We start from the raw sequence: 144,179 nt of genomic DNA on the forward strand, positions 1-144,179 counted from the left end.
TTCAGTCCACTCACAATTAACTAGATATGCTACTAAAATTAGATAAATGGCAGCAGACTCTGAACCTTCTTCTAGAAGCATTGGGAAAAAGAACCTCTCCCTACTGGTGTTGCTTATCTGTGAATATGTGAGTTTGGAGCCTTCTGGGGCCATCTTTGTATCATGAGGATAACAGAGCCAAGTGGTCAAGAAAATCAAATTTCTGATGCCATTTGAACTTTTGGACCAAACTGTGCTTGAGACTAAATTTCCCCTGGACTTATTAATTATATAATTCAGTGGTTTTATTAATTATGCAGATTTTATTTTAGTCCTTTATCTTGCAACTGAATGAGTTTTTATTAATCTTAAATTTAGTGAGAACACATCAATTCAGTATTCAAGTGTTTTTCAGATGTAGATATAAAAAAAGATAAATATATACTGACAGCCCTATATCCACCATCAATTTTTATGACATTTGCATCAAATATATTTTAAAACACAAACAGAAACAAAATATTACAGGTAAAAATTGAACTCCCCCTCTCCAATATCACTTCTACTTCCACCCAAAAGTCATCATCCCCACTAGAACCTCGTGTTAATTATTAATAATTAAACTAGTGTTAATAATTAAACTAGTGTTAATTATTTCCATGTATGGTTTTATACTTTAATCACAAATCTAATAACATTTCATATTTGCATTATTTATATAATTAAACTCTATTAAATGGCATCATTTTTGTTTTGGTCCTTCTACAATTTAGCTTTTGAATATTTTTTGCTCTTCATCATTTTGGAAACTTGCCTACATCTTAGTTTATTTCTTTTAAATTGCCATACAGATATCCATTTTCTACATATACCACAAAGTAAGCATCTTCTTGTTGATGGACATTTGGATGATTTCTAACTTTTCACTACAATAACACAAGTGCATTGTAATTCTTGAATCTGTAAATTGAAAATACGTATATTCAGAAATAATAGACATAGCTAAAATACTCCTAATTTTTTTAGACAATTATTTTGGAAGTTTATGAGTTATCTAATGAACAGATTGTTTTTGTTCTTTTTAAAAACTGTTCCTTATAATTGCACTTTTCAAAGAATAAATGTCAAGATTCAGATTTATATTAGAACTCTCCTAGCTTTTTCTTCTTAAAATTGAGTTAAAATATAACTTCCATTAAAATTAATTTTGTTCAATACTCCCCAAGTGAAAACTAAATCTAGAAGTATGATTAAAATCATGGGATGAGTAGACACATATATAATTGGAAATCCTGATATGAAGAGCTTATAATTTTATGACTTAAGAACATATAATTTTATGAAAAGTTTTATAAATCTTATTAAAATTCATAAGATTATGATATAAAGAAAAATACAGGCAGCTCCCATTGTGTAAATAATGTACATTTAAAAATTCAAGGCCAAAGAGAAGAAAATGATGTGTGATTATTGGAAAGTTGAGAAAAGAGCACAGGACCGGAACCAGATATTTGGCTGCTGCTCTTCCCTCTTTCATGGACAAGCTAAATGTTCAAGGACAAGTAAGTTCATGACATAAAGAAATTTTTCAAAATTAAAAAAATTTAGACATTTAAAAATGTTTGTGATTGGAATTCAGGGTTAACTTCTTTAGATCTAGAATTCTTCATCTGTAAAATGAAATTGATGCCTTAGGGTGACATTTTATCTGAGTGTAGGATCCCAAGTGAACGTTACTAAAGCCAAAGAGGTTACTCTACAAAGACCTTTTAAAAGAGTAGAAGGAAAATATTAGAATATGATTAGGGGAATGGTTTGGCAATTCATTGCAGTAGAAGAGGTTATAATGCTCTCAGAAAATTCAGTAGTTTATGGCTCAAATTTTAGCAAGAAAAGAAGCAAAGAAGATAGATTTTAGGAAGAAATGCTCACCTACTTGAGCCTCCCTATCTTCCTGGATCCTGGCTCAATAATTCTCACTACAGTGTTAGTTTTCTTCTGCTTTGAAGAAGTGCTAGCAGATTCAGTGTCGGGTTAAGAAGGACCATCTTTCTGGCTTGTAGATGGTCACGTTATTGCTATATCCTCACATGGCAGAGAAAGAAGTCTTCGGTCTCTCTCTTTTTTAAGGGCACTAATCACATCAGGAGGGCTCTACTCTCATGAGCTCATCTAAAACTAATTACTATCAAAGTCCTCATCTTCAAACACTATCACATCAGGTATTAAAGCAATTCAGCAAAGGAATTGGGGGGGACCGCAAATATTCAGTCCATAGCATTGCAGACATTTATATATATTGACTGACGTTTATATTTATTGAAACAGCTGGCTTCCTTGGCCTGACCTGGGAAAACCCAAGAAGCCATTATAGCACCTTACCTCCTTGGGGGTCAGCTGAAGCAGGATTTGGGTCTGCATCACAGCTCAACTTCTCCCTCAACTGGGTGTTCTTGCATCGTTTTCCTTCATTCCACAGACATTGACCACAAGAGTATGCCTTAATAAGTGTCCTGTGTGCTGAACTCCACCTCAATGTCTGATACCTGAGGAATCAAACTTCTGACAAGGGAAATTAAAGGGAAGAGATATTGAGGAACTTATAGCTCCAAACTACTGAGAAACATCATGCCTCATATACAAGAAACTCAACATAGCCATGAAAATAAGTAAAATGAAGTTATATGCAGGCATATCACAGGAAGATTAATGAGAACTGAGAACAAAGAGAAGCCTTAAAACTAGCCAGAGAAAAAGGAAGGCTAATTTTAAGGAACAATAGTTAGACATTTAACTCCACAATAGAAATAGCGGACACCAAGGAAAATGGAGTGATGACAATCAAGAATAAAGAAGATATAAGGATTTTTGTTAGCAAAACAAACAAACAGGGAGAAAAAAATAAAAAAGAAAAATCAAATAGAAAAAAACTTAGAGATCATTGGGTTAGAAACCAATGATAAACCTCTGTATATTGTATAAATTAACTATATTACTTTTACATAATTTATGGATTAGGGAAAAGAAACCATAATAAAGACTAGAAAATATTTAAACTGAAAATGATAAAAAATATTTTACATCAAAACTTGTGGGTATAGGTAAAGCCATGCTTTAAGAATAATCCATAATTATAAAACTTGATGCAAAGAAAGCACCAGGCCAAGACAGATTCATCAATGAATTCTATCAAATTTTTAAGGAAGAAATTAAAATAAGTTAACATGAACTCTTCCACAAAATTGGAAAAGAGAGAACAGTCTTCAACTATTTCTTTATGTCAACATTACCTGTATGCCAAAAATTGAAAAGAATAATACAAGGAGGTTAAATTACAAGCCCAAGTCATGAAAAAACTAGATACAAAAATTCTAAATAAAAACATTAAGAAACCACATTCACCAGTATATGAATGGGATAAAATATCATAGAAAAAGTTGGGCTGATTGTAGGAATATACAATTGTCTTAATATTTTGTGAAACCAAATTTACATTTTAGCAAAATGAAGAAAAACTATTAGAAGACACCAGTAGAAGCATTTTATTATCCATTCTCAGGGAAAAAAACCTTAGCAGAATAAACACAGAAGGAAAGAACTTTGCCTTTAGTTTTGAAATCAGACAAAGATACCTGCTAGTACCAGTAATTTATAATATTTGACTTCTTGCCTTTAGAGGAGTGCAATATACAGAAATAAATATTATAAGGATTTTCAGGCACGAAATAAGTGTCAGTATTTTTAGAGAATATAATTATGTTCATAAAACTTTTTAAATCAGTTAATAAGATTACAGTGATTCTGAAAACAGTTGCTAGGTACCAATCAATATATAAAACTCATCTATAGCCTGCAAATCATCAACAAACATAAATATATGTACCATCTAAAATGACTCCACGAAAATAAGATATATGTGAATAAATCTAATAAATAATAACTAGGACATTTTCTAAACTGTGAACCATTACTAAAAGAAATGTTAAATAACAAAGTAAATGAAGGGAGATTTCTTGTACATAAACTGGAAAATATCGTAAAGATGTTGGTTTCCATAAATTGAATCATAGACACCATGATATAATCCCAATAAAAATCTCTACAGGTTTTATATGCAGGTATGTGTGTAACTTGAAAGGTAATACAATATATGCAGAAACTCAAAGGGCCAAATATGTGAAGACATTCTTGAAGAAGAAAAAGGATTAATTATATAATATTGATAAATACTGTAGCAGAATAAAGAATTCTGAAAGAGTCTTGCAAACATATGGAAACTTGATTTATGACAAGGGAGTTATTGCAGACTAAACAGCATGAGTAATACCATCAATACATAGTGCTGGCAATTTGATATTTCTATAAAAAAGAATTTTGGCCTTTATTGGATACCAAATAGAAGATCATATCAAGTTGGGGGAGGAAGCTGATCTAGATGCAAAAGCAAAGCCACAAAGATTCTATAACATAATACTGAAGATTATTTTTCTGACCTCTAAGTCATGGAATGACTTCTTAAAGTAAAATTTAGAAAACTTGCCAGAAATAAAAAAAAGTGGATGAATTAAAATTGAAATTAAGTATTTATTTGCTTTATAAAAATCTATTGAAGAAATGGGGAAGTAAGCAAAGAAATACAAAAACATATTTACAACACACGCATCCATGATATCACTACTACTTTTCTATTACAAAGAACAAAAAAATTGGTAACTGAAGTAATGATTTTTGTTTTTTGTTTGTTTTTTGAGACAGAGGAGTTTAGCTCCTGTCATCCAGTGCAATGGCGCAGTCTGGGCTTGCTGCAACCTCTGCCTCCTGAATTCAAGCAATTCTCCTGCCTCAGCCTCCTAAGTAGCTGGGATTACAGGCAGCTGCCACCAGGCCCAGATAATTTTTGCATTTTTAGTAGAGAAGGAGTTTCGCCATGGTGTCCAGGCTGGTCTCAAAAAGAAAAGATATCAAAATGTTCAATAAACATATGAAAAGCAGTTCAAAATCATTAGAACAAAGGAAAATGAAAGTTAAAACTTTAATGAGGTAACCTCTGTAACACTCACCAGAATGAATGCAATTTAAAAATTCTGAGGAATGCCAAGTAGTGATGGGAATGTATAGCATCGGGAGCTCACATAAACTACTGGTATGTGAGAAAAATTGAGAACTATATACTGCAGTTGAAGCTGCACAGGTTTTAAGAACCAAAATCATACACCTAGATATATACCCAACAGTAATTCATGCACATGTGCACTAAGAGATGTGTAACAGAATGTCCCATAACAGCAATACAGGCATAAATTGAATTTTCAATTGACATTAAATGAATAAACAGATTGTGTTTCTTTGTAGAAGTAAAAAAATATTCAGCAGTGAAAATGAATAATCGAGTATTGCTACAGGAAATAACATAGTTAAATCTCATAAAGCCAATGTCGAACCAAAGAAACCAGACCCAAAAGACAAATACTATATGATTCTAAATATTTGAAGTTCAAAATAAGGAGAAACACAAGTATAGTATTCTTACTACACTATAGTATAGTAGTCTCGATACCCTATATAGTATTTATATATAGTATTTATACGCACATTTAGTTGGTGTCTAAAGAACAAACTTCCTTTATAAAGAAAAGCCAGGAAGCATCTCCATAGAAGCAAAGATACTGGTTAACTTTGGATGGGAAGGAAGTGGTAAGTGGTTTGGATAGAACAAGATGAAAGTGAATTTTGGAGGGGTGCTGTTTACTATTTTTTGTCTTGGTATGAATAATGATTACTTGGAATTCATTTTGTGATAATGCATTGAATAAAAATACATTTAACAAAAAATACACAAGCTTAAGCCTTAATTCTTGCCAAAATACCCTTTAGGTAATTCACGCTATAGGGCACCATGAGGCTGGGAATAGAATGAGTATTTCAGATTAGAGCTCCTCATGATCTAAAACAAGTTAGTAATGTTTAAATTTGGATACACAGGTATGATTGAAGTGATAGTCTGAATGTTCCTCTCATTTACAACTTGTTAATGACCTGTTGAGAAGCAGCCTGAGGCTATCTTTCACTTTTACTAAGTCAGTCATTAAGAGAGGAAACTGTAAATGACCAGCAGGAAGTAAATTGCCCTCAGTTAAAAATGAAAATGTGTTAACTTCATTTGACTAATAAAATTACTTTTGGCATTAGGCCATAAAATAGAAAACAGCTACAATTCCTACTGGGAAGTCTGAAAAAGGAAAAAAGATATTATGTACTTTGATGCTTCTGGATTGGGAATATCTAAATTTTGTCTAAAATAATTATATTTCAAAGGGCTAGGAAGTCTTTTATCACTGGCAGATAAGAAATATTTTTGAAAAACATAGGAACTGTAGTAATAGTAAAATAGTACTAATATTTTGAACTCTTGGTTAAGCAAATGTTAAAGTAATAAAATTAAATTTTATTCAGGAAAATGAAACTGTGCCTTAATTTATTGGCATCTATTCTTGGGTTTTGTTTTGGTTTTTCATCGTTATTTTGTTGTTTGTTTGTTTTTGTTTTTGTTTTTGTCTGGAGACAGGGTATCTCCCTGTTGCTCAGGCTGGAGTAAAGTGGCGGCAATCATAGCTCACTGGGCCAATTCCTGAGCTCAAGTGATTCTGCTGCCTTAGCCTCCCAAGTAGCTGGGGCCATAGGCACATACCACCATGTCTAGCAAATGTTTTAAATTTTTTTTGTAGAGGTGGGGTCTTGTTTTATTGCAAGACCAACCAGTCAGGTTGGTCTTCAATTCCTGACTATAAGCAGTCCTACTACCTTGATCTCCTAAAGTGCCGAGATTACAGGCATGAGCCACTGTGCCAGCCAGCATCTATTCTTAAGTCAAGGTACTAATATTAAATGTTGTGTTTTCAAATGCACCCATTACAATTATATGCACTACAAATTGATGCAAATATGTGCCAGAACTCTTCTTGAACTTTCCTATTTGCTTCTCTGCCTTTGAGTCCTATGTTTCCTCTGTTGGAAAGATACATCCCTCCCTCTCATTTTTCTGCTTTGGTACATATACAATGGAGTGACCTAGCTCCTATGCCATCTATTCTAGGAATCTTCCATCTCCTTCATTCCTGGATCTCCTTATTTACACTTTTAGCACATAAAGTGTCACAGTAGACTAATTCTTCATTTTTCTATATGTGTTTATATGGCACTAAATTGTAAAATTATTTAAGGACAGGGACATGTCTTATTTGCCCTTGTATGTTCATTGGATACTAGCCTGGCTTCTTAGAAGCTTAGGGGATATTTCTTTCTTTCTTTTTTTTTTTCTTTTAAGATGGTGTCTCTCTCTGTCGCCCAGGCTGGAGTGCAGTGGCGCGATCTCGGCTCACCGCAAGCTCCGCCTGCCAGGTTCACGCCATTCTCCTGCCTCGGCCTCCCAAGTAGCTGGGACTACAGGCGCCCGTCACCACGCCCAGCTAATTTTTTTGTATTTTTAGTAGAGATGGGGTTTTACCGTGTCAGCCAGGATGGTCTCGATCTCCTGACCCCGTTATCCGCCCGCCTCGGCCTCCCAAAGTGCTGGGATTACAGGCATGAGCCACCGCGCCCTGCCAGATATTTCTTTAATTTAAGATAAAGAAAGACTAAAGACAAGATAGATTGTAAGTTTCATGTTTTCTCCTCTCATGACGAAATTATTTTCAGTTCATGTGGGAATGCATCCCTATTTAGTGACAAAGTTAGCTATACCAAGTTTTCAGTGGTCCATATTTAAAGGTTTATTATTTGGACAATATTACGTCAAGGCCAGTACTTTAAGGAGCCACATTATACAAGATATATGACAAAACTAATATTTATTATTTATCCATATGTCCTTACACTTTAATAGCTACCATTTATTGAATACTATGTGCCAGGGAGTCTTATAAGCACTTAGTTGATTTATCTTTTTCCAATCATACCACAGACCTAAGGCTGTACTATTTGATCTCCATATTGTAAATATGGAAATGGAAAGTTCAAGACCCTAATCACTAGCACAAAGTAGCTGAGCTACTAGGGAGCAGGAGTTTGACATTGGTAGAAACCCATTCTGTTACTGATACTTTGGGTAGTGTGAAACGAAAGTCAACACTCTAAAACATTATGATAAAGTCTTCTTACAAATTACATCTTGAAAACCTCCAGAATGCCTTTTGCACAGACATCAAGGTTTCAAAATGGTACTTCCCTTGATAATATCACTAATATAAAAACAAATCACTTGTATTTGAAACACGTGAGGGTAAAAACAAATGTGCTATGAGCAAAATAGATACTGATAGTTCAAGAAAGTATATAACCATTAATGAAATCATAATTAAGATGTATAGTGTAATGTGGTGAGTTAAAGTTAATAGTAGCTTGAATTTTACCCTATTTTATAAACTTCTGAACAAACTACTTGACAGATAATGTTGATGCTATAATATTTTAGGTCATAGAGGATTTATGAATTAATATTTTAAGAGGGTCTTTAAACAACCTTTGATTTAAGAAAAATATATGAAGTTATTATAGTATGGTTTTCTTATCAAACTGTTCAGTTATTTCATTGTGTACTTAGGAGTAGAGGAGTTTCCTTAAAACATACGTTAGAAAAGAGCTGGCATAGACTTTGCCTTCAAATGTTTTACTTATTCAGGTTTCCTTAGACAGGTTGATAAGACTTGATGATCTTAACAATGCTATTGTAGCATCACTTCTTTTCATTCCAATTCAGATGACATTTACTGAAGCATAAATCTTAGTCATTTAATAACTAGGCTGACATGGCTTACCTTTAGTTGCTCTTAAGCAAAATGATTATACTATAAAGCTAGGTACTCTTTGAAGGGCTGGGCATACACAATGTCCAATGCATAGTAATAGCTCAGAAAATGTTGTAGAATGATCCTTTGGTTAAGGAATGAGTTGGGGAAAGTATAATAAATGTGGCATGAAATTGGGATAGATAGAGATCCAATGAAGAATTTGAGAAATCAGTTCTGTCCATTCCCCAAGAAATCAGACTTTAAAACAAGTAGCAGTGGCAATGGGTGAATTCCGCATTTGTCTTTGCACTTAGTCTGGTATGTTCTGAGGTGAAACAGTTGAGTGCATAGTTGGCTATAAGGGTGCCTATTTCTATGGAACATGATAGTCCAGAACTAGGCTCTTTACAAGCAAACCTTAGAGCACAGTATTTCATAAACAATTCTTTTAGCCAGCAGCTTGGTTTAGTTTCAGCAATTTGTGAACAAATTTATACCAACAGAATCTAGATAGATCCTACATCCTCATAAATTGTTCACATGGAGACTATATTCAAACCAGAGCATCAGTTACTGCCTTAGAAATATGGCTGAAATGATAACACAATCAGTTATGGTTCCTCAATAGTGCAATATTGACACTACTATTTAGTTGGTGTTCTTTTTGCAAACAGAAAATATGCTTTCACAGATTGCAAAAAATCAGCAGGTAGCCCACCTATTTTCAGCCACATTTTCCCTCATTTACTGACAACCACATCATGTCCCAAGCCAAATCCTATTTATCAGAGTTTTCTGAAAATTCCATGGTCTCAGATACTACGAAGATTTTTTACTTGTGCTTCCCTAGAATGACCTTCTCTGTACATGATACAATTTTCACAACTCAAGAAAGATTATTAGATCAAAATGGCACATGGGAAAGCTGTCTCAACTTCTCACTAAAATATAATGAAAGCATAGAACAAGATTTTAAAAGGTCACAGATAAAAACTGACAAAATAAAACCCAAGTGCTAGAAAATTACTGGCACTTTCTCTGATTTTAAGACAGATGAAAAATAGTTTTCTTTTGTTTTGTTTTGTTTTAAAGGGACTGGGAGTAGTAAGAAAAGTATGTGACAAAGTCCTGTGAACGACCTACCTGGTTTCACTTCGTGAAGTAGAGTTGAGATTAAGACGAAATAGAGATAGGAAGAAAACAACTACCTCCTACCTCCAATCCTCACCCCTTGCCCCACGCTACTCCCTCAGCCACCATTAACTGAGATTCTTGATTCAGAAACCCTGAGTCCAGCAATACAATGTCCTCTGACTCCACTTTTTTGGATGCATTGTGTAGTGGGCAGAATACAGCACTCTTCTTTACTCTACTATCGCAAATACTAAAGTCATTTCTGTTCAGTCAGAGATTTCAAATCCCTGAGGCAAACAAACAAAAATATGTGAGAAAAAAAAAAGTGGGCAAAGTAGCAGGATTGGAATAGAATTCCCATTAGAAAATGAGAGTTTTCAGGGATAGGCATAGAAAGACCTGCAGGAGACATAACAGGAAGTTCCTACCTCAGAGTGGAGGGCAGCAAGGACAAGGGTCCATTCAGAAAGAATGACAGAAAATGTAGTGCTAATATTGAAACGTTTTTGGTCTTATTTTCTTAAGCAATGTTTCTGATTATATTTTTATTATTTTAAATGTTTCTATTAATATATACTAGTTGTACACATTTTGGGGGTGCATGTGGTATTTTAATACCTGAATATAATGTGTAATAATAATCAAATCAAAGTAACTGGGATATGCATCACTAAAATATTTGTTTTTTTGTATTGAAAACATAATTATTTTCTCCTAGGTACTTTATAATATACAATAAATTATTCTTAATTATAATTTCCCAACTGTACTATTAAATTTTATAACTTATTCCTTCCATTTAAATGTACCCATTAACCAACCCTTTCATTCTTCTCCTCCTCTGCTTCCCTCCCCAGCCTCTGGTAACCACCTCCATGAGATTCGCTGCTTTAGCTCCCTCATATGTGTGAGAACATGCAATATTTGTCTTTCTGTGCCTAGCTCATTTCACATAACATAATGACATTTAGTTCCATTCACATTGGCACAAATAACGGAATTTCATTCTTTCTTATGGCTGAACAATATTCCATTGTGTATATGTACCACATTATTTCTATCCATTCATCTGTTGATGGACATTTAGGTTGATTTTATGTCTTGGCTATTGTCAGTAATGCTGCAATGAACGTGGGAGTGCTGGCATCTCTTCAATATATTAATTTCCTTTATATATATTATATATTTATATATTATATATTACATAAATTTATAAATATAATTTATATAATATATATTATATAAATATATATTTAATATGATATATTTATTACATATAATATATTATATTTAATATATATTTATTATATATAATATATTATATATTTAATATATATTATATATAATATATTATATATTATATATTATATATAATATATTATATATTTAATATTATATATTATTATATATTACATATTTAATGTTGTATATAATATATTTAATATTATATATAATATATATTATAGCTATATTGTATATAGATATATATTATATATAATTATATAATATATTGTATATTATATATTGTATATTATATATACTAATATATTATATATTATATAATATATAATATATTTGTGTATATAATATACAATATATAATATTGCATAATGTATATGATATATATTATATATTAAATATAAATATATATAAATATTTATATATTATATATAAAGGAAATTAATATATTGAAGATATATATATGTGTATATATATGCATATATATGCATACACACACCCCTGCAGCAGTGGGATTACTGCATCACATGATCACGTGGCAGTTCTGTTTTTAGTTTTTTGAGGACCCTCCATACTGTTTTCCATAGTGGCTGTACTAATTTACATTTCCACCAACAGTGTGTGAGCTTTCCTTTTTCTCTGCATCTTTACCAGCATTTATTATTTATTTTCCTTTTGATAATAGCCATTGTAACTGGAGTGAGATAATATCTCATCATGGTTTTGATTCATATTTCCCTCCTGATTGATGATGTTGAGCATTTTTTCATACACCTGTTAGCCATTTGTATGTCTTCTGTGAAAAATGTCTATTCAGTCATTTTGACCATTTTTAAATCAGATTTTTTTGTTTTTTGTTACTGACTTGCTTGAGTTCCTTGAGTATTCTGGTTATTAATCCCTTGTTGGATGGACAGTTTGTAAATGTTTCTCCCTTTCTGTAGGTTGTCTATTCACTTTGTTGATTGTTTTCTTTGCTATGAATTTCCCTGATAATTAGTGATGTTGAACATTTTTTCATATACTTGGAGGCCACTTGTATGTCTTCTTGAGAAATGTCTGATCCTTTGTCAATTTTTAATTGGGTTATTGTTTTCTCATTATTGAATTGTTTGAGTTTTGTATGTATTTTGGATATCAGATTTATTCCTTGCAAATATTGTCTCCCATTTCATAAGCTGTCTCTTCATTTTTTTTTTGTTTGCTGTGCAGAAGATTTTTAGTTTGATGTAAACCCATTTACCTACTTTGAGTTTGCGTTTGCCAGTGTTTTGGGGGTCATATTCAAAAAATTATTGCCCAGACCAACATCAATAAGGTTTTTCCCTGTACAGTCTCAGGTCTTAAGTTTTTAATCCATTTTGATTTGTCTTTTGTACATGGTGTGAGATAAGAGTCCAATTTCATTCTTGGTTTTTGGCACTTTTGTTGAAGTTTATGTTACTGAAACACCAGGGATTCGGTCTAGGTCTTGCTGCTTGCAGCACAGAAAGCCAATCACTGAGATGGCAAGTATTAACAAGGAAGAAGGCTTTAATCAGGTTCTGCAGCCGAGGAGATGGGAGCTCAGCCTCACATTCATCTCCCTGACTGACTAAAACCAGGGGTTTATACAGCATGGAATAAATGTGATGATGTGTAAGAAAGTAGGAGCTAGGCAGGGCAAGAAAGCAATCATGATGAATGAGGGGTCTGGTGTCTCATTGTCTGGATGTGGTGGTCTGGTGAGTTTCAGTTCTTTGATACTTGTTTTTTTTTTTTTTTTTTTTTTGAAATGCCTGTAGGTCCTTTCCTGAGGAAGGAACTCAGATAAAACAAATATTAAATTCCAAGTTGTAAGACCAGAAAGGTCAATTTCTATGTTTATTCGAAAGAACAGTCTGTGGGACTATTGGGATGGTTTCAATCACTTGACGGTAAATGTGTGGATTTATTTCTGGATTCTCTATTCTATTCCATTGGTCTATATACGTGTTTCTGTATTGGTACCATGTTGCCTTGGTTCTGTAGCTTTGCAGTATATTTTAAAATCAGATAGTGTGATACCTACAGCTTTGTTCTTTTAGCTCAAGATTGCTTTAGTCATTTGTGATTCCATATGAATTTTAGGATTATTTATTATATTTATGTGAAAAATGCCATTGGAATTTTGGTAGGGATTGCATTTAATCTGTAGATCACTTGAGTAGTATGGACATTTTATGAGTATTAATTCTTTCAACCCATGAACATGGGATACCAGTGATATTTTATCAGATATTAATATTGCAATTTCTTTTAAAAACTCTGTTTATATTTTTGCTATTAACCATAAAAACTCAATCCTAATCCTCAGGTATTTTTTTCTACATTATATCCCTCATGGTCCTATCTATTCTCATGCATTTATATGTCAACCTTATGACAAATAACTCCCTTATTTATATAAAGCCTGTCTTCTAAATTCCATATTCACATCTTCAAGTGTCTATTTGACTTACCCCTTTGATGTATTACAGACCTCCCAAATGCAAATAATCCAAAGTGGAACTCTTGATTCACTTTCTTACCCAAATCATTGCACTACTTACATGCTTCCCTTTCAATCTGTCTTCTGTGTATCAGTAAACAGCCTTACTATCTACCCCATTGATCAAGCAGAAAACTTTCATTCTTCCCTTTCTGGTGGACCAGACTAGCTATAGGAAGAAAAAAGTATCCCCAATATTGTAAAATATTCTCCATAGTGATCTTCCCAAACCAAGAGTTACACCAAGGTAATCATCTGTCTGTATTCTCTATCATAGTACTGTTTATTCCACCGTATTGATTTTTAAAATTATTTGTGAGTTTTATTTTTCAAAGTGGCCTGAGCTTCTTGAGTTCAAGAACTGTGTATTTTAGGTATACTCGTGTCATAGCGCAGTGGTTAAAATATTCTAAATATTTAAATTAAGGCAGATTTATTTATAGAATCTTTGTTAGTAGTTTACCTTTAAAAATCAGGATCAGGAATCAAAAATTACTTCTAGCTGAATTGCTCCCCAAAGGCATATATCACAATGTTCGTGTTTCTGAATTTTTGAAATTGCCATTTATACAGTATATGAACAGATTAAACCTAACACGGTTTTTAAAGTTACAATATTCATCTCATATCACTGTATCACAGAGTATTGTATAAACAGTGGGTTCTGTGATGAATTTTTCTTCTATAGACTGAATCCTCAATTTCAGTGAATTGTCTTGTTAGTCACATTTTGTCCAAGTTACCATATTCACTGCTTTTCTCCAGCCACTGCTCTTTACCCAGTTTCAGGCCACAGTAGTCTTGATGGCTTTCTACAGTGATTCTGATTCTCAATCTGGTTATGTTTTGCAATGATCAACTATCCCGATCCTCAGGAAGCTCTGACACTGAAGCCATTGCCCTTGAAAGTCCTAACATAGAGCAAACTTCTGACTTCCCATGTAGGACCTGAAACTTGTAAGTTTTAATCACATACATCATTTTATTTATGTGTCCCTCAGTTTTTCATTTTCTGTGCCTTTCCTTGGTAGCAATAGAGCACAGTTATCTATAAGCCTTAGACATTCCACTTAATAATTATTTCCATTTACTTAACCTAGGATTTGGAACACCAATAAAGCTTATTTCTCTTGTTGATTTGATCCTCATTAAGCTTAACTTCTATGAATGTAATTTTATTTTTCCTTTTATCCTAGTCTAATTTGTTCTATGTACCACTGGCATCGTTACCTATTGGAACAGAATATATATGGATTTGAACTAAAAAGAATCCCAGACTAGAAAAAATTTTAAATGAAATTTGAGGTTCATGCTAATCTTGATACAAGATTTAGGGACTGACATGTTTACATAGATTTAGATTTCTGGGGGAATATGCAAACAAATATTTACCCATATGAAACAGGAAAAAAAGCAATAAAAATGCATTTAAAAATGTAATACATGGGGGCCAGGTGTGGTGGCTCATGCCTGTAATCTCAGCACTTTGGGAGGCCGAGGCAGGTGGATCACCTGAGGTAAGAAGTTTGAGAGCAGCCTGGCCAACATGGCAAAAGCCCGTCTCTACAAAAATACAAAAATTAGCTGGATGTGGTGGCGCGTGGCTGTAGTCCCAGCTCCTCAGGAGCCTGAGGCACAAGAATCACTTTAACCATGGGAGCAGAGGCTGTGGTGAGCTGAGATCATGCCACTGGACTCCAGCCTGGGTGACAGAGCAAGACTCTGTCTCAAAAAACAAACACAACAACAAAAAACAATACATGAAGATAAGCAAAAGAGAAAAATGAACTGTCTTAAAATATAAACTAATATTTATTGTACACTTTCTCTATGCCAAGCACTATCTGGCAAAGAGCAAAGTTTACATGAATTAACTTATTTAATCTTTACAGAAATGCATAAAGTAGCTACTATCTTTAGTTACACTATACAATTTAGAATTGAGTAAACTGAGACACACAGTATCTTACCTAAAGCCACATAGTTAGGTACCAGAAGATCTTCCTAATGAAAGGAAGTATGATATTATTACAATTTACCAGACAAATTAAGATTTTTATCATTGTCACAATTATCTAAATATATTTATCATGCTACTTTTGTTTACTTGGAGTAAACAAAGTAATTCTCTAAGTTATTTGCGTTAAAATAGATCAAACTTATAAAATAAGGTAAAGTTAGAAAAATACTATTATTAATAGTTTCAAACAAGGTATCAGACATCCAGATGTTGAAAAATAAGTGGATATTTTATTTCCCTAATTTCAAACGTCCAGGTACTTAGTAACTACTGATATTTGTCATCATGTAGCAAAATATCCAATTAAAACTTTTAATTTAAACCAGATGTTTTATCATTACGTAAGTTTGGTAATAACCTGCACAAGAACAAAAGACCATATTTTTTCCAGGCTGCTAATTGTTTATGAACAATCTACCTCAAAAATGAACTGAATACAAAAGCAGAAATTTCAAAAGTTATCTCAAATAAATTGTGCTAATGTCATGTGACAGCTACACAACAGTTTTAAAAGTATGAATATTAGAATCAAAACATGATTATCTCTGAAACATGAGTAAAAAAGTTTTTGAAGAACATATAATTACATTTATATAAATTAAAGCTACACACAGAATACTACCTGTTAGTAATATATAAAACAATTTTGTAAATGTACTATAAACACATGTGAGATTCAGGATTAAGGTGGCCTGAATGTAAGCAGGGATATTGTATAACTTTCTCTCTAAAAGGAAAATTTCAAGGTTATTTCCAGTTTCTTTTCTTAAGACAAAATCAATGTGGTGAAGCATGTTAAAGTGTTAGGTTTCTGCCAAAAATCAATTTTTTTAAATAAAAAATTAAAAATTTCAAATTTTATGTGATAGCAACAAAATTCCATACTTATTAACAGTCACACAATATGATGCCCTACCCTCATCCCCTAGCAACCCATAGTCTAATTTCAGTTTCTGGAGATTTGCCTATCCTTAACATTTCATATAAATAGAATCAAATAACATGAGATTTTTCTAGTCTGGCATCTTTCACATTGCATAAGGTTTTTAAGGTTTATCCGTGGTATAACACGTACAGTAACTTCATTGCTTTTTATAGCCAAATAATATTCCACTGTATGGATGTACCACATCATGTTTATTCAATCATCAGTTGATGGGCATCTGGGTTATTTCTACTTTATGTCTGTCATTTATAATGACTCTGTAGACATTCATGTAAAAGTTTTTTTGTGGACATATGTCTTTGATTCTTTGAGGTATATACCTAAGAGTGCAGATACTGGGTCATATGATCATATCATGTTTAACATTTTGAGGAACTACAAACTAGTATATTTTCCAAAGCAGCTGCACCATTTTACATGCCCACAAGCAATACCGAGTGTTCCATTTTTTCCTTGTCTTGGCAACACGTATTGCTGGGCTTTTTATTACAGCCATCATACTGGATGTTAAGTGCTATTTTATTGTTTGTTTTAATTTGCATTTCCCAAAGGACAGATGATTCTGAATATCTTTTCATGTGCTTATTGGCCACCGGTATATCTTCTTTGAAGAACTGTCTATTCAAATCTTTGCTCATTCTTCAAATATTTTTTTTTCTCTGTTACTTCTCCTCTGGGGTTCTCATTATGCACATGTTAGTGTGTTTCATAGAGTCCAAAATGTCTCTGAGGCTCTGTTTGTTATTCTTTATTTTTTTCTTTTTATCCCTCAGTTGGAAAAAATCCCAGTTGACTTTGCTCAAGATCACTGACTCTGTCTTCTACCAGTTAAAATTCCCTTTCTAGTGAAGTTTGCATTTAAGTTATTGTCATTTTCAACTCCAGGATTTTGGGGCTTTGTTTTTATATATAATTTCTTTATTTCTTCATTAACTATTCCCTATGTGGGGACATCATTTGCAGCTTTCTCTTAGCTCTTAAGACATGGTATCCTTTAGTTCTTTAGACTTATTTAAAATAGCTGATAAAATATTTGTCTGGTAAGTCCAACATCTGATGTTCCAAGGAACAGTTTCTATTGCCACCTTTTTTTTCTCTCTCTCTGTATGGACCATACTTTCCTGTTTTTTGTGTGTCTCACAAGTTTTTATTCAAAACTGGACATTTTAGTAGTATAATATTAAAAATTAAAATATTATTTTGTATATATTAATTTATTGTTTTATAATGTGCGAACTCTGGAAATCAGATTTGTTACTCCATTTTATACAAGGTTTGTCATTGTTGCCATGTGTTGCTCTTGTTTCTGCTGCCATTTGTTGTTTAGTGACTTTCCTGGATTAAAACTTTAAGACTTGTGTTTTGTTATGTCCCACCTCTAAAGTCTCTGCTCCATTAGCTTAGTGGTCAACTAGTGATCAGATAGAGATTGCCTTAAATTCCTTAGGATAGTAAGTCGTTCAGCTTTTGTTAAGAAGCTAAGTGCGTATGCTGGGGCAAGATTTCAAAGCTCCCATTAGGTAGTTTACAATTCTACCTTATCCTTCACTTCCTGTTTGTGCAGAACCTCAAAGTCAACCAGAGTTGATAATTTAAGAGCTTAGGTTTGCCATGGTCATGTACAAAGTCTTGTGCAAATGCATAGCTTTATAGATGCCCAGGATTGTCAGAGATTTTCAACCCTATGAACATCTCATTTCCCAATATTTTCTTTTAAGATTTTTTTTGGTAAGTCTCTTGTTAGTTCTGATTAGTAGTGCTGCCTCGGATAGTACTGCTGTAATGCTAAATAACTGCTGCTGATTTTTTTTTTCTTTGACCAATACACTGTGGTTAAGGCTGTTCACATAGTTTGTGACCTGAGTAGGTTTAATTAAAGAGAAACCCTGAAAATGGAACTCTTCAAAGGTTGGAAGCTCCCAAACAGAGCACTTTCTGAAACTGTCAAATAGTGACAGTTCTCTAGGGATGAGACTTCTGGGAACTCCAAGCCCATTCTGTTGGGCTGCCAGACCCAACACTAGGTTGTGGGGGTGATGAAGTCCGGTGGAGTCAAAGGATTGAGAAAAAGACAGTTTGAGAGAGAAAGGTGGGACACCAGAGGGCCATCGTGACTGTGGAGGCTGCGAAGGCCCTGAGCTCTGGGAGCCCACGCTATTTATTGGTAATCCAACAGAGAAACAGGTGGTGAGAATGTGGAGGTCAAAAGGGCAGGCACATGATCTATAGCTGTGATGATTTAGCATTTATAAGGAACATGTTCTGCTACTTGAGATAATGGGAAAACAATTGATCTAGGAGCCTAGGAGGGCTAGAAGCAAGGAGTCTAGACACATTCCAGAGAACACTGTGCAAGCCCTGCCTCAGCTTTCTTCCCAACCCTCAGCTTTTTTTCCCAACCCATTCTGCTCCATCCAGTGGCTACTAGTTGTCTGTTTTTCACAGCTACCATGGTTATATGTCTGCTTATTTACCAGGGTGCCATGGAGCTGGGGGAGAGGAGGGTGTGATTTCAGCAAGTTAAAATGCAACAGTACTCACTGCTCTTACTGAAATTCAGCTTTTTTTTTCTTAGTAAAAAACTTGACATTGTTGCAATTCTTTAGCTAATCTCTAGTGTTCTGAAAAAGTTGACTTTGACATTTTTTTTTCAGTGTTTTTATTGATTTCATGGAGTAGGTTTCCACCATTCTCAAAGGCAAGTCTCGACTCTTATTTTTTAACAGAAAGTAAGCGTAATGTTTCAGTGATCTGTAGGATGTCATGAACAAAGCAAATGATTCATTAACCATTTATCCTCATATTGGATGTGGATATGCAAAGGGTACCAACGTGGGATCTTCTCCAGTGAACAATAAAATTACAAAACAATAATTTAAATAGAAATCTACATGTTGTTTTTAATTAGCAGCATTAAACATTTTCCCCTTTTATAATGCATAGAGCAAATTTTGAAGGAAACTCAGCAAAAAGATCAGAGAGTAACAATATCTCAGGTAGTGTCTAAAGAAATTTTTGTACAATAATAGTGATAACTCCATGACCGAAGTAGCTCAGAGCAGTCTGAAGAATATGAGGTATGCAAAATGTATCAGGCCTAGAGAGATATGAGCATGAGACTTTAGTCATCTCCACCCCTCAATACTGATGCCCAGGGTTAATTGTTTAAAGGCATTTTGTTTTATTTTCCTTCCCTGTGATTTCCAAGCTAGCTGATAAATTACCTTAAATGTTACAACAAATTGCACAATGTGACCCTCACCCATTATCTTCATGTTCCGGGAATCTGTGATGGTAAGAACAATGTATAGCCAATCTGTAGCTTATATCAGGAGTTCCCAACCCTCAGGCTGTGGAACAATAAGCGTCCATGGCCAGTTAGGAGCAGGGCCACACAGCAGGAGGATAGCTATAGCCCATGAGCATTACTGCCTAAGCTCCGCCTCCTGCCAGATCAGCAGTGGCATTAGATTCTCATGGGAGCAGGAACACATTGTGAACTGTACATGCAAGGAATCTGGATTGTGTGCTCCTTATGAGAATCTAATGCCTGATGATCTGAGGTAGAAGAGTTTCATCTCAAAACAATCCCTCGGCCGGGCACAGTGGCTCATGCCTGTAATCCCAGCACTTTGGGAGGCCGAGGTGGGTGGATCTCCTGAGGTCAGAAGTTTGAGACCAGCCTGGCCAACATGGTGAAACCCCATCTCTACTAAAAATACACAAATTAGCCAGGCATGGCAGCACACGCCTGTAATCCCAGCTACTAGGGAGGCTGGGGCAGGAGAATTGCTTGAGTCTGGGAGATGGAGATTGCAGTGAGCTGAGATGGCACCACTGCACTCCAGCCTGGGCAAGAAGAGCAAGACTGTCTCGCAAAAAAAAAAAAAAAAACAAAAACAAAAACTCTCCCACACCCCAATGTGTGAAAACATTTCTCTTCCACGAAGCTAGTCTCTAATGCCAAAAAGGTTAGGGACCACTGGCTTATGTCACTTTAATGAACCAAGGTAAATTCTTGGTAAACAACTTAAGATCTGCCCCCGCCCCTTTTTTTGTTTGCTTAAAAACCCACTGTCTCTGTTGTTAATCAGAGATTAATTGGAGATAACAATATATTTAGGGCAACTTGAATCTATGTCTCCCAGGTTGCAGTCCTCAAAGTTGGCCCAAATAAACTCTCTACTTATGTCAATTTTGCCTCAGTTTCTTTTCTTTAGGTAGACATGTAAATCAAGTTGATGTAGCTACATAATATAAATAAAACATTATGTGGCTGATAAAGTAAGTGTCCTTGAAAACATTTTAATAAAACTTTTGGTTAGGTCACAAAATCATCAGATGGAAAAGTCACAAAAAGATAAATATTCTTACTCTACTACCATGTAGAACCACTTATGCATATATTCTTTTATTTATTCATTTGCTTACTTACGTTACGATGACCCCTTCCCCTTGACTGGCTTCCAATTGGCCATATGATAAATTTCAAAACCTCATGTTGCTATAAAGTGCTCTTCATCATTTGATCTCCACATACTTCTTCAGTCTCATATCTTGTCATTTTTCCCTGTTTCCCAGAGCCCACAGTCTTCCAAGCAGGTCAGCAGTCCAAATAAATCATGCTTTTGCTTCTGATTTGCATGCTTTTTCTGTTTTTGGAAATACTTTCTGGGTTTCTGTCTTCAGGACTCAGTTTAGATCTGACTTTATAAGCCTCTCCTGAACTTAGAGAAGTCTTAGAGCAGAATGGATAAGAGTGAAGATCCTTAAGTCAACGAAACTCCAGCTATTTCAGTTCTTTTATAAAAAAAAGAAAAAGAAATATTAACAGTACCTCACAGGATTTTTGTGAGAATAATTTGGGATGATACAGGTAAAATTTTTAATGAGTACCATAAAAGTGCTAGCTGCTACTTCTGCCTCTATCACTATATCAATGCTTTCTAGAATATAAGGGGTATAGAAAGAATTATGGGAGATGAAGCTGGAATGGAAAATGGTGACAATTCTCACTGGAGTCTGAAGAAGGAAATTAAAGGAAAGCAACATGCTGAAGGTCAGGCCTGGACTCCTCAGACCAGGGATGGGAGGAGCAAGATTTGGGTAGAATATTAGGAAGGATCATTGTGGGCCTGAATTTCTGCTGCTACTGCTAGTTCTCTGCACACTGACCAAAATTTATGATTATGTGTTCTCTAAAAACATGTATAGTCTCATGTTCATATTACATTCAATTTAGTCTTGTTTGAACAGAAAGTACAGAAAGGTCTTCTATCAAGGAAAGAAAAATAAGTACACTGGCAGCATTTTTCTGCAGTATATTCCTCAGAGACCTAGTCCCCTGAGATGTTCCTTGAGGAAAAATAGTCTGTTGGAAAGTAAGCCTGAGAAACATTGCAAACTATCAAATTATATATATTTTCCTACTTCACAGGGTTATTTCAAGGAACAAAATGTGGTTATTTAGGGATGTCACATCAGCAGGACAAATAGTTTTCTGATCCCCCTTCTCTCTCCCATTCTATTGTTCTTTACTTTTTATTCTCTCCCTTACATCTCCCTGTGATTCATTACTTCATTATTTTGGACGTTTCCTTAGTCCCCTTGTCCTCTGAATCTGCTGTTCATACTAAATTCCTCTCTTGGTAATTCACATATTATATTCAACTCTTGCCAAATCTGAACAAGCCTGAAGTAGAATGTCCTGTATAATTCCATTTAACTAATCGTTGCTCAAAATTATTAACCATTGAAAATAACATTTATCCTTTGTTTTATGTTCTTAATTATTGCTTAGTATCCATTAACATTTTGTGAAAAGACATTTCATGATATATAATCTTTAATAAAGACTTTAAAAGCATTTTCCAGTATATATTTTCATCTGTATGAATATAAGACCCCCTTTTGGGCTGAGCCATGGCAAATGCCACATTTAACACAATTTTCTCTCTTTGGGTACCAGACTATTTTCAAAATTAGGCCTTAACATATATAGAAGTGGATACTAGCAAAATTATAATGCTTAAAAACAAGTAAAATGTTATTTTTAAATTTTGAGAGTTCTGGCCACTTGTGATAGAATGTGAAATATTCCTTTTACATGTACTATTCAAAATTTAAACTTAGCCTTTAAACCCCTCAATAAGATCAACTTAGTCACAAAAAGAGAACTTCATGATTTTATCTCCAGGGAAGCCTCAGGTTATAGAACCCATTATTTGGTTCTTACTGCGCCATTTTATCTATTAGAAATTTCTGGTGTAATTACCATCCCTCTTTTCACATTGTAGATCTAGTTTCAAGGACATAACCTATCCCGTCCTGTCCCCCACACCTTCCTTCTGTTAGCTTCCGCAGCTGCCTTTCTTCTTCATTAGTTCCAAGAAAATTTGGAGTGGGCTCTCGGAGTACTTTTCCCATATGCTGAGTTGTCCATTTAAAGGCTTTATTGAATAGAGATACCCTTGAAATTGGGAATTTAGTATGTAATCAATTGTCACATCCCTTTGAACTCTGCTTCATGAAAGTTTCCTTCTTTTTGAATAATTTGACATTTGAATGTGTAATATCACCAAAAAAAAAAATGAAGTAAATGTTTTCAGAATTGAATGTACAGCTTCATGCCCTGCAGAGTATGTTTTCAGTCTTAGCGCACAGATAATGGTCTGAAGGATGAAAGTAACACCCATGAGAATGACTTCTCTGACTCCAGAGAAGAATGAGAAACACAGTTGCCATGTGTCAGGTGAGTGCAGTACTATAAATTGCCAGATGCAGTGTAGGGAAACAGAAAGCCCCAGGCCTAGAGGCAGAAGGTCTGGTTCTCAGTACTGAGTATAACACATGTGAGGCAAGTGAATACTGTGTGAGATTGTAAAGGCAAATTATATCTTCTTTGTTCCTCAATTTTGTCCTCAGTTTAATGGCTATTATATATATTTTCCTACTTCACAGTGTTATTTCAAGGAACAAAATGTGGTTATTTAGGGATGTCACATCAGCAGGACAAATAATTTTCTGATCCCCCTTCTCTCTCCCATTCTATTGATCTTTACTTTTTATTCTCTCCCTTACATCTCCCTATGATTCATTACTTCATTATTTTGGAAGTTTCCTTAGTCCCCTTGTCCTCTGAATCTGCTTTCCATACTAACTGTGAAAACCCCAGTGCTGGATCAATTCAGTTATTGCCTTTCTTCTTTCTTCAACTGTGACTATGGAGCCCACTGAAGAAAAATAACACACATTTAAACATTAGTGCTATGATAAATCCGTGTCCTCCGACCTCAGCTAGACTCCAGGACTGTCCAGTAATTCCTTTTTTCTGGGTAGGGTATTATCCAGTGGCATTTCCAAATCATGTCCACTCTTCTCAAATACTCAACCCCTTCATTATGGATGTTTGTCTCTTTCTTAACAGAAAAGCAGGAATGTCACACAAGATATCACCAGAGTTTTGCAACTACACAATGACTTACAGGTAATTGTAATCCTAACAGAATTTTAATTCATCTGTTCCCCCCACTTTAAACTGATATAGTAGACAAGATGATGTCACAAATATAAAAAGTAACCTGTGCTACCAATGTCCTCATCTCTGCTTCTTCAGTGATCTAAACCTGCAGATTACCTTTTCTATTTTCTGTTTCATCTTCCTTATTTTTAAAAATAGAATTGATTTTTAAGAGCAGTTTTAAATTCACAGGAAAGTTAAACAGAAAGTACAGAGATTTTCCCTAATATCTCCTTTCCCCACACAAGCACAGCCTCCTCCACTGTCATCGTCACCAGAGTGGTGCATTTGTTACCACTGATGAACCTACATTGATACATCATTATCACCCAATGTCCGTAGTTGACACGAGGGTTCACTCTCGATGTTGTACATTCTATGAATTTTTACCAATGTGTAACAACATGTATCTACCATTAAGGTATCAAACAGTAGTTTCACCGCCCTAAAATTCCTCTGTGCTCTGCCTATTCATCCCTCCACTCCTTAGCCCTTGGCAACCACTCTTTTTACTATCTGTATGGTTTTGCCTTTTCCAGAATGTCATATAGTTGGAATCAAACAGTATGTAGCCTTTACAGATTGGCTTCTTTCACTTGGTAAATGTATTTCAGATTCTTCCATTTTATTTATTTATTTATCTATTTATTTATTTAGGTATCCCTGGGTGGGCACAAACCTCCATTTCTTTTCATGGCTTGACAACACATTTGTTTTTGGTGCCATCTCTGTATTTTCACTGTCTTATTTCTTCCTAAAGAAGTAAATAGTCCTTTGTTTAAGTACTTTCAAATCTCATCAATCTTTTAAAATCTCATCATCTTTAAAACAGACAAAAAAAAATCACAAAACAAAATGTTCCTACAAAAACTCTTCTTCAGAGATTATTCTCTTCCTCTTCTCTTAATAATCTAACTTCTTGAATGTTTGCAGTCACTTTCTATTTTCTTTCTTTCTATTTCATTCCCACACATACACTGAAATCTAACTTTCACTCACATACATCTACAGTTTCTATTCTGAGTTTGAACAACAACAACAAAAAGTTTTCTTAGATTTCCATGAAAACAAATTTTTGGCTTTCCTTCTACGGTTTTTTCTTCTCCTTGATTTACCTTTTTTAAAAAAAATTATGGTCTTCTTATTGACTAAATCTTCAAATAGATTTCATTATACACCCTCCTTGGACAATCTTATCTGTATTAATGCCTCTTATATATAAACTACAGATAGTTCTTGCTTTACCTGGCACCATGTTAACTGAAACGGGTGCATATTGGAACCATGTCTTTGTTTTGTGCAGTTACCATAAAAACATGCAAAGTAAGGACACATTTCCTACATGTACAATATTTAGTTAATAAGATACAATGAAAAATGAGGACTATCTACATTAATTATGTACTCCATCTTTATTCTGATCCCTACACCTGAATACATAGTTTTCTACCAGTTATCTCCACTGGTTTTCCAAAGGTCTTTTTCAAATTTATATGTCCAAATATAACTTTTTCAGCCTCCATCCCCAGTCCTCCTGGCCATATTCTCTATCACAAGTAATTAGTTAATCAACAGAAAATTGTATATTATTCCCAGGCACTGTGCTAGATACTACTGATATAATGGTGATGGTATTTTAACAACATGTTCCATTCCCTCATGCAGTTTACAATCTAGAGGGGAAAGCAACCATAACAAAAAAACTATAAAAATGAATACATTATCCATTGTCCTTTTAAAGAGACTACAACTTGGAAGAGAAGATATATCTGGAAGATCTCTCAGAGGAGGTGATAAATAAGCTGAGGTAATGAAGGTAAATGAAAGTTAGGTATAAATCAGGAGAAGTGTATGTTAGAATAGGAAACCACATATGGAAAAGCTCAGAGAAAGAAAGAAAGAAACATGGGCATTTCCAGGAATCGATATTACTCTATTGTGATGAGTATAATGAAAGCCAGAGGAAGACTAGCACAGAAAAAAAATCTGGAAAAATTAATAGGGAATGGTTTAAAAGGGTTTCTTTTCCCAAGTCAGTATCAGTAGATCATTCTCGTTCCTCCCTATCTCTCACTCTATGATAAATATTCTATTACCAAATATCATCTCTGTCTCCTGGATAGCAGTTCAACTTATAGATATATTTTCTCATTCCCACTTCTTCACTCATTTCCAACCAGTATTATCTCTACTGGATTACTCTTTTATTGTCTGGCATCTCATTCCCTCATCTCTGTTTTTTCCCATATCCTAAACTCCAGCTACGCATTGTCCTGTGACGGATGAATGGATACATTAACTCTGGTACACCCATAAAATGAATATTACTCAGCAATTAAAAGAAACAAAATACATGTAACTGATTAATTTTTAACACTTACAGGAGACACTGTTCCATGTATAAACTCTTTTAATCCTCACTGTTATAATGTTTTCTGACTACTGTTTTTATGTCCATTTTACAAATAAAGGCATTGAAGTTCAGAAAGCCTATTGCGTGTTCTTAGAATAGCTTATCATGTTAAAAGGCCCTGCGTATGCTATTTCTTTATCATGAAACTTCCACTTTCCTGTCCTCTTTCTCATCATGAGTGAAGCTAAAACTTTACAGAGTGTTAAAACTTTAGTCTTACTCATTCTGTAGGGGTCTCTTTATCAAGGGGGATTCTCCTTACCTTTGAGGCTTAATTTTATCTCTTTTTCACATGCCCCATACTATACTATACAGTATTATAATAATCTACTGCATGTCCTTTTTCTTCTCTGGACTATAAGCTTGTTGTAACCACGTATGTAATTGTGATGCCATAATTTCTTAAATGAATCAATTAATGGATGAATCAAATGACATATTAAATGCAAAAGTGCTTTGAAAATGATAAATGATCAGAAATGTAACATTGTTTATAAATATTAAGGGTACCAACAATAGAGAAATTATGTTTAGTTTTATGTCATTCAGTTGACAATTGCCTATTATTTACAAGACATTATATTATGTAAAGGGAGTAAATAAAGATGAATAGGAAATTACTACTGCCCTCAAGGAACTTACATTAAAAATAATATTAATTTACCACGAAATAGCTTTCTGAAATGAATGCATTTTCAAGTTAAATGCCTTGAAAAATAATGGCCTAAAAGGAATATATTCAATACCATCTATATTGCTTTAGTATCTTTCTATTTATAAAATATTGAGAATTATAAAACAAAACATTTTTGCATAAACATTATATAGACTTCTGTAATAAGTAAGAGGCATGGTTTGTTGGGTTACCTGAATTTGTTTAAGTTCCTGGCTCAATGGATTAACATGGATATTATATAGAACTTCATATGTTCATTCATTCATTAACTCATTATTCCATTTATTTAACATTTGTGCATATAATATAAATATTGTGTAAAAAATACTTGATTAAGGCCTGGGCATACAATTTTAATGCAACTGTAAACAACAAACAAGAAAAATTCCTTGTTCATTTAATGTGGGAGTGGCTACAGGGATAGGTATTGTAAGAAAACTGCAAGAGACTCAGGAAATGATACGGGGAAAACGTAGGGGGAAAAGAAGCATCTTTTGAAAGTTCTTCCTACAAGCATCATTGGTGCAGCTTAAAATTATTTTTACTTCAGAGAGCAGTGGGCTAGAAAGACAACAGCCATTGTGTACTCTGGATTGCTGAAAATTTGAGAAGCAAATCTGCTACAGTTCAAGACATTTTCTGGATGCCTCCAAGATTTAATGTAAATCCTAGAGAAAGAAGGTTCTCTTTTCTTAATGATGTGTTGCTTTAATTGTTCATTATGATCTTGGTGGGAAAGGAAAACAGTACATGCAAACAAGTCTTGGGAAACATGGAAGGTGCAACATGAAAGTGTCTTCTAAGGTATGATGTAACCCACCACCTTGTGTTGGTTTGAAAAGAAAATATTTGAATCTGATAAGCCAGGTAGAGCAGTTTAAGTCAATCCTATAAAATTTAACATCTCACAGTTCAAAAAACTAGTCAGTAAATTGTGAACATTTTACTTCTCTAGAAAAATTGACCATGACTCATTGGACTAGCATATTAACAAAAGAGATTTAATGAAATCAGAGTTAAATGTTCTGTTATCAGGGGAACCCACTCCCAATATTTCAAAGTAGATTCTTTCTATTTTCCCATAAGTGTTAGGCGGCTAAGAAATAAAGAGAAAGAATACAAAGAGAGGAATTTTACAGCTGGGCCTCTGGGGGTGACATCACATATCGGTAGAACCATGATGCCCACCTGAGCCTTAAAGCCAGCAAGTTTTATTATGGACTTCAAAAGGAGAGGGGTGTAAGAACAGGGAGTAGGTCACAAGATCACATGCTTCCACAGGGAAAAAGGAGAACCAAGATCACATGCTTCTGAGGAAACAGGACAAGGGCAAAATCACAAACTCCTGATAAGGGTCCAACAAAGATCACAAGGCTAAGGGCAAAAGCAGAATTACTGATAAGGGTCTACGTTCAGTGGTGCACATATTGTCTTGATAAACATCTTAAACAACAGAAAACAGGGTTTGAGAGCAGAGAACCAGTCTGACTTCAAATTTACCAGGGTGGGGTTTTTGCCCACCCTAGTAAGCCTGAGGGTACTGCAGGAGACCAGGGCATATTTCAGTCCTTATTTCAACCGCATAAGATAGACACTCCCAAAGTGGCCATTTATAGACTTCCCCACAGGAACACATTCCTTCCCCAGGGTATTAATTATTAATATTCCTTGCTAGGAAAAGAATTTAGCGATATCTTCCCTACTTGCACGTCTGTTTATAGGCTCTCTGCAAGAAGAAACATATGGCTCCATTTTGCCTGACCTTGCAGGCAGTCAGACCTTGTGGTTGTCTTCCCTTATTCCCTGAAAATTGCTGTTATTCTGTTCTTTTTCAAGGTGCACTGATTTCATATTGTTCAAACACACATGTTTTACATCAATTTGTACAGTTAACACAATTATCACAGTGGTCCTGAGGTGACGTACATCCTCAGCTTAAGAAGATAACAGGATTAAGAGATTAAAGTAAGACAGGCATAAGAAATTATGAAAGTATTACTTGGGAACTGGTAAATGTCCATGAAATCTTCACAATTTATGTTCCTCTGCCATGGCTCCAGCCGGTCCCTCCGTTTGGGGTCCCTGACTTCCCACAACATTCTGTCTTCGAACAGTCCTATTTTTTCCACTCAGGCTTATTATGAACATGTTATCTGCAGTGAAAATTATATGTAAAAGGTATGATAAACTGTGGAGCTATTTTATATTGACTTCTTAAATAGATTAGTGGAAGCCATTTCTTAATTGTGTTTGGATAAAAACACATCTTTTGCCTTATGCTTGACTTGGTTATATGCATTCAAATTTGACATTGGTTTTCTTATCTTAGATTTTGTTTTTATAGAGGAAACTAGGTGAAAGAAACCTATAAAAATGAATAATTAACTTAGATATTACATGTAAAACATATCTCATATAATGCCAACATTATTGTCAATGATGATAGTATGACTTATACAACTTAAAGGCATGGTTCTTATCTGTGGGGAGAAAATAAGACATACTATTTTTTGTTATTGTGTTGTGATAAAATTATAATAGTATGGAAATCTTAAATATAGATTGTTGAGTCCTGACAAATGCACATACCTGTGCAAATATCACTCCAATAAAGGTATAGACGTCTGTCACCCTAGAAAGTTCCCCTATGCCCTTTTCCAGTCAATCTCCCTAGCCCACCTCCCCATAGGCAATCACTATATTTTTTAATATAGTGGTACTGGAGGTACTATTCCAGATCAATAGAAAATATTCACAATATTCTACTCCTTAAGAAAAAATAGTAAAAAAAAAAAAAAATAGAAAGCTCACCAGGAACTATATAACTCAAAGATACTAATTAGTAAATCTAGGAATGGAACCAAGATCAATTGCAGTTAAGGCTCATTCCTTTCATATTAGAACATGCTAGATAATAACATGGAAACCTAGATAAGAAACAATTTTAACTGGAAGAAGGGGTAGACAACATGAAATTCTGTAAAGGCATCAAGATAGAAGGGCTGAAGGATGTCTGTTGAAATTGGCCAATTTGAAGTCCTGCTTAACCAGAGCCAAGTTACAACAAATTCCACTTACTTGGAATGTGACATACAAATCCCTTCAACGACTCTCAGTGAAACTTGTAATTAAAATGACGCTGACTCCATCTCAACAATCACAGCTGCTTGCTGTTTTGATAAAGTATAACCATTTATAGGCTTCATGGTAGGATGTGAAAGGCAAGAAAAATATGACCAAGGTTAATAACAGAGGTTAACCTAGGAAATGCATCTGAGACATGTATTATAATATGTAATTCATTTTCTCTAACAAAGCCACTTCAGTGAAGGCTATTTGGTTAGATTTTGACAGGAAACAAAGGGTTTGAATGAAGAAATTTTAAAGATAGGCCTCCTTACAGAAGTATATGCAGGGTTAAGAAAAAATAAAAAACAAATACCAACAAAAACAAGAGCACTGTATCCATAGCTAACAACAATCTGAAGTCCTTACTACATCTATGGTTGAATGGGCAAGAAGAGTAAACCATATCATCAGAGCACTTGAGATTGAAACCAAGGAGAAGAGGGCATCTGCTGGGGGCGGGAGTTATTTAGAAATTCAACAAATACTTAAGGAAGGTGCCACAGCAAGGAAGAAGTAGAGCAGTAATACTCTAAATTTCTCTTCTGTTTTCTCTTTTCTCCTACCCTCTGATGTTCTGTGGTGCTCTACATTGGCAAAATCACATGGCAAGCCAGTCAGCAGGAGGTCCAGGTGAAGCAGATTCCAAGGTCTTCCTCTCATGACCCAAAATAGGGCAGGGAAAGGTGGAAAGCAGATCCCTGGGGCAGAAAGAACGTAACCAGTATAAGGAATTAGTATTTTCCTTCTAAACATGAGAGGAAAAATAGAAATCACTAGTACAGTTATGCATTTCTCTAACTCATTACATAATGCCGCTGTGTTTTATTTTAGAAAAAAGGATGTGTAATATTTGGAATTGTGTTCAACACATTGAAGTAGGTATATGTGATACTCAGATATGAGATGCACTATTTTCAATTTACTAAATATTTACTGTTTGACTTGCTATTACGAGATTTGTTCTGAGATGATTGGATATACTTGTTTACAATCAAAGGCAGAACAAAGAATGGGCTTGAAGTGCAAGACGAAGAATTTATTATTAGCACTAGTAAGACTATGACATTGTATTAAATATTTATCTGTGTAAGCTGACTTAGATTAGTAAAACTACAGACAGAGATGAAAAATCAGGTTTCTTCACACCTAGGTTGTAATTTTTTCTAATGGATGTTCATGTGGAAATAGAAAGGCTAGAATTTAGTAATTCCTGCTCACAGGTCCAAAGAAATTTAATCTATTCATGATGTCAATTTATGAGAACAAATGTCATAGAAATAAATTGCTTTAAGAATTTTTTCCCCCATAAACATAAGCAAATAAGAGGCTATCAGCATCTGTAATGTATACTTGCATGTGCCAGTATAGAATCACTCTGTGGGATTTGTTTACGAGCTTCAATGTCAAAACTACACTCAACAATAGAGGCGATTTCTAGAAAAAATTTAAATAGCAGGTTATTATTTACCATATTTTACCATATATGACTGCACTACAAATAAGACTAGACATTTTTTCCCACAAGTCATCTGAAAAATGCCATACAAATAAACCCTTTTCTCCCACCTGAAGAGTGTATTAGATTCCTGGGGTTATACAAAATACCACAAACTGGGTGGCTGAAAATAACAGAAATTTCTAGGCTTACAATTCTGGTAACTGGAAGTCTGAAACAAGACTTCAGGGCCATCCTCTAGCTGAGATCTGTAGGGAGATCCTTCCTTCCTGCCTCTTCCTATCCTTTATTGGCTTGCCAGTGTATAGTCAAAGACGGAAAGTTTCTCCTTTACCCTCTGAAGGTTTGCTGAAAATGAACTGACAAAAGGCAGCTTAATTGGAGAAAAAGACATACAAAATTTATCTAATGGCATAAACACTAGGGAATTGCAGAAGAATGATTACCCAGTAACTCAATGAGGTCCAGATGCTTATATACCCTACTTTATCTGGGACAGTGAGATGGGGGTTGTAGGATTAAGACATTTTAGGTGAAAGTAATGAGCACAAAAGCAATGGCCTGGGACTGTTTATCTGAGCTCTAGGGTAAGTGTGGGTAAGGTGAGGGGTGGAACTTCACCATAAGCAAACGTTGTCTTATTACGCAGATACAGTCTCCCAGATAATCTCTTGAAGCTATTCACAAAAGAATAGATAAAAATTCTCTCTAAGTGTGAGGAAAATGCCCAGTCTGTTCTCTTCTCTGGTGGTTAATCTTCACTGATTATTTGGTAAGATCACTAAGGAGGGAGGGGGTCTTAAAACAATTGTATTTCTTTTGGAGAGAAGTTATTTTAGTCAGATAAGGAAATTCCAGTAAAGTCTCCCCCAGCGCTTTGGGGGAAAAAAGAAAGAGAATTGGCAATTGGTAGGTGGCAGGAATGGGTGGGGAATGGTTGGGGGGTGGGGAGATAGGAGTAGAGGGTGTTAGGGAGCCAGAGAGAGACTTTGGTTCTGAAACTGGTTTCTGAAGCTTTTTAATTTTCTATAATTAAAAGCGCTCAGCATTCCAAAGCCTGATATTTTGGAGTATTGTTTTCTGCACCCCAACACCAGGAGTCTTTGGATTTCCTGGCCTTGCAACTGCACAACTCCAGTACTTGCCTTCTTCATCACGTGGCCTTCTCCTTGTGTGTCTCTTATCACATGGTTATTTTCTTCTAAGAATACAAGGCAAATTGAATTAGAGATCCACCCTACTCCATCATGGCCTAATTTTAGCTTAACTAATTATATTTGCAAGAACCTTGTCTTAGTCCATTTTGTGCTGCCATAACAAAGTACTTGAGACCGGGTAATTTACTAAAAGCCAAAATTTATTTCCTCACCATTCTGGAGGCCGGGAATTCTAAGATTAAAATGCTTACATCTGGCCATTGTCTTCTTGTTCAGTCATCACAATGACAGAAGACATGACATGGCAAAAGGACAAAGAGAAAGAGAGTAAGACAAGGTGAACCCACTCCCTCAGTAATGGCATTAGGGCATTCATGAAGAATCCTCATGACCTTAACACCTCTCACAAGTCCCACCTCCCAATACCATCACAATGGAAATAATTCAATTTTAACATGAGTTTTGGAGGAGACAAACATTCAATCAATAGCAGACATTATTACCAAATAAGGTCAGATTCTAAGGTATAGGGATTAGGACTTCAAAATATCTTTTAGGGAGACACATTTCAATCCATAACAAAGAGTAAGGAATGAAATTTTAAGCACATGTCTAAAAATGGACACTGAATAAGTTCTTATAAAATAGTTCTATCATCATTCTATTTTTTTAACAAAAAATATTTCTGACGTTTGTTCAAATAACTTTTGATTGTTAATTCAAAGGTAGCCATTTGAAATATAAACTAATTAAATAGTATTTTAATGCATTCAGTAATCAAAAGCTACTTTAATTTTCTATCACCATCCCATTTTATTGGCAAGTCATCTTGGTATTAGAAATACTTAGAGTTTTAGGAAGATTAATTGGGATAAATCAAGATATTGGAGGAAGAAGATTAGTTTTAGTGTGTTGCTATAATTCAAGCTATAAGTAATAGGGCCTAATTTAGACTTAAAAAAGGAATAGAAAGGAGGCGACATGATATGGTGTGGAACATTCTGGCGTTAATATGTTCTATTAAAAGATTGTGCATTAGCTAAGAATCTTTGAAAAAATCAAATTTCATTTTTGATAGAAAAGTAAAAAGGAACTTTATTAGATAGGCAAATCAAACATCTAGGAAAATACTTACTCATCCTTTCACCCATTTATTGGATGAATAGTTATTGATGATTTCTGCGGGCCAGAGAGGATAAAACTATGGCTATGAATAAAACAAGCCTACTTGGATTAAACATTTTTATAAAGTAAGATGAACAAGAAACCTATGATAAATTTGTGGCAAAGAATGTAAAACATATGCAGGATAAGGGGAATGAGAGTGCTTAGGTTGGGAGTAAGAGGACTGCTATTTTACAAAGAAGGGAATGGCTTTTCTGATCAAGTGACTTGAGAAGAAAACTGAAGGAAGTGAGTGAGCCTGCCATAAGGATATCTGGGGAGAATGCTAGCAGGAAATGGGAAATTAGCAAGGCCCTGGAGGGAAAGCAGGTTCAAGGGACAGCAAGGAGGCCACTGTGTTTGGAACACAGTGAACAAGACAAGAGTGCCCTTGAATGACACTGGAAGCATAAACAGGCCTTGTAGAGCACTGTAAGGACACTGACTTTGAATTTGCCTCAATTAAGCGCAGTTTTTAAAAGTTACAGATGCTATTGTCACCTTAGACAGGAAACACTGCAGGTCATTGAAATAATCATGGGAACAGAAGCTTCAGCCAGCACCTCCACTGCTACTGTTTCTGAAAGCTCAATTACTCTGCCACCCTTAATCAATTCTAAATGTCATGTTTTTATTCACTTTATTCTCTCTAAACTTAAGTATCTGATGGCTGTGTCTGATTGTGAGAGTTTAGGTCACAAGCCCTTGAAAGGCTATGGTAAAAGTTTCAGGCTTTCACCTTGAGGTGGGTCTCAACGAGCAGAAATCCCCAAATATGGAAAGCATGGTCAAAGCATAACAAATGTCTTGTACATATTGAAGGTTGAGGAAAAAGGAAAACTCAGAGTTAACCCTGAGTATTTGAGTCAAAGAGTTTAGGATGTTAGTTGTAACTTGAGCAAAAGTGTTAGAAGAAGAGAGCATTTGTGGAAAATGAGATGAATTTAATTTAGAATAAGGAAAATTTAAGGTAAGATACACCAAGTAGAATTATGCACCTAAGAAGTGACAATGAATATGGACAGAAGGATGAAACTGAGGTTTGATGAAAACATAGATTTTGAAGCCAAATTCATAGATTTACACATTGTCCCTGGCCAATATATATTCTTTTTGGAAATTAAGCAATGACAATTTAACAATTGGTGAATGGAAGTACTCACTACATTTATTGTTCTCATTGGTGGGGTGGGAGCAGCAAGAGAATATGATGGATCTGAATACACTAAGGTGAAAAAAGAAGAAATTGAGAGCAAGAGTGATACAGTGTGACACAGAAATTAAACATTCAAAAGGAAGAAGAGATAGTAAAAGGAAAAGGAGATAGTTAAAAAGGGGATTAGATAAAAAAGCATTGTGTTTTATTTTTGGTTCAAAAAGAAAGATGTCTTCTTCTGCAAAGTAGGTATACAAACATATTTTTTAAATAAATATGTTTCTTATTAAATATATTTGTTTAATAAGAAAATATGTTAAATTTTTAAAAATTTATTTAAAATTAAAATTTGTTTAAAAATTATTTTATAAAGAAGAAAATTGTCTAAAAGGAAGAAACAAATTTCAACTGGAGATATGGGAATTTCAGAAAATACACATCCTTATTTATTTGTATTATACAGTCATACATACTACTTGTTATAAAATGCAAATTACATAGACATGTTTAAAACATTGCAAAAAGGAAAATGCCTTCATCAAAAACTTTTTTTATCCTATCCTAACCCTTTCCCGAAGGCTCACTACACTGTTAAAAGTTCACTATGCATTTGTAAGGGTGTGCATATGTGTATGTAGGTGTATGTACATTTACATAGTCACATGAGAAACTTACATATTAGAATCAATGGGTTTGTGACTAATATAAATATTAAGAAATATTAAAACAACACATACTATTTTTTCAAACTTTATTAGCCCTGTTAAGAGTATGTCAGGTTGCAATAAGAAATTAATTCCCAAATTTGAATAGATTAATAAAACAGATTTATTTCTCACTTAGGTAATATGTATAATGCAAGTGAGTCAGGAACTCCATTACATAAATAAAGTCATTCAGCACCTCCGACTGACAAAGATTCCACTTTTTGTAGTTGTATCACTTAAAACATGTAGCCTCTTTTCTAGGCTTCAGCCAGGAAGTAGCACACTTTATTTCCCTTTACAGCACATATTGGGCAGAACTGGTCATATTTCCTTGCCTTACTACAATGGTACAGAGATATGTTGGAAAGCGCATTTGTAGTCACCCAGCAGTAAACAACTCTCACATGCTGACTTACAAGCACATCATACTACTTGTCATGTGTGTCCGTGTGAAGAGACCACCAAACAGGCTTTGTGTGAGCAATAAACCTTTTTAATCACCTGGGTGCAGGAGGTCTGAGTCCGAAAAGAGAGTTAGAGAAGGGAGATAGGGCTGGGGCTGTTTCATAGGATTTGGGTGGGTAGTAGAAAATTACAGTCAAAGGGGGTTGTTCTCTTGTGGGGAGGGGCAGGGGTCACAAGGTGCTCAGTGGGGGAGCTTCTGAGCCAGGAGAAGGAATTTCACAAGGTTAATCGCTCAGTTAAGGTGGGGCAGAAACAAATCACAATGGTGGAATGTCATCAGTTAGGGCAGAAACTAGCCATTTTCAGTTCTTTTGTGATTCTTCACTTGCTTCAGGCCATCTGGATGTGTACGTGCAGGTCACAGGGGATATGATGGCTTAGCTTGGGCTCAGAGGCCTGACATTCCTGTCTTCTTATATTAATAAGAAAAATAACATAAAATAGTGTTGAAGTGTTGGGGCAGTGAAAATTTTTTTGGGGTGGTATGGAGAGATAATGGGCAATGTTTCTCAGGGCTGCTTCTAGCGGGATTAGGGGCAGCGTGGGAACCTAGAGTGGGAGAGATTAAACTGAGGGAAGATTTTGTGGTAAGGGGTAATATTGTGGGGTTGTTAGAAGAAGCATTTGTCACATAGAATGATTGGTGATGGCCTGGATATGGTTTTGGATGAATTGAGAAACTAAACAGAAGACACAGGGTCTGGATAAGGGAAGGAGAAAAACAGGTATTAAAGGACTAAGAATTGGGAGGACCAAGGACAACCAATTAGAGAGTGCCTAAGGGGGTTCAGCATAATTACTTGCTTGGTTGGCAACTTTAGGCTCTATCCTTGAGTTTTTTTTATGTTGTCATATACCAGGCCAGATTTATTTAGGTAAAAACAACACTTTTCATTTAAAAATATACAGAGTCCTTTTTTTTTTTTTTTTTTTTTTTTTTTTCTCAGTGAGTAATTTGAGGCCTCGGTGATTTTGGAGGAAGAGAAATGCAAAGCCAGCAATTGTTTGTTAAAGAAGGATTAGAAACGGCTAGGAGAGACTGAGAGAGATTGATAGTGTGGTGGAGATAGCTGGGGAGAAGTAGAGGGTGGCATAAGAACGGGAATGAGAATAAGAGTGTGTATAAAAGTAAAGAATAGGACTTCATCAGGGTGAAAGTATTGGAGTGTACCCTGTCAGCAAAGATGATCTATCCACTTTAAGAGAGACTTAAGGGTGGAGGTTTGAGGTAAAACCAAGAGATGTCATTTATGATGGTTTGAAGGAAAAGTATAAACTGGCAGTGTAAACAAGGGCAGGGTATTTACGAGTAGTTGAGAATGGTGAATAGGAGTATGACTAGACAGAAGATAGTAGGGATGACAAGTTTTTGGGGTGTAGTTCAAGTTGGGGCGGTGTCAGGAATGAGACTGGGGCCTAATAAAATGGAGCGTCCATACAGGAGCTTAAATGGGCTGTACCCTGTAGCATCCTGAGGACAGACCTGAATTCTGAGAAGGGCAAGGGGTAAAAGTATTGTCCAGTCCTTTTTAAGGTGGAAGCTGAGCTTGGTGAGGTGTGTTTTTAAAAGACCATTAGTCTGTTTTACCTTTCCTGAAGACTGAGGATGGTAAGTGGTATGAGGGTTCCACTGAATACCAAGAGCCTGAGAAACTGCTTGGGTGATTTGACTAATAAAGGCTGGTCCGTTATTGGACTGTATAGAGGTGGGAAGGCCAAACCGAGGAATTATGTCTGACAGAAGGGAAGAAATGATTGCGGTGGCCTTCTCAGACCCTGTGGGAAAGGCCTCTAATCATCCAGTGAAAGCGTCCACCCAAACCAAGAAGTATTTTAGTTTCCTGACTCTCGGCATGTGAGTAAAGTCAATTTGCCAGTCCTGGGCAGAGGTGAATCCCCAAGCTTGATGTGTAGGGAAGGGAGGTGGCCTGAGAAATTCCTGAGGAGTAGTAGAATAGCAGATGGAACACTGAGAAGTGATTTTTTGAGGATAGATTTTTATGATGGAAGGGAAAGAGAGGTTTTAAGAGGTGGGCTAGTGGCTTGTAACTTACATGCAAGAGGTTATGAAATGACAATAGAATAGAATGGGCCTGTGAGGCTGGAAGGAGATATTTTCCTTGGTCCAAGAACTATTTGCCTTGTGTTGGAAGAGATTGATAGGCGGAAGTTTCAGTGGGGGAGTAGGTGGGAGTGACCGATGGGAAGGAGAAAAACTGGCTGTGAGGGATAGAAGTTGGAATGCTAGCTGCTTCTTTAGCTACTTTATCAGCATAAGCGTTGCCCTGAGCAATGGGATCTGATGCCTTCTGATGGCCTTTGCAATGAATGACTCCAGCTTCCTTTGGATGTAAAGCGGCCTTGAGAAGAGTTTTTATTAAAGAGGCATTAAGGATGGAGAACTTTTGTGTAGTGAGGAAACTTCTTTTTGCCCATATAACAGCATGGTGGTGCAGGATATGGAAGGCATATTTAGAGTCAGTATAAATATTGACGCGTAGTCCTTTTGCAAGAGTGAAGGCTCAAGTTAAGGCAAGGTGTTTGGCTTGCTGAGAGGTAGTGGAGGGGGGCAGAAAGTATATTCATCAGGTGTGAGGAAGAAAATAGATTTTGGAAGTTATAAGAACTGTAGAGAGTGAGTTGAGCATAGTTTGTGATTTTGAGGGCCTCTAAAAGTATTAAAGCAGCAGCAGCCACTGCATACAGACATGAGGGCTAGGCTAAAACAGTAAGATCAAGTTGTTTGGACAGAAAGGCTACAGGGTGCTGTCCTGGCTCTTGTGTAAGAACTCCTACTGCACAGCCCTGCACTTCAGCTGTGTGTAATGAAAAGGGAGTGATGAGTTAGGGAGAGCTAGTGTGGGAGCTGTTTTTTAAGGAATGGAAAGGAGAGTGGGGAAGGGATTTAGGATCTATGGGGTCAACTAGGTTTATCTAGAATAGAATAATGGGTTGTAGAGGGAGGTACTGAGGATAGGAGAGTATATGGGTTTGGCACCATGGAGTGGATAGGAAAAATAATTTGGTTGATAGGGTGCAGATCCTGAACTAACCTGTAAGGCTTGTCCATTTTTAGGACAGGTAAAATGGGGGAATTGTAAGGAGAGTTTATAGGCTTTAAAAGGCCATGCTGTAACAGGTGAGTGATAACAAGCTTTAATCCTTTTAAAGCGTGCTGTGGGATGGGATATTGGCATTGAGTGGGGTAAGGGTGATTAGGTTTTAATGGGATGGTAAGGGGTGCATGATTGGTCGCCAAGGAGGAAGTAGAGGTGTCCCATACTTGTGGGTTAAGGTGTGGAGATACAAGGGGAGGATGCGAAGGAGGCTTTGAACTGGGGAAAAGGGCAGCAATGAGGTGTGGCTGTAGCCTAGGAATAGTCAGGAAAACAGATAATTTTGTTAAAATGTCTCAGCCTAATACGGGAACTGGGCAGGTGGGGATAACTAAAAAGCAACGCATAAAAGAATATTGTCCAAGCTGGCACCAGATATGGGGAGTTTTAAGAGGTTTAGAAGACTGGCTGTCAATACCCACAACAGTTATGGAGGCAAGGGAAACAGGCCCTTGAAGGTAATGTGGAGTGGGTAGCCTCCATATTGATTAAGAAGGGGATGGACTTATCCTCCACAGTAAGAGTTACCCAAAGCATCTGTGATGGTCCAGGAGGCTTCCGAGGTGATCGGGCAGTGTCAGTCTTCAGCCGCTAAGCCGAGAAGATCTGGGAAGGAGTCAGTCAGAGCCTTGGGCCAGTTGGACAGTTAAATTTCCAGTGGGTTCCTGTACAGATGGGACACGGCTTAGGAGGAATCCCGGGGTGCGGGCATTCCTTGGCCCAGTGGCCAGATTTCTGGCACTTGAAGCAAGATCCTGGGGGAGGAAGTCCTGAAGGAACGCCTGACTGCTGTGGCTTAGGTGTTTTGAAGTTCTTGTGTGCTGCAGATGTGACTGAGGTTTCTCTCACAGTAGACGCAAGTAATTGCAACTCTTCTCTATTATTGTACATCTTGAAGGTGAGATTAAGTCCTGTTGTGGAGTTTGAAAGCTGGAATTTAATTTTTGGAGCTTTATTTAATGTTGGGAGTGGAATGGGTAATAAAAGGCATATTGAGAATAAGACAGCCTTCTGACCCTTCATGGTCTAGGGCTGTAATGCGTCTAAGGGTTGTTGCCAAATGGGCCATGAACTGGGCTGGGTTTTTATATCTGATGAAAAAGAGCCTAAACGCTAACTGATTTGGGAGAGGTTAGATGAAGATAAAGGAGCATTAACTTTGACTATGCCTTTAGGTCCAGCCACCTCTTTAAGAGAAAATTGTTGGGCAGGTCAGGGAGGGCTAGTAATAGAATGGAACTGTAAGCTGGACTGGGTGTGGGGAGAGGAGGTGATAGAAGGATTATAGGGTGGAGGAGCAAAAGCTGAGGAAGAATTGGGGCCTGATTCAGCCTGGCGGGGAGCGACCTGAGGAGTGGTCTGGGGATGAGGGGAGAGGTCAGATGGGTCTGTAGAAAAGGAAGATTGAAAAGACTCAGTGATGCTTGGGGTTGGGACTGAGGGGAAAGGTGGGAGGGAAAGGAGGATTTGGGATGAGTCGCACTGGGAACAGAGACTAGGGAGGGACCAATGTGTAAAAGAATGGCTGGATGTCAGACACCTCAGACCGTTTGCTCATTTTACAAGAATTATCTAGATCTTGTAGGATGGAAAAATCGAAAGTGCCTTTTTCTGGCTATTTGGAACCATTGTCCAGTTTGTATTGGGGTTAAGTGGCATTGCAGAAGAAAATAAGGCATTTAGGTTATAGGTCAGTTGTGAGTTGAAGAGGTTTTAAGTTCTTAAGAATACTGGATAAGGGAGAAGAAGGAGGAATGGAGGCTGGAAGGTTGCCTATAAGAAGGAGGCAAGTCCAGAGAAAAGAGAGGGTAGAGACACGGAGAAAAGGGGTGGGGGGTGCTTGCCCCCCAAGAAAGTGGTGCTTGCCACTAAGGGTGAAGGATCAAGGCAGGTGTCCCCGCAGTGATCAGACATCTCTGAAATGTGGGTGAATAATCTAGCAGGCGTCCCCACAGTGATTAAACACCAAGGGAAGACTGTCTTCCTGAGTCTGCGACCAGCACCAGAGTTTTGGGTTCACAGATAAAATATGTCTCCTCTGTCTCTACCAGAAAAGGAAAGGAGCTGAAATTAAGAGAAGGGAGAGATTGAAGGATGGTGCCAAGATTGAAAGGAGAAAGAGGTTGAGAGATAGAGAGGTTGTAGAAGAGAGAAAAAAGAGGCCACTTACCAGATTTAAAATTGGTGAGATATTCCTTGGCTGATTGGTCTGAGGACCAGAGGTTGTAGGTGGATCTTTCTCACAGAGCAAAGAGCAGGAGGACAGGGGACTGATCTCCCAAGGGAGGTCCCCCGATTCAAGTCACAGCACCAAATGTCACACATGTCCATGTGAAGAGACCACCAAACAGGCTTTGTATGAGCAATAAAGCTTTTAAAATACTTGGGTGCAGGCGAGTGAGTCTGAAAAGAGAGTCAGCAAAGGGAGATAGGGATGGGGCCATTTTATAGGATTTGGGTGGGTAGTGGAAAATTACAGTCAAAGGGGGTTGTTCTCTTGCGGGCAGGGGCAGGGGTCACAAGGTGCTCAGTGGGGGAGCTTCTGAGCCAGGAGAAGGAATTTCACAAGGTTAATCGCTCAGTTAAGGTGGGGCAGAAACAAATCACAGTGGTGGAATGTCATCAGTTAAGGCAGAAACCGGCCATTTTCACTTGTTTTGTGATTCTTCACTTGCTTCAGGCCATCTGAATGTATACGTGCAGGTCACAGGGGATATGATGGTTTAGCTTGGGCTCAGAGGCCTGACACTACTGATGTAATATTGAGGTTCCAGAATAAAGACAGAGGAATAATAGAGAGTTTATTATCACAGTGTTGGTAGGTAAATATCAACCTCCTGTGACCACATAATTTTGTGATTTCAAGTAATTAGCTTTTATCAAAAATATTTTTAAAAACATAGTTTCTTATTCTAAACATATATTGTCTTAATTTGTTTTATGCTGCTATTAACAGAATACCTGAGACTGGGTAATTTATAAGGAACAGGGATTTATTCCTTACAGTTCTGGAGGCTGGAAAGTCCAAGGCCCTGGGGCCTGCATCTGGTGAGGGCCTTCTTACTGTATCATCCTATGGCAGGAGGTTGAAGGGCAAGAAAACGTATGCTAGAAACATAGATTAAGTGAAAGAGAGAGACAGAGAAGGGAAAGGGGGCAAAATTATACTTTTATCAGGAACCCACTCTCATGATAACTAACCCACATTTGCAACAATGGCATTAATCCACTAGAGCCCTCATGACCTAATCACCTTTTAAAGGTCTCACCTCTCAGCATTGCTTCATTCAGAATTGAGTTTCCAACAGATGAAGTTTAGGGGACATGTTCTAATCATAGCACCAGCAGTTAAATCATTTCTCTATCAACCAAGCACACATAAAATAACCCCCTTTGTGAATAATTAAATTTCATAGGAAATAATGTTAAACTTTTAAAGAGTGGCTATCTCATACTCCTAAGTAAAGAATAGTTAGAATACTTAAAACCAAACTTTTAATACTTTGGAAAGATCTTGGCTCTTGTTAGTATACAGACATTGATATAAATTTACCTTTATACAAAATTGATATAGATTCAACCTAAAATTTATTGTGTCCCATACAAATATTCACCAAACTTTTTTTTTGTATCTTTTAGAGCAATGCTATAAACACTTCAACATCCATTAACACATGTAGCCCTATTAGCAACTTGATGGTTAGGTGCTGTCATTGTTCCCACATTTACTAAGTTACTTGTAAGAAGCAGATGAGTGCTTAATTTTTCTTACCAGTGACATCAACAGTTTTGTATTTGTTCAATATTTTTTATTAAATCACTAACTGAGATTTGTGGCTTCTGTACTTACCTTTCTCATTCCAATAATGTTTGAATTAAATAATATGGGCTTCTAATTTTCACTGGCATAAATAGAGTGACAAAAATTGTACTAATAGTTATCTTTTGGTATTCACAGGGGAATTGGTTCCAGGACATGCTCACATACAAAGTTCATGGATGTAGAAGTCCTTGATATAAAATAGTGTAGTAAATATTTGCATATAACCTATGTATATCCTCCTGTATACTTTAAATCCTTTCTAGATTATGTATAATACTAATGCAATATAAATACCGTATAAATAGTTGTTATACTGTATTGTTTTTATTTGTATTATTTCTTCTTATTATTGTATTGTTATTTTATATTAGTTTTTATTTATTTATTTGTTTATTTTTTGCAACAAGGTCTTACTCTGTTGCCTAGGCTGGAATGCACTGGTATCACCACAGCTCACTGCAGCTTTGACCTCCCCAGCTGGGGTGATCCTCCCACCTCACCCTTCCAGGTAACTGGGACTACAGGCGCACAATACCATGCCTAGCTATTTTTTTATTTTGTAATTATTTGTGGATACAAGGTTTTGCCAGGCTGTTCTCAAACTCCTGGGTTCAAGGGATCTACCTGCATCAGCCTCCCAAAGTGCTGGGGATTATAGGCATGAGCCACTGTGCCTGGCATTTATATTAGTGTTTTTTAAAAAATAATTTGCAGTTGATTGAATCTAAGGATGTTGAAACCATGGATATGGAGGGCCAAGCATGCTACCATTTTAGCCTCTTAATCTTTGATTATTGAATAGAGCTTACTTAACCAGTGCTCTATTGATAAGCAATTGAGTATTTCCCCCCAATTATTCTACTGAAAAAAAAATGTTCCTTGAATAGCTCAATTAAAGCACATGTATATTTCTTTCCCAAAATCTCCTCCAAAAAATGCTGAGCTTACACTTTCTCCCTACAGTGTTTGCGTGTGCCTCCTTTTCTTTATATATCAAATCATTGTCATCTGATAAAAAAGTAGTATATGCAATTTTTCACATGTGACTGGGTGTCAGTATCCTATATGCACCTTTTTCTAGATTGCCTCTCATCGTTTTTGCATACAGTTATATGCAGTAGTGTGTTATTTTCTTATTAATACAAAAGTCCTTTGTCTATGTGGGATGCTAAATAATCACACCTCCAAAGATGTTAACATCCTAATCCTCAGAATCTGTTAATATGTTTCCTTTCATAGCAAAAAGGACTTTGCAGGTATTCTTAAATTAAGTATCCTGGGGAGATTATCCTGGATAATCTGGATGACTCAGTGTAATTCAAAGTCTTCATTAGAAAGATGCAGGAAGACAACAGTCACAGCAGGAGATGTGATGACAGAAGCAGAAGGAGAGAAGGTGATGTGATAATGGAGGCAGAGTAAGGCAATTACTGGAAGGGTACTGCAACCCAAGGAGTGTAGGCAGTCTCTAAGAAGCTGGAAAAGGTGAGGAACAGATTTACCCCTTACAATCTCCAGAAAGAATGCAGCCCCGCTGACCTTGATTTTCTCCTGTAAGATTCATGTAGTATATAAAGGTAAGTTCTTGCCACTGCCAGAACTGTAAGATAATTCATTTGTGGTGTTTTAAACCACTATGTTTGTGGAATTTTATTATAGCAGCAATAGGGAATATGCAAAATGCTAAGGCAATTAGTCATTTGTCAATTGATATGTGTAATTGCTTTTCTTTTTTAAAAATTTTTTATTTTTATTAATAAGAATTTTCTTTACATTCTGGGATGCATGTGCAGAATGTGCAGGTTTGTTACATAGGTATACATGTGCCACCTATCAACCCATCTTCTAGGTTTTAAGCCCCACATGCGTCAAGTGTTCATCCTAATGCTCTCCCTCCCCTTATCTCCCACCCCAACAGGCCTGCATGTGTGATGTTCCCCTCCCAGTGTCCATGTGGTCTCATTGTTCAGCTTGCACTTATGAGTGAGAACATGCAGTGTCTAGTTTTCTGTTCCTGTATTAATTTGCTGATAACGATGGCTTCCAGCTTCATCCATGTCCCTGCAAAGGACATGATCTCATTCTTTTTTATGGCTGCATAGTATTCCATGTTGTATATGTGCCACATTTAAATGCCTATCAATGATAGACTGTGTATTTGCTTTTCTAACTCTGCCCTTTAGTCTTTGTTTCTATTTTTTGCCACAGTATAATTTAAGAATTTTATTTGTGTCATGTGTCACTTAATAACAGGAATACATCCTGAGGAATGTGTAAAAGGATAATTTTATCTTTGTGTAAACCTGTATAACATGTTACTGTACTGAATACTATAGGCAATACTAATACAGTGTTAAGTATTTGTGTATCTAAATGTAGAAAATTTAGTAAAAATACAATACTATAATCTTATGAGAACATCATTATATGTGTTGTCCATCACTGACCAAAATGTCCTTATATATTTCATGACTGTACTTAAGAATTCCCTTTTGTCCTACTGATTTGAGGTCCTATATTAAAATCCCAAAGGTTTTGATGTTTATACCAGGGCAAGCTCTGAACTATATTTCATTAATTGGTGAGCCAATATGTTGTCCAGTATCAGACTATTTTCATAAGCATAGTTTAATAATATATTTTAATAGCTTATGGCACTATTCTACTCTCATTGCATTTCTGTTCCAGAGTTTTGCTGATTCTTCTCCCATGTGTGTTTTCCACAAGAACTTCTGTGTAATTTTAAACTACATAATCATCATTATCACACCCTAAGAACTACAGAAACCAACAATCTCTCTGATGATATTTAAGTTGAGATAGTATTAACTAGATAGATTATTTTAGACAGGATATAACATTTATAATATTGAAGAAAAATGAATTCAAAGGAAGCATATCTGATATTAAGATTTACTATAAAAGTTACAATAATTGAGATAATGCGGTATTTAAGAAAAGACAGACACACAGATCAATAGAATAGAATAGCAAATCCAGAAATACAACCATAAAAATATTGCCAATTTCTGGCAAAGGGGCAATGGCAATCCAAAGGAGAAGAGACAGTTATTTCAAGAAATGAACAATTGGACATTGACATAATGAATAAAAGAACCCACCCTAAATATTGCAATTTACTTGATATTAACTCAAAATGGAGCATAAGTCTAAATGTAAATCTATAACAATTTTGGAAGAAATATAGAAGAAAATGTGACCTGAGGTTAGTTGTAGAGTTCTTAGACATATTCCATAAAATAAAAATTCCTTTATAATGATAAATTGGACTTTATTAAAATTAAAAAGTTTTTTTTTTTTTTTTTTTGATAGAGTTTCACTCTTGTAGCCCAGCCTGGAGTGCAATGGCATGACATTGGCTCACTGCAACTTCCGCCTCCCGTGTTCAAGCAATTCTCCAGCCTCAGCCTCTCAAGTAGCTGGGATTAGAGGTGCACGCCAACACGACCGGCTAATTTTTGTATTTTTCAGTAGAGGCAGGGTTTCACCATGTTGGCCAGGCTGGTCTCGAACTCCTAAACTCAGGTGATCCACCCGCCTCAGCCTCCCAAAGTGCTGGGATTACAGGTGTGAACCTCTGCACCTGGCCCAAAATTTAAAAGTTTGTATGTCCAAACACATTTCTAAAGGAGCAAATAGACAGGTTGTAGACTTGGAGAAAGCATATGCAAACTACATATCTTACAAGGCTTGTGGCCATAATATATAAAGATGTATTTTTAAACCCTCAGAACTCAACAGCAAGAAAACAAACAATTCAATTTAAAAATAGGCAAAAGATTTAAAAGATATTTTTTAAAAGAGGATATGTGGATAAAAATAAGTACATGAAAATATGTACAACATCATTAACCATTTGGAAAATTCAAATCAGAGCCACGATGATATTCTACTACGTACATATTAGGATAGCAAAATTTAAAATCAAAATTAGAAATGGCTATAATACTGACAAAGACAATTTTTGCAAGGATGTGGAACAATCGGCACTCTCATACATTGGTGGTGAGAATGCAGAATAGCATAGCCACTTACAAAAATTTTTAGTTTTGTTATATGCTACTTAAAGTTTTAACCTAACAAGCATCATTTCCCAAAAAGATCAGAAGATCCCAAGTGTTGGTGATGTGTTTTATAACTCTGATTACTTCAGAAATGTATTTCTTGAACCCAGCTGACACTCAAAAATGATTGCTTAGAAACGGGGTGTGGTGGCTCATACATGTAATCTCCACACTTTGTGGGGCTAAGATGGGAGACTCACTTGAGCCCAGGAATTTGAGACCAGTCTGGGCAACATAGGGAGACCCTGTTTCTACAAAAAACAAAACTCTTAGCCAGATCTGGGCGCACACACTTGTAGTCCCAGCTACTTGGGAGGCTGAGGTGGGAGGACTGCTTGAGCCCGGGAGGTAGAGGCTGCAAAGAGCGGCCACTGAGCTCCAGCCTGGAATACAGCAACACTTTGTCAAAAAAAAAAACAAAAAGGATTACCTGTCTCAAAAACAAAAAAAAAAGAAAGCAAAAGCAAAAACGATTTCTTTGAAAGATGATAATTATACTTTTTTGTTGGATTTAGATTGATGACAATTAAGATTTCATTAAAATGAAATGAAATGACTAATTTCTCTTCAACCTGAATAAGTATGTAAGAATGCAAAGGAGATGTGAAAATATGCCCCCAAACCAGGATAAATCAGCCTTTTTCCCCTAATTTTTCATTTTTTGATGTTAAGAAAAAGAGAATACATTGAAAGTCACAATTTGTCCTATTTTATATCTGAAATATTCAGAGCAGAGTAATTATTAATGGCTTTTGTGTCAAGCAGGTAGGTGATTGATTTGATTGCTTAATTCACTAGGTACCATATCACTTGGGACAAAGAAGAAAACAGCAGACTAACTGATTATTTTTGTCACTTTTAAGTCAATAGGTTCCTGGGGAGGCCTCTGGAGAAAAGCTGCCCAAATGATGAATGGGGATTTGCACCCTCTGAATCGCATCCATGGCTTTTAGTATTCTAGCCATCTTAATTATTTTCTTTCTCTTCTATGTTCATTTATAAATCTCTCAGAAAGAGGTAAAGAGACACTCTCCTTGGTGAACATTTAAAAACATCAAGGAAACTAACATAAAGCAGATACCACTAACTTTTTATTAAGTTGCTGAAAATAAAAGGAACATGTGAAAGGTTTATAGCTTCGTCATCAAGCTACAAGGAAGCATATTGAACTGTAGGCATGATAGTGGCTTGGAATTAATGTGTTCAGCACAATTTTAATAAAACTAAAGGAGAGAAATGAAAATTTGAAAATACTGATTTGTACTTCTCAAAATATTTCCCCATATTTCAGAGAAATTAGTTAGGAAAGAATCCTTATCATCAGTGTTGAAAAGGAGTTCTGCATCTTATAATCAGTTCCATTGTGTTCAGGAGTTACTGTAGACTGAGCTTTTTCAACAACAGGAAAAATTTATCTTAAGTAAAAAAAAATAATAATAAAATAAAAAGAATTTCCTGATGAACACTTGGAAAACACACTTGGAAAACATTAGAATTACAGAAATTCTGACATCCAATTAGGTTGTAAATCCAAACCAGCTTATGTATGTATCAAATACAAAGAAACTGGTCTTAAACAAGATGCACACTGAGCCTGCATCAATAGTGATCACTGAAGGTTGACCTTAAATGCATTGTTGAGGTTTGAAAGATCAGCACATTTTGGTAATCTGTTTATATTTTTTGGGACAAGAATTTGCACTGCCAAATAAATTTCTGGTGCCTGAAAAAATTAAATAAACCTATCTTAGCCTATCTCTTCTACTGTTTGCAACTACAACTCTGAATAAAATACAAAAGCCACTTGTTAAGGACTCTAAAAAGTTAAAAATGGCAGGCACGTTAGTGAGAGCAACCAAAACTTGAATAATAACCTATAACCAGGTTGAGTTTCTTTTTTTTTCAATCTGTCTTTTGTTTTTTTTTGTTTTTGTTTTTTTGTTTTTTTTTTTTTTGTCTCTCAACTTGTTCTGAAGATACTACCAGTTCCAAATATCAAATTTGGAACTGCACAGCAGGGGTGAGCAGAGAAAATGAGATAAGCTGTCCTGAGAATGGGGATAAGGAGCCCCAGGAAGCCATCACCAGAAGTAGCGGGTAGGATCACTATGGTTGTTGTTGATGCTGTTGTTGTTGCTCTCTTTTGGTCCTGTGTCAAAGGCAACCCCAACCATACAGCTGCAATGTGGCAGTGATAGCTGATCTAAAATCCTAAAAGAAAAGCCTATCTTTTTGACAAGAAGAACTAAGAAAAGGGAGCCATAAACTCCAAAGAGTGACAGGGTGGGGACCCCATTATTTTTCTTTTTTTCTGTCACTGTGGTGCCCCAGGGTTGACCCAGTTATGCAGAAATGAGCAAGCAATAAAGCCAGGAGCTAATACTCTGCAAGAAGCTCTATCTTTCTATTCAGAAGATAGGCAAAAGGGATCCCAGGGAGTTACTGAGTACGTGAGAGATTCTATAGAGAAGAGAGCTAGAGGAGAGGTTTCCCTGACTCTATACATGAAATGATACAAGTCCCAGACTCTTCTCTGAAGAACACATGCATGGACTAGACCGAAAGCATAATCTCAAAGGCTGTGAGAGCTGAACTCTAATATAAACTGAGATCCTAATCGTACACTAATCCCTGAGAGATACATGCATGACAGACCTGAAGAAACAGAGCAAAGTCTCTGAAAATTCAACTTACCAGGACTCATAGAAGTTGAGACAGGATCTGCAGTCTGACCTAATTAGGTCAATTAACCAATAAAACAAAGCAAAAGAAAATGTACTTTCTCCAGAAGATTTTCACATGACTCAGAGTACCACAAGATAATATACAAAATGGCTCTGGTACAGTCTAAAATTATTCAAAATACAGAGGGCGAGGTAAGTATGAGCTATTCTCAAGGGAAAAGTTAATCAACAAAAACTCCAAAAGGACCCACATGTTAGAATCATCAAAGACTTTAGAGTAGCTATTATAATCATGTTCCATGAGGTCATGATAATTACCTTAAATTAATGAAAAATTAGTATTTCTCAACAAAGAAATAGATATAATAATAAGAACCAAATGGAAATAATAAAATACCTGAAATTTTGAAAAACATTAGATAAGCACAATAGCATAATGGTGATGACAGAGGAAAGATTCAAAGAAATTGAAGATAGATTAATAGAAATTATCCACTTTTAGAAGATAAAAATATACATTGAACAATATGAGCCACAAGGACCTGTGAGACAATATCAAATTTGGATAGATTCATCCATTATATCTTCAAATGTTTTCTTCCTGTCCTAATAATCCAATGACACAAAAAGTTAGACCTTTTGACATTGTATTTTGATTTGAGTTTTACAATTAGTTTCATGAATCAACAGGACTTTAAACATTTTGTAAATATAAAACTTCACTTGAAGGGTACTATCATGTTTCATAACCCAAGAAATAAGGCTGAATCATTTTAGCAAATAGAATTTTAATGAATAGGTCATAAGCTTGAATCTTGGAGAAAGAAAATGAGTTGAGTTTCTGAAAGTAGCATCTTAGATATCCAGAATAAGACCATTCTAAAATGAATAATAAAACAAACAAAAGAGGAATCTGGATCAAGTAGGGCAAACATTAAATTCATAGTTAATCTTATGTTCACAGGGGGAATTTTCCAGGGATTGACCAAAAAATGCTTAAAAGCAAAATGTGAACTATACTGAATGAATTTGCAAACCTAGGTTATAATGGAGCTTCTATATTGACAATTAATTATTAACTATTAGTTTCTAACCCAGAGAGAGCTGTAAAGGACAGCATGAACTGGAGAGCTGGACCTTAAAAACCTGCTTAACATTGCTATCCTCAAATAATGAGAAACTAGATTAGAATTTTAAAATCCCATTCATAAGCAAGGATAATATAACAAGTATTTTTTTATGTTTCAAACTGAGTTCTCGAGTGGAAAAACAATGTTTACTAAAACCATAAGCACAGGCCTGCCTTTATACAGGATTGAGGTCTAAATTTAGACTACTTATATTATTATGGAAATGACAAGCTGATAAATGAAAATAAAAACTGAATCAGTTAGTAACTTTTCTGTGCTATCTGGAATAAACAAAATTAAATCTTAATTGGAGAAACTTAACCTTCAATGAATGCCTTATAAGGATTCTGACATGTAAAGCTCCACCAAGCCTTAGTATAATCCCAAATTATAAAGATATATAAAGAAAAATGTCAGGAGGATTGTCAGCATAAATTAACGAGCAAATTTACATGCCAAGACATTTAGAAACTAAAGTAAATAAATTCTTTTTTAAAAAAGCAAACAATTGCATACTTCATTCTAACAAACACATCTACACCATTTTGTACCAATTCTGTAGAACAATGAGGACAAAACAAAGATCTTAAAACAAACTAGCCTAGTGCTGTCAAATCAGATTAATGGGGATGCTTTGTCCTGACTTTCCACACACCAGAACAATTATTTAATGAATTATTATATGACCAACCTAATAAAAAGGATGCAAACAATCATACTAACTAGTCTTCTCCTGTAAACAGAGCCTTAAAGTTCGCTCCTACTGTAAGTGCTGTTCAGAATTTAATGGCTGAAGGACTGGAATATGTAGTTTATCAGGAGATCTATGCCACATATTTCTGCTGTTGGCAGAATCTAATAGAGTAAGAAGATAGAAATTTGTGGAATACTATATGGAAAGCTGCCACGTAATTAACTTACTTCTATCAGTGTAATTGTGCCAAAGGAGTCTTCAGGACCAGACTCTTGGGATGTGGAGAATGCAAAATAATTATTTAATGTTCAGGATCAGCATCATCTTCTTACTCTGAGATGGGTCCATACACACCTAACCCTTCATCCAAAACTGAATTATTATCCAGCATTGATCTTCACAATCACTGTTCCTATCAGCTCATGCTGCCAGAGGCTGTTGTCATTGTCTGTTCATCAAAGCATAAAGACATGCATGGCATCTCCAGGCTTACAAGTTCTGGCACGTTTGGGCTTTCTGCTTATATCAAGAAGGGCTTCCAGCTGACCACCAAGGAGCCCAGGCTGTTTAGTTTATGTAAGCATATGTTGGTAAAAAACATAAAAATAATTATGCTGGATCTGAGGTGATATGTTTCTAATATTAGCACCATCAACATCAGACACCTGCCTATGGGCATGTGGTTGCCTGATTTTCTTAAGATGTTTCCAGAAATGACTGATATTTTAGATGAGAAAGTTTTATATTTATTGCACTTGCATATTTAGAAATTTTCTTCTTGGGCTGGTCTGTCTCAAGAGTGTTAAATTAATACCTATTAATGAATTCAAATACTATGACCAGATCAAGTGTACTATATATAACAACAACAACAAAAAGAAAGCAAGTGGTGCATGGAGGAAGGAAAGAAGTAGAAAACAGAGGGAGGGAGAAAGAAAGGGGAAGGGGAAGGAAGCCAGAAAGAAAAGGAGAAAGAACTTCACAAATAAGAATGTCAATTAGACTGACTACAGAATTTCAACAAAACAAAAATATTCTAAAAGAATCGAGAAAAATAACTGAAAATGTATGATTTTCTACCAAAGTAAACTATTATTCAAGGAAGATTTAGAAATAAAGACATTTTCAGATAGCTAAAATTCAGAGAGGTTATTGCTAATCTGAATAAAGGAACTTCTACAGAGAATTCCCAAAGAAGGAAATACAAGGCAGAAAGATAACCTGAATTGGAACAAGAAATGACCAAAAAAACCCTGAAATATACATGAATAAATATATTTATACTAATTAAATATATATTTTATATTAAATATATATATAAATAAACATTGAACAGTATAAAATAATATATAATATCTACTTTGAGGAGAAATGTGAAAATTAAATATTTTAAATAATATACAATAGGGTAGGTGGTAATCAGAATCAATTATTAGACTCGACACTGTATTATTTCCAAATCAGAAATAAAAAAGGAAAAAAAAAAAAAACCTCCGTTAATCAAAAGTAATATACTTAAAAGGAGAAAAGGACGAGTAAAAATAACCCAGGTAAATAAAAATCAGATATGTTATAAAATTATGACAAATATATAGTGCACATGACACAATCAAGTTAATTAAAATCATCTATTAAATGGCAGTATGTATCAGAGTGTATTTGTTTAAAAACACGTTTTTACAGATATATACCTAGAACACAACGGGAAGGAGAGATTAAAAGTTTTGAAGAATATATACTGGGTATATAAAAACCAAACTAAAACTTGGTTGGTTCTATTAATATCAAACAAAATTTTCTGTCACCTCAAATATTAATAGATATAATAAAAGACCACTAAATTATGGAATACTCTGACAACAGAACACCATATAGCAGCAGAAATAAATTAATCAGAGCTAGAAGTTGAATAACAATATACATTGCCAAAGGATTAACATAATTATACCATTTATATGAATGTATAAAACAGTAAAAATAAATTTTTAATTTTATCTAGATAATTAGAGTGTCTTGAAATAAATGTTTAATGTGGTATACTGGGGAGTATCAATAGTAGTTTTAATGATTTCTTTACCTGGGTGGGTACCCAGGTAATTGTTACATTCTTCTCTATGCCTGTTGTATATCAATTACACATCAACACAGGGGAACAATTTAATAATTTAAAGAAACCAATTTAATAGTATTTGGGGTTTCTTTGGCTTATATAAGACTTTTTCTGGGAATGATAATATTACTGGCTTTATGTGATGAAAGAATAAATCATTATCATCATCATAGGGTTGATTTGGAAATAGCATTTTTTCCCCTCAACCACAGCTGGCTGAACCTTGTCTAACTGGTAAATTCCAGGATGTATTGCTGTCCTTTTGAAGAAGTCACATCATTTATTTTCTGCAGACATTAATTTTATTTCCAGTTTTTCTTCTCTAGTAATTGGAGAATCTTGAAGTCTGGTCCATTATTCATCTGGGATTTATAAATCCTTCTACAGCTTGCACCACCTTTCTAAGTTTGAACCTACTTTCGAGGGTATATATCCTTCCTTCCCCCACAACTCTGAAAATATGTAGCTGAAAGAGAGCCAAAATCTTTCTCTCTCAAACTACAAGTCTCAGTTTTATCCACAGTTAAAAGCAGAGAGTTTCTGGTAGCATAGAAACTACAAAAACAGTACATTTTATGTATGTGTATACATATAAATACATATATGGATACTTAAATATGTGCATACATGTATATGTAAAAGTATATGTAAAAACATACATTTTTTATCCTATATATAGTATATATTATATATAAAATGTATGCATATAAATTTATACGTAACATTTTTTACAGTCATGACCTAAGTTTTGTTTTGTTTTAGATTTTATATCCCCTTGGTGGTGATATTATGGTCTGAGTTTGGGGTCCTAGAAAATATATTTCCTTCCTCCCAAGCTGCTTCTGCCCCAGCTCAGCATCCTTTGAAGATGTTTATCTCAACATCACAATGAGTAATGACTATTGTAGACATATCTGTGTGTGTTTACTTGTCTGTGGGCGTGTGTTTCCTTGTTCTTCTTGGCTTCTTTTCATATTAATTGGATTATTTCCTATGGTGAACCTACTGGTACGCCAATTTGTTAGGCCCATGTCCAGGCCCCTGCCTACAGATGTAGGCATATAACTTAGGATAGACCAATAAAAGAACCTCATCATCCTCAGTAATTATTTCAATCAGGGTATGTGACTCAAGCTACTCTGAGTCCTTCTTATGACTTATACGTGAAGTATCAGAATAGAAAGCTTCTCCAGCCCAAGGTATTTAAGTTTGTGTGATACATGGGGACACTGACTACCATCTGGCATGCTAAGAGAAGACAGCCTGTCCAAGGAGATATATATATATATATATATATATATATGGTCTAGTTGCCACTAGACCATCTCTCTCTTTCTCTCTCATATAGATATAGATATAGATATAGATATATAGAAGAGAGAGAGAGAAAGAGAGAGAGAATCTACTGGCAACATGTAAGGCCTTGGGCCGAGTAAGCAAGCAGAGACAAGTAAGCCTGGATATACAGATAGATTCTGGGCAATGCCATATGTTCCAAGTTCATCTAACCCAGCTGTGCCCTAGGGCTTTCCAATCATTTGAGATTTGTTTCCCCCCTAAGCTACTTAAAATTGCAAGCTACTTACAATTCCCCACTAAGCTACTTCCTCACTAAGCTACTTGCTATCAAAGTCTCCAGAATAACACTAGTACTTTTTTGTTTTGTTTCTGAACTTTTAATTAAAGTATATATCATACATACAAAAACAATTGAACGTCACAAGTATTTGGTAAGTTTTCACAAAGTAACACTCTCAATATCCAGCACCCAGATTAAGAAATGGAAGACTCCCAGCATCCCTCAAACCTCCTTATTCTCCTTCTAGTCATTGCCCTTTCTAGTAGTTACTACAATGCGCTTTTTAAAAATATTTTATTATAAAAAAATCTCCACATACAGAAATTTTGAAAAACTTTTACAGTGGACACTTAAATAACCACCACCTAGATTCTACAATTAACATTTTACTATAGGTACTTTATCACATAATTAGCTATCTACTTATCTTTCTATTCATCCTTTAATCCACCTTACTTTTTGATGCATTCAAAGTAAGCTGCTGACATCAGGAAGTTTCCTTTCAGGTTCTTCATCATGCATATTTTTAAGTAGACTGAGTATCTTCTGTTTAGGAAAAACATACAATGAAATGCACAGTCCACTCTAGCCAACCCTAGAAGCTCCTCAGAATCAAACATGTTTCTCTTCTGTTTTCATTCATGGTGTCTGAATGGGTTGTCTAAAATTAAAAACATAGAGGGATGGGATGCTGGCTACATTTTTTGCTAGATCATCTAAGCATTTAATGTTGCCATTACATGTAATGATCATATTCCCATTTTTTCCTCTTTGAGTAATCCAGTAAATGTCAAGAATACTTATATTCATTATTTCCCAATGAGGTTTAACTGTGTTAGGTATCAAACAGACCTGGGTCTAACAGTTTTAGGCAGTTCTCTATAGAAAATTCTCTCTGGGTATCTAATACCAAATCCGCAGCAGAGGACCAAAATGTTTAGTGATCAGTCTTCATTCTTCTCATGGCTGTTCTTACTGTTAATGTCAATTTACTCCAAAGATGACCAGGAAAGCAATAGGTCTTTTGAGAAATTCAAAATGCAGTCCTTAGTTCTTGGTATAATATTTTTAAAGGAGTCAGAGAATCAGTATTGCAAACCTTAAATGAGCCTTTGATTTATTGAGTGAATTACTAAATTCAAATTATTCAAGTGTTTATTCTCACCTCAAATTTGGAATAGGTGCAATATGTTTACAACAAGCAGGTTTTGTGTTGATAAATGCAGTACTTTGAACCAAGAAATAACCTATTTCACTTAGGTTGTCAGTAGGATTGTATCAGATGTTTCTATGCTAACACAGGTATTCACATCTCATGCTCAAATGCTTTTCCTGGTAAAGATGCTACTGAAGGTAGGGATGCTGTGCTTTTATGTTCTAATAGACCTGGCAGGATTCTTAGAGTATGAAATATGAGTGTGACTTTGAGTGCATATTGTGCAGTTGAATCTGTGTTCTGGGCACACCACTGTGCCTCCCTCATCACTTCTTTGATTCCCATGACACCCTCTGTCTCTACCCTACGCAGCTGCTTGAGTCTCCAATATTGAACCTCTTCAAGCCCCATGATGTGTGTTTGCTATGACACACTGCGGAATATGCTTATTTATTTCTGTTTGTGTTCTTGTTTTGCTTATAAACAGTTCTTATTCAAAATAGTGTTCTTAATGGCACTGTGGTCAGTACTTAGGGGCTAACGTGAGACTTCACAAAAAAACTTGGGTATAAAGAAAAATAGTTTTCATGTGAGGAATAAACTGTGAAATTTACTTAAAACTAAAAGAGCCAGGACAATTCAAAGTTGTGATTTAAAAAAATAGACATTTTAAAGAACAGAAAAATTTGATCATAATATTTTAAATTCATTCATTCTTTTATTCATTCAGTCAGTCTTCCATTTATCAACCAAGAAACACTAATTAAGCACTTTCTATGTGTTCAGTATTTGCTTAGAGTACTGACAGTACAAAAGTGAAAATGATGCAAAGTCCTTGTCCTCATGGAGCCCACAGAGAAAGAGAGAAGCACTGGTATATAAGGCCCAAGAAGAGAACGCATGTGGTGTATTTATGGAGGTTATCAAAAGGCAATGTAATGACAGCATTTCAAGCAACGGAAAATGGAAGGAGATAAAGACCGCAATGGAGAAAGGATTCAACTCTTTCTAGGCCTTATAGGCATAGTGAGCATTTTGATTTGAATATTAAGTATTATAGGAAGCCACTGGGGCAATTTAATCAGGGGAATAGCAAGTTGACCAAGATATTCTTAATGTTGCCTTCAGATTGTCTAAACTTTAGATGGGTTTCTTTCTGCCTTTAGGCCTCTGTCTTCCTTTTTCTTTAAGCATTTACTTTCAAAATCCTGTAATTGTAAATTCTTTCTCTCCCCCATTTGAGATGTAAATCTTTTTTTTTTTTTTTTTAAATATATTTAGGGGTTACAAGTGCAGGTTTCTTACATGCTTATGTTGCATAGTGGTGAAGTTGGGGCTTTTAGTGTACCCATCACCCTATTTAAACAGCCTCTTGCCTGTGTCACAACCCAAGAAAGCAATTCTGGAGAACCTAGGAACTATCCCTCTGAAATGCAATTAAGGAGGATAGTGCCCTTACCTCTCAGAGTCTGTGGGAGAGTAGAAGCTTAACTGTAGCAAGGTCCTTAGTCCAAATTATAAAACTACCTCCTGCCGTGAAGATATGATAAAATTTACTTTTCCTTTAGGTAAAGCCAATTAGTAAGCACAGATGGCTTAAGATCTCCCACCCCAACCCTTAAAAACTCTCCAACTCTTTCTCTTAGTGGAGTTGAACCCAGACTGAGTTCCGATGTCTTTCTCCTATTGTAGCAGTCACCTTGAATAAAGTCTGCCTTGCCTGTTTAACTTTGTACAGTGCAGTTTTTACTTTGACAAAATAAATGCCCAATTGTGATAGTGAATGCTGAGGAGACAGCCATTGATGCTATGGGAAACTGTAATAGAAAGATTGCACCTGGTCCAGGGGGTCAAGGCGAAGATTCTCGCAGGAAGCTAGATGTGAGTGTGATAATTAAGTACAGGTGAGTGTGAGGGTGTGGATAGAGTGTTCCCTGCAGAACGTAAAGGCCCTGTGATAGAAGGGAACATGGCCATGAAAGGAAAGGAGAGGTCCACTGAGGCTGGAGTCAGAAGAAGCAAGATAAAGTGGGAGCATCGATTAGGGGCCAGTCCATGCAAAATGTTACAGGCTGTGCTAAATGTCTGATTTATCCCAAAGCAAATGAAGACATCAAAGCGTTTGGGCAGGGGGAAAGGCGGGAATTGAGATGGTTCCATTTGTCTTTGGGTAAAATTAAAATACTCTAGTAGCAGTGTGGGGACTGAATAGAGGGATACGTTATCTGTGAGGGTTCAGTTAGCAAGCCAGTGTGATAATTTAGGTAAGAGAAGATGATAGCTTGATTTGGATACAATAGCCATGAAAGGAGTGAACAGACTTCAGTAATGTATGAGTCAAGTAGACAACTTTGGGATAAACTAGATGGAAGAGAGAGGAGGAGCAACCGATAACCTCAGATTTGCATCGAACATAAATAGAGCTAATCACTAAGAAAGAGAATATGCAACAATTTTGGGCAGGAGGAGATGCTGAGGTGGAGGAGGTACAACACACCCCTCCTTACTGCATGTGATAAGTTCCAAGACCCCCGCTGGATGCCTGAAACCATAATTAGTAAGGAACCCGATTGTCCTAAGTTGGAACACATTTCTGTTCACGTCCTCCACCCAGAAATTTAAAGAAGTCTTTTCCATCTTAGCACTTACTTATCACACACTATGGCTGTAACTTTTGCAGTTTGAAATCTGACAGCAAAAACTAGCTTGCATTTCTTTTTCCGTCTTCATAATTTTATGGATAAAGGGTTATTCTCAACATAGATCTTAGCAGCTTCAGCATACAATTATTTTTTCTTTCCTTATTAACTACATAAACTTTTCACTTAAAAGAAGCACTTTACGGCTTCTCTTCTGCATTTCCAAGTTGGCAGCATCACTACCCTTGCACTTCAGGACCATAATTAAGTAAAATAAGGGTGATTTGAGCACAAGCATTGCAATGCTGAGGTGACAGTCCATCTGATAACCAATAGGGGTACTAAGTGACTAACCAGCTGGTGGAAAGCATGGATACATTGGACAAAGGAATGATTCACAGCCCTGGTGAGAAAAGCAGGATGGTGGTGCACGGTTTAAAACTTATGAGTTTATTTCTGGACTTTTCTGGTTAATATTTTAGGACCCTAGTTGACCATGGGTAAGTGAAACTGTGGAAAGCCAAACCACAGATGAGGAAAGAATAGTATATGTAGAGAGAAAGAATGCAGCAGTGAAAAGGGCATCCATGAGTCCTAAGCACAAGAAGAGGAGAATCAGAAAGGCATGTGTGGAAAAACTTTGCAGTAACTGTCTATGGTCACGGCTGCTTGGCAGGAAAAGCCATGTGGCGAAACCAAATGAAACAAACAAAGAAAAAACCCAGAAGGCACAGTATGTTAGTCTTTCATTCGTTCAACAAAAATGTTTATTGAGTACCAACTGATACCATACTTACTCTCTTTTTGTTCATAATTTTGATTTGTATGTAGTTTTTCAAGAGGCAAAAAATAGGCCTGGCTATAGGAAATGAGTTTGCAAGAGTCATTTGGCACTTACATTTTCATTGCAACATAATTAATTTGCATTCTAGTTTCACTTATCAGTATTCTCAGCTTAGAAAATGTGAGTTTACCCCAGATATATGGAGCCACTCTGCATAGGCTATTAGCCTACTGAGCTCTCTGAGCCTGAAAGACTCAGATTAGTAAACACTCAGAGCTTTTTATCACTTGAAAATTTATAGAAAATCCTTCCTCTTGGCCAGATTCACAAAATGTTCACATACACATTAAATGTAATGTCTTGAACGGAAAGCCACATCAACCGAGAAATATAAAACCGTGGTGTCTCTATAAATAGTCTCAAGGAAGCATTTTTGGACCATTCCATATTTGAGTTATTTTTTAAGTGTGAGGCCTAGTTCACCCATCCCATGAATACCATTTAACATTATTCGAATTAACATTCACCCTTTCAGATCTCATACCTACTAACATTTAACAACCTTGTTGATTGGTTAATTCATCTTCCACTAATGCTCCCAGCATGCAGACTTGACAGACTATTACCTTACTTGTTAATGTATTATTTGGTGTTTTAAAGTCAGATGTGATTTGACATAGCATGACCTATAACTAAGTAAACAATTTAAAAGCCATATGCCAACTCACTTTACTATTCTATTGACTTTCAGTTAGTACCTAGTGACATGTAAAAAGAATTTTTAAAAAATAGCCACTGTACCACACTGAGGCACGATGTGGTGTAAAGAACTTAGGAAATATTTCCAAATAAGGCAAAACATAGATTGAATCAGTTCTTTGTATATCTCTGTAAATCTCCCTTGGTTTCTTACACTGCACAGTTATTACTAAGGTTTGGGCAAAATGTTTGTAAAGTATAAATAACTAGCCTAAAAAGGGCCTCAGGAAACACATGAAAATTAATAATAAGGTTATTATTACTGACAATTGCCCTTGTCATTTTTAGCAATAACACCTTCTGAAGTCTTTTTCAACAAAATAAACATTTATATGATATGTGGGGCAGATTCAGGTATGCTAGGGCCTGAAGCTTATACAAGTGTGGGTGTTTCCTTGCTTAAAAAAATTCGAATTGCAAAAGTGAAATTAGGTGCATAGTCTTGGAGGGGGCTCATTCTAACTAAGGAGGGCTGAAGCTTAAGCTTCATTAGCTTCACAGTAAATAAACCTCTAACAAAAGTAGACTATAGTTTTTTCCCTTAGGAGCAACATAGAACTGTAGTCCAAGGATGTTCATCCCTCCAGAGATGTCCATACTCCTTCCTAAATGCTTTTATTTAAATTTGGAAAATGACAAGAAAATAGAGCACATTTGTCACCTAAAGTACCCCTGCCACATATAAAGATATGCCTCCATATGCATTCTGGGACTTTGGAGATAGATACTTACTCATAAAGGTTGGAGAGAAATTGCAGCTAAATAAATAAATCAATAGATAAATAAGTAAATAATAATGAGAATTAGAAGTTTAGCCCTGGACAAGTGTTTAGTTTGAGAGAACAGCTTCAAGTGTCAATCCAATTCAATTTAACAAACATTACTTACTTTGAAACAAAGAAACCCAACCAAGATCTGGAAAAGATTCACACAGAAAGTGACTTAATTTTGCCATTAGAAAGTGATTTGAAGCCATCTAATTTCTTTTTCACTGTCTATCTTCATTGCGCAAATGAGGCTTTCCCATCCTCTTGGAGGGATATCTGTTTAACAGCCTCAAAGTGGTCTCTGAAATGCATCATGATAGAGGATTTTTCTTTTTTTTTTTTTGAAACAGAGTCTCGTTCTGTCCCCTAGGTTGGAGTGCAGTGGTGCGATCTCGGCCCACTGCAACCTCCGCCTCCTGGGTTCAGGCCATTCTCCTGCCTCAGCCTCCAGAGTAGCTGGGACTACAGGAACCCGCCACCACACCCGGCTAATTTTTTTTTTTTGTATTTTTAGTAGAGACGGGGTTTCACCGTGTTAGCCAGGCTGGTCTTGATCTCCTGACCTGGTGATCCGCCCCCCTCGGCCTGCCAAAGTGCTGGGATTATAGTCGTGAGCCAATGCGCCCAGCCGGATCTTTCTTTTTTTTGTAGACTGGCGATCTACAGCTCAAAACTGTGAAATATAGGTATATTGAAAAGATAATAAAACATCCAAAGAATTATTTTTTTAAAAAAAGAAAGCAAAAAAGACAATCCATGAAATGGAGGCTCTGTCCGTATATAAGATTAGGAGACTGAAGTTCAGATGTTCACACTCCTTCAACTCATATATGGTAGACAGCATTTAAACCCAGAGCATGGCCTTTAAACTCTATCCTTCAGTGCAGCTCTGCATCTTCCCTGATTACTTCTCTGTTCCTCTCTCACCCACTGAATATAAATTGTTATGATTTCTTAAATGTATATTGCACAAGATTTTTAGAAAATTATAGTTTGTGTGTTAAGATCTTTTTGGAGACACATCTCATTCATATGCAAGGAACTGATTCTGTAAAGCACATGTGAAAAGCAACCTCATTATTTAAAGTCATGTCGTGCAAATTAAAAACCATATATTGAAATTGTTCTTTTTGCAAAAGAGGTAAATTATCTGCAAAGTGCTGTGTGTGCTACCCTCCCACAGGAAAAAGTTGACTGTAGAAAAAATAAAAATAAAACTTATGAAACATATTATATCATTTAAATAGTTTAAAGATTATTTGTCACCCTTCACTGATTTAAATGTGACTTTCGACACTTGATCCTTGTGACATATTAGTACATGATCTAGTTTATTAGATTATTTGTAAAGCCGTAATCTTAATATTGATGTTTATCTCATGCAATTTTTCATGAGAAAATGAACCAAAGGTCACTATTATGTTCTACTTAGATTCATGATATGAAATCCTTAATTAGCTTTTACTTTAGCATTATTCTCCTCTCCTTTTTTCTTTTTCACCCAGTCATCCCTTTAACTGATATTTTAATTTTACAAAGAAGGATGGTCTTATTCTTCACTTGACTGTGGATGAAAAGAATCCCTTACTAGAAGTAGGAGAAAATGTTCAAGTCTTTGCTTCAGAAATAGGAGTCATCGGGAGAAGGGGGAAGAAGTACAAATGAAGAGAAAAACCTGTTATATGGAATATTTTATTGAATTTTTAAGATTCCTGGAGGGATTAAAAAATGACCTTGAGTACTGGGCACACCCAATAACAACAAAGAAGAGACATTTTCTAATGAATCAAAGGTCTCTCTAAAAAGAAGCCTGCAGGGAACCAGCAAATAGGCAAGTAGAGAAACAGAAGAGAGGCAGCAGTCTACTGTCATCAAACCAGACACTATGAAGAATTGCCTTTGCTTTGGTAACCGTCTCCATGGGGATATGGCTCAAGAATGTACAATCAATTTTGTTTTTCTCCACAAAGTTTGGAAGAGCAGGAAAATAGATGATGGAGGAAATTATATAAGTAATGTTAGTAAGTTTTGTGGTAGCTGTTTCTGAGAAATACAAAATTTTCCTATAAGAAAAAATTCTAATCAACCCTGAACATGCTTCTGGACAAAGGAACTCAAAAACTCTCCACATTCAGATGAAATGATTTTAAAAGACTCTGTTCTTTGCCTTCTTAAGGTACTTGCAGAACTCAAATGCTGTTATGGATATGTTTCAATTTACTAATCCAGCCATAAGAGCTCACTGGTGGATTTCAATGCAAGAGCGATGGTCCAGACAATTAGTATGGAAGTGTTCGTTTGTTTGTTTGTTTGTTTTTTCCCGAGACGGAGTCTTACTCTGTCGCCCAGGCTGGAGTGCAGTGGTGCAATCTTCGCTCACTGCAAGCTCCGCCTTCTGGCTTCACGCCATTCTCCTGCCTCAGCCTCCCGAGTAGCTAGGACTACAGGTGCCCACCACCACAGCCCAGCTAATTCTTTTGTGCATTTACCGGAGACGGGGTTTCACCGTGTTAGCAAGGATGGTCTCAATCTCCTGACCTCATGATCTGCCCGCCTCGGCCTTGAGCCACCACGCCTGGCAGGAAGTTTTTTTTTTTTTTTTTTTTTTTTAAATGAATTACCCAATTGAATACCCAAAGCCTCATTATGTTTATTAAATTCTCTGCTTAGTCTAGCAGTTAAGAAGCTTTTTATTCTGAGTCATAAATGCGGTATACTAAAAGTCATTATTTTGGATTTCAATTTTGAAAAATAATTTTGAAAGGGGTTATACAGAATTTCATTTACAGTATCAATAAACAAAAATGTAGTAAGCAAATAAATAGTAAAATAGGTTGCTAGGAAATAAATTTTCAATCACTGTCAAATAATTTGTCATTGCCCACCTTCTTGCAAAGGCAATCATATGATAATGAAAAATTATCCTTAATTTTCATTTTAAAAATTCTCCAAGATATTCTACCAAAGAAGATTTGGGGCCAGCATCATCCTGATACCAAAACCTAGCAGAGACACAACAAAAAAAGAAAATTTCAGGCCAATATCCCTGATGAACATTGATGCGAAAATCCTCAGTAAAATACTGGCAAACCAAATCCAGCAACACATCAAAAAGCTTATCCACCACCATCAAGTCTGCTTCATCCCTGGGATGCAAGGCTAGTTCAACATACACAAATCAATCAACACAATCTATCACATAAACAGAACCAATGACAAAAACTACATGATTATCTCAATAGATGCAGAAAAGGCCTTTGCTAAAATTCAACACCCTTTCATGCTAAAAAGTCTCAATAAACTAGGTATTGATGGAACGTATCTCAAAATAATAAGAGCTACTTATGACAAACCCACAGCCAATATCATACTGAATGGGCAAAAACTGGAAGCACTCCCTTTGAAAACCAGCACAAGATAAGGATGCCCTCTCTCACCACTCCTGTTCAACATGGTATTGGAAGTTCTGGCGAGGGCAATCAGGCAAGAGAAATAAATAAAGTGTATTCAAATAGGAAGAGAGGAAATCAAATTGTCTCTGTTTGCAGATGACATTACTGTATATTTAGAAAACCCCACTGTCTCAGCCCGAAATCTCCTTAAGCTGATAAGCAACTTCAGCAAATTCTTAGGATGCAAAAATCAATGTGCAAAAATCACAAGCATTCCTATAAATCAATAATAGGCAGACAGAACCTAATCATGAGTGAATTCCTATTCACAATTGCTACAAAGATAATAAAATACCTAAGAATACAACTTACAAGGAATGTGGAGGACCTCTTCAAGGAGAACTACAAACCACTGCTCAAGGAAATAAGAGAGGACACAAACAAATGGAAAAACATTCCATGCTCATGGATAGGAAGAATCAATATTGTGAAAATGTCCATACTGCCCAAAGTAATTTATAGATTCAATGCTATCCCCATCAAGCTACCATTGACTTTCTTCACAGAATTAGAAAAAACTACTTTAAATTTCATATGGAACCACAAAAGAAAAAAAATACCCATGTAGCCAAGACAATCCTAAGCAAAAAGAACAAAGCTGGAGGCATCATGCTATCTGGCTTCAAAGTATACTACAAGGCTACCATAACCAAAACAGCATGGTACTGGTATTTGACTTCCGATTCTTCATTTACAATAAATGTGAATACTGTAACATTCAGCTGTTAAAAACATCCAATTTTTTCTTCCCAAAAATGCCACTATAACATTTTTTCTTTGCCTGTTTGTATGTTCTTTTTTTTTTTTTAAAAAAAAAAAACCTGTAATCAGCCCCCACTAACAATTCTTGTTTTTCATTTAGTTCAGCATACCTTTCCCTGACCTTTTTTTTTCTAATACTGCCGTGGAGAAGACTGTCGTGGAGAAGAGTTTTGACCTCTCTTAACCGTTTGTTGGCCTCTTTGTGTCTTTTATCCTGATGGTTGCCATTATTCCCTGGTGGTGCCTGGGGAGTATTTCATAAGACATTTTTTAATCTCCATTTGTCGCCAAAACCAGTAAACTCATTTCTCAAAGCCTGTCCTTGCTGCTAGGATTTTTACACAGGTAAAAATCCAAGTCCCCCAATACATAAACAAGGTTACTATTTATTTCACTGAATCAACTCTATATGTTAACTGGGTTAAAAAATTAGAAGCTTTCAAAATATTCTGATTGATATTTTCAAGTATCAAGGTACTCAAAAACCATGGAACTCATAGTTTTGGTTAGGTAATCCTTGAAATCACCACCAAATTACTATGGATGTGATGGTTTGTTTTGCTAAGAACATGGAGAAAACCTGTTGCTTTTTCTAAGTGGAGAAACTATTTTCACAAATTCTTCCAATAATTCTTCCCCCCATCATTCACTTTGCATGGATTATCAGGCGTTTTCTACTTGTGAAAGTTTTAAGAAATAGAACACTGAAGGGAGCCAGGCAGAATTGTGTTGTTTTCCTTCAAATTCGTGCCACTTTATAACTTCAGTATTACAATTAACTGATTTCATAAGCTGACAAGATAATACTTAGCAAAGGAGATGATTGTCCACCTAACAAAATGAATTTTGAAGTCATTTTCAAGCATCAAATGTTAGCAATGTAAAACCACCAGTGTCTTAACCTCTCTAAGTGGTCTTTCATCTGTAAAATGCAGGTAACACATTTTATTTCACACAATTGTTCTCAGGAAAGTGCATACCACAGTACTTGGAATAGAAATATTTAATGTACATTGCTTCTATTCTCTTCTTTCTCCTTAACATGCATAGGCATGTGCTTGTACACACAAACACACACACAAGAGCAGAAAAGTGTCTCTGTCTGTATTTACTTAAAGATGTTTAATGTAGATTTAATGCCTTTTCTTACGTCAATTCATTTTAATATGTACTAATGAGAATTTTACCGTGCTTTCCATGAATTTTGAAGGAACAATACGTACACACTATATTGCTATTTTTGCCGATATATTCTTAATGTCAAAAGAGTTCTTCATTTTAGTCCATGTTTAAAAGTATGCTTGTGTTCATGTAACCACAGCACCTCAGTGTGTGCAGGTATAGTTGTGTGGCTATGTAAGGGCAGATGTAATTTCTCTCACACTCCAAGACAGTGTATCTATTTGTATCTTTTTGAGAAACTGAACGCACTGTCACACTGTTAATACCTAATACCTGTGGGGGCAGAGACTTTGTCTTGGCACACTGATTGGCTTAATTATCTTGAGTTCATATTGCTAATTTTTATTTTAAGAATAACACATAATAGGTTCTTAAGAATTATTTATAAAGGTGAAAGGAATATAGGACTGAATGAAGAAAGCAAAATGCCCTATATCTAATATAGGATATGCAGCTTTTGACAATTAGGAATATATTATCACTTAATGAATGGCTCTTCATGTTTAAGGATTTTCAAGCCTGAGCTGGGCTTACAACATGCATGTGCATGACACACACATGCACACACATGCACAGGCACATGAGTGTATACATACACACACATACACACACACATTCGCCACTTCACTGTCTCACTAGCCAACTGCTAACTTGAGGGTGTAGGTATTTATGATTTACTTTGAGTCCATTCAGCTGACTTGTTTACTTTTTGTATTGATTGTTACATCTCTGCCTTGCCATAATGTTGACACTTCTGCAGCAATGGCAAAATCAGAGCAGATGAGTAGGTTGGACTTCAATTTTCTGGTGATTAACTTTCCTCTGTGCAATTTGAGTTGATATAGACTGTTTTCACTGGTCAGAGAATTGCAAGCTGTTAAAATTGTCACCGTTGTTCAGTTTTTATCTCATCTACATACATGTATTATTATCATTAATAATAGCATCAGCATATGAAGACTTTGGAAATCAAAGACCTCCAGAGCTTGTGGCTGATCAGGTCATGAGGTCTCATAAGCAGCTGAATCTGAAAGTCATTATTTCCTTGTTTCCTGTATAAAGGATTATAGGCCCATAGATCCTCTTTGAGTTTTTCTCTCTCTAGTAGACCTCTGAAAGTTTACAAGTCTAAATAGCAACTCAGGTGCATTTTCCCAGAATGATTCCTGGTATTTCTGGACCTTTGCTGTTTCTATGCTACCTTCTACTCTTTAGATCCAGCCTGGTCGAGCAGCGCTCAGCCCCTTTAGCCGCTGGACCACTGCAGGTGTTTCTTGTAATTCTCCAATCTCATGCCATTGGGCCACCTCTTCTCTTGGGCTTTCTCTTCTCACTTCTCCTTTGTCTTTTTTGTCTTCCCTTAATGCTGATTTCTTAGCCATCAGTGCTATATAGATACTGTATTTTTTGCCTTTGCTGCTGAACATGCAAGTCACCCTCTTCCAAATAATTTTTCAAGATATTTTAATAAAATGAAAACAAAAACTTGTAACTCCCTTCACCAGTAAAGAGAAACCTGGCTCCTATCATCCTCAATATAGTCAATTCATTTGCTTTTACAAATTATACATAAAATGTATTTTCAGAATTATTAACCCATACCATTAAGGAAATACATATTCTACCTAGAGTTCAGCACATGTTTACATTGTTCTCCACTTTTAGATTGAGTATATATACTCGAAATGAGTGATTTCAAAAAATATTTTGGCTTTTTTTTCCCCTTCCATTTCACTATGGTTACATTATCAATTTAAAATCTGTTCAGATCCACTTGTTTTTGTTTGCATTTCATTATGGATTATTTGGAGGGGAAGAGATTATTTATTTCCTAATCATGTTGACTTTCTTATCTTCTTTAAAGTATGTAGACTGTCCCATGGTTCCCAACATAAAATCTATAAAACAGTTCAGAATAAAACTTGCCACTCTACCACCAATCGATTCCATCCCATTCATATCACTCTTGTCATTAATTAGCCATACTATTTTCTGCTTTATTCATTCTATTTCTTTTTACATTAGATAAATGGATGCATGAGTATCTTCTTATTTCCTCTTTTTATTTCTTTTACAAAAGTAGGCATAATATGTAAACAGTTTTATTTTAAAAAATTATTTAGCAGTATAACCTATATATTTTTATACAGTATATTATTTAGCAGTATATTCCTTATTTCATAGAGCTCTTTCTCAGTCTTTTCCATAGCTTCATAGGACTCTATTGCATCTTTTGTAATTCAGCTCATCTCCCAATTATGAGCTTTTAGGTCATTCCTATTTTGCAAATATAAATAAACTATAATAAATTATCTTGTGCAAATGTATTTTTTATAGTCAAGGTGAATCTTTAGAGTAAATCTCTAGACAAGATATTTGTGGATCAGAAGATATGTCAAATTCCCCTCCATAAATGGACCATGTTGCATTTTCAGCAATAACACGTAAAAGGTTCCCTTTCCTCCATAGCTTCACTAGCAGAGCATATATTCAATTTTGTTTTTCTTTTCTTTTCTTTTTGCTTTTTGTCAGTCATGGTGGGAAAACTCTGGAACTCAGCATGATTTTGTTCGTATTCATCTTATTCTGAGTGGAGGTGAATATAGTTTCATATGTTCACGGGCAATGTTAATAATTTTTTCTTATAATTGCATGATAATGCCATTTGTCCACTGTTTTTTCCTATAGGACATCTGCGCTTTTCCATTCAATTCTCAAATCCTCACAAACATACCCAGAAATAACTTATATCAGCTCTTTGCCACCTCTAAGCCCAGTTAGGTTGACACATAAAATCAACCATCACACTTATTTCTTATACCACTTCAATTTTCTAAATTCTTTTAGCATTAGTACATATTAATACTCAATCTAATGACACTGGAAATTAAAAGTTTGTTTACACACATTCAATTCAAGCTAATAAACATAATTCAAATAGTAAATTGGTGAGGAACATATCAAAAAGTCTAAAGAATATAGAAGGAAATGTATCTGGGGAATTTACCCTACACTCGTAACAATCTAGAAATATATTTTATAGCACATCTATATAATTACACTTCACAGCTATTTTATTTTTGGCCAGTGTTCAGGTAATAAAGACTTTTTGCTTTTTACGGGTCCAGAAACCCATTTTCAAAATGGAATCGATTCTTTCAAATGAAGAATTCTTTTAAAATGAAGTAGCAAAAAAGTGTAAAAATTTGGAACACAGAAAACAAACTCATAAAGTCTTATTTTATTTAGAAAGCTCTACACATTATTTTCAATGTCTCTTTCTTTCCTATAAATAAAAGAAAATACTTTACAATACTCAATTTGAGGCAATGTACTAAGTGGCCAAGTGTCACAGACAATACTCTACATCATAAACAAAAGTGCACAGTAATTGTCCTTGGAAGTTGGAAGTGAAAATGCATCATAACAAAGAGAAATTCATTATCCTTTCCACAGGCTTGATAATATGAATGTGTCTCAATTGTGTTTAAAGCATAAGTAAAGTACAATTCTACAGGGTTAACATCCTTAAGTTTGACTAAATGATTTAGGAAATAAAACAGCTTGAGTGTAATTAAGCAATTGGTTTGAATTACACGATGTAATATGACAGGTTTTTTTAAAATTTTTGGCTAATAGTTTGTTTGGATATGATAGAAAAACAAGTCCTAGTAAAAAACAAAAATACAATGAGTAAGATAAAAGCAAAAATAAAAAAGGAAGAACAAATAGAGGATGATATTATCAGATATATATGATGTATTATTCAGATATCACACATATGTAGTTTCCCTTTTCAATTATTTGAGGATGCACAATAATTTAATCCTATTGACGCAATCCTAACTGCTACTAATATTATATAATATATTTTCCCTTTTTTATTATCTCACATAATTAATTATTCATGTTTTCCAGTCTTCAAATTTAGTAAGTTCACTATTAAGGTTAAAAAAATAACTAAAGATAATCATGTTAACTCAACATATGGAAGCAAGTACTTGAAAGTGTCTCTACCAAGGCTTGGAAAATGAATATTTCCTTACTTTCCTGATGGGAGGAAGCCCTTGTCAATAAACTTCAAACAATGTGATGCTGTTTGAGAAAACTGGTCATTAATATATGCTATAGTTAGTATATTAAATCTCATTCATATAGAGCCACCAAAATGATAGTGCAAGTACTGTAAAAATAACCACTGATGAAACATGTTGTCATAGACTGTGCTTCAGATCACTGGCTTGATGGCATTTTGAAAAGACCTAAGTCATCTGGTGAGAAAGTTTCATTGAGGTCTCATTTTCCATAATAATTTGGTACAGAGTTACTGAGTTCATTTTTCTCCTCTGTCTTCAATCCCCTCCCTTTCTTTCTGTGTGTTCTGTTCTCTAACAGAGTACTAGAGACCCCAAAAGATAGACCACAGGGATTGCAGAGGGAAACTTTTGTCCGATGGTGGACTTTTGATTGAATTTAGAAATGAAATATTAATTAAAATGTTGAGAAAGTTTTCTCTTTACATTGACATTGAAATTTTAAAAACAATTTATTCTGAAGCTACTAGGAATCACATTACATTGTATTACAGGTGTTGCCTTTTATAAAATTGTTAAATTTTGTTTTAATTCTGGTATTATACAGTAAAGTACAACAGATATCATGACTCATTGATATAGCTGGATCCCTCAGTGAGGGGCTCATTAGGTAAGTTAACATACCATATAACCCATAGAATAGCTTTTACATGTATTCCTCTGTGAACGAATTATACCTTCTTTTTTATAAAATGTGTGAATATAGAATGTGATAACTCACTGTGAATTATTATACATTGTATTCCATATTCTGTTGGCCTCAGGCAAACTAGGTGATTTCAATTTCTGTTTTATTCCTCTCTATACTAATGTGAAAATAATGATACTTCATATGGGTATTGCTGAGGTTTAGTTAAAATTTATGTAGAGTTTTATATCCAAGCCTATAAAATTATTCATGGCAGTCCTGATTGTTTCTATTACTGATGTGTTATTCCAATAGGTAAAGAGAATTGAGAGATCATAGTTCGCACACAAAACTGAGTTTTTAGGGAAAACAATTTTGAACCTGAAATTAGAAGTCTGAATTTGAATCTTTGTAACCTTGGGCAAGCCATGGAATCCCCCTAAGTATGTTTTGACACTTAACCTGCAACCTCAATTTTTCTTTTGTAAAGCGGATAAAATAATATAAACTTCACAGGCCTTCTGTAAATTAAAAATGTGGCAGTTTGTGAATTAAATATTTTGAGGAGCTATTAAGAGGTTGGAACAATGGGAGCTCTCAAAAGTGAAGAATATGAAGGAGTCCAATCCAAGAGAGGATGGTGTGATGAGTTGGCAGGGATGCATCTAAATGCTCTCAAGAGAATTTATTCTATAATCAATAATCTCATTCACAAGAAAATGATAAAAGTTGAGAGTGTAGGCTGCTGTCATGACCTACAGACACTGCCTAAATCCTTGCAACTCAAAGTGCAGTCTTTGGACCAGTATTCTCAGCACTAACTGGAGGCTCATTAGAAATCTCAGGCCCCATCCCAGACATACTGAGTCAGAATCTGCATTCTAACAAGATGCCCAAGAGACTCATATATACAATAAAGTTTTAGGAGGGCAAGACTTGACCACATGATGCAGCCTGGGAATATCGGCCCTTGACAAACCCCTTGCAATTAATAACAACCAAATATATGTAGGAGGATCGGGACAATGTGACCTGGCAGTGTTTTAGAATTTTATTATCCCTTCACATGTCCTTAGATTCTCCTATTAAATCTCCCCAAGCACAAGCCCATCTACTTGCCCCTATACCTAGTGATGAGTGTATCTGGATAATAGTCACTTTTAGGATTTGGGTTATTTGCTAAAACAGGGATCTTATATGAGACTTACAACTGGTCCTATTGCCTTTTTTTTTTTTTTTAAATCTTATACAGAAAGGATAGGCACTTCCTTCATTGCTTTACAATTACCCAGAAAAGTCATTTAAAGAGTCCAGAGAGTGGCATTGGAGATCCCTGCTCAACTAGGGCATATTTTCAGAGCATCAGTGGCTTATAAAATACATATCCCAAGACCCCAAACCCTCAAAGATTGATTCTCCAGGAATCTACATTTTAACAATGGACTACAGTTTGTCCTTTATAGATAAGTTCACCATGCCCATCTTTATTCAAACCTGTAACTTTGTCTACTGATTGAATAGATAGTTCAATGAACATCCTCTTTCAATGTTTACCAGAAATTGACCTCACTATATGCATTCGTCAGGGACTACTGTTTAGGGCAGTGTTTCTCACTGAGGTCCACTTACATCAGAAATACCTGGTGCATTTGCTAAATTTCAACTTGCTTAGCCATACCCAAGAAACCACAATCACTGGATGCATTTTGCATTATTTCTATTTCCCCAGGAATATCTAACACATAGCCAAGTTTGGAACTATTTCTCTAGAATATTAGTTCTTAACTCTAGTTGCATATAAGAATAACTTAAAGACCTTTTCAAGTATATTCTTACTGGATCCCAAACCCAGTCCTTCTGATTTATTTGACCTAAGCAGTGGGAATGGGCAGCCATTCATATTAAATATTCTAACCTGTGTTCTAGCTAATACGGCCTGCAATTGGTGGTCAAAAACTTAGCTTCCTTTCTTCAGAAATATTCAGGTCAACATTGGTTCTCTGCTATCCTGGTTAACAGTACATTCTACACCTGAAACGCTTTTCTGATGTTTCCAACTCCCCCATCCCTTTGCAGGCTAAATAAATTCTAAAATAATTTAGTAATGGCAAATCAGTGAAGAAATGTCCATCTTCAAATTAGAGAAAAAATTCCCAAGTATATTCATTCTTACAACCTTGCTTTTGGATTCATTATCCTTAGCCACTTTTCCTTGGCTTCATATGACTATTAATTGTATTTTATTTTGGAGATATGGAACATATTCCAAGCAGAGGAAGACGCAATCTTCAGCAAAATGTCATAAGTCACTTCTTTTAATTTATAAAGGTCATGGATAATAGTAGGAAGATGTGAGATTCTTATTCTGTTTTCCTCCTAGTCATTTTAGCAATCATATAATGTAGCTTCTCTGTCAAAAGAAAACAGGTAGAATTTGTCATTATAATTAGACATTATAATTAGTACATTTTGTTGGTTAACTCATATTAAAAATCTGTGTATAAATTACAAAGACTGTAAATAAAGCACAGGCCCTACTGGAGGTTGACACTAAAGGAAACTCTGTAGTTTATCCTTTTATAAGTTAAAAGGAAATTGGCTCCTATTTTTTCAAATATAAGTTTTAGTATATTGTGTTGGTTTATAAAGAAAGATGTTCATGTACTTAGCCCCAATAATTTTAAATAATGTATCAGCCAACAGGGATCTTAAAAATACTCTAACATTAGGTATATCTCCCAATGCTATCCCTCCCCCCTCCCCCCACCCCACAACAGTCCCCGGAGTGTGATGTTCCCCTTCCTGTGTCCATGTGTTCTCATTGTTCAATTCCCACCTATGAGTGAGAATATGCGGTGTTTGGTTTTTAGATGACGAGTTGGTGGGTGCAGCGCACCAGCATGGCACATGTATACATATGTAACTTACCTGCACATTGCGCACATGTACCATAAAACCTAAAGTATAATAATAATAATAATAATAATAAAAGAAAGAAAAAAAAATACTCTAACATTCATTTACTTGTTTACTTGTGAGAAAACAAATTTCCTACCTTTTTTAACCTTTGTAGTTAAAGGCATATTCAAATTAGAATTCAAATGTCTTGAATTCTAATCAGTATTCTTCCCTCCCCGATACCTCAGTTTGTCTTTGAAAGCATAAACGGAATGAAGTATAGGAATTTGAACACTGAGATTCATAACATGAAATTAGGTTTTTTAAAGGTATGATGGATTTTTAAGGTGCAAAAGATCACTAATGGATGAGCATTTAAACATGTAAATTGGATGTAATAATACTTTTTATTTAAGAGTTGAAAAGTCCTGTGCTTTTAATGTTAATAGTTTTCAAACATCTACTAATAGGTAGGCCAATTAATTTGGAATACTTAGCAGCATTATTTGAATAATGTGGAAGTTGGATGTGCTTTTTTATATTTTCTGCCTTTTTCATTCTGAGAAATTGTCTAAGTGATAGTTTGCATCTAGTAACTGTTTCTTGCCACATTTGTTAGTGCAGTTTGTAAACAGAACATGAAGACAAGTTCAACTTATAAAATGAAGCCTATGGTCCATACTATACACAAGGTTAGTTAGAACACAACTGGATAGGGGCTTGGCAAATTACCTAAGCTTTTTTTGTCCTCATTTCCTAATTTGTAAAATGGGGCTTATAATAGCTGCTCCATTATGTGTGTTGTTGGGATTTTATTAGCTACTTCCTAAACGCCCCAAAAGAGGATGGAGCACACAAGAGGTTAGGTTTTTCGGACATGTTTGATTTCCCCTTTCTCCTCCCATTTCTTTTTAAAGAGATAATTTGGGTAATGTTTCAATATTTACATTTTTAAAATCCCTTTCAAATTATCAAGGGCAATTTTCCGGGTAATTGCTTTTGAAATGGTTTCTGAAGAAAAAAAAGAAAGCATCTTGACTAGTCTGGGCAGGGAAGAATTAAATGGTCATTAACGTAAAATAATTATACTATAGGATGAGGCAGTTATATTTTATTCCATAAACAATGTTATCAACAATAATAATTTAATCCTGACATTCTATATTTAAATAAATAAAACTTTATTTGAAGTAAATAAAAAATTTCTAAGGAAGGATTAAGTGCTGTCTCATGGATGTTGTGATATATTGGACAAGAGAACTGAGAATCTGATTCAGAATACTGGGTGTGAAAGGTGGGATAATATGGATGTATGTGGACCAAATGTCATCAAAGCAGATCAAAACTCAAAAAGATGGGAATGTATTCAGAAACATGGTTACTCTAAAGCCAATTACTATACTGCAAAATATAAAAATAATTGCCTCATTGATCTTAGCGGATTTTTGGTCTACCTTTGTGACATTGCAGGTTTAACTTTTTTTTTCTCGTTACTTGTGAGGAACACATTCAGCTAATGAGTAAACCTAGCAACCTGCCCAGCAAAATGAAATGCCACATACCGTTTTTTGCTCTATATGCATTATTTCATATGCAATAGGGGTTGCAACTTTACAATAAAATAAAAATAATATTTTATATTTTAAAAAGCACACCCAAAAGAAATACAACTGGCATTGATTCTGAGAGTAAAATAAAACCAAGAACTCTAAAAAATGTAACCAGTAAAAAAAATTTAACTCTAAAAAAATCCATGTCTAATGGCAAGTGTTCACTAATTTAGAGATTTGCAACCACAGCCCTTGTTTATGTCAAAAGTATAATATTGGAGAAAGTATGAGGGAGGTTGTTACAATGGCCAAAGTGCCCTTCCCTCCTCCTTTGAGAACATCAGAAAAGGGAGACATAACAGGGCACTAACTCAAGGAGAAGGCATTGTGGCTGACATTGTACAAATCTGGCTGAGTAACAGAGCTTTGTATGTTTGTAGGAATATAGTTCCTAGACAATGTATGAGCAATTAGTTCCTAGATAATTTTGGTTACATTACAAGTCAAATATAGTCCCTTTATTTTGTTTTGAAATGAAGTTTTAAATGCTCTGTCTTGGGAAACAAGGCATATGTTAACTTTACAAATAGCGAGCCTCTTTTTTATGTTGCTTCACATTTGATTGAACTGAATTAGATAGAACCATTTTTTAAATTAATTTAATCCAGGTGGACTTACCCTGAGATTGAGTTTAACTGAGATCAGGATGAGGGAAATATGAGGAGAGAAAATGCATTTTTTGAATCTACATTCATGCAAATTCCTACTTGACGATAGCCACATAGATGATCAGTTGTCTTGTGGGATTATATCTGGAAGATCCTCTTCAATACAAGTAGCTACCAGAAAGCTTCCCTTCTCTATTTTGAGTCGGAAACATTTTTCCTTGTGTTATGATCAGCTAAGAATGGCCAAGAATAAAAGACACCTCCTAACTCTCACTGTGTGTTCCTTTATGTATATGTGTGCCTGTGTGTTACACACACAGGCACACACACAGATTTTTAAGAAAAAATGGAATGATTTCCCAGCTATTGACCCTATAATAAATTTTAGTTATGGCTGATTTAATGATAAATGAAACATTTCAAAACGCAGAGGTTTTTTTTAAGATGAAAGGTATTTATTTCATTTTATTTTTAACTTGTGTTTTATTAATGGAGTACAAGTGCAATTTCGCTACATTGATATATTGCATTTTGATGAAGCCAGAGCCTTCAGTATATTTGTCACTGGAGCAACATACATTGTACCCACCGAGCAACCTCTCATTATCCACCCTCCCAACTCCCAACTTCTCCAAGTTCCTGTTGTCTATGATTCCATACTCTGCTTCCATGTGTACACATTATTTAGTTCCCACTTATTAGTGAGAACATGTAGTATTTGTCTTTCTGTGTCTGAGTTGTTTCACTTAAGATAATGGCTCCCAGTTCCATCCATGTTGCTGCAAAAGACGTGATTTTGTTATTTTTATGGTTGAATAGTATTCCATTGTGTATAGATACCATATTTTCCTTATCCAATTTTCCTTTGATAGATGTTTAAGTCAATTCCATATTTTTGATATTGTGAACAGTGCTATGATACACACAAGTGGAAGTAACTATTTGATATAAAGATTTCTTTTCCTTTGGGTAGATACCCAGTAGTGGGACTGCCAGATCATGTAGTAGATCTATTTTTAGTTATTTGAGAAATCTCCATACTGTTTTCCAGAGAGTTTACATTCCCACCAACAGTGTATAAGTTCCCTTTTCTCTGTATCCTCTCTAACATCTGTTATTTTTGGTCTTCTCAGTAATAGCCATGCAGACAGATTTTTTATGTTACAAATGTACCCTAGTTTGGCTAGTTATAAAATTTCATGGTATAAATTTGAATATATATATATATATATACACACACACACACACACACACACACACACACTAAGAATGACAATGGAAAAGGGTGGATTTTCAGACAAGAAACTTTGTTCAGAATAAACCAAAAATCATTTAGGAATTTTGGCTTCTGAATAAATAATAAAAGCTAAATCTACACCTGGTTTCAAAAACAGATGATAACTAATTTATCATTACTAGCATCATCAAAAATCTTGACTAATTGTGTATAAAAGAAAGAGAACAAAGGCAGGAAAACTAAATTCCTCCTTGGATACTGCTGTAAACATTATCCACATTATTTTCTTTTGTGTTCCTTAAGTTCCCTATGTATAAAATTGACCTGCTACAAGGCTTAAAATTTAATGAAATTATTATTTGGGAGTAAGTAAATCCAAATGATTATAAGCTTTTTGAGGGGAAAATCCCATTGGAAAAACATGTTGGTGTTTTGTTTTGTTTTGTTTTACTGCAACAACAAATAGTATGGTAGCTCACCTTCTTTTACAAAAATAATCTATATTATGTTATTTCCAGGATCTATTTTATGTTATTTCCAAGAGATTTTACAAATCTTGGAAAACATAGAAAAAAAAGATTTGCTGTTGCTTTCTTTAGAATTAATATTTAATTGTGTGACAATAGAAAAATGTAGTTGATTATTTCACTGTCATTAGAATTTTAGGTAATTTGCACAGTATTTTTATTGCATTCAATGTTTCCACTAATTTTTTTTATTTGTGTTCATGCTTTTCTGCACTGGAATATAATTTTAAACATGAGATGACCAGGTTACTCTTTTTAACCATAAGATACTAGGTTAAAAAATGGAAATTTTTGAGAATTTTAATAAATATCAACAGTTGTTTTTTTTAAATTTTACTATTATTATACTTTAAGTTTTAGGGTACATGTGCACAACGTGTGGGTTAGTTACATATGTATACATGTGCCATGTTGGTGTGCTGCACCCATTAACTCGTCATTTAGCATTCAGTATATCTCCTAATGATATCCCTCCCCCCTCCCCCCACCCCACAACAGGCCCCGGTGTGTGAGGTTCCCCTTCCTGTGTCCATGTGTTCTCATTGTTCAATTCCCACCTATGAATGAGAACATGTGGTGTTTGGTTTTTTGTCCTTGTGATAGTTTGCTGAGAATGATGGTTTCCAGCTTAATCCATGTCCCTACAAAGAACATGAACGCATCAATTTTTATGGCTGCATAGTATTGCATGGTGTATATGTGCTGCATTTTCTTAATCCAGTCTATCATTGTTGGACATTTGGGTTGGTTCCAAGTCTTTGCTATTGTGAATAGTGTCTCAATAAACATACGTGTGCATGTGTCTTTATAGCAGCATGATTTATAATCCTTTGGGTATATACCCAGTAATGGGATGGCTGGGTCAAATGGTATTTCTAATTCTAGATCCCTGAGGAATCGCCACACTGACTTCCACAATGGTTGAACTAGTTTACAGTCCCACCAACAATGTAAAAGTGTTCCTATTTCTCCACATCCTCTCCAGCACCTGTTGTTTCCTGACTTTCTAATGATTGCCATTCTAACTGGTGTGAGATGGTATCTCATTGTGGTTTTGATTTGCATTTCTCTGATGGCCAGTGATGATGAGCATTTTTTCATGTGTCTTTTGGCTGCATAAATGTCTTCTTTTGAGAAGTGTCTGTTCATATCCTTTGCCCACTTTTTGATGGGGTTGTTTGATTTTTTCTTGTAAATTTGTTTGAGTTCATTGTAGATTCTGGATATTAGCCCTTTGTCAGATGAGTAGGTTGTGAAAATTTTCTCCCATTCTGTAGATTGCCTGTTCACTCTGATGGTAGTTTCTTTTGCTGTGCAGAAGCTCTTTAGTTTAATTAGATCCCATTTGTCAATTTTGGCTTTTGTTGCCATTGCTTTTGGTGTTTTAGACATGAAGTCCTTGCCCATGCCTATGTCCTGAATGGTATTGCCTAGGTTTTCTTCTAGAGTTTTTATGGTTTTAGGTCTAACATGTAAGTCTTTAATCCATCTTGAATTAATTTTTGTATAAGGTGTAAGGAAGGGATCCAGTTTCAGTTTTCTACATAATGGCTAGCCAGTTTTCCCAGCACCATTTATTATATAGGGAATCCTTTCCCCATTGCTTGTTTTTGCCAGGTTTGTCAAAGATCAGATAGTTGTAGATATGTGGCATTATTTCTGAGGGCTCTGTTATGTTACATTGGTCTATATCTCTGCTTTGGTACCAGTACCATGCTGTTTTGGTTACTGTAGCCTTGTAGTATAGTTTGAAGTCAGGTAGCATGATGCCTCCAACTTTGTTCTTTCGGCTTAGGATTGACTTGGCAATGTGGGGTCTTTTTTGGTTCCATATGAACTTTAAAGTAGTTTTTTCCAATTCTGTGAAGAAAGACATTGGTAGCTTGATGGGGATGGCATTGAATCTATAAATTCCCTTGGGCAGTATGGCCATTTTCACAATATTGATTCTTCCTCCCCATGAGCATGGAATGTTCTTCCATTTGTTTGTATCCTCTTTTATTTCATTGAGCAGTGGTTTGTAGTTCTCCTTGAAGAGGTCCTTGAAATACCTTGTAAGTTGGATTCCTAGGTATTTTATTCTCTTTGAAGCAATTGTGAATGGGAGTTCACTCATGATTTGGCTCTTTGTTTGTCTGTTATTGGTGTATAAGAATGCTTGTGATTTTTGCACATTGATTTTGTATCCTGAGACTTTGCTGAAGTTGCTTATCAGCTTAAGGAGATTTTGGGCTGAGACAATGGGATTTTCTAGATATACAATCATGTCATCTGCAAACAGGGACAATTTGACTTCCTCTTTTCCTAATTGAATACCCTTTATTCCCTTCTCCTGCCTGATTGCCCTGGCCAGAACTTCCAACACTGTGTTGAATAGGAGTGGTGAGAGAGGGCATCCCTGTCTTGTGCCCATTTTCAAAGGGAATGCTTCCAGTTTTTGTCCATTCAGTATGATATTGGCTGTGGGTTTGTCATAGAAAGCTCTTATTATTTTGAGATACGTCCCATCAATACCTAATTTATTGAGAGTTTTTAGCATGAAGTGTTGTTGAGTTTTGTCAAAGGCCTTTTCTGCATCTATTGAGATAATCATGTAGTTTTTGTCTTTGGTTCTGTTTATATGCTGGATTACGTTTATTGATTTTCGTATGTTGAACCAGCCTTGCATCCCAGGGATGAAGCCCACTTGATCATGGTGGATAAGCTTTTTGATGTGCTGCTGGATTCGGTTTGCCAGTATTTTATTGAGGATTTTTGCATCAATGTTCATCAGGGATATTGGTCTAAAATTCTCTTCTTTTGTTGTGTCTTGGCCAGGCTTTGGTATCAGAATGATGCTGGCCTCATAAAATGAGTTAGGGAGGATTACCTCTTTTTCTATTGATTGGAATAGTTTCAGAAGGAATGGTACCAGCTCCTCCTTGTACCTCTGGTAGAATTCGGCTATGAATCCATCTGGTCCTGGACTTTTTTTGGTTGGTAAGCTATTAATTATTGCCTCAATTTCAGAGCCTCTTATTGGTCTATTCAGAGATTCAACTTCTTCCTGGTTTAGTCTTGGGAGGGTGTATGTGTCGAGGAATTTATCCATTTCTTCTAGATTTTTTAGTTTATTTGTGTAGAGGTGTCTATAGTAGTCTCTGATGGTAGTTTGTATTTCTGTGGAATCGGTGGTGATATCCCATTTGTCATTTTTTATTGGGTCTATTTGATTCTTCTCTCTTTTCTTCTTTATTAGTCTTGCTGGTGGTCTATCAATTTTGTTGATCTTTTCAAAAAACCTGCTCCTGGATTCATTGATTTTTTGAAGGGTTTTTTTTCCTTCAGTTCTGCTCTGATCTTAGTTATTTCTTACCTTCTGCTAGCTTGTGAATTTGTTCTTGCTTCTCTAGTTCTTTTAATTGTGATATTAGGTTGTCAATTTTAGATCTTTCCTGCTTTCTGTTGTGGGCATTTAGTGCTATAAATTTCCCTCTACACACTGCTTTGAATGTGTCCCAGAGATTCTGGTATGTTGTGTCTTTGTTCTCACTGGTTTCAAAGAACATCTTTATTTCTGCCTTCATTTCGTTATGTACCCAGTAGTCATTCAGGAGCAGGTTGTTCAGTTTCCATGTAGTTGAGCAGTTTTGAGTGAGTTTCTTAATCCTGAGTTCTAGTTTGATTGCCCTGTGGTCTGAGAGACAGTTTGTTATAATTTCTGTTCTTTGCTGAGGAGTGCTTTACTTCCAACTATATGGTCAATTTTGGAATAGGTGTGGTGCTGAAAAGAATGTATATTCTGTTGATTTGGGGTGGAGAGTTCTGTAGATGTCTATTAGGTCCGCTTGCTGCAGAGCTGAGTTCAATTCCTGGATATCCTTATTAACTTTCTGTCTCATTGATCTGTCTAATGTTGACAGTGAGGTGTTAAAGTCTCCCATTATTATTGTGTGGGAGTCTAAGTCTCTTTGTAGGTCACTAACGACTTGCTTTATGAATCTGGGTGCTCCTGTATTGGGTGCATATATATTTAGGATAGTTAGTTCTTCTTGTTGAATTGATCCCTTTACCATTATGTAATGGCCTTCTTGGTCTCTTTTGATCTTTTTGCTTTAAAGTCTGTCTTATCTGAGACTAGGATTGCAACCCCTGCCTTTTTTTGTTTTCCATTTGCTTGGTAGATCTTCCTCCATCCCTTTATTTTGAGTCTATGTGTGTCTCTGCACGTGAGATGGGTTTCCTGAATACAGCACACTGATGGGTTTTGACTCTTTATCCAATTTGCCAGTCTGTTTCTTTTCATTGGAGCATTTAGCCCATTTACATTTAAGGTTAGTATTGTTATGTGTGAATTTGATCCTGTCATTATGATGTTAGCTGGTTATTTTGCTCCTTAGTTGATGCAGTTTCTTCCTAGCCTTGATGGTCTTTACAATTTGGCTTGTTTTTGCAGTGGCTGGTACCTGTTGTTCCTTTCCATGTTTATTGCTTCCTTTAGGAGCTCTTTTAGGGCAGGCCTGGTGGTGACAAAATCTCTCAGCATTTGTTGTCTGTAAAGTATTTTATTTCTCCTTCACTTACGAAGCTTAGTTTGGCTGGATATGAAATTCTGGGCTGAAAATTCTTTTCTTTAAGAATGTTGAATATTGACCCCCACTCTCTTCTGGTTTGTAGAGTTTCTGCAGAGAGTTCAGCTGTTAGTCTGATGGGCTTCCTTTTGTGGGTAACCCGACCTTTCTCTCTGGCTGCCCTTAACATTTTTTCCTTCATTTCAACTTTGGTGAATCTGCCAAGTATGTGTCTTGGAGTTGCTCTTCTTGAGGAGTACCTTTTAGACGTTCTCTGTATTTCCTGAATTTGAATGTTGGCCTGCCTTGCTAGATTGGGGAAGTTCTCGTGGATAACATCCTGCAGAGTGTTTTCCAACTTGGTTCCATTCTCCCCGTCACTTTCAGGTACATCAATTAGACGTAGATTTGGTCTTTTCACATAGTCCCATATTTCTTGGAGGCTTTGTTCATTTCTTTTTATTCTTTTTTCATTTCATTCATTTCATCTTCCATCGCTGATACCCTTTCTTCCAGTTGATCACATCGGCTACCGAGGCTTGTGCATTCATCACATAGTTCTTGTGCCATGGTTTTCAGCTCCATCAGGTCCTTTAAGGACTTCTCTGCATTGGTTATTCTAGTTAGCCATTCATCTAATTTTTTTTCAAGGTTTTTAACTTCTTTGCCATGGGTTCGATCTTCCTCCTTTAGCTCAGAGTAGTTTGATCTTCTGAAGCCTTCTTCTCTCAACTTGTCAAAGTCATTCTCCATCCAGCTTTGCTCCATTGGTGGTGAGGAGCTGCATTCCTTTGGAGGAGGAGAGGCGCTGTGATTTTTAGAGTTTCCAGTTTTTCTGCTCTGTTTTTTCCCCATCTTTGTGGTTTTATCTACCTTTGGTCATTGATGATGGTGACGTACAGATGGGTTTTTGGTGTGGCTGTCCTTTCTGTTTGTTTGTGAGTTTTCCTTCTAACAGACAGGACCCTCAGCTGCAGGTCTGTTGGAGTTTGCTAGAGGTCCACTCCAGACCCTGTTTTCCTGGGTATCAACAGTGGTGGCTGCAGAACAGCAGATATTGGTGAACCACAAATGCTGTTGCCTGATCGTTCCTCTGGAAGTTTTGTCTCAGGAGTACCCGGCCGTGTGAGGTGTCAGTCCACCCCTACTTGGGGGTGCTCTCCCAGTTAGGCTACTCGGGGGTCAGGGACCCACTTGAGGAGGCAGTCTGCCTGTTCTCAGATCTCAAGCTGCGTGCTGGGAGAACCACGACTCTCTTCAAAGCTGTCAGACAGGGACATTCAAGTCTGCAGAGGTTACTGCTGCCTTTTGTTTGTCTGTGCCCTGCCCCCAGAGGTGGAGCCTACAGAGGCAGGCAGGCCTCCTTGAGCTGTGGTGGGCTCCACCCAGTTCGAGCTTCCCTGCCGCTTTGTTTACCTACTCAAGCCTTGGCAATGGTGGGCGCCCCTCCCCCAGCCTCGCTGCCACCTTGCAGTTTGATCTCAGACTGCTGTGCTAGCAATGTGCGAGGCTCCGTGGGCGTAGGACCCTCCAAGCCAGGTGCAGGATATAATCTCCTGGTGTGCCGTTTGTTAAGCCCTTTGGAAAAGCACAGTATTAGGGTGGGAGTGACCCGATTTTCCAGGTGCCTTCTGTCACCCCTTTCTTTGACTAGGAAAGGGAATTCCCTGACCCCTTGCACTTCCTGGGTGAGGCGATGCCTCACCCTGCTTCGGCTCAGGCATGGTGCACTGCACCTGCTGTCCTGCACCCACTGTCCAGCACTCCCCAGTGAGATGAACCCAGTACCTCAGTTGGAAATGCAGAAATCACCGGTCTTCTGTGTCACTCACACTAGGAGCTATAGACTGGAACTGTTCCTATTTGGCCATCTTGGCTCCACTCCTCTCAACAGTTGTTTTAACAGAACATACATAAGGTTTATTCATAACGCTTCTATGTCTTGCAGTTCTAGGGAACAGCTGTCTTCATAAAAAGGTTTTCTGAAAATTACACAGACTAACCTTGTTTTATCCACTGTTATACATCCCATTCCTCATAAAATTAACAGAACAAATTATCAATGGTAGCAGTTTCAGATGCCATCTCCAGTAGGATCACTACGGAAATTAAGAAAATATAAATAAAATAAAGATAAATAAGAAAGATCCTTAAACAATATTTTTGATACTTTGCTGTAATTCCTTTAATTCCTGTTATAATTTGTACAGTTAATCATTCCTATTTTTGGACGAAATTATTGTTTCCAATATTCAGATGTTTATTACAGCAAATTTCCTTTTAACTTTTTTTAAATTTTGAAGGAAATCCTAAATACACCTTAAAACTTCATCTCCTTGAATAGAAAATAAAAGTACTGTTTTATCTTTTATTGCTAAGTCTGTATCATCACCATGAACATGAAGTAATACCCTGCAGCAGTATCCTCAATAGTTATTAAGATGTATATATGGCTCACCTTTCACACAAGGGGGCAAGCTCTGTCTAAGGATGTTTGTGTATATGTGTTTGAATTTAAACACTGAAATAACATCTGTATCCTCACACAGATTTCTCCAAAAAATAACATTTTGTTCATGCCAACCTGCATCAAAATATTCATTTCTAGTCATTTATCTAGTAGGAATATGGGAGTGATTATCTATAAATTAATGTTCCCAATATTTAAAATCTTTTTATACACAGAAAAAAGGTGGTTTCCTATCCAGTCCTTTTTTACTAAATAAGTGCATAGCTGGTAGTGGTTTCTGTCTATGAACAAATGTATCGCTCATGTCTGTGGATAATGCAGCTCATTATTCTTCCTGGTGCCAAACTTAATCAGAAAATCTGAGCTTGGCTTTTCAGAGATGACATATTACATTAGCTACTGGACATTAACAAGAAAAACAGTGCAACTGTAGACTGAAACGTCTGTGATAACTTGATTTTCAAATGTATTATGTCAATCCAGGCAAGCAGATGTTATAGCTCTGTGGCTGTTTTATATGAGCTCCTGGAGGAAACAGAGAATGCTTTTTAAATCAATAAAGCATATGATAGTAATGATAAGGAGCAAATATCCACCCTAATAAGTTTTAGATGATATTCTCTTTGGCAATGGTTGTTTTGGGATATCTTTTGAGAGATTTTCTTTTACGTTCAATCCAACTGTGATTCATTCTCATCCAACAAGGAGCTGAATATGATTTTATTCTTTGAAAAACCCCAGGGGCATGACATAAAAGTTTAGGCATTTCACAAATAATTACACACATTTGATAAAACCAATTCTCACTTAGATTAGTGTTAAGAAGGAAAGTATTGCTCTGGGCACATCTAATGACCTTCCCACTGTAGACAAGGAAGACTTCTCTGTGTGGAGGACATAATTGGGTAAAAAGATTCAGACTCTTGAACCACCTGAATCTGACCCTGTTTTATAGATTTTAAGCCTGTAGCTGCTTCTTCACAAAGTGTCAGGCTTTCTCAGTTAGGTAGGTAATGTTGTGAAATCATTGCATAGCTACCCTGGAGGTTTTGTTTATTTTTTCTTCTGTTTTTGAATACTTTTACCCTGTGACTTTTCAAAAGCTCTTTATGACATTGATTTTATAGAAATAGTAATATCTAATTTCTGTGCTATACGTTAGTCAAGCAGTTGCCACATGATTGGCCAGCATAATTGATGAGAAAAAAAGAAATTATAAACAATTTTCAAATTTCTTGTTTTATCATCTTGAAATGCTACTTACAATAGAATGTCAACTTAGGCAGAAAGAAACATGAAATTAGAAAATTGCCATTTGACAACCACCATAATAATAGTTGTTTAAATAAGAATTATCAGAAGTTACTAAATGTAGAAGATGAACAGCTGATGAGAAACAAGATATTTATTATACCTCCCGACAAGGTACTTATTAATTACAAACACTAAAACAGCAATTCTGCAATGTAGAAACCTGGCAAATACTACCTTAACTAGGTGATTAAAGTTAACTTCACATGTAATGTGACAAATATATATCACATGCCTCCTCATGAATGCTTAACCAAAAGTACAACATCTCTTCTTGGTGTCTCTGAAAAAAATGTATAACTTGAATTAAATTACAAGACAACATCAGAAAAATGTGAATTTATTTTATAAAATAAAGGGCCTGTACTCTTCAAAAATGTCAAGGACATGAAAGGTAAAGAAAGGCTAATGAATTCTTCTGGATTAAAGAAGACTAATGAGAATGCCAACTAAATGCAATATGTCATCCTGGCTTTGATCCTGGACAAAAAATTTGTTTCTTTTTCTACAAGGAACATTAGGCAATGAAATTTTAATGAGGAATGTAAGAAATTTTAATGAGGAATGTGAATTACAAAATAATGCTTTTTAATGTTAATTTCCTGAATTGAATCATTGTATTTTGCTTATTTATGAGAATGTCTGATTTTAAGGAACTATAAACTAAACTACTTAGGGGTGAAAGAATATCCTGTCTACAACTTACTTCCAGTGATTCAGAAAATATATATGTATGTACAGACCGAGAAGTAGGAAGAATGACAATGCAAATGGGGAAAATGTCAACATTTGGGGAATCCAGTTAAAGTATTTGAGAAATCTGGCTACAACTTTTTAAAAAATCTAAAATGATTTTGAATTTAAGAAACAAATCTATCATCCATTTTCAGCTCTGATTTGGAAAAAGAAAAACACAGAACTTGCCACTCCTGTCTTTATAACTAGTAAGTGAAAAATCAACAACCTTTCTTGGACCCACATGAGACCTGAGGTTGTAGATAGAACCAGTTGACACACTAAAATATGGAGAAACAGGAGAATCGAGGGAAATATAGCCAAGATCTGCTAACCTGGAGCAGAAAGTTCTGGAACCATAAACTAATTAATATTTAAATGAGAATTTTGACAAACTATTGGAGGCTAAGTGTGGATTAGCATGAGAGTGAAGAACTACTTAAGAGGGTCCCTACACTTTCATGGCTTTATCCCCAGGAACCCCATCAGGAGTTATCACCATGAAGAATGAAGAAAGAATCCAAAATCTACCCTGGCAATGGAAGAGAAAAAGTAATCATTGTGAAATATCCCCAGGGTAGTCTCCATAACATAGGAGGAAAAAAGGCATTACAAGAGATTAATTCTACCTGAGGAAAAGGTATTTCTCAGACTCCAGCATTCTCTAGCCTTATTGTCTCAAGCATCAAAAAAGAAACAATAACAACAACAACAACAAAAACCACAAGCTGTACCACTAAAATAACTATTGTGAATATCAAAGACCAGGGACACGGAACTACTAAAAGATTGAATTTAACTATAAGGTTATAGAACACTTTCCATCCTTTATACCTCACCACCATCCAAACAATGCTCCAATATAATGAGAATGGATTGCAGCCTAAAAGAGCTGCCAGACACTGACTCTATAAAAAAGAGATTCTAGGAAAGGCCAAAATAAAATGGCGAAAGAGATAGCTAGAGGCAAAACTAAACATTGGCTTCTAGCCAGATCAACATAAAATCTCACACTAAAAGCCTATTTACCTCAAATCTTATTACCTGATATTCAACAAAAAATTTATAAGGCATGTTAAAGGCAAAAAAAAAACCAAAAAAAAAAAAAACCACAGACTGAAGAGATCAAATAAGGACAAGAACCAGACTGATACATGACATAGATGTTAGAATTATCAGATATTGGGTTTAAAATAACTATGATTAATATGCTTAGGACTTTAGTGAAAAAAGGCAACATGCAAAAACAAGTGTGTGTAAGCAGTGATGGGAACTATAAGAAAGAATCAAAAGAAAATGCTAAAAATCGAAAACACTATAACAGAAGTAAAGAATGCCCCTGATGAGCTCATTAGTAGACTGGACATAGAGAAGGAAAGAATCAGTGAGCCTGAGGAGAGATCATTATAAACTGCCCCAACTGAGATGTAAAAAGATTCAAAGAAAAATAAAAACAGAACATCAATAAACAGGGCCAATACCAAAAGTTGTAACACACATGTAATGGGAATACCAGAAGGAGAATAAACATGAAATGGAGCAGAATAAATATTCAAAGCAATATTTACTAAGAATTTGCTGAATTTAATGACAGGCATGAAGCCACAAATTCAGGAGGCTCAGAGAACACCAAAGAGGATAATTACCAAAAAGTATACAATTAGTTATAATCAAACTACAAAAAATAGAAGACAAAAAGAAAATCTTTAAAAAGATATAGCAAGAGGTAAAAGAAGTATTTGCTTACCTGTAAGATTCAAGAGTAAAAATTACAGTAGACTTATCAGAATTCGGGCAGACAGACAGAAATTAGACTAAATTATTTAAGTTGAGAGAACCAAAAACCAAACCAAAACAGACAACAAACAAAAACACCTAGAGTTTTATATCCAGCAAATTTATCCTTCAGAAATGAAGGAGAAATAAATATTTTCTCAAAGAAAAACTAAAAATTATTTGCTAGCAGACCAGTCCAACAAGAAATATTAAAATAAAATTTTCAGGGAGAATGAGAGTGATATACCTCAGAAACATTGATCTACATTTAAAAAGCAAGAATGTCAGAGAAGGAAAAAGGAAGTCAAAATTGTTTTCCTTATTCTTTATTTATCTAAAGGATAACTGAAATATTAATAATAATGTTACTAATATGTTGGTGTTTAAGTGGAAAGCACCCAATACACTAAGCACCAATACAATATGAACATTATTAACAGGAATGTCATAATAGGAGGAAGAAATTGAGAAAACTCCTTAATAAGGTACTGTACCACATGCGAAGCAGTACAATATATAATTTGAAGCTAGACACATTAGTTAAAACTGTATTTTGAAAGCTCCAACGGAAGCACTAAAACAACATTTTTTAAAAAATATTTAAATCCTATAAGATATTACATTGAATTATATAAAATAGTAAATTAGAACCAGAGAAGGGAGAAAAAAATTAAAAATGCAACAAATAGAAAATACATTAGTTATTAATTCAACTGTATTAATAAGCACTTCAAATGTGACTGGTCTAAATACATCAATTGAAAGAAGTAGGTTATCAGAGTAGTATAGAAACAGACCCACTATTTCTTATTTATCAGAAGCCAACTTAAAAAAAACTCAGATAGTTTAAAAGTAACAAGCATTCCCTGTTTACCCACTTCTATTCAACATAGTACTGGCAGTCTATATTAGTCTGTTCTTATGCTGCTAATAAAGACATACTTGATACTAGGTAATTTATAAAGGAAGGAGGTTTAATGGACTCACAATTCCACCTGGCTGGGGAGGGCTCACAGTCATGGCAGAAAGCAAATGAGGAGCAAAGTCACATCGTACATGATGGCAGGCAAGAGAGATTGTGCAGGGGAACTCCCCTTTATAAAATCATCAGATCTTGTGAGACTTATTCGCTATCAGGAGAACAGCGTGGGAAAGACCGGCCCCCATGGTTCAGTTACCTACTACCAGGTTCCTCCCATAATGTGGAAATTATGGGAGCTATAATTCAAGATGAAATTTGGGCAGGAACACAGCCAAACCATATCATGGTCTTAGCCAGAGCAATTAGACAAGAGAAAAAGAAAGAAATGGAATCCAAATTGGAAAAGAAGAAGTCAAATTGTCACTGTTTGCTGATCATATGATCATATAGCTAGAAAACCCAAATAGGTCCTAGACATGATAAATGAATCCAGTAGTCTCAGGATACAAAGTCAATGGACACAAATCAGTAGCACTACTATACACTACCAACAACCAAGCTGCGATTCAGATCAAGAACTCAATCCCTTTTAGAACAGCTGCAAAACAAAGAAACAAACAAACAAAAAACCCTTAGGAATATACTTAACCAAGGAGGTGAAAGATTTCTACAAGGAAAACTGCAAAACACTGCTGAAGGAAATCATAGATGACACAAACAAATGGAAACACATCTCATGCTCGTGGATGGGTAGAATCAATATTGTGAAAATGACCATACTGCCAAAAGCAATCTACAGATTCAATGCAATTCACATCAAAACACCATCATCATTGTTCACAGAACTAGAAAAAACATTCTAAAATTCTGTGGAGCCAAAAAAGTATTGAGTGGCCAAAGCGATACTAAGCAAAAAGAACAAATCTGGAGACATCACATCACCAAATTCATATTACACTACAAGGCTACAGTTACCAAAACAGCTTGTATAAAAGTAGACACATCAATCAGTGGATGAGAATAGAGATCCCAGAAATAAAGCCAAATACTTATCTTCAATAAAGCATACAAAAACATAAAGTTGGGAAAGGCTATATTCAATTAATGGTGCTGGAAAAACTAGCAAGCCATATGTTGAAGAATGGAACTGAATCATCTCTTACCTTATACAAAAATCTACTCCAGATGGATCAAAGACTTAAATCTAACACCTGAAACCCGTAAAAATTCTAGAAGATAGCATCTGAAAGCTCTTCTGAACATTTGTTTAGGCAAATAATTCATGACTAAGAACCCTAAGGCAAATGCCACAAAACAAAAAATAAATAAATGGGACTGTGATGGTTAATATGGAGTGCCAACTTGATTGGATTGAAGGATACAAAGCACTATTCCAGGGCATGTCTGTGAGGGTGTTGCCAAAGGAGATTAACATTTGAGTCAGTGGACTGGGAGAGGCAGACCCATCCTCAATCTGGGTTATCACCATCTAATCAGCTGCCAGTGTGGCTAAAATAAAGCAGGGAGGAGAAGATGGAAGAGAAGACTTGCTGAGTCTTCTGGCCTTCATCTTTATTCTGTGAAGCATGCTTCCTGCTCTCAAACATCAGACTCCAAGTTCTTCAGTTTTTGGACTCTTGAACTTACACTAGTGGTTTGCCAGGGACTCTCAGGTCTTTGGCCACAGACTGATGACTGCACTATCAGCTTACCTACTTTTGAGGTTTTGGGGCTTGGACTGGTCCACCACTGGCTTCCTTGCTTCTCAATTTGCAGATGGCCCATCATGGTACTTCACCTTGTGATTGTGTATAAACTCCCTTTCATATATTCATATATCCTATTAGTTCTGTCCCTCTAGAGAACCCTGACTAATACAGGGACCTAATTAAACTAAAAAGCTTCTGCACAGCAAAAGGAATAATCAGCAGAGTGAACAGACAACCCACAGAGTGGGAGAAAATATTCTCAAACTATGCATCTGACAAAGAACTAATATCCAGAATCTAAAAGTAACTCAAACAAATCAGCAAGAAAAAAACAAATATTCTCATCAAAAAATGGGCAAAGGACATCAATACAAAATTCTCAAAAAAAGGATGTACACACAAGCCGTGCCTCCATAGCACAGCAGGCAGCACATCAGTCTCGTAATCAGAAGATATACAACAGCCAACAAACATATGAGAAAATGCTCACCATCACTATTTATCAGGAAATGCATATTAAAGCCACAATGAGATACCATGTGAGAATGGCCATAATTAAAATGTTAAAAAATAATATATGTTGGCGTGGATGTGGTGAAAAGGGAAAACTTTTACACTGCTGGTGGGAATGTAAACTAGTACAACCACTGTGGAAAACAGTATGAAGATTCCTTAAAAAACTAAAAGTGAACTACCATTTGATCCAGCAGTCCCATCGTGGTGCATCTACCTAAAGGAAAAAAAGTCATTATATGAAAAAGACACATGCACATGCACGTTTATAGTAGCACAGTTCACAACTGCAAAACTATGGAACAAACTTAAATGCCCATCAACCAAGAAATGGATAAAGAAAATGTGCTATATATACACTATGAAATACTTCTCAGCCATAAAATGGAACAAAATAATGGCCTTTGTAGCAGCTTGTATGGAGCTGGAGGCCATTATTCTAAGTGAAGTGGAATGGAAAACCAAATATCACAGGTTCTCACTTATAAATGGGAGCTAAGCTATGAGAATGCAAAGGCATAAGAATGATATAATAAACTTTAGGGACTTGGGGGGAAGGCTGGGAGGGGGTGAAAGTTAAAAGACTACACAGTGAGTACAGTGTACACTGCTTGGGTGACAGGTACACCAAAATCTCAGAAATCACACCTAAAGAATTTATCCAAATAACCAAAAACCACCTGTACCTCCAAAACTATTGAAGTAAAAAAAAGTAAAGTGACAGAGTAAAATACACCATACTAATGCTAATCACAAAAAAGCTAGAATAGTTAGTTATATTAATGTCATATGCTTAATGGCGAGTAATTGGGCACCTTCCCACTAGGATCTGTAACAAGAATCAAGAATCAAGAAAATTAAAAATTAAACAAAAGGTATATATATATATATATATATATACACACACATATATATATATCTACATCTATATACATATATATATATATATATATATGCATAGATGTGGAGAAAAGGGAACACCTTTTCACTGCTGGTGGGAATGTAAACTAGTACAACCACTCTGGAAAACAGTATTCTCACATGACATTGTTGTCTCTATAGCAAATACCCAAGAATTGACAACAAATCTCCTGAGCTAGTCAAATAGGATCCAAGTTAATATGCAAAAGTTAATTGCTTTCCTTTAAACCAGCAATGAACAATTGAAATTTGAAATTAAAAACATAGTACCATGTACAATTACACCAAAAAATAAAATACACATGAATCTAATTAAGTATGTACTGGATCTATATGCAGAAATCTACAGTCCTCTGATGGATTGATCAAAGAAGATTTAAATAAATGGAGAGAAATTTTGCATTTATGAATCCGAAGACTAGTTACTGCTAAGATTTCAATTCTTTTCATCTTGATTTATAGATCATCATGTTCTCAATCAAAATAGCAAGCTATTTGTAGATATTGACAAACTGACTCTAAAGTTTCTACAGAAAGTTAAAAGACATAAAACAAGTAAACATAATATTGAAGATAAAAAAACAAAGTTGCTATACTCACATTATGCAATTTCAAGACTTACTATAAAGCTATAGTAATTAAGACTGAGATTTTGTTGAAAGAATAAACTTATATAGATCATAGGTATAGAATAGATAGCCTAGGAATAGATTAATACAAATACAGGCAACTGATTAATGTAAAAAAAATAAAAACCCACAGGAGCTAACTGAAAGATCTCTAAATAAATAAAGTTGGAACAATTTGAGCAACAAAATAAAGCATAATTTGATTAAAATCTGGAGTATAAAATACATATCTATGAGTCCATACTGATACAAGGAGACTCAATATACAAATGGGTAAGAATAGCCTATTTTCTCTGCAGAATAATTTTAAATAATTTACATAGCTACTCCATGCTCAAGGAGGTGGAAAATTAGTTATCTTGTTGAAGTGTGCATTGCACTTCATTCCAAAAGAAAATGGAGGAAAAGAGTAGTTTTACAGTGAGTAAATAGGAGAAATACTACTTTAGCCAGGTGATTAGGGTTATCAGCAATAACAAATCATTGTTATTTTGATAATATGTACATTTGATATGATGTGATGAAAAGTGACACTCTCAAAAGCCCATAACTCCAAGTCTAATCATGAACAAAATACCGATAAATTTCAGTTAGTGACATTCTATAAAATATCTCAATATTTTCAGGGTCATCTAAACAAGGAAAGCCTGAGAAACTATCACAGCCAAGAAAAATCTAAGAAGACATGCCTACTCAGTGTAATGCAGTCCCTGTATGGTATCATGAAATAGAGAAAGAACATTAGGTAAAAACTTGAGAAATGACAATAAAGTACACACTTTAGTTAATGATAATAGATCAATATTGGTTCATTAACTGTAATAAATCTACTATACAATGTAGCATACAAATGTAAGATATTGCAGGAACCTGGCTGTGCAATAAATGGGAACTCTTATGTTTACAATGTTTGCATAAATCTAAAACTGTTTTAAAATAAAGTTTTTAAAAGAAATATTTTAAAAATCGGTAAAACCTGAGAACACAATAAAGTCATTTGTTACCAGAGACAGATTATTTGGGAAAAGAGTGGGTTGAAGGGTGAGAAAATAAATTTAACCTTTTCAAGTGTTTATGAGGACAGCTACATGGATATATTTTGCACTAAGCCGAATATTCAGGTTTGGTCTTAGGAGAAAGGTCTTAATTAGAAGTTTAATTCTGGAACACAAACACCAAGGCTGAATTCAGTCAATAATGTAGATCAGAATACTCAGGGAGAGTTTCAGAAATGTTAAAAGGCAAAATTCTGGGGGATTTATAGCTTTAAAAAGTAGAACGTGAAAGTAGGTGAGGAGCCAGAAGAAAGTGGTGTCCTATAAGAGAAGGGAGAGGCATTTTCGTAAGTGGAGAGGGTAAAAAAAGACACACAAAAATTACAACAATGCATTTACCAAGGGTCAGAATTTTTAACATGCTTTTCTTATTTTGAACTGGAATTTTCAGTTGACATATACAATCAATTAATGGGCTTTAAAATCAGTTTATAATGATTGGTATTATTTTAAATGAAATCTAATGAAGTGGAATAGAAAATACGAAATTCATCACACACAGGAAAATGTTACATTCACCTTAAAAAGGTGAAATGGCTCAAAAATTTTGGTCCTTTATGGACGCTAATGATGGCATATATGCACCAAGAAAGTGTAAAAGATTTATGATCCACATCAAAGGATTTCTGAGGAAAGTAAGAAAGCTCCAGGCAGGTGCGAAAATGACTTGAGAGAGTCATGAAAGAAGAATGGATGAGGCTTTTATGGTGGTCAGGGAGCGGAGCCATGATGAAGATTCCCACGTGTCATCTGAGCCTTGGGCGATTTGAAATCCTACACCCATCTTAGCCCCAGAGAGTCAGCTTTCTTACTAGTTTTCCTAGATGTGAGGTAAGAGACAAAGCGGGGAATGGTGGGATATGAAATCTGTGAGCAGTCAAATATCAAAAGCAGAACCTCACTCTTTATCACAGCAAGCAGTATTTCAGGAAAGCTTTTATCAGTAGTATGGGTGTGAGTGCATATAGATCGGATTTCGCAAAATGTAGTATTTTAGATGTGGTCTAAAAAGTTTAAAAGTTTGAAAGTCAAGAACCTAAAAGTTATTGAACAGGTTACATTAAATTATAACTCAACTTAAAGAACATAGAGTAATAGATTTTTCCCTCCAAATTCATCACCAAATTAAATGTAGAAATGAATTTTAATGGTCTTACTCAGGCTCTTGCTGTCTCTCTTTTCTTTTATTCTAGGGGATTTAAGGACTGGGAAATTTAAAGTCCGTTTATTAACACTCTTGCTTCCTGCCAAGCCATTTGATTCATCTGAGCTACACCACTAAAATTATTTCATTTAGTTTCATCTTGAAAATCAGAACTTGTGCTCCAATTGTAGAATAGATTTACATTTCCTAACAATCTTGTTATAAAATCCTTGAGCTTCTCAGTCATGGTATCAGCCTTTCTCACATCATCTTACTTGGATTCTTTACTTTCTCCTATTGTTCTCCACACTTAGAGAAAGATTTTTTGAACCTTTAGAATCCACAAAGACAGAAATTCAAAATTACATTTGTCTATCTGGTAAAGGTACTTAAATATTATTTAGTTTACCCAGATACCAATACAGATTCTATAATACATCCCATTATTAAGCATAAGTAATTAGAAACTTTATTTTGGTCAGTCTACATATACATTTAGAACTTGTTTGGCCTCATGACTCCTTCTGCTGACCCTTTCTCCCAATATTGACCTTTACTACATAGCACTATATAATTTTCCTGTGTATTAGGGAATGTTAGCGTTTATCCAATTATCTAATTATTTCATTTTTTCCAGACTACTTTTCAAATCTTTATGATTTCAGCCTTTTTTCCCTGCTTAAGCAATGCAATGAAGTTGACGTCAACCATACACACATATTTATACACATACACCCACACATTCACATCCTTATCTTTTTAATAGACAAATAGAAAATGTTGATTAAAAGGGTATCACTTTGCAACATTAATTGGACCGTGATCTCACTGTATAATAAGCTTCCATTTAGAAAACATTTGCTATGTGAGGTGTTTTTGGACACTGCATTTTAGATTAGAACCTAACTGAATATATAGTATACTGCCTTAAAAAGTACAATTACTACTTTTTAAAAGAACAACATAAATTGCTGTGTAATCTGACAAAGTGAGTGTTGTTCATCTAGAAGCAATGTGTATGCGTTGAGAGTGATGTGAGGAGAAAGGGAGAGCAAAGATGATGTATTTCTATTTTGTTTGTTTTTCCTCCTTTCATATGTCTTTTTAAAATTTTTTTCTACTTCCATAGCTTTTGGTGGAGCAGGTGGTATTTGCTTACGTAAGTTCTTTAGTGGTGATTTGTGAGATTGTTGGTGCACCCATCACCCAAACAGTATATACACTGAACCCAATACCCAATTTGTAGTCCTTTATCTTTCACCCCCTTCCCATCCTTTCCCCCTGAGTCCCTAAAGTCCATTGTATTCTTCTTATGCCTTTGCATCCTTATAGTTTAGCTCCCACTTATGAATGAGAATGTATGATGTTTGGTTTTCCATTCCTGAGTTACTTCACTTGGAATAATAGTCTCTAATCCTATCCAGGTTGCTGAAAATACAATCAATTCATTCCTTTTTTATAGCTGAGTAGTATTCAATGGTATATATTCAATTCAATGGTATATTGAATTGGTGTGTGTATATATATATATATACACACACCATTGTATTGGGGTATATATATATATATATACACACACACCATTGAATTGGGATATATATACATATATATATATATACACACACACACCATTGCATTGTGATATATAGATCTATATATCTATATCTATATCTAGATATCTATATCTAGATATCTATATAGATATCTATATCTAGATATCTATATAGATATCTATATCTAGATATAGATATCACAATTTCTTTATCCACTTGTTGACTGATGGGCATTTAGGTTGGTTCCACATTTTTGCAACTGTAAACTGTGCTGCTATAAGCATGCGTGTGCAAGTATCTTTTTCATATAATGACTTCTTTTCCTCTGGGTAGATACCCTATAGTAGGATTGTTGGATCAATTGGTAGTTCTAATTTTAGTTTTTCAAGGAACCTCCACACTGTTTTCCATAATGGTTGTTCTAGTTTACATTCCCACCAGCAGTGTAAAAGTGTTGCCTTTCACTGCATCCATGCCAACATCTACTATTTCCAATAAGGATATGAAAAAGTTCTCAGCATCACTAATGATCAGAGAAATGCAAATCAAAACCACAATGCGACAGATACCACCTCACTCCCACAAGAACGGCCTCCTTTTCTATTTCTAATAATTTTTATCAATAAGTTGAGCACTTTTCATGTTTTTTTCTTTTCTTATCCATTCTTTTAAAATTATTTTTCTATTACTTTTCTTTTTCTCTTGCTTCTTTTTTGCTGTCTGTTCCTTTTTTATTTTCTTAAATGTTGTAAAATAGATATAGATGGACTGGTGAAACAAAGTTGATACGATAAAAGGAAATAAATATGGGTCTTTTTATGCCCTTAAATTCTACTCATTATAAAGTTCCTTTATTTAAATTTTCAAAAATGCTGAAGGCTGGTCTGAACTTCCATTTGGAAACGAGTCAGAGAAAGGGCGTAGTCTTGCTCACAGTAGAGAGGCAAAGATAAACTAGCTATTATAGTCTACATACCATATGGTCTTCAACTGATTATAATAAGATTCCCTTTGAAAAAAATCACCTTACAGACCAACAGGGAGAGGTATCATCCATTACTGTTGACATATCCTTGACAGTATCCATCATATGGCATTTCAATGTACCATGTGCTTCAAATTCCAAAAGAAACACGTTTCATTAAAATGCCTTGGCTCATTTTCAAGGTCTCATTTTTATTAACCTTAATTGCTCTACCCCCAGATATCCAAAACCGTTACTGTATAGTTGAGCCACAACTTTGACTTTTGAGAATGCCTGAGAAATACATTTGTCTACTAATATAGATTATTCATATAGTAATGTGTGTGGAACGAATCATTCAACCATTGTTGTTTAAGGTGATGTATTATCTTAAGTTGTAAGTTTCAAAGCTCTAGGACAAAACGACAGAAGATGAAAAAATGAAGTTTAATAAGTAGTTATCAAGCAAGTTACATACTACACAAAAGTAAAAGTACATTAATGTGTTACCTATATATTTGACATATTTTTACCTAAATCATCAATTAAAACGTTGAGTAAGAAAGAGTATTATTCTATGAGAGACTTTCTTCAGAAATGGCATAATTAATAATGAACTTGTTTTCATAATAATATTCAACTAGATATCTAATACCTCTAACTCTCAGCCCATATATTAAGCCTAATCTAAAAATTGGGAATATCAAATAAATTGTTAAATTTCTTACTAATCTCATAATAAACATAACTGCTATTATTGGCAATATCTATATTTGGATCAATACTTATGAACACATCTGTATTTGTTAATAATAAATCACTTTGCTCCTAGGCCACAATATTTCATTGCCTGAAAAATAACCAAATGTTTCCTAATTTAGTCTAAGAATTCTAGAAATCAACATGAAATTTACCATTTGGTTCTAGTTTCCAGAAAGCTTTTTTTTTTTCTTAATCATGATATTTGCCTATCTTCATTATCTGTTGTATTTCCATTCATCATTATCTTTCAAAGACCATCAAATCCAGCACTGATATTGTTTCAACATGTCACTCAGCTCCTGGGGTAATTTTTAACACAACAATAAATTGAAAGAGACCAGATATCGGTTCAGCGCCATGTCATGACGGAACGTTTGAAAATAATCCAAACTAGATTTTACAGCCCTGAAGTCATCATTCATAGTGTTAACATTAAGAACGGTGAGTTATAAAGATAATTTTTTTAACACAGCCATACTCTGATACCTGTAGAATAAGAGTAGAAGTCGTCTAAGCCTGGTGAGAAGGCCATGAACAAAACCGTGCAAAAACAGAGATCATAGTACAATGAACTTCTAAGCATGTATCAACAATCATAACAGTCATCAACTCATGACCAGCTAGCTTCACCTGTATATAGTGAGTTTAATATGTGTTCAGAGAGTTTAATGTGTGGTTTACTATGTTGAATGGTGGATTGCTGTCTGGCTTCCATCTGAAAAATATAATGGTACACATGAGTTATCCGACAATTGGTAGAGGAGCTCAACAAGAGGTGCATGTGCTTCCAGAGTTCATTGGGTCAAAGGATACCTGAGTGTTTCCCAGGATGAGTGATGGGCTATTACAGAGCAAGGGTTGGCAGCATTTTAATCTGAAAGGGACTACGTAGAGTGGAGTAGACCAGCACAAAACAAGATGAGGGAAGTAGTGGAAGTGACAGGAAAGTGTTATGGCCTGCCTTATGGGCAGTGCAGAAGAAATTCTCAGTGGGACCTCTGTAAAACCCATAAAAGTGCCCTAAAAACAAGTAGGCTTTAAACACCTGCAGTGCCTATAAACTGCAAAGCCATCTAAACACACACTAAGTAAGAATTCTCCTGTGCCCTTTTACTCTCCCCCGTCCCTAAAAAGTCCGATCTGAGGGAGATCAGAATCCGTTTTCTCTGCAAATGGATATATGAGTAGGAAAAGGAAAATGAACCACAATACAATCCTACTGAATTTGCTGACTGCTTGCCTGAAAAATCTCTTAACTGGGGAGGGTAGATTATTTAAGAGTTTTATCGTTATATGGGTCTACCAATTATAATTTCTGAATTAAGAAAGTACATTAATTTCTGACTTAAAGTGACCATATGATTTATATTACTTATGAAGAGTTGTAAGTCAATGGACTGACTTAATATTTATGTACGTGAAAGAAATAATTTTGGTCACTGAATTTCTTTAAAAATTTTTTTTCATTGTAAATTTCAAAAGTGCAAAAGCAGAGATCATAGTATAATGAACTTCTAAGCACGTATCAACCATCATAACAGTCATCAACTCATGACCAGCTAGTTTCTTCTGTGTATAGTGCCACGTTTGAATTTATTAAGGAAAATCGCAGATATCTTATTGACCACTGAATTAATTTTAAAGAGGCAAAGGGGGACAGATTTACCTTAAAATTATAGTTTAAGAATCCTGCTAATCCCAGCACTTTGGGAGGCCAAGGCGGGCAGATCATGAGGTCAGGAGATCGAGACCATCCTGGCTAACATGGTGAAACCCCGTCTCTACTAAAAATACAAAAAAATTAGCCAGGCCTGGTGGTGGGTGCCTGTAGTCCCAGCTACTCAGGAGGCTGAGGCAGGAGAATGGCTTGAACCTGGAAGGTGGAGCTTGCAGTGAGCCGAGATTGCGCCACTGCACTTCAGCCTGGGCGACAGAGCGAGACTCTAAAGAAAACAAAACAAACAACAAAGTAAAAGGAGTCCTACAAGCCAAACGGTTGTGGAACAAAAGATATATGAGTGTATCTGTGTGTCATGTCAGTGACAGAGCTGGCCTGGATTTTAAATCATGTTTACAAAGAGTTGGATTATTCAGAGCCAAGAAAGTTAAATTAATTGATTTCAAGTTATTTGACACTGTTGTTTCCCAACCCATTTGGGCCTTCTGGGAAGCAATTTATTTCCTCTTTCAAAATTTATGTGAAACATTTCACTCTTACATAGGAATATTTTAATATCTTTATACATATAAATAATAATATAAATCAGGTAACTGATAATTCGTATACTCAGACCAGAATGGCAGAAGATTGTAACAAAGACCACAAGTACTTGAAGATATTTATTCTTTCTTTTCATCCTGGGCTTATCTTTAGACTACATTTCCTAGACCCTGTGTAAAAGTGTGCTTTGTTCTCATCAATAAATGATGGGCTGAAATAATGCATGCCAACATTCACCAAAGTGATTAAGAATGGGTATGCCTTTCACATGCTGTTTTTTACTGGTATGACAGATAGATGCAAAGAATCCCATAGGGGACATCAAGATCTTAGAAAATGACAAAAGCATATAATGAATAGAGTCTGGGTTGCTGAATGGCTGAACAGAGCAACACCTCCTTTCTGACTTGCATGAGACTGTAAAATAAGTGAGAAACATTTGTTTTTCTCATTAAAACTCTGAAATGTGGGGGTTGTTTGGTTCAGCAGTTAGCCTTCCCTTAGTGATATAGAGATAATAATAATTTATGACTACATTTTCTTAGATACTTATCATATGACAGACACCATATATTACCAGATTTAATTCTTTCAATAAGCCAATAACACAGGCTTTATTAACCCCTTATGAGAAATTATATTACTTCTTCAAACTTAACACATAGCTTTTAATTGGGGAGACTGGACCTTCAAACTAAGTGACCCCAAAGTTTGTGCAGTTAACCTGATCTCTATTATGCTATCTAGTTAATTTCTTGGTGTATATATATATTTAAAAAGTCTTTATTTTTAGTCATGGGTAAATCCATCAACCCAAACTGTAAAAATGTCAAACTACAGCTCTCACTAATATTTGATCAGTAGAGTAATAATTTATAATTACCACGCAACTGAAGGGAAATGTGAAGCATCCTCATAAACTGTTTTATTAACATTGCATGTGGTTAAGATTCCATCATTTTTCTAAGTTTTTAGAACTGAAGCTTTGACCATTTACGTGGGAAACTGCTTACATCATTTTAACTTCTAATCTCACATCACATATATGAGTGTTTATATGTGTGAATAATATTTTATCTAGGCCATTAAATAATATTCCAAATTGCATTTTTAAATTTTTTAAACAATATGATTATAAGAATTTTCAGTATATTAAATAATATTTTTAAATATTTGTGTTTTTAAAATATAAATTGCTGATCCTCTCACCTCCTAATTTCCCAGAATGTTCTGCATAAATGCATGGAACTCTCTCTCTCTCTCCACCCACTTTCCCTTTTTTTCCAGAGAGAAATATGTCTACATTTGCCTATACCTACATGTTGAAAACTGAGTCCATACCAGTATCTTCAATTATCATCCAATATCACCTGGTTTATGCTGTTTTCATCGCATTCCAAATTTGTCAATGCCTTCTCCTTCAGTGAGAAAGCCACTTTCATTTTCCTTCATAGATACACTATCTGTGTTTAAAAACAGTCCTATTTCACTTGTGAAGATGATGACCTTACTCTGCTCAGCTACAGAGCCCTGTGCCAGGGTGCTCCTCCTTCATGAAGATCCTTCACACTATTTAGGCTTTGACCACCCACACCAGAAGTGTGTCACCCATGTCTCCAGGTAGGTGACACCGTGGACATGATTACTGCTGTCCACCACATGGGCACCTGTTCACTCTGCTGTAGCTTGAGTTTCCTACTTCAGGCTGTCCCTTGTGGGGACACCCTCCCTACCCTGCTCAGGCTGACTGACATCAAGCACAAGTGCCTTCTATCCTACTTGGTCACCAGTACCCAATGCAGGCATCTACAAGTGTCCCCTCAAAATCAAATGATTTTGAGACCAAATTGTTCAGAAAGGAAAAGAAGAGGAAGAAAAAGAAGAAGGGCCAAAATTATAATTTTTAATAGCAGAATTACTTTTTGTGTTTGTACCATGGCTTTTAATATCATTCTTCTAGCCTAATATGTCTAAAAATCTTGAATTTTTCTCTATTTACAAAAATAAAGTAATAATTTTTGGAAGATAAGCTTATTTTTTAAAGAAGATTGCTACAAGTGAAATTAGTATTTTGCAATATAAAAAATTCTTAAATCTTTAAAAGATACTAATAAAAAAGTCCTCTCTCTTTAATATTTTAATCACTATTTCCTGAATTACCAAAAAATTACATTTTTTTAATTTTTTTATTTTTCTCTGTGTGAATTATTTTTTCAGGCTAACTGATATATTTTCCTGATTATTTAAAAACAGTTTATATGAAGCAAAGTAATACTTTGTCATACTTCTTGCAAATATGCTCATTGGTTTTTCATTTAGCTTTTAATATATTATATTTTAATGTATCATACTTTAATACATTTTAACATTCTCAGATAACTTCTTTTGCATACTTAGAAAATTCCTAGTCATAATTTAACTGCTTACCTGTAGCTTTCTTCTAGGCCTTTTATGGTTTCATCTTTCATATATAGCTTTTTAAGATATCCAAAAAAGAATTCCTTTTGTGATTTCTTGTAATTAATTAATTAATTACTTCTTCTGTAAATATAGAGCAATTTTTCCAGCATCCTCGGTTGAGTAATTTTTTATTTAAATACTAAATTCATTTATATTTGAACATACACATATACAGGTAGATTAAATATGTATGTGTATTTGGGGCTAATTTATTTTATTATTTTTACCAACACTACAGGTTTTATATCAATGCTACAGTGTTTTAGTTATTGTATGTTTAAGTACCTAATAGATCAAATTCCTTCCTTTCATGCCTCATCCTATTCAATGACATCTGAGCTATTATACCGAGTGTCCTTCCAAATGGTCTTACTATCACCTTTGTTTTTCTCAAAGAAGCTTTAAAGTATATTTAATCTGTTATATTTTGTCACTCATCCAAATATATAATATACGTCTCTTTTTGTTCAAGTATTTTTGTCTCTTGGTAAAGTTTTCACCTTTTCTTCTTGTACTCATTTCTAGATTTTTATATATTTTGTTGTGATTGTGAATAGATACACATTTTAAAAATAATTTCTACTTCCTTTCTGTTGTATTGAGAAATTATTAATTTCTTTATATTTATCTTACATCAAGCTATTTTACTACAGCAAAGGTATATAGTATTATACTTTATACTATAAGCATTATAGCATATTTTTCCCTGGAATTTTAAGAATACATTGACATTGCCTGCAAACCTCCCATGTGTCTGCTCCCAAATAAACTATATTCAAATAAACTTATTAGTCAATTACAAGAGCTAAACTTTCTCAGTGATATTCTCTCGTGGATAGCAAATTCACACCAGTGATATCTTGCTAGAAAATACACGTTAGAACTACTATAAAACTGATTATAATAAGAGACATAAATGGCTATTTAAATATATATTTTATTAATATAAATAAAATATATATTTATATTTTATTTATATTATATAAATATATAAAATATATATATATAAAATATATATTTATATAATATAAATAATATTATATATATTATATATATTATATAGCCACTATATATAACTTATTTTAAAGTCAGTATGTGTTTTTCCAACTTTATATTTTTTTCCATCTCTGTGTTTTTGTATGAATCATTCCTGAACTAATTTCTAGCAGTAATGAATTGAATGTCAAAGTCATTCTCTATTACAGTGTTATACAACCTTCATTAAATATTGTTAGTATGCTATTCTTTAATTAGGCCCAATTAAGTGCTTTAGGACACCTCAATCCTTGACTCTAGAATCTCTGAAGTATATCTTCAACAGATACTTGTATAAAAATATTTAATGACTAAATCTGGAATAAAAAAACAATACCTTTATATACATTAACTTGAAGATCAGAGAGGTTGTAGTTCTCTTCGCCATCAGTGAGGCTCACTAAGAATATGATCTTACATTCTCCCTGTCTTTTCTGAATTTTGCTGACCTTCTTTTTTGCCAGACTACTATTTTCCAGGGTAAAGGTAATAAGTGGCAAGGCATTACTCAGTAATTATGCACATATTTGTAATATATAGAGAAAATGTCCCAAAATTTATTATTTTAAAATGTGTTACAACTGCTCAAAGAAATCAGAGACAACACAAACAATGGAAACTCATTCCATGCTCATGGATAGGAAGAATCGATATCATTAAAACAGCCATACTGCCCAAAGCAATTTATAGATTCAATGCGATTCCTATTGAACTACCAATGACGTTCTTCACGAAACTAAGTCACGAAACTAAGAAAAACTATTTTAAAATTTATATGGAACCAAAAAAGAGCCCAAGTAGCCGAGGGAGTCCTAAGCAAAAAAAAAAAAAGAAAAAAAAAGAAAGCTGGAGGCATCATACTATCTATCTTCAAATCACTACAGGGCTACAGTAAACAAAACAACATGATACTGGTACAAAAACAGACATATAGACCAAAGAAACAGAACAGAGAGCCCAGAAATAAGAATACACATGTCTATCCATCTGGTCTTCCACAAAGTTGACAAAAACAAGCAATGGAGAAAGGACGGCCTATTCAATAAATGGTGCTGGGATAACTGGCTAGCCATATGCAGAAGCTTGAAACTGGACCCCTTCCTTATATCATATACAAACATCAACTCAAGATAAAGACTTAAATGTAAAACCCAAAACTAAACTATAAAAACCTGGAAGACAAGCTAGCCAATACCATTCTGGACATAAATGGGCAAAGATTTCATGATGAAGATGCCAAAAAGCAATTGCAACAAAAGCAAAATTGACAAATGGGATCTAATTAAACTAGAATTTCTGCACAGCAAAAGAAACTATCATCAGAATAAACAGACAACCTATGGAATGAGAGAAAATGTGTCCATACTATGCATCTGACAATGGTCAAATATCCAGCATCTATAAGAAACTTAAACAAATTCATAAGAGAAAACAAACCCCACTAAAAAGTGGGCAAAGTACAAGTAAAGACATTTTTCAAAAGAAAACATACATGCAGCCAACAAATGAAAAAAGCTCAACATCACTCATTATTAGAGAAATGCAAATCAAAACCACAATGAGATACCATCTCACACCAGTCAGAATGGCTACTATTAAAAAGTCAAAAGATAATAGATGCTGGCCAGGTTGCAGAGAAAAAGGAATGCTTCCACATTTTCAGTAAGAGCATAATTAGTTCAACCATTGTGGAAAGCAGTGTGGCAATTCCTCAAAGACCGAAAAACAGAACTACCATTCAACCCAGCAATCCCATTACTGAGTATATACCCAAAGGAATATAACTCATTCTATTATAAAGACATATACACACATATGTTCATTGCAACACTATTCATAATAGCAAAGACATGGAATTAACCTAAATGCCTGTCAATGACAGACTGAATAAAGAAAATATGGTACACATACACCATGGAATATTATGCAGCCATAAAAAGGAACAAGATTATGTCCTTTGCAGGGACATGAATGGAGCTGGCAGCCATTATCCTTGGCAAACTAACACAGGAAGAGAAAACCAAATACCACATGTTTTCACTTATATATGGGAGCCAAATGATGACAACACATGAACACATAGAGAAGAACAACAGACACTGGGGCCTGCTGGAGGTCACATGAACACATAGAGAAGAACAACAGACACCGGGGCCTGCTGGAGGTCAGAGGGTGGGAGGAGGGAGTGAACCAGAAAAAATAACTAGTGGTATTAGGCTCAATACCTGCATGATGAGATAATCTGTATAACAAACCTCCCTGATACAAGTTTACCTATATAACAAACCTGCACATGTACCCCTGAACCTAAAATAAACGTTTTAAAAAAATGTGTTATAAAGGAATGATTTTGTTTTGCTCTTGTGTAAATATTCCAAACCTCATAAACTGATTGATTGGTGTCTTAATTCCATGAGAACTATTATCTTATCCTTGGAAATTTAAGTCTGTGAACATCTGTGTGTTTTATACCACCTCCGTATAGGAAATACTAATGGGCCCATTGACATTCTCTTGAAGATGATAAATGTCTATATCTGACTTCATTCAGTAAACTTTTAATTAGTCTCAAATATGTAGAGAAACTCACTAGTTTTCTTGGAACATTACGCTGGTTAGAAATTCTGGTAAAAATTGCTGTGGGCAATATCATTTTAAAAAATGTTTTCAAGGATGTGGGAAGGGCTGGGATTGTAATTTACCTGTTTAATAGCTACGTGATGCAAGCTGATACGCAGCACTCATTCCACAGATATTTTGCTCTTTACCTTCAGCAAGATGTTAAATGCTTTTAAATAGCTATTCTGTACTGTTTTATTGGTGTTAACAGAGCTATCATGGCTGTTACTGGCCATCTTTATAGCCCTTTGCTGATTCACTTCCACAGCATGTATGTCTGGCTACCAAAAATGTCATTGATCATAGTTTAAGCCATCATCCTTAGATGATAAAATTGGTGATATCATTGAATGACAGATTCAAAAAGTATCATAAAAAGTCATTCAAACAGATGGCAAATACACCACTGTTTATATTTTTAAATGAATGCTACAGATGGTAAGAAATTATTCCACCATGTTTAATAGGAAAATTCCACAGCATTTCTACAAAGGCACTTTTCTTTTTATTGCAAGGAAGTATATTCAGCAATTTAGCTACCAACCACTCCTTTTCCTTCCAAATTGTATATTGGAAGCATATGGGAAAGATGTCTAAGGAGCCAGTATTCATTTTTTCTTTATGTGTCCTTAAATTTATTGAGCAATAAAAATAGGAAAGAGAAAAGTGTGTGGATGTGTTCATTCATTAGGAAAATATATATAATAATTCTTAAGGATATTTTTAGGTAACTTCCTCATTCATTTACAACATATTTAACCATTAAAGTATTGGGTTAAAAGAAAACATTTGAACGTCATGTTAACATTCTCAAGAATATCCTTTTTTAATGTACCGTTAGTCTGCTTGTATTGTGTACTAAATTTATGCTTATTTTATGAAATGATGCTATAACAGCATGTTTTGAGCAACAAGAATAATTATATAAATTAAACAAGCATTTGAAAACAAGAATTTAAGTCTTCTGCTTGATTACATATCTGATTATAGTTACAGTAACAGAGATTACTACGCTTTACATAAACAACTGTCCATATCTTAAATAGTTAATTCTGTTCTCTCCATAGCATACACATATTCCTTGAATATTGATAATGAAATCAGCTCCTCCATAATCAATCAATCACACTTTGTGTCACATATTACAAAAATCAAATATTTAACTTAACATCAGAATCCCTTTGTAGAACTTCAATATCTTTCATAACTTTTTTCCTTTGAACAACTGTTACACCTGTCCTTGCTCTCAAATGTATATTTAACTTTTTTAAAATATAAATATAACCTATTTGAAAATATATATCATCAGATTTTACCTTTCAAATAGCCTTTCAAAATATTTCTTACCTGTGAGTATAAGGCTGTTTCTTCCTGAAGCGTTGGCTGTAGGGGCAATCTGGTTGTGTCATATCTAGTGGATAACGTGTTGCACTCTTGTGTTAGGAGCTGGTGCAGTGCTTCCCTGCCTCCTGATTGTTTGCGCCCATCATTTCTTCTTCATGTAGACCGTTAATAACCAAAAAAATCATGGTTAAAATTCAAAGTCTGTAACCTTTTCTACCAAAAAATATAAAAAATCAAAATGAAGGAGAGATGGACTTAAAAAAATGCACAGGTCAGCATTTTAACACTATATGGTACAACTTCTATTTTGTGTCACGATGGTGCCCAGTAGCCTTCCAAAGGCAGGACACAGACACTGCCTCAGTGCACCAAAGCCAAGGGCATGTAAAACAGCATTGTTACAAATTATTTTTAATTTTGATCTGTAGCCTCTAAAACAGTGGTTCTCATGTTAGCTTTCTCAGAATCACTGGAAGGTTTGTTAAAACAAAGATTGCCAAGCCCCAGACCTAAAATTTTGGATCCCCTCAGCTTAGAGTGGGACCAGAAAATTTCAATTTCTAGCAAGTTCCCAGCTGATTTGGATGCTCCTGCCCTGGGGACCTCACTTGTAGAATGAGTCTAGCATTAGGATAGACGGAGAAAGCAGTGAATTGAAACAGCAGGTTCTAAACTCAGCTTTGCCATTAGCTGTGTGATGTTGGAAATGGCATTTACTATTTCAGGTTTACTGTTTTATAGTTTTTTTAGACGAAAGTTCATCTAGTTAATCCTTTATTCCTTTGTATGTCACCAAAAAATCTTTGAATATAAATCAATAGCCACTAGAAAGCACACTGCACCTTTAATGAGGGTAATTCAAAGGTCTTACAGAAGACAGTTCTGAAAAAACTTCTGAAATTACACAGAAGCTCTGCTCTTCATCCCTGCTTCTTTGGCAAAGGTAGACTGAACTTGAATTCAAAATGTTCTCTACTTGAGCTATACAAAAACCCAAAAGATGGACAAACAAGCAAACAAATAAAAATACTACCTAGAATATTCTCTAATGGATATAAATGATTCTCAATTCAGTCACGTCTTTAACATATTGTTAAGTTAGTACAGAGGCCTCCTCTTCAATGTTATCAGATTTCCCCACCTCAGGCTGCTCTTTGGCCTCATGCCAACCAGTTATTTAGCCCTCTATGCTGATTAAATGCTGAAGAGTCATAGATTCCCTTGCCAGGCCACCCACATAGTGGGCTGTTTGATAAATATGATTTTCTTGTTATACATAATGGTGGCTCTTTACATCTCCATATTTCAGGGCCCTAGAAAACCTCTGAGGCCTGGCACGGTGGCTCATATCTGTAATTTTGGCACTTTGGGACGCCAAAGTGGGAGGATTGCTTGAGCGCAGGAGTATGAGACTAGCCTGAGCAGTATACAAAGACAGTGCTTCTGCAAAAAATAAAAAAATAATAATAATAAAAAGTAGCTGGGAATGGTGGCACACGCCTATAGTCCCAAGATGCTGAGGTGGGAGTATCACATGAGTCCTGGAGGTCGAAGCTGCAGTGTGCTGATTTCATCACTGCATTCCAGCCTGGATGACAGAGTGGGACACTGTCTTTAAACAAACAAACAAACAAACCTCTCAGTTATAGGGAATGGCCAGGGTTTGGAAACACAGAATTATTCCTTACATAGCTGATTTGATTGGGTTCCACATTGGTTAGATTTACTTAGATCTGCCTAACCTCTCTTGAATTATATTAGTCCATCTCTATTATAGCTGAGACAATTTGACTAATTGATGCAAACACACAAAGATGTTTGATATTCAGAATTAACAAAGAGCAGGAGAGTTTTCATGTTTTGAGGGATGAACAAAGTGTTAAGAAAATGGTTTTCTAATTTGTATTCCTGAAAGGCCCCGGGTTAATGAAAGGAGCTATTAAATTATTAATAGCTTTAAGGAAATCAGATACCATATTTCTAAATTTTATTTGCAATCTATTTTAAAATGAATAAAGCTGAAATGTTATTTGCTCTGCAGGTTCTCCTTTCCTACATCCCTTTAACAATGACACTCAACATAAAGCATATGACTGATTCAAAACTCACATTAGTGGTGGTCTGATACATAAAAATCTCCAGTTTAACAAATGAAATAATATTTTCACAATTGCTTCTAATAATTAATCCACAGCATTCTTATTTTCAAATAGCATTTTTAAATGCTATTTTTAATGCTATTTTTAATGCTATTTAAAAAGCATTTCAAATACATTTTCCTTTCTAAAATTGTATTTATTAGAATTTATAATATATTTTGCTGTTTTAAATAAATTATGTACTATTAACAATTGTAATAAAAACTTACCTAGAAGATACATAGAGCCTTATGGTAACAGGGACTCAAATTTTAAAATAAATATTTGTAGAGAAGTATGGTAAGATATTCAATATAAGGCTTGCAAGCATAAAATCATATTACATTAGGACAAATTAATGTTGCTAAATTGGAATGGGAATACAAATTCATGAAGACAAAATGAATGATATAAAATGTCCAACTCAAAGTAATAGTTCATTCATATGTTTTTAAATAAATGATGTTATCAATTATGGTATTTATATTCAAGTTCTGTCAATATTTAAACACATCATACTTTCAAATATCTATACTTGCTTAAGAATAAAAAATAGAAGATGGCCAAATAAGAATAGCTCCAGGCTACAGCTCCCAGCATGAGCGATGCAGAAGACCGGTGATTTCTGCATTTCCAACTGAGGTACTGGGTTCATCTCACTGGGGAGTGTTGGAAAGTGGGTGCAGGACAGTAGGTGAAGCGCACTGTGTGTGAGCCGAAGCAGGGTGAGGCATCGCCTCACCTGGGAAGCGCAAGGGGTCAGGTAATTCCCTTTCCTAGTCAAAGAAAAGGGTGACAGATGGCACCTGGAAAATCAGGTCACTCCCACCCTAATACTGTGCTTTTCCAACAGTCTTAGCAAACGGCACATCAGGAGATTATATCCCATGCCTGGCTCGGAGGGTCCTACACCCACGGAGTCTCACACATTGCTAGCACAGCAGTATGAGATCAAACTGCAAGGAAGCAGCAAGGATGGGGGAGGGGCGCCCACCATTGCTCAGGCATGAGTAGGTAAACAAAGCGGCCAGGAAGTTCGAACTGGGTGGAGCCCACCACAGTTCAAGGAGGCCTGCCTGCCTCTGTAGACTCCACCTCTGGGGGCAGGGCACAGCCAAACAAAAGGAGCAGAATCCTCTGGCAGACTTAAATGTCCCTGTCTGACAGCCTTGAAGAGAGCAGTGGTTCTCCTAGCATGCAGCTGGACATCTGAGAATGGACAGATTGCCCCCTCAAGTGGGTCCCTGACCCCTGAGTAGCCTAACTGGGAGGCACCCCCCAGTAGGGGCAGACTGACACCTCCCACGGCCGGGTACTCCTCTGAGAAAAAACTTCCAGAGGAATGATCAGGCATCAACATCCGCTGTTCACCAATATCCGCTGTTCTGCAGCCTCTGCTGCTGATACCCAGGCAAACAGGGTCTGGAGTGGACCTCCAGCAAACCCCAAAAGACCTGCAGCTGAGGGTCCTGACTGTTAGAAGGAAAACTAACAAACAGAAAGGACAGCAACAACAAAAACCCATCTGTACGTCACGATGATCAAAGACCAAAGGTAGATAAAACCACAAAGATGGGGAATAAACAGAGCAGAAAAACTGGAAACTCTAAAAATCAGAGCACCTCTCCTCCTCCAAAGGAACACAGTTCCTCACCAGCAACGAAACAAAGCTGGACGGAGAATGACTTTGATGAGTTGAGAGAAGAAGGCTTCAGACAATCAAACTACTCCGAGCTAAAGGAGGAAGTTTGAACCCATGGCAAAAAAGTTAAAAACCTTGAAAAAAAATTAGATGAATGGCTAACTAGAATAACAAATGCAGAGAAGTCCTTAAAGCACCTGATGGAGCTGAAAACCAAGGCACGAGAACTACGTGATGAATGCACAAGCCTCAGTAGCTGATTCGATCAACTGGAAGAAAGGGTATCAGTGATGCAAGATCAAATTAATGAAATGAAGAGAGAAGAGAAGTTTAGAGAAAAAAGAATAAAAAGAAATGAACAAAGCCTGCAAGAAATATGGGACTATGTGAAAAGACCAACTCTACGTCTGATTGGTGTACCTGAAAGTGACGGGGAGAATGGAACCAAGTTGGAAAACACTCTGTGGCATATTATCCAGGAGAACTTCCCCAATCTAGCAAGGCAGGCCAACATTCAAATTCAGGAAATACAGAGAACGCCTAAAAGGTACTCCTCGGGAAGAGCAACTCCAAGACACACAATTGTCAGATTCACCAAAGTTGAAATGAAGGAAAAAATGTTAAGGGCAGCCAGAGAGAAAGGTCGGGTTACCCATAAAGGGAAGCCCATCAGACTAACAGCTGATCTCTTGGCACAAATTCTACAAACCAGAAGAGAGTGGGGGCCAATATTCAACATTCTTAAAGAAAAGGATTTTCAGCCCAGAATTTCATATCCAGCCAAACTAAGCTTCATAAGTGAAGGAGAAATAAAATACTTTACAGACAAGCAAATGCTGAGAGATTTTATCAACACCAGGCCTGCCCAGAAAGAGCTAAAGGAAGCACTAAACATGGAAAGGAACAACTGGTACCAGCCACTGTGAAAAGATGCCAAATTATAAAGACTATTGAGGATAGGAAGAAACTGCATCAACTAACGAGCACTAACATCATAATGACAGGATCAAATTCACACATAACAATATTAACCTTAAATGTAAATGAGCTAAATGCTCCAATTAAAAGGCACAGACTGGCTAATTGGATAAAGAGTCAAGACCCATCAGTGTGCTGTATTCAGGAAACCCATTTCATATGTAGAGACACACATAGGCTCAAAATAAAAGGAGGGAGGAAGATCTACCAAGCAAATGGAAAACAAAAAAGGCAGGGGTTGCAATCCTAGTCTCTGATAAAACAGACTTTAAACCAACAAAGATCAAAAGAGACAAAGAAGGCCATTACATAATGGTAAAGGGATCAATTCAACAAGAAGAGCTAACTATCCTAAATATTTATGCAACCAATACAAGAGCACCCAGATTCATAAAGCAAGTCCTTAGAGACCTACGAAGAGACTTAGACTCCCACACAATAATAATGGGAGACTTTAACAACCCACTGTCAACATTAGACAGATCAATGAGACAGAAAGTTAACAAGGATATCCAGGAATTGAACTCAGCTCTGCACCAAGCAGACCTCATAGACATCTACAGAACTCTCCACCCCAAATCAACAGAATATACATTCTTCTCAGCACCACACTGCACTTATTCCAAAACTGACCACATACTTGGAAGTAAAGCACTCCTCAGCAAATGTAAAAGAAAAGAAATTATAACAAACTGTCTCTCAGACCACAGGGCAATCAAACTAGAACTCAGGATTAAGAAACTCACTCAAAACTGCTCAACTACATGGAAACTGAACAACCTGCTCCTGAATGACTACTGGGTAAATAATGAAATGAAGGCAGAAATAAAGATGTTCTTTGAAACCAATGAGAACAAAGACACGACATACCAGAATCTCTGGGACACATTCAAAGCAGTGTGTAGAGGGAAATTTATAGCACTAAATGCCCACAAGGCAAAGCAGGAAAGATCTAAAATTAACACCCTAACATCACAATTAAAAGAACTAGAGAAGCAAGAGCAAACACATTCAAAAGCTAGCAGAAGGCAAGAAATAACTAAGATCAGAGCAGAACTAAAGGAAATAGAGACACAAAAAACCCTTCAAAAAATCAATGAATCCAGGAGCAGGTTTTTTGAAAAGATCAAAAAAATTGATAGACTGCTTGCAAGACTAATACAGAAGACAAGAGAGAAGAATGAAACAGATGCAATAAAAAATGATAAAGGGGATATCACCGCCGATCCCACAGAAATACAAACTAACATCAGAGAATACTATAAACACCTCTATGCAAATAAACTAGAAAATCTAGAAGAAATGGATAAATTCCTGGACACATACACTCTCCCAAGACTAAACCAGGAAGAAGTTGAATCTCTGAATAGACTAATAAGAGGCTCTGAAATTGAGGCAATAATTAATAGCTTACCAACCAAAAAAAGTCCAAGACCAGATGGATTCATGGCCGAATTCTACCAGAGGTAGAAGGAGGAGCTGGTACCATTCCTTCTGAAACTATTCCAATCAATAGAAAAGAGAGAATCCTCCCTAACTCTTTTTATGAGGCCAGCATCATCCTGATACCAAAGCCTGGCCGAGACACAACAAATGAAGAGAATTTTAGACCAATATCCCTGAGAAACATCCATGCGAAATTCCTCAATAAAATACTGGCAAACAGAATCCAGCAGTACATCAAGAAGCTTACCTACCATGATCAAGTGGGCTTCATCCCTGGGATGCAAGGCTTGTTCAACATACAAAAATCAATAAACGTAATCCAGCATATAAACTGAACCAAAGACAAAAACCACATGATTATTTCAATAGATGCAGAAAAGGCCTTTGACAAAATTCAACAACCCTTCATGCTAAAAACTCTCCATAAATTAGGTATTGATGGGCTGTATCTCTAAATAGTAAGAGCTATCTATGACAAACCCACAGCCAATATCATACTGAATGGACAAAAACTGGAAGCATTCCCTTTGAAAACTGGCACAAGACAGCGATGCCTTCTCTCACCACTCCTATTCAACACAGTGTTGGAAGTTCTGGCCAGGGCAATCAGGCAGGAGAAGGAAATAAAGGGTATTCAATTAGGAAAAGAGGAAGTCAAACTGTCCTTGTTTGCAGATGACATGATTGTATATCTAGAAAATCCTATTGTCTCAGCCCAAAATCTCCTTAAGCTGATAGGCAACTTCAGCAAATCTAAGGATACAAAGTCAATGTGCAAAAATCACAAGCATTCTTATACACCAATAACAGACAAACAGAGAGCCAAATCATGAGTGAACTCCCATTCACAATTGCTTCAAAGAGAATAAAATACCTAGGAATCCAACTTACAAGGGATGTGAAGGACCTCTTCAAGGAGAACTACAAACCACTGCTCAATGAAATAAAAGAGGATACAAACAAATGGAAGAAAATTCCATACTCATGGGTAGGAAGAATCAATATCATGAAAATGGCCATACTGCCCAAGGTAATTTATAGATTCAATGCTATCCCCATCAATCTACCAATGACTTTCTTCAAAGAATTGGAAAAAACTACTTTAAAGTTCATATGGAACCAAAAAAGAGCCCGCATCGCCAAGTCAATCCTAAGCCAAAAGAACAAAGCTGGAGGCATCACACTACCTGACTTCAAACTATACTACAAGGCTACAGTAACCAAAACAGCATGGTACTGGTACCAAAACAGATATATAGACCAATGGAACAAAACAGAGCCCTCAGAAATAATGTTGCCTATCTACAACTATCTGATCTTTGACAAACCTGACAAAAACAAGAAATGGGGAAAGGATTCCCTATTTAATAAATGGTGCTGGGAAAACTGGCTAGCCATATGTAGAAAACTGAAACTGGATCCCTTCCTTACACCTTACATAAAAATTAATTCAAGATGGATTAAAGACTTACATATTAGACCTAAAGCCATAGAAACCCTAGAAAAAAACATAGGCAGTACCATTCAGGACATAGGCATGGGCAAGGACTTCATGTCTAAACACAAAAAGCAATGGCAACAGAAGCCAAACTTGATAAACGGGATCTAATTAAACTAAAGAGCTTCTGCGCAGCAAAAGAAACTTCCATCAGAGTGAACAGGCAACCTGCAGAATGGGATAAAATTTTTGCAATCTAGTCATCTGACAAAGGGCTAATATCCAGAATCTACAATGAACTCAAACAAATTTACAAGAGAAAAACAAACAACCCCATCAAAAAGTGGGCAAAGGATATGAACAGACACTTCTCAAAAGAAGACATTTATGCAGACAACAGACACATGAAAAAATGCTCATCATCACTGGCCATCAGAGATATGCAAATCAAAACCACAATGAGATACCATCTCACACCAGTTAGAATGGCAATCATTAAAAAGTCAGGAAACAACAGGTGCTGTAGAGGATGTGGAGAAATAGGAACACCTTCACATTGTTGGTGGGACTGTAAACTAGTTCAACCATTGTGGAAGTCAGTGTGGCGATTCCTCAGGGATCTAGAACTAGAAATACCATTTGACCCAGCCATCCCATTACTGGGTATATACCCAAAGGATTATAAATCATGCTGCTATAAAGACACATGCACACGTATGTTTATTGCGGCACTATTCACAATAGCAAAGACTTGGAACCAACCCAAATGTCCAACAATGATAGACTGGATTAAGAAAATGTGGCACATATACACCATGGAATACTATGCAGCCATAAAAAATGATGAGTTCATGTCCTTTGTAGGGACATGGATGTAGCTGGAAACCATCATTCTCAGCAAACTATCACAAGGACAAAAAACCAAACACTGCATGTTCTCACTCATAGGTTGGAATTGAACAATGAGAACACATGGACACAGGAAGGGGAACATCACACACCGCAGCCTGTTGTGGGGTGGGGCAGGGGGGAGGGATAGCATTAGGAGATACACCTAATGTTAAATGACGAGTTAATGGGTGCAGCACACCAACATGGCACATGTATACATATGTAACTAACCTGCACGTTGTGCACATGTACCCTAAAACTTAAAGTATAAAAAAAAATAAAAATAAACAATAGATGTAACTTTAAAATATGTGAGGAGTAGTACAGTTCTAGTATGGTTCTAACAATTATTTTGGGATAACAACAGTACCTGGATGGTTGAGTTGCATTATTGAACAAAGTATAAAATTAGCAACTCAAATAATAATAATAGCAATAATTTAAATAATGAAAATTTAATAGCCTGGTGTAAAAAGCACATCTGACATATCTTGCATTGAAACCTTTGTATAATGAAATAAGCATTATTACAACATATTTATAGATGAAGAAACTGACCATTCAGGTAACATGGACAAGTAGCTTCCTCAAAGTTACAATAACCTGAAAAGCACAGCCTGGACAACACTGTGATTCCAGTGTTTGCTCTTTCTACCAAACTTCCATCTAAATGTAAAGGGTAATGAAACACAGACAACAAGACGTACCAATTTTCATCTATGTATCTTCACTGATACTAAAAATCTTGTAAAACATTTTGTGTTTGGGTCTCATAAAAACAACCCCAGTTCATAATTACTTAACAATTACTACATTATAATGTTATATGTTTCCTTCCCAGAACCCTAATATCTTTTCATTTGAACTATTCCCCTGTAATTAGTATAGGTCACTTTTCCAGTTTTTGTGAAAATATTATTAGTGAAGCACCAGTTGATTTAATGTCATCAGATTCAATGAAGTTAAATTGCTTCTTGTGACTGATAATTCTCAGTAGCAAATTATCTCTGAATTCATCATGAATATTAACACTTACTTATAATCATCTTTATTTAAAAATAAGTCTAAATTAATTTAGTCAAAAAGTGATAAAAAATTTTATTTGACTAAATTGTTGCCATCTGCTGTAATAAGGGAATGAATGCCTGAACCATCAAGAATATTTGTTATGTTGCAACTACCTTGCTCTCACATTTCCCTCTCTAAAAGAGTGTTAGCATCAGCCTTCATTTGGTATTCTCAAGCTCAAAACAACATTGGCATCCAATAAACCTTGTCAGTCACTTTGACTTGAAAAGAAAATCTTGAGCATTGCAAGTGCCCACAACCATCTCACGTTTTGCCCTCAAATATCTGTTAGGAAATATTACCAACTGTTAATCCAGCATTTGTTGTGGAAAGAAGCACTATTGTAATTGACTTCCACTACATGAACCCACTGATTTAATGTAATCTAAGACATCTGTTTCAATACCTCAACAATATGCCCCTTCTGAGTACCTAAAAATGTCTTTGGGTGATGGGATTGTTACAGTTTGGCCCTTAAGGGGAGAACAGTTCTTCAATTCACTTTCAGCCATTTCCAGTATTTATAAATGGCACTCTCTGATAATTGGAAAATGTCCCAAGAAACTTTATTCTACATCACTATCCCCAAAAGACATGCTTAAAACTTGCTATATATTTACAGATCAGAGGATATAATCTTAAGCACATCATCATTAATTTTCCTCAGTACTAAGAAATTTTATCTGTTATAATCAACCTTGACTCAAACCTGGAGAGCAGCATCACGATGAGGCTTAAGTATAATTGTATACCATCTACACTAAATATCACAGACGTTTAGTGATGGAAGCCTGTGTTTTGAAAAACGCATTTTTCATTTGGCTCTGTTTTAAATACAGAATACTTTATTGGTTGTGGAAACTGAATAACATATGAAAAAGTTTCACATCTGTTATTAAGCCAGTTGCGTGTTATTCCTAAATGGCAAACTTGGACAATGATAAGGATAGCAGATAAAAAAGAAATGGGTAAGAACGGAAGTAAAAATACTGACATGAAATACTGCCCTTTTTGAGTGAACCTGATGACAGACATGGATTGCAGAATTGAGCAAGAAGGAAAGTATTTTCAGAATAAGTAGAGGGGACCTTTTCCTAATTACTAATCATAGTGATGTTCATGACATTTCTAAGCCTTAAAGGAGCAGAAATTCATAATAGACAAATCACACCTTTCCACAATTATGCAGTCAGAGGGTACCAAAATAAAGGCATTCTTTAAAGTACAGAATGGAGTAAAATTCACTTTCTAAATATTATATATTAATATTTAATATTATTAGATAACTATTTGAATATCAAAATAGTTATTTCCAATTCATAAGAATAAAGGCATTTCTTAAACAAAATTTACTTGCTAAAATGTGTTTATAAGAGAGAGGTTCATATGCTATTATAAGATACAATTCATCTAAGGCTCATTGCATTGCTAGTAAAGTCAATTACTTTTTTCTTGGTTACGCATTATTTGGCAGGAAGTCTATTGTTGCTGAAACATTTAGGTTTTACAAGCAGGCTTATTTTATAGGAAGCAATGGTAGTATTTTTTTAAAGAGAAGCAATATAATGCATTTTAGGGCCTCTGAAGGTGAAGATTTATTGTACACAATGGTGCCAAAAATAGATAGCATAGGCTGGCAATATACAAACACGTCCATGGTCGTGACACAGCAGTCTAGTATCGACATGCAAAATGTCTCCTAGTTCAGCCCAGAAACTCCAATGGAGACTGGAAGCTTAGTCTTATAATAATGCATCCAAATATGAAGTAGAGTTCTAAAATATGCACCTACGTGTGCAAATAAAACTCTCATATATTTATTAACATACAAATTTTCCATAGAAATTGCCTAATATATTAAGGTTTAATGTGTTAAGAAAAATTTATTTTCAAAATTATTTTAATTCTCAGACTTTTATTAAACCAACTAGTTTACATATATAAAATGCTTAAATAGCATTTAATAATTATCTTAGTATTGATGTTATCTAAATTAATTCTCATCATCCTATTGAAACAATAAAACTTTAGTTAGTAATTCACCTCTACTGTCCAAAATAATTTAATCAAAGGGCAAAATACGATGTTTCCAGACAGAAATATCAATGTTTGCAGTGAGCATGTATTGGAGAATAATGAAGAGTAATTTTAAGTATTTTTGTAAGTAATTTGCTTGTCTTATTGTAGAGTAAAACAACTTTAGTGGTAGTCTGACAGGTCATAACACAGAAGACTTTCTTATTGCCTTTGTTTAGAAAAATGAATGTAATTGTATGTGATTTGAATAAAGGTTTTAGCTTAGAAAAATATGACAATTTCATCCCACTATATTAAAATGTTATAAGAGCATGAAAACATTAAGTTATGCACTTGAGCATAACTGATATTATAAATTACTTATACTAATGATCCAATTAATCAAAAAAATGTGAAAATATGGAAGGATGATTACCTCATGTCTTTAACAAATATACTCAGTAGTATAGGATCCTTTGAAAATAGGAATATATGATTCAGAATACCTTATATTATTTGGTTTGATTGGGGTATGCTACTTTTATATATACAATATCTAGTTAGACTGAAAAACAATGAAGGTCAGGTGATGTAATAGGTTTTATGATTTTCAAAGATGAAAAACAAATGCTAATGTGATTTGCCTTAAAGATCTGTTATTTTTTAATTTCTAGTTTTTCTTCTCCAATATACTGATATTTAGTCTTTTGTTAAATATCTACAAAGACACACATACATATTATGGCTATTCTCATTGGCACTATTTTCCTTATTTCAATAAAGGAGCATAGATAATTCAGTATCACATTATATCATAGTTGGTTATTCATATGGTCTTATATTCAGGGCACCTGCCTGCCTCACAGCATGTCATGTTTATTTAATTTGATAGGACAAATCTTTTAAAGCCTTATCAGTGTTACACATGGTTGGGAAAGTACTGTATAGCATTATTTCTAGACAAAGTATATAAAAGAAAATTATACATTTTGGAAGGATTTTTAAAATGAGGTAATGCCTATAAATTCTTTAGCACTTTATCAGGAATGCAGAAAATGGTTAATAGATTCTAAATTTAAAAATTTAATATATGAGTCACCAACTATTTTTATATTTCTGTATTAACCAAATTGAAACTGATTGTTTAAAGGAGATTAAGACTTTTAAAAAAGCTTTTAAAGTCAGAGAAAATGTAATAAGGAATATTTTATATAATAAACTGCTGAATAATAATAATGGGAAAAATCTTACTAGACACTGTAAGAGAAGAGATATTGACAAAATATTTAGAAGCAACTAAGAAAGATTATTAACATAGGGAAAACAATACAAAATTGTTCTCTTACAATTATGTGAAAAACAAAAAAAAACCTATAAAATGCTAATAAGGGATAATTCTAAAAGCAAAAAGACAACAGAAAAGAGGCAAATTATTTGGAATTAAAAATTATTTTAGGGCAAAAGAAGCTTATGAAGGCCTATAAAAGAGCCAGAAGAAGGCTTTTTATAATAAAATTGAGGCAGTGATAGTGAAAAAGTGAATGAGGAATCAGGTTTCAAATAGACCAAAATAAACCAAATAGAATTTCATATATATATATATATATATATATATATATATGTAGGAATTTATTAGAGAGGTTTACTCAGAATGTTTAACCTAAGTGAAGAAAGTATGAGTGAATTCAAAGATAGATGTGATTAACTGATTCAGAATGCAGCCCAGTAATTGAACACGTAAAAGCATTAAGATACATGGAAAGAAAAGTTTCAACATAGTTGTGATTTGAGTTTTAGAAAGACTTTTTTTATATATTAAATTTAATATAATTCTGCTTAATGTGCAAATTGGTTACTTGAGGGGAACATGACAGATAAATTTTCACATTTGTATCACTGGTTTCCAGCAATTCAACTCCTAGGTATATAACTGTATTAGTCCATTATCATTATCACATAGCTGATAAAAATATCCTTGAGACTGGATAATTTATAAAAGGAAGAGGTTTAATTGGACTTACAGTTCCACGTGGCTAGGGAATCCACACAATCATGGTGGAAAGTAAGGAGGAGCAAGTCACATCTTACATGGATGGCAGCAGGCAAAGAGAGAGAGCTTGTGCAGGGGAACTCCTCCTTAAAACCATCAGATCTTGAGAGACTTATTCACTATATCACAAGAACAGCATGGGAAATACTTGCCCTCATAATACAATTACCTCCCATTGGGTGCCTCACACAAAACATGAGAATTCAAGATGAGATTTGGGTGGGGACACAGCCAAATAATAGTATTCTGCCCTGGCCCCTCCAAAATCTCATGTCCTCATATTTCAAAACCAATCATGTCATCCCAACAGTCTCCCAAACTCTTAACTCATTTCAGCATTAACTCAAAAGTCCATAGTCCAAAGCCTCATCCAAGACAAGAAAGTCTCTTCCACCTATGAGCTTACAAATTCAAAAGCAAGTTAGTTACTTCCTAGATACAGTTGGGGTACAGGCATTGGGTAAATACAGCCAATCCAATTGGGAGAAATTGGCTAAAACAAAGGGGCTACAGGCCTCATGCAAGTCTAAAATCCAGTGGGGCAGTCAAATCTTAAAAATCATCACTGGCCATCACAGAAATGCAAATCAAAACCACAATGAGATACCATCTCACACCAGTAAGAATGGCGATCATTAAAAAGTCTGGAAACAACAGGTGTTGGAGAGGATGTGGAGAAATAGGAACACTTTTACACTGTTGGTGGGACTGTAAACTAGTTCAACCATTGTGGAAGTCAGTGTGGTGATTCCTCAGGGATCTAGAACTAGAAATACCATTTGATCCAGCCATCCCATTAATGGGTATATACCCAAAGGATTATAAATCATGCTGCTATAAAGACACATGCACACGTATGTTTATTGCGGCACTATTCACAATAGCAAAGACTTGGAACCAACCTAAATGTCCAACAACAATAGACTGGATTAAGAAAATGTGGCACATATACACCATGGAATACTATGCAGCCATAAAAATGATGAGTTCATGTCCTTTGTAGGGACATGGATGAAACTGGAAACCATCATTCTCAGCAAACTATCGCAAGGATAAAAAACCAAACACCGCATATTCTCATTCATAGGTAGGAATTGAACAATGAGAACACATGGACACAGGAAGGGGAACATCACACACCGGGGCCTGTTGTGGGGTGGGGGGCGGGGGGAGGAAGAGCATTAGGAGATATACCTAATGCTAAATGACGAGTTAATGGGTGCAGCACACCAACATGGCGCATGTAAACATATGTAACTAACCTGCACGTTGTGCACATATACCCTAAAACTTAAAGTATAATAATAATAAAATTAAAATTAAAAAAAAAAACCTCCAAAATAACTTCCTTTGATTCTATGACTCACATCCAGGTCACGCTCATGCAAGAGGCAGGTTTCCGTGGTCTTGAGCAGCTCTGCCTTTGTGGCTTTGCAGGGTACAGCCTGCCTTCCAGCTGCTTTCACAGGCTGGCATTGAGTGTCTGCAGCTTTTCCAGGTGCACAGTGCAAGCTCTCAGTGAATCTACCATTCTGGGGTCTGGAGGATTGTGGCCCTCTTCTCACAGCTCCATTAGGCAGTGCCCAAGTGGGGACTCTGCATGAGGCCTCCGATCCCATGTTTTCCTTCCTCACTGTGCTTGCAGAAGTCTTCCATGAGAGCACTGCCCCTGCAGCAAACTTCTGCCTGGACATCCAGGAGTTTTCATACATTTTCTGAAATCTAGGCAGAGGTTCTTGAACCCCAATTCTTGACTTCTGTGGACTCACAGGCTCAACGCAACATGCAAGCTGCCAAGCCTTGAGGCTTGCACCTTCTCAAGCTATGGCCTTAGCTCTACGTCGGCCCCTTTAATCCATGGCTGGAGCTGATGGGACACAGGGCACCAAGTCCCTAGGCTGCACACAGCATGAGGACCCTGGGCCTGGCCTAGGAAATCACTATTATCTCCTAGGCCCCTAGGCCTGTGATGAGAAGGGCTGCCACGGAGATCTCAAACATGCCCTGGAGACATTTTCCCCATCATCTTGGGGATTAACATTCGGATCCTCATTACTTATGTAAATTTCTGCAGCCAGCTTGAATTTAGCCTCAGAAAATGGTATTTTCTTTTCTATTGTATTGTCAGGCTGCAAATTTTCCAAACTTTTATGCTCTGCTTCCCTTATAAAACTGTATGTCTTTAACAGCACCCAACTCACTTCTTGAATGCTTTGCTGCTTAGAAATTTCTTCTGCCAGATATCCTAAATCATCTCTCTCAAGTTCAAAGTTCCAAAAATCTCTAGGGCAGGGGCAAAATGCTGCCAGTCTCTTTGCTAAAACATAACAAGAGTTACATTTGCTCAAGGTCCCAACAAGTTCCTCATTTCCATCTGAGACCCCCTCAGCCTGGACCTTATTGTCCATATCACTATCAGCATTTTGGGCAAAGCCATTCAACAAGTATCCAGGAAGTTCCAAACTTTCCTACACTTTTCTGTCTTCTTCTGAGCCCTCCAAACTGTTCCAACCTCTGCCTCTTACCAAGTGCCAAAGTCGTTTCCACATATTTGGGTATTTCTTCAGCAATGCCTCACTCTACCGATACCAATTTACTGTATTAATTCATTTTCCTGCTCCTGATAAAGGCATTCCAGAGACTGGACAATTGACGAAAGAAAGAGGTTTAATTGGACTTACAGTTCCCTGTGGCTGGGGATGCCTTACAATCATGGAGGAAGGCAATCAGAAGCAAGTCACATCTTACATGGATGGCAGCAAGCAAAGAGAAAGAGCTTGTGTGGGGGAACTCCTCTTTTTAAAACCATCAGATCTCATGTGACTTATTCACCATCATGAGAACAGCACAGGAAAGATTTGCCCCCATGATACAATTACCTCCCACTGGGTCCCTCCCATAACATGTGGGAATTTAAGATGAGATTTGGGTGGGGACACAGCCAAGCCATATCAGTAACCTAGAGGAAAACTTTCACGTGTGCTAGAGGACATACAGGAGCATATTCATTGAAGAAGCAATAGAAAAATAAACCTAAACTTTATCACTATTATAAACAATAAGTTGTGATGTTTACAAGCAACTGAATATTATTTAGCAGTGGGAATAAATGACTACAGCTATCTTTGATGAGAAGAATGAATTTCAAAAGGATGAAAGATGTTAGGCAAAAAGAAAAATCTAAGAATATATACACACTATTATTTCATTTATACAAATTAAGTATAGGCAACATTAAATAGTGTATTGTTTAGATGTACATAGTTAAGTAACAAGTCTATAAAAAACAAGGAAATTGTTATCATGAAATTTCAGACAGTAGTTAGGTTTGGGAAGAGAGAAAGAGATGTAATGAGATTGCGAAAGGAGGAAAAATACACTGGCTTGGATGTGGATGATGTGATAGCTAAGAAAAATTAAAGTTCTATTTCTTAATTCACAGGGCAACAACAGTGTTCACATTAGCATTTTTATTTAAGCATAACATGTAGTCTTCATACATGATTTCTGCATGACATGTTTCACCATTAAAAAGTTTGAAAGTAAAATTATGTGCACAACCAATGAAACATTTTTGAAAATGGCTTATTTTGTTCGGTAATACAAAAACTATGTAAACTATAGACCCATATTTTAAAATAAAACATGAACTGTTATCATCAAATAAGATATTTGCTATGGACTGAATTGTCTTCCCTTAAAATTCATATGTAAAAGCCCTAACCCTTAATGTGACTATATTTGGAACCAGGGACTTTAATTAAGGTTAACAATGTCAAAGTGGTGGGGCACTAATCCAATATTACTAGTTTCCTTATAAGAAAAGGAAGAAACACCAGAGAGTGTACTCAATCTTCCCCACACCCACAGAAAGAGAAATAGGCCATGTGAGGACACAATGAGAAGGCAACCCAGGAAGAGAAGCCTTATTAGAAACCAACCCTGATGGTACCTTGATCTAGGACTTCTGGCCTCCAGAACTGTAAGAAAATTAATATCTGGTTTTTAAGGCATCCAGTCTGTAATATTTTGTTATGGAACCCCTAGCAGACTAATAACAACATTATATATAAAGTCTGTATGTAAAGTGTAACTTGTTTTATAAATGATATTGCCATTATTACTGGAATTGCTAATACCAGAAGCATTATTAATATCCCTCAATTCACCACCTGATTTCAAGAGCAAAATAAACACATAGTGGGCACTATCTCTGAGCTATTAATGCTGATTAAAATAGCTATACCATCTATAGATCATAAAATTATGTCCTAATACCTTTAAAATAGAATAAATCTGAGCTAATACATTGAGAAAGAGGAAGAGACAAACAGAGGATATGCTTACTAGTCGTTCCAAATAAAGCATTATTTAATGACCTTGGTCACTTTTTCTTTATTCTTACTGTCAGTTACTTATATTCCTTTAAAGTCTACCCAATACTACTTATCTCTTCTTTGTTTTGCTACCCTAAATTTTTTTAAAAATAATATTTCCTTATAAATCCCAACTTAGATCAAATTAATCTGTCCTTCAAAAGTTATACTTCAGGATTTCCTCTTTTGACCATAATGATTAACTAAAACGGAACTAGCCCTCCCTCATAAAGAGCTAGAAAACTGAACAAAATAAATGAAAAAGAAACTCTGCCCAGAAATATTCACTCATAAACATAATCAACTATTCTTTGATGAAGGAGTAGAAGAAATAATAGAGACTCAAGATTCAGCATCTTGTTAGTCCACATGTCCTGCAGCACAAACGGCGGCGTATTGCTCTGAAGAAGCAGCATACTAAAAAAATAAGGAAGAGGCTGCAGAATATGCTAAACTTTTGGCCAAGAGAATGAAGAAGGCTAAGGAGAAGCACCAGGAACAAATTGCGAAGAGACGCAGACTTTCCTCTCTGCAAGCTTCTACTTCTAAGTATGAATCCAGTCAGAAATAAGATTTTTTGAGTAACAAATAAATAAGATCAGACTCGGAAAAAAAAAAAAAGATTGTCGACAAGTGGTAATGGAAAAACTGACATTCGCATCCAAAAATTTGAATCTTGACACAAACCTTACACACTTTACAAAAATTAACTCAAAACAGATCACAAGCCTGAATGTAAAACACAAAACTATAAAACTTATGGAAGATAATACAAGACAAAGTCTAGATGACCAAGGGTTTAGATACAACCAAAGGCATAATACATGAAAAACAGAATTAATAAGCTGTCCTTTATCAAAATTAAACATTTCTGTTCTAATAAAGACACTGTAAAGGGAGTTTCTAAAAAGCCACAAAATAGAATAAAATATTTGTAAGAGTCATATCAGTAAAGGATTGTTATGCAAAATATACAAAGAGTTCTTAAAACTCAACAATGAGAAAACAAACTGATTTAAAAAATGGCCCAAGGGTTGAACAGATATCTCATCAAATAAGCATATAAAAAGCATATGAGAAGATGCTCCCCATTATATGTTAACATGGAAATGCAAATTAAAATGACATGAGATATCACTACATGCCTATTAGAATGGCCAAAATCTACAGCACTCACACCATCAAATGCTGGGGAGGATGTGAAACAACAGAATCTGATGAAAATTTGAAATGGTATAGCCAATTTGAGAGAAGTTTGGCAGTCTCTAGCAAAGCTAAACATATCTTATGATCCAGCAATCATACTTGGTAATTACTCAAAGGAGTTGAAAATACAAATCCAGACAAAAAACTGCACACAGATGTTTATAGCAACTGTATCTATAATTGCTAAAATGTAGAAGCAAACATGTCCTTCAATAGGGAAATAGATAAACGAGGTAAATCTAAACAATGGAATATTACTCATGCTAAATGGAAATGAACTATCAAGCCATAAAACAATATGCAGGAAACTTAAATGCATATTACTAAGAGAAACAAACCAACGCTATATAGCGTATGATTCTAACTGTATGACATTCTGGAAAAGGCAGAACAATGAAGACAATAAAAAGACCAGTGTTTACCAGGGGTCAGAAGGGAGGGAGGGATGAATAGGCAGAGAACAGAGGATTTTTAGTGTAGTGAAATTATTCCGCATGATACTTTAATGGTGGATGCATGCCATGATACATTTTACCAAACTCACAGTACATACAACACCAAGAGTGAGCCACAAACTTTGGACTTAGGGTGATAATGATGTGTTCATTGTAGGTTCCTCAATTGTAGCAAATGGTCTACTGTAGTGGGAGATAATGCTAACAGGGGCGGGGACGGGGAGAGGCTATGCATGTGGGAGGGCAGGGAATATATGGAGAATCTCTGTACTCTCTGCTGCACTTTTCTGTGAACCTAAAACTACTCTAGAAAATAAAGTATATATTTTAAAAAAATAGACTAGAGACAGCACAGGACTTTGAGTCCTGAGAGTAGAAAACGAAGTAAGCCCTGCAATTGTCCAATTTTTTAGATTGAATAATTTATTCTTTTTTCTTTTTTTTTTAGATGGAGTCTTGTTCTTGTCACCCAAGCTGGAGTGCAGTGGTGCAATCTCATCTCGCTGCAATCTCCACCTCCTGGGTTCAAGCAATTCTCCTGCCTCAGCCTCTCAAGTAGCTGGGACTACAGGCACCCGCCACCATGCCTGGCTGTTTTTTTGTATTTTTAGTAGAGACGGGGTTTCACCATGTTGGCCAGGCTGGTCTCGAACTCCTGACTCCAGATGATTCACCTGCCTCGGCTTTCCAAAGTGCTGGGATTACAGGCGTGAGCCACCACGCATGGCCTGAATGATTTTTTCAAAGCACAGACAGGAAGGGAATTCACACAGCCGTGATGGTCTTGCTAAATTGAAGGGATGAAGACTAGAGTTTAGATAAACTCAAGCAGATAGAATATAGGGCAAAATATTTGTCAGAAGGTACATTCACAGTGGGAGAACGACTAAATCTGCATAGGTATTCCCTTGACTTGTGGCCAATATTTGGAAATGTACATGTGAAGGCGAGACTCTATGTGCTCAGAAAAAGAAACTACCAAGGAAGCAATTACCAAGAATTTCTAGCAACATTTCCTAGAGCTTGCAAAGTATTGAAAAATGTTAGAGATCTGATAAAACAGATTGGAGAAACCTTGTTAAATACCTGGGACATTTAATAGAGAGTCCAAAAATTCCTTTCTTCTCTTAGGAAGAGAAATAATCTCCCTTAGGGGGAAGCTATTTTAGAGTTGTCTCATTAGTGCAAATATGCATGCACATACACACACACAGCAGACACACACACATACACACACATTATCATCATCATTATTGAGCTAATACCAAAGTAAATTAATACTTGCCAGGAAAACCAACATTTCACATCCTTTAAAAGAAGATAATGAAAGCAAAACATAAAATATTGCAGTATAAACAATGTCCAGCATCCCACATCACATGCAAGTGCTATGAACTGAATGTTTGTGTGCCCTCCCCCACTTTGTATGTTGAAACTCTAATCCTCAATGGGATGATATTAGTAGGTAGAGCCTTTGCCAAGTAATTAGATCATAAGGGTGGAGCTGTCACGATAAGATTAGTGCCTTTCTAAGAAGAGACACAAGAGAGCTTGCCTTTTCTCTCTCTCTCTCTCTCTCTGTATGTGGCATGTGTGTCTTTTTCTCACCATGGACATGTGATGAAACAGCAAGAAATTGCCCATATGAGAAAACCAGAAAGAGAGGCCACACGAGAACATTACCATGCTGACACCCTGATGTAGTTTCCAGCCTCCAGAACTGTGAGAAATAAATGTTTAAGCCATCTAGTCTATAGTGTTTTGTTTTAACAGCCCGAACCGACTAAAACAGAAATGCAAGAAAGCAGAAATCTTGATCCAAAATTAGAAGGAAAAAGACAAATAGAAAAAGAAAAGAGAGAGACACTCATAGCTAGCTACCATGAACATATTTAAGGTATTAAAGAAAAACATTAACATAATGAATGGAAAGGTGGGAACTATAAAATATAGAATTTCAACAACTGAAAAAATACGTATCTGAGAAGAAAAACTTGCTGGACAGGCCTGGAAACAGATCGGAAACTAACATAACAAAAGATCAGTGAATTTAATGCAAGAAAAAGAGAAACTACCCAAACTGAAACAAAAAGATGTTTTTAACCCTGAAAACAATAAGCAGAGCTTTAGCATCCTTTATAATTATATCAAATAGTCCAATATACATGTGACTTCACCTACCTAAAAGAATGAGAATAAAAAATTATTTGAAGAAATAATGACCAAAAACTTTCCAAATATGATGAAAACTCTGAACTCAGAAATCTGTGAAGGTCAACGGACCCTAAACAAGTGAAAAACGTGCATACCACTAAGGCACATCATAATCAAAGTCCTGAAAGCCAATGATGAATGCATCATTGTCTATTTACACCCTTAGCCCATTTTTTTGATGGGATTTTTTTTTTTCTTGATAATTTGAGTTCCTTGGAGATTCTTGATTTTAGTCCTTTGTCAAATGTATAGATTGTGAAGATTTTCTCCCACTTTGTGGGCTGTTTGCTCACTGTTCCTTTTGCTGTGCAGAAGCTCTTTAATTAAGTCACGCCTATTTATCTTTGTTTCTGTTGCATTTGCTTTTGAGTTTTTGGTCATGAAGTCTTTGCCTAAGCCAGTGTCTAGAAGGGTTTTCCTGTTGTTACCTTCTAGAATTTTTATATTTTTAGGTCCTAGATTTTAAGTCCTTGATCCATCTCGAGTTGTTTTTTGTATAAAGTGAGAGATGAGGATCCAGTTTCATTCTCCTACATGTGGCTCGCCAATTATCCAGGCACCATTTGTTGAATGGGGTTTCCTTTCCCCACTTTATGTTTTTGTTTGCTTTGTCAAAGATCAGTTGGCTGTAAATGGATATAGTGAAAAGGGAACACTTATACACTGCTGGTGGGGATTTAAACTAGTACAACAACTGTGGAAAACAGTGTGGAAATTCCTTAAAGAGCTAAAAATAGAACTACGTTTTGATCCAGCAATCCCACTACTGGATATGTACCCAGAGGAAAAGAAGTTATTATACAAAAAAGATACTTGCGCACACATGTTTATAGCAGCACAATTTGCAATTGCAAAAATACGGAACCAAATGTCCATCAATCAACGAGTGGATAAAGAAATTGTGGTATATATGGCATTTGCAGCAACCTGGATGGAACTAAGACTATTATTCTAAGTGAAGTAACTCAGGAATAGAAAACCAAACACTGTATTTTCTCACCCATATGTGGAAGCTAAGCTATGGAAATGCAAAGGCGTTAAGAATGCCACTCTATGGACTTTGGGGACTCATGGGAAAGGGTGGGAAGGAGGTATAGGATAAAAGACTACAAATTGGATTCAGTGTATACTGTTAAGGTGATGAGTGTAATAAAATATCACAAATCACCACTAAAAACTTACTCATGTAACCAACTAACATCTGTTCCCCCAGAACCTATGGAAATAAAAAAATTCAAAAATAGCCATAAAAAGACATATATAGAATAGAGAAACAAATAAAAGAACACTGTAGGTTTTTCATCATAAGTGATGTAAAGAAGACAATGAAATGACACGATAAAGTGCTAAACAGAAAAAAAAATGTCAACCTAGAATTCCATATCTATTATATATAATCTTGAAAAATGAAGGCAAAATAATGATACTTACCAACAAACGCAAAACGTAAAAATGTATTGCTGGCGGTAATGCACTACCTGAAACATTACAGGAAACTTTGCAGCCTGAGGTAAATAACTCTGGAAAGAATACTAAAAGAATACAAGGAAATAAAGAGTGCCAAAGATGTGAGTAAATATAAATTTCATTTTTGCACTTTTAATTGTTAGTATATAATTGGTCACTTAAATAGGATATTAGTGTATTCTGAAGTTTATGAAATACATAGAACTTAAACACCTGACAAAAATATCTAAACTAATCAATTTTAAAAAGAGATAACCGAATATAGCATCTAAAATAAAAGAGACATAACAAATAGTAGAGAAATTAAAAGGAAAGTAAGATAATATCACAAACAAGTTTATGACAATAGAATCTATCTAGATAAAAGGGAAAAATCTTAAAAGACACACATTACCTACTGAAACAAGAAAAAAAAAGAAAATTCTTAGTCTATACAATTCTCTATCCATAAAATGAATTAACATTTAAGAAGCACTAGGTTTCACTAGTGAATTGCATCAAATATTTTATAATGAATATTAATCTTACACAAACAATTTTAGAAAGAAAAGAGGAAGGAATGAAGTCTAATTTTATGAGGCCCACATTACTCTGATATGAAAACTAAAAGAAAAGGCATTACAATAAATCTACCAATAATATACCTCATAAGTATAGCCACAACATCCTAAACTAAATATTAGAAAATTTAATCTTGGACTCTATTAAAAGATTCATGATCAAATGAATTTTATAACAGGAATTCATGGTTGATTTAACATCTGAAACACAGCCACATGTTGAGCTAGAAATGTTGAGTGATTAACCATGTTAAGTGATTAACCATGATCACAGATTAAAGGAAAAATATCGTATAATCATCTCAACAGGTAGAGCAATAACACTTGTAATAATTCACCTCTCATTGATGACCAGAAAAAGAAAAAACAAACCTCTTAGTAAAATATTGAGAAGGAAATTTATTCATATTGATAAAGAGTATTTATGAAAATCCTGAAGAGAATTGAGAAGAAGACACGGATTTATGCTTACACAACTTTGACTCAAAATTGTATTGAATGTCCTAGTTAGTTCAGTAAGGTGAGAGAAATAAATACATATTTAAAAGAAAGAAATGAAACTGCCACTATTGGTAAGTATGACTATTGTACTAGTTTGTTCTCTTGCTGCTAATAAAGACATACCCAAGACTCAGTAATTTATAAAGAAAAAGAGATTTAATGGACTCACAGTTCCACATGGCTGGGGAGGCCTCACAATCATGGTGGAAGGTGGAGGAGGAGCAAAGTCTTGTCTTACACGGTGGCAGGCAAGAGAGCTTGTGTAGGAGAACTCCCCTTTATAAAACCATCAGATCTTGTGAGACTTATTCACTATCACGAGAATAGGATGGGAAAGACCTGCCCCCATGATGATTCAATTACCTCTTACTGGGTCCCTCCCATGACATGTGGGAATTGTGGGAGCTACAATTCAAGATGAGATTTGGGTGGGGACACAGCCAAACCATATTAACTGTATATATCCGTGTGTATATATACATATATACACACACACACACAAATAATAATATATATTATTCATATATATATATATATGACTATTCTGATAAAGCAGAATAAAACATATGAAAATAGCCCTATCTATCAATGGGGAAAGTTTAGTCTTTCTAGAAATGGTTGTGGAAGAAATGTATTTTTTGTAAAAGTAAAGGCATCTTACCCATACCTCACAACATTCTCAAAAATTATTCACAAAAACTTTATAATTAAGTCATAGAATTAAGATAAAATTTCTAGAAATAAAATTAACATTAAATTAAAACATAAAACAATAACATTATCAGGAGAAAATTATTATAAAACAACAATTTCTTAACCAGGATACAAGTCACTAAGTATAGAAGAATATAATAATAGAGTATGCCAAAATTAGAAACTGCTGCTTTTCTAAAGATAATACAAGAAAATCATACAGCATAATGCTAAGTAGGATAAAATATTAGCAATATGTGTAAGTTACAAAGTATTTCTGCAGAAAATATATAAAGAACTGTACTGCTCAATAATAATACAATAAAAACTACACAAAATATTTGAACAAACACTTCACGTTGGATGATATACAAATGGCCAGTAAACACAGAAAAAGATGCTCAACATCATTGTGAGTCATTAGAAATATATAAATTAATTTAGGAGAACACAAAGGGGAAAATGTGTAATTTGCAATTCCATGATTTCATTAATATGAGCATTTCTATAGAAGTCTAACCATTCTGATGGAACAGGTCAGGACTTACTAAATGTACCTCAAGAAGTATCTCAAGCTAATATGAGAAGTGAAGGCAGAAATTGCATAACTGGCAACCAGTAAAAACTAATTCTATCTGCATTATTAACTATAGTTATTCTGTACATGAGATCCCCCAGAACTTTTTCATCTTATAGCTGAAGTTTATACCCTTTGATCAATGCCTCCCCATTTCATCTATTCCTCAGCCTCATAGATAGATAGATAGATAGATAGATAGATGGAATTCCAAGTACGTCTGCTAGTCTCACTTTATCAACATGTTTAAATTTAAAGGCTAATTTCTTCAGCTACCATATTCTCTGCAAGTATAGAATTTATTTCATCAAAGTTAACCATTCACAATGACATTTGTATAATATAGGTTACCATGTATTCCACTTTTGCTAGTGAAGTATCTGGTTAACTAACCAAAACATATTAATAAACATGGTCAAAAATATGGAAAACCCCTTAATTAAACCCAGATCTTAAAGCATGAAAGCAAATTGTAAATATAATGATGTTGGTAATTTGAGATTTACATAATACTTCGAACACTTGGAAGATTGGCACCTTATCTTCCATCCATATCAGTGTTTATCATTATGTCCACTGGAAATGATGTATATTTCCTATTGATTCAGTTCAACCAAAGAAACAGAACTAATAGAAAATATATATTAACAGATTCATTACAAGAAATTATTTTGTGCTATGCTAGTGCATAGCTAGGCAAGTACAAAATTCATATCGTAGGTAATCAAGAAGGGCAGAATGGAACTCTGCGGCACAAGCCAAAGCACATATCCACAGGCAGAAATTCTTCTTCCGCAGGGAAGCCTCAGCTCTGCTCTTAAGGACTCTCAGCTAATTAAATCAGGCCCATGGAGATACGCTAGATTAATCTTTCTTACTTAAAGTCAACTGATTATGAACTGTATTCACTTCTACAAAATACCTTCTCAGTAGGTAAATAATAAGTGAGGCTGGAGCCTAACCAACTTGATGCACAAAATTTACATTCACATCCTAGTCCTTTTCACTTTAGCACCCATGCAAAAATCTTCTTAATCCATATTAATCTCTAAATAAGAATAACAATATCATAATTCTGCCTAATACAGTATAACTATCTTGCATGCAACTAAAAAACATGAGGCAATGATTCAAAAACCTTGAGTAATGTCCACTCTTCTCTGATGATATTTAGTAATTCAAATGCTGTAATATAAAGTTATATTTTATGACAAAGGAATAAGAGAGGGTAGAAAATAAAAATATTTAGCTTATATATACAAACATATTAGGATTCTTCAGCAAAACAGAACCAATGGGATAAGGAAAGAAAGAGAGAGAGAGAGATCTTAAATAATTGGTTTATGTGATTGCAGAGCTTGGTAAGTCCAAAATCTGATGGGGCAGCCTGGAAGGCTGAAGGCCCAGGGAAGAGTTGCAGTTCAAATCCAAAGGCAGTCTACTGATAGAATTCCTTTTAGCTCTTGGGGTGGTTACACTTTGGACATTAAAGTTTTCAGCTGATTGAATTAACCCCACTCACATTATGGAGAGTAATCTGTTTTGCTCAAAGTTCACCAACTTAAATGTTAATCTTATCTAAAAAAAAAAGTCACAGAAATATTCAAAATAATGTCTGACTAAATAGGTGAGCATTGTGACCCAGTCAAATTTACATATAAAATTAACCATCAGACATACTATTACAGTCCTCATTTTTGCAACTGACTACATAATCATAGCTGGTATTTAGAACTACCTTCTACTACCCATTCAATATCCTCTTTTCTCTCAGCAATCACTATACTTAGTTGTTGTTATTTGCCTGACAGCGTGGCTCAATCTTCATTCCTGAAGGATCTGAACCGTTAGAAGTTTAGTCTGAATCTGGTTTTTGCAGTTTTCCATTGATTTAATCACAGAACATGATAATCTTAAGAGATGCTTTATGGAATATCCTGTATCCCAGACACACTGCTTCTCACTTCCATTCTATGGCAGCAACCCAATTTCCTCTTGGTATTCAGCACCAAGCCACATAGCCAATTTAGTAATCCCCTTCTTTGCTTATTGTTTCAGAGGCATGAAACCCAAAGTTACTGGATGACAGTCTATACTTTCAGTTCAATGGCCATTGTTGTTTCTCCAAAATTTCTAAACCATCAGATGTTAAGGTGATGAAACAGAAAGTATCAACTTTGCTAACAGATCACTAGGGGTAAAAGTTTGTGGAATCACTCTCATTTCCACCCCTTGATTCTTGGACAATAATCTTGGCTGTAAGATAAAAAGCACCATTATATTGGATGCTGATTTAGATCGTATACAGTATCTTGGAGGATATTTTTCCTGCCTCACTAACTATTATCCCTTAGATGGTGTTTTAAATGCTTCAAAGTCCATTCCACTATTTTGTCAAACCAGCTGCTTATGGATAAGGAACATAGTAAGACTAGTAATTTTATAAATATGGTCCCTTTGCTACACTTTACTTGCTGTGAAGTGAGTGTCTTGATCAGAAGCAATTAATACTGTGTTGAATACCTTAAAGGCAGATAAGGGATTCTGTAAACTCATGGGTAGAAGTTTTGGCAGGAACATCTTGTAAATGAAAATAAAGGTCCATATTCAGAGTAAGTGTCTTTTCCAGTAAAGTCAAAGTGCTGCACCTTTCATGATGAAAGTGATCCAGTGTAATCAACCTGTTTTTAGGTAGCGGGCTCCAGGGAATGGTTCCATATCAAGGACTCAGTATTGTTCTCTACCTCTGGCGGATTGGACAGTAAAGAGTAGCTGTGGCCAGGTTGACAATGGGAGTGAAAGTCCAATTGCTTAACCCAGCATAACTTCCAGCCCTACTGCCATGGGCACTTTCTTTATTAACCTGTTGGGCAATGGCAGGAGGGGCTGGGGAAAGAGGCTGACTAGTACTCACAGAAGAGATAATCTTATCCACTTGTTTAATTAAATCTACTCTTTTGAGATCATCCTTTTATGAGAATTCACACAGGACAAAATAATTCTCATTATTCGTCCATTCAGAGAAGTCTATAAACATACTTTTTCCCACACTATCTTGGAACCAATTTTCCAATCGTGCTCCTTCCAAATCCCTGACCACCTAGTCAAATAATTGATCAGAGCTTGGGAGTTAATATAGACTCTTACTTCTGACTGTTTTTTGCTTCCTAGGAAAATAAACAGTCCAGAATACTGCTTGAAGTTTTACCCCCTGGGAAGATTCTCCTTTATCACTGTTTTTTAGGAATGTTCCAGAAAGGGCCTTTAGTGCTACAGCTGTCCATTTGTAGGTGGTACCTGCATATCAAGCAGAAACAATAATAAATCAGGCCTCAGTTTTCCCTTCCTAGTCAACTGGTCACAGGAAATTATTTATGTGGGCATAGGAGTGGGCTTAGAGAAAAAAGGTAATGTAGCAGGCATAGAGGTCATGGGTATTTGGACCATTTTCTCATACAATTCCTTTATGTTCTCAGGATCTGCTCAGACCTGATTGTATACACCACTTTCATTTCATACTAGAGTTCTGCTGTGCACAACCAACGTTATGGTTTAGTGGGTCAGTTTGTATTAGTTCATGATAGGCAGCTCAGGTCATATGGGAACTTGGCAGCCTAGATTTAAATGTTCAGTCTCTACTAAGTCCCATTAGCAAGCCAAAGAGGTGTTTCTCAAGAAAGCTGTTATTCACAGAGGATAGCAAAGTTTTGTTCAAAAATCATAAGGAACTGCAATGGGATTCACCGATAGGGAACTATCAAAGACTCCAAAGAACATCTCTATCTGTGTATGACACTGCAAGATGTTTGTTGGATTGTATGGACCAAGGGTCCGGGTAGCTTTCCCAGCAGTCTGGACATTTTGCAGAGCCTTCTTTTGTTCTGGGCCGTACTTAAAACTCAAATAAGGAATATGTTGCTGACAAAAAAAAAAAAAAATCCAAAAAAGGCCAACTAGGTGTTGTGCTCTTTTTCGGTTGTAGAAGAGGCCAAATGTGACAACTATCCTTAACTTTAGAAGGAACGTCTCAACATGTTTCACACCTCTGTACCCTTAAAAATATGTCTATAATACTTGCTATTTCTTGCTTACTAGTTCTAACCAGAATAATATTATCAATGTAATGCCTTGATAATATTATTTCTTCTTTGCTTATTGTTTCAGAGGCATGAAACCCAAAGTTACTGGATGGCAGTGTAAACTTTGTTTTGTGATGTTTTGTGGAAGGCAGAAGTGATTGTGTCCCTATGGACTAAATTATGACACAGGGTTGGAGAATTTATATTGCTGGCATTAAGAGCTCAAAACAAACTGATTTCTGGCAGTCTTTCATAACAAGGATAAAGGAAAAGCATTTGCCTGAACAATAGCTGCATATCAGGTACCAGAGGATGCCTTAATTTGCTCAGACAATGAAAGCATGTCTGGAACAACAGCTGCAACTGGAGTCACCACTTGATTAAGTTCATATATTATCATTCTCCAAGACTTATCTCTTTTTTGCACAAGCCAGATAGATCAGTTGAATGGGGATGTGGTGAGAATCACAACCCCTACATTTTTTTTTTTTGCATATTAACTTTTTATTCTGTAATTTTGCTGTAATCAATCAGTTCCTGAAGCTTGTTTGTCAGTTCTTTTGCATTTTGTACATAGAAAGTTATATCATCTGCATATAATGACAGTCTTATTTCTCTCTTCTCTTTCTGCATGCCTTTTATTACCTTTTTTTTCTGGTTTTTTTTTTTTAATTATTATTGTACTTTAAGTTTTAGGGTACATGTGCACAATGTGCAGGTTAGTTACATATGTATACATGTGCCATGCTGGTGTGCTGCACCCATTAACTTGTCATTTAGTATTAGGTATATCTCCTAATGCTATCCCTCTCCACTCCCCCCACCCCACAACAGTCCCCAGAGTGTGGTGTTCCCCTTCCTGTGTCCATGTGTTCTCATTGTTCAATTCCCACCTATGAGTGAGAATATGCAGTGTTTGGTTTTTTGTTCTTGCGATAGTTTACTGAGAATGATGATTTCCAGTTTCATCCATGTCCCCACAAAGGACATGAACTCATCATTTTTTATGGCTGCATAGTATTCCATGGTGTATATGTGCCACATTTTCTTAATTCAGTCTATCATTATTGGACATTTGGGTTGGTTCCAAGTCTTTGCTATTGTGAATAGTGCCGCAATAAACATACGTATCCATGTGTCTTTATAGCAGCATGATTTATAGTCCTTTGGGTATATACCCAGTAATGGGATGGCTGGGTCAAATGGTATTTCTAGTTCTAGATCCCTGAGGAATCGTCACACTGACTTCCACAACATTTTTCAAGTCCTTGGTGGTGGCATTAATCTCTGAAATCTCTTTAGAAATGTAGCATTGCTTTTTCTTTACTATTTCTGTACATAAAGATAGTTTGATTGTATTCCATGTGGTCATTACTACCATGATAGCTTTCATTCCACAGGTCAGGGAACCAATGTGGATATTCTGCCATTTGCTAAGTCTAACTATAACAATGATGCAGTCTAACACGGAGAAATAACCACAGAATATGTTCAGGAACCCACTGCTTCTACGGTGAGACAGCTGCTATAAAACTGTTTTGATCACCAGACCTTCATAAGCCTCTGAGGTCTACCACTCTAACTGATAGACCACAATAAAGTTTCGGATCTCTGGAAATTAGCATTTGGTCATGTGTCCCTTAACAGAAGGCTTGAAGAAAGAATACCAGAGTAGATTGTTTACAGTGTAATGGGATCCTTTCTCAAGGGGATATAGCCTCTCCTTTATTCAAGGAGTTTTGTGTCTGTAAATTTCCTCCAGTCTAGAAATTTATTGAGTGGTCCTGCCTCCTGCTTTTATCATACAAGTTAGTCCTCTGTTCACTTGACCTAGAACTATCCCCTTTACACAGAACTAGGGGACTACCTATCTGTTTCGTTTGTAGGAACACCATGATCAACCACCCAACACCATAGGTCTCTGCAAATCAGATTAAGGATTACTGCTTTGACTTCACTGTCTATTATGACATCCATGCCCACTTTGACTTTGAAGATCTTTTCTACTTGGTCTCGCCTCCGTAGGATACCATTATGCCATTGCATTTATAGATTCTAGCTTGGCAACACGCATTCCCACTGTAATTTCTGACCTACAGACACAAGTGATCACAGAGAACTTAAAGATGCTTAGATGCCCTGAAAAATTCATTTCTCACAGTCATTGGAAAAATTCTGGGCCTTCCCAGAGTGAATGAGCAGGTCTTCCATAATAAATCCACTCAACATTTAAATCTCCTTAAGCTTTTGTATTCCTTTCTCTATATTATACCGAATCAGTTTTGGCATTTCAACCTCATTTGGTGTAAATCACCTTTGGATTCATGTTTCAGCCAACCAACTAAACTGTCAGGGTTCTTTCTAGCTCCTTGAAATAAAACTTGAGGGCTGGGCATGGTGGCTCACGCCTGTAATCCCAGCACTTTGGGAGGCTGAGGCAGGCAGATTGTTTGAGGTCAGAAGTTAAAGAGCAGCGTGGCCAACATAGTGAAACCTTGTCTCTACTAAAAATAAAAAATTATCCCGGTGTGGTAGTGTGTGCCTGTAATCCCAGCTACTCAGGATGCTGAGGCAGGAGAATTGCTTGAACCCAGAAGGCAGAGGTTGCAGTGAGCTGAGATGGCATCATTGTACTCCACCCTGCCTGGGCAACACAGCAAGACTCTGTCTCAAACAAACAAACAAACAAAAAAAGAAAGAAAACTTGAATGCAAAATCTTTATTTTGTTTACCTATATCAATAAATTCAACCTGATCCACCTTTGTATTTTTTCCATCATGTGTATAGTGCATCTCCTTATGAATCGCATTTTGTACCTTATCCTCTAGGGCCTGCTGGGACTTCTAATTATAGGTCTCGAAGTGAAAAACAGCAGTGTAAATCCTAACGAGAATCAGCAATGCTTTGCAAAGCAACTACCACAGGAGTTGGTTCTTCAGGCCAAGCAGAGGTAACCTAGTCAGGCAGGAGTGAAAAGGCTCATTCTATTGGCAAGAATATTTAGCAAAACTTACAGATTTGATGTCCCCCATATGGATCTTTCTGTATTTCTCCATTCCAATTTTCATGATCTCATTTCTTCCTAATAAATGCTCTCACTTTAATGAAAGAAACTCTGTAAAGTTGGTAATTAAATTTGCTTTTTAATTCAGCAACCAGCAGGATAAGGCTCTGGGTTTAACTTTCAGAATCTCAGCCCTGCAGCAACAGAAGTTAAGAGTTTCTTTCAGGTCAAGCATAGAAGCTTCAAGGTCATATATAAGGAGTTTCCATTGCAAATTTGAAGCTCTTATTTGACTCTTTTCCCCACATTCTCTAGGGCAGTTAGAAGCAACCAGCCAATCCCATTATACTTCTTAGTTTAATTTGAATATTTTGAGATATCAAATACAGGGTCACCCAGAACACTACCTTTTATAAGCATTTGATTAGGAATGTCCAATGGCAATGTTTTTCATATTGCTACTATCATACCATGCCACGGACTACCAATGCCTTCTTCATCAATGAAAATTGAGTCGTCAGTGTCTTTAGATGGAATCAGAGAACCAATACCAGAAAATACATAACCAATTCAGAAAACTCATCCTAAGCTTCTGTCTCTCTTGAATGTCTTTAGGTACCAAGATTTGCATCTGTCAAAGAGATACAAACAGAGAAATGAAACCAGAAGTAGATATGTATTAAGAGATGTATTGCAAGCATGCAATTATGGGAGGCTGCCAAGGCAAACTTGAAATCTGAACAAGATCAAAAATGTAAGTTGCAACCCTTGGACAGAAGCTAAAGCTTCTATTCATAGAGGGAATTTCTTCTTCCTGTAGGAAACCTTGTCTCTCTAATTTTATGGTTTTTTATCTGACTGGAAGAGGCCCACACAGATTTCTTAGAATAATCTCCTTTAATTAAAGTCAACTGATTGTGCACTTCAATTTATACTTATAAAAGTAAAGGACCAAAATCTAGCTTAAGTTAACACCGTGAAAGAGAGGGACACCATTCTGGAGTTGTGGGATTAAGGCATCTATTTCCTATAGGCCAGAGTATACCCTGAAAAATAAAGATGAGGCGCAAGGAAAGTTTAAAGGCCTATCTCCCCAAGCTGATAAGTTGACGTGTCCCAGTTACACCAAACACAGAAAACCAGAGCTAAGATGTTCTGAATTAATTGCAGCCAACTAATCGAGATATCTTTTATACTAGAGAGCAATTAACGTAATATCCAGCAGACAAATTTCTGAGACAGTTACAAAATCACCCTACAAAAATTTGTCATATACAGAGGGACAATGCTGCAGTCATCAAAGTGACTGTGCTGCTCTAACACTCTCAATGATGTTTCCAATTGGTGGAGTGAGAGGGGATATTGTATCCATATAGGGTGAAATCCTAAAATCTAACATTTTGTATAGTAGAATAGACTGGGTTCTAAAGCATTTGGTAATAACCAGAAAAAAAAGAAAAACATGAAATCTGTTGGTGTTTCATCTAGGGGCAAGAGTCCCTAGGGCAGACAATAGGGGCAGTTTTGACAAAAAATTAACTGGTTTCTTCTTGCACCTAAGAAGTCTAGATTATTCAATAAATAAGCTAAGTTAAATTCCTAGCTTCAACCTAGCATGGTGCCATGAAGAGAGTTCTCTTTCCATAAATAGTAGGTTCTAAAAAGTAATATGGATAGCAAACATAAAATTAAATGTAAAGGTAAAATTTGAGATTGATAAAAATTAAAAAGGAGGATAGAGTACATATTCACATAGAAAAATTAACTCCATATACTGAAAACATAAAACCATATAGAGAATAAATATGAAAATTAAAAGCTTAAGGATGCTATTTTAATCAATAAATATATAGATGGGTAATTAACAGTTCTATTTTGCAAAAAAGTTACCAAGGTCAGATGCAATT

The sequence above is a fragment of the Pongo pygmaeus genome, chromosome 6 (assembly GCF_028885625.2).
Source record: "Pongo pygmaeus isolate AG05252 chromosome 6, NHGRI_mPonPyg2-v2.0_pri, whole genome shotgun sequence".
Lineage (NCBI taxonomy): Eukaryota > Metazoa > Chordata > Mammalia > Primates > Hominidae > Pongo > Pongo pygmaeus.